The sequence below is a fragment of the Mustela nivalis genome (genome assembly GCF_964662115.1).
Source record: "Mustela nivalis genome assembly, chromosome: 1".
NCBI lineage: Eukaryota > Metazoa > Chordata > Mammalia > Carnivora > Mustelidae > Mustela > Mustela nivalis.
In genome coordinates, this window is record NC_139020.1 from 27,690,311 (window position 1) to 27,834,489 (window position 144,179).

At 38.0% G+C, this 144,179-nt stretch overlaps 1 protein-coding gene across 4 annotated transcripts; it reads left to right on the top strand.

Annotated features, from left to right (window-relative positions):
• Positions 1-2,934: 2,934 nt before the first annotated feature.
• On the top strand, positions 2,935-101,738 carry NRIP1 (nuclear receptor interacting protein 1). Of its 4 annotated transcripts, none has more exons than XM_082689194.1 (3): positions 2,935-3,408; positions 23,136-23,217; positions 97,407-101,738. In XM_082689194.1, exon 3 carries the CDS (start codon positions 97,759-97,761, stop codon positions 101,227-101,229), a length of 3,471 nt encoding a protein of 1,156 aa, XP_082545320.1. In that variant the 5' UTR covers positions 2,935-3,408; positions 23,136-23,217; positions 97,407-97,758; the 3' UTR covers positions 101,230-101,738. The 4 variants fall into 4 exon arrangements, with proteins under 4 accessions (XP_082545320.1, XP_082545321.1, XP_082545319.1 ...); XM_082689193.1 differs by lacking the exon at positions 2,935-3,408 and adding an exon at positions 4,407-4,438; XM_082689195.1 differs by lacking the exons at positions 2,935-3,408; positions 23,136-23,217 and adding an exon at positions 4,354-4,438.
• Positions 101,739-144,179: the final 42,441 nt, after the last annotated feature.

Here is a 144,179-nt window from a genome sequence, read left to right on the forward strand (position 1 = left end):
CTTAATCTTCTGAGCCACTTAGGCGCCCCTAAGAGATTTCTTTTAATTGTATTGTTAAATATTTCTTGTGTCCTCTAGAGCTGTTCTGTCCAGTGCAGCAGGCATTAGTTGTACATGACTTTTAAACACTTGAATATGACTTATTCAAATTGAGATGTCCATTGGATTTTTGAAAATGTAGTGTGAATAATGAAAAATATCTAAGAAATAATGTTTATGTTGTACATACATTAAAATAATATTTTAAGTCTACTTGTGATTTCTCTGTCAAATAAATAAATAAAATCTTTAAAAAAATAATATTTTAATATATTGGGTTAAAATTAATTCCACCTATTTCTTTGTATTTTTTTGAATGTGGCTACTAAAAAACTTAAAAGTCTATATGAAGCTCACATTTGTGTCTCAATTTATATTTTTATTGGGCCGTGCTTTCTCTGGAGGCTAAGGAAAGCATAACAGTGTAGCTACACTGCAGTCCCATCACTAAACATTTTTGTCGGTTGTCATAGTTCGTTAGTCACTAATTCATAGTGTATAATGTAGATTCAATACCCCTCAATGTATATTTTTGTTTTCTTTATACCTCTCTCGTGTCCAACAGTCTTTTCTCATTTCCTGAGAATCCGTTTCTTACTTAGCCTATGTGGCAAATTTTACCTTTTAATAGTTTGAGGAAGCATTATCTTCTCTGTAAAAATGTTCCCTCAACTCCCTCCTCCCACATCTGTACCCCAGGTGGAGCTAAACACTGTCCACTGGGCCAGAACAGAATCTTGTCCAGTGTCTACTGAATTCTGCTTGTTGGGCACAGGGATAGATGGTGGAGAGATACCAGTGTGAACCAGAGGGATATGGACCCTGACTGCCAGGAGTGCTTGCATTTAGAATGGGGTACAGTCACAAGATGGTGTGAAAAGATGCTAATGATAGCGGAGATTAGGGAGCACCTCATAAATATACCCTTCCCAGACTATTTCTCCGTGAGGGATAATCATACTAAGCCTGAACTATGAACGTCTGAGGCCATAGGAACCCTGGGTTTATAAAAATACTTTTGTGTTTAAGTATATAAACTGAAGGGCATCTTTTTCAAATCACAATTGGTTAAAATGAGTGTTGTCTTCAAAATACAAATTACTGAATAGGCATTCTGATATATATATGCCCCGTATCACTGCAATGTCTCTCTTAGCCAGGAAACTTAGGTATTGATTTTTCAAAAACAAAGAACAACAAAGGAGCCTCATCACAATTAGCATGATTAAGTAAAAATGAATTCCACAAAAGGTGCTCAATTTACTTTCACTAAGGCACTATCAAAAAAGAGTTCAGGATTTCAGTGATTGGATTTTTGGGGGGTATAGAAGATGGATTAATAAGAGTTGAGCACCTTTGTTAAGTCATCTGACAAATGGTTGTAGACTTTAACACTAGCGTTGGAGGGCAGGACAGATACTCTGCTGGTTGGGTCAACTGTGTAACCTCACTTATTATTAGAAGGCTGTTTGTCTACAGGTCTCAGTGATCCAAAACCCAGTTAAGGAGCAAAAACAATGCTTTTCAAAGCAACATTTGAGTGGTCTGAATAGCTGTCCCAGAGTCTAGGCATTGAGGTTGATGTGTTTTACTCCTTGGTGAGCACATCAGCTTCTTACATAAGATCTATTTAGTTTTCCTGTACAGAATTGTGGGAAGTAAAGTTATCTAGATTCCCAGTCTGCACCAGACTAGAAGCTGCTGGTCAGAAGAGGAGGAAAATACCAGAGGCAGGCATGCTGTGGCAATAGAGAATAAGGCCAACAGATCCTCAGTGAGTGAAGGGGAAGAGAGAAACTACAAAAGGCAGAACAAATCATGAAGTCATAGCATTATAGAGTCCTTTAGCGCAGCCATTGATAGCTTATGCACCTCCTGGGAGCATCTCTTAACACGTGGGAAGAAGCCTGATAACAGAAGAGAAACTTGATGTATTTGTAGAATCCACTACAACCTACCACAATAAACACTTTTAATATAATTAACCCTGACTTTTTAAAGAACAAGCCAAATAAAAGAAAGAAAGAAAGAAATCCAATAAACTGCTTAAGGAAAAAAATATATATAACCCATTTTAGAAAATCTTTGTATAATACTTAACAGTTTTTTTTTTTAAAGAAGTTTGACTTTTAAAGGGCCAGATTCCAATTCTGCTGATCATCACTTAATTGGAACAGTTTGTTTTGCATCAATCCTGGATAAATGATATACTATGGAACAGAAGGTTTTACTAAGTTGCCTTGAACAGATTTCACACTGGTATATACACACAATAAGCCATCATATGAAGTTTAAACAATATAAGATGGCAACAGATTGCACAGTTGAGTCACTAAGGTAATGTAAAATAATTGTTCTAAAATGCACTATCACCATTAAGCAAACTATTTCTACAATGGGCCCAGCACGGTGCTAGGTGGTGGATTTATTAAGCATATTAACCATTGCTTTCATTATTAAGACTTGAAGGTATTACAGAACTTTCATTCATATTTTTAAAGGTTAAATGAGATTTTAAATGTACAATATAGTCATTACATAACAGGCACAGAATACTGTTTCATGACTAGGATAGTGAGTTTTGGGGTTTTTTTTTGGGGGGGGGGGTGTTTAAGTGCACCAGCAACTCTATTTTCAAATGTTATAGAATTCTTAAGGATATGGACACCTCCATGTAAGAATGGAGTGCCTCACCCACTCATTTGTTTGTGTAATAAGTGTTTTAACACGGGCATGCCATTTCTGAGTTAAGGGTGAGGCTAAGCCATACTTCAGCGTTTTTGTATCAAGCAAAAACAATTTCAGCAACAGCACTCATTTCCCCTGGTAATTTTTTTTCATGGCGAGTTACTAAATGCTAGATGCTAGAGTCAAAAAGAAACCTGACATCTGGGGAGGTGTTGAAGGGGTGTTAATAGTTCTAGTTAGATGTTTGGGGGAGCATTGAGGATAGGATTTTTAAAACAGCAAATGCAAGGTCGGGGGGTCGCGGGGGGGAGGTGGTGGATTATGGTTTCGTAGGACTCTCTCCCCTCTCCACTTTCTCTCGCCACCAATCCATATGCCCCCCAGTTTAGAGGCGGGTGCAGCGAGATTAAGCTGCAGGAAACCGAGAGGCTCCACAGCGCTGCCGCCCCGGCCTCGTGATGTAATTGTTATTTCTTATTCGGAGACAGAACCGAGGAGAGCTGCCGAAGAAGTGGCAGCCCTGCTCTTTTTTGCCTCGCCTGGTAGGGTCAAATTCTTCCCGGCCTGATGTCGATTCGCCGACTGACTCCGCCGGAGACTTCGCAGTGACAAAGCAGCTGAAGACAAACCCTGCTTCTGGGTCCTACGTCCGTCCAAGGAGCTGAACGGGGCACTCCTCAGGTCTCCTCCCCAGTGTTCCTCTCCGAGTCACTCCACATTTATTCCCGGGCGCCTGCTACGCGCTAAGGCGTGGGGTCAAAGTGACCTGGAGTTAATGCCCGTGCCCCCCAAGATCAAAGCAGGACACATACATTGCAAGGTGGTGGAAGCTGGGGGTGGGTGACAAGGAGCCGAGAGAACGCGCGTCTTGGGGGCGGGGGGGATGGGAGGGGGACGCCGAGGCGCCAGCACCCCGGCGGGACCTGGGCGTCCCGGCCCCCAGGCTGTGTCCCAAACGCGAGCCCTCGGCCTGGGCGACGAGAACGAGCCCCCGGGGCCCGGGAGGAGCTGTCCAGGCGCCTCCGGCGGTCAGGGGCGGCTGGACAGAGCCGCGAGCCGAGGGGGCCGGCTCGGGCGCGTGGAGCACCCACCTCTCCCGGCCGCCGCGGTCCTCCCGCCGCCTCGGGGGCTCTGCAGCCCCCGCCCGGCCATCCGGAGGGCGGGCAAGGAGGAAAACAGCAAAACCGGGGTGTGTGTGTGGGGGGGAGGCTCCTCAGCGCCCGGGAGCCGCGGGGACCCGAGCGGCTTCCTCCAGCCCCGGTGACAATGGGAGGGAGGGGGAAAAAAGGGTTAAGAAACTTGGCTGAAGAGCTGAATGGCGTGGAGCGGCGAGGGGAGGGACTGGGCCGCGGCGGACTCGGCGGCGGAGGGAGGAGCGCGGCTGCGGGCGGGCGGCGAGCGAGGCGCTCAAAGTCAGCCTCGCAGACATTGCAGCAGAGCCCCGAACTCGGGAGGCGGCGGCGGCGGCGGTGGAGGAGGAGGAGGAGGAGGAGGAGGAGGCGGCGGCGGCCGAGGCGGAGGGACGACCCGGCCCCGAGCCCTCCCGCCCGCCCGCGCACGCCCGCCGGTGGCCCCGCGGCCGCCCCTGCGCTTGGCAGCGCCGCCGACCTGAGGGAAGAGCTCGCCGGGGCGCCGGGGAGGACGGGGCGGCGGGGCGCCTTCGCGGAGGGAGCCTGACGGAGCCCGAGGCTCGGAGCCGCGGCGGCCTCGGGTGAGTGGCGGCCGCGGCCGGGGGCTCCGGGAGCGGCCGCGGGCGCCGCCGGAAACGGCCCGGGAGCGCGGCCCGCGGCGGCGGCGGCGGCGGCGGGCAGGGCCGCGGGGGCGTCGGGGCCGCGGGGATGGCGCGGCCGCCGGCAGGAGCGAACGCGGACGGCGGGGTGGGCACGGCGGCGGGCAGGAAGCGTTTCCGGGGACGTTGCGCCCCTCCTGCCGGGTCCGCACCTTCCCGGGCACTCGGGGGGCCCGGGCAGCCGGGCGGGCAAGTTGTGGAGTTGGCCCCGGGCTCACCGGCCGGTCTGTGGCAGTCCTGGGCCGAGGGGCCGCCGCCGCGTGTCCCCTGAGGCGGCCGGGGCACGGCTGGCCCGGCCCGGGTCGCGCCCCCGCTCGGCTGCCCCCTCGGCCCGGAGTCCGGGCGCTTCTGGCCGCGCAGCTCTCGGTCCTGCTGCCCGGGGCGACCTGGGCGGCGCCGGGCGCTGCTACCCGCCTCTCGCCCGGTGCCTCCCGGCTCCGCGCTCGCCGGATTCCGGGTCGAGAAAAGTGAACAGAACTGGGGACAGCTCTCCGGGCCCCCCCACCCGACCCCCAAGCCTGGCCGATCGGTCCTTGTCCTCCCCCCGCACTCCCCCACCTTCCCCGAGGGCGAGGCTCTTTGGACCCGAGGCCTCAACCATCACTTTCAACCCCCGAGCGCGGAGCGGGGCTCCCGTTTGGGATGAGCCCCGTGGAGGTCCTGGGAGGCTTCTTTCCCCTCCTCTTACATCTCTGCCCTCCTTACTACTAGTGAATATTGTTTTATGAACGGTTTCCCTGGAAGTAGTCTACAAACCCTCCCATCCTTTCCAAAGTAGTTTCCAAATTTTAACCAAGAGTTGGTGTTCCGTCTGGAGGAACAAAGGAATCAACTGTGTCTCCGAGGCGAGCAAGCCCGGACTCTGACACATGTTGATCTCTGAAGCATTGCAGGCGGTTCTTACCATCTATCTCATGAGTGATTGCATGGGTTTCTGAAGATAGTCAAAGAACAGAATGATAAGTACTTTTGCGGTCAGTTTCTTAATAGGACATCTTATTTTAGACAAAAATTAAGACGTTCCTACCTGCAAGGACTTCTCTCTCAGTCGGTGGAACGAAGTTGGAGTTTGTCTCCGGTCATGTAAATGATTAAATTGTGAGATGGTCCGGGGCTGAAAAACTGTCTTCAGAGGGAGAAAGACTGTGTATAGGTGTCCAAAGTGAAAATAGGTGTTGGGTTCTATACCATGAATGCTCTTTACATTTGGGGGAGGGGAGTGGGATTTGTGAAGCAGAGGGCTTTGGTAACTCATTCTTTAAAGCTGTGAATCTCATTGAACCTACTTGTTAGTGAATCATAGGTTTAGCAAGTGGGTGCATCTTCCCGATGGATTATTCAGTGTTTAATCACCGGTTTGCCACCTTCGTGGAAGAGGCCTTGCAATGAGTGGACTTTTTAAACACATCTAGTGCTTCCATTGCCTGGCACCTAACTAGGCTGCTGCCTGGAGTATGTTGAAATGTTTTTCAACTTAGAAATAAGTTGCTTTGGTTTTGCTTGGGGGTTCATTGATGTTGAGTGGGTTTAGCTGGTTCTGATCATAAGGCTTCATCACCAGTAGCAACTTTTCTCTGTCTGGAATTAGTTCCTAGAGACAAAGAACAGTCAGTCAATGAAACAGCTGTGGGATTGTTTCTCTGGTCCACTTCATTCACTCTGGTGGGGAAACACCTCCTTCCACACCTACCCCTGAAAGTGCCCTATGAGTAAATACGTATTTGGGGGGAAAAAAAAAAAAAAAAAAACAACAAAAAAAAAAACTCTGCTCATTGTTAGTTTTACTCAAGTGAAATCTCTGCAGTGCTTTTGAAGCAATTGAAAACCTTGTTTAATATCTGCGGGAAAACTTGACTTAGATCCATATATTGCATTTGTCTCCAAAACTCTGTAGAACTTGGGAGTTTACTAATTGAAACATCCTAAAAGATTGTAGGTCTGTAAGAAAGAAGTGTCTGTAGAAGAGGCTAAAGGCTCCTCTGACTCTTGCAGTTTTAAGAGCAAAACATCATGATAAAAAATAACCTATACCACCACCTAGAGTCTGTTTGTTAGTTTATTGCTCCTGAAGTTTGCTTAAATTGACATGTCTCTTGTGGTTCCAGTAGGGCCAAAAAATGATGAAGAAGTGCTAGCTTTCAAAAGGCCATCCGAGAGAACAATTATTTGTGTAATAAATAACAAGTGCCAATTTAAATTATCCATGGTGCCTTTAGAAATGAAAATCATGACATATCCAGTTGAGTGGCTATTCTCCAAAAGGTACTAATTCAAAAGAATTTAAAACAGGGAATTTTCAGTTTGTGCTCCAAGTTTGCTCTCTCTGATGGCTTCACGACTTTAATGCATTATTAACCAGAAATTCAAGAAATGTTACAGATTAAATGTCATTAAGACTTTCTGAGGTCTGTTTCAAATAGAAGCAATGATAAAAGTATAAAGGAATGTTAAAACGCCAGAAATTCTGGAGATTCACAAGGTACGAGAGAGTGTAGGCAAAGTAGACTGAGGCTTCAGAGATGTTAAAAGTAAATCAGTGTGAAGTAAAGTGGTAATCTGTCTTGCTGGTAGTTTATGCTTGGTAAAGCAATCTGTTAAATGGGAGACCTGGGGATGGCAGCTTTAGTGCCATGTGGCTTATCACATTGTCTGGAGGAAGTAACGTTCCTTCTTTAAATGGTGTAACCTGAGAGAAAGATGGCCTCCAAGATCTTTAATTAAGTACCCGTTGAACAGAGAGAACTAGAGCACTGTATTAATTCTGTCAAACATCACTATTTTAGAACATTGAGGACAACTAAAAATGAATTAACTCATATCTGAAAGCAGAGTTTTATGGAAGGTGACAGATGAGGCAAAATATGTCAATCTAATGGAACAAGTAGGGAGATAAGAAGATATGTCATCCTTGGCTCTCTAGAAAGATGAGAGGGAAGAAGGTTATTATTAATTGTACAGATTTCATTGCAAACCAATAATAGGCGGCAATGATACAGAAGGTGATGTTAAATCAAAGTGGCTTAGGATATGTGATGGTAAAGGGATGAGACTTTAATTTTAAGACTTGCAGAATGTAAGACATTTGAAAGCTCCTATTTTAAGTGTTATTTTGGAAAAGTAGTTTTATGTATCAGGTTAAAAGATAATTCTGCCAAAATAAGTTCAAAACATCCAATTTTCATCAAGAAAGTGTTGTTCAGCTTAAACTGTGATAGGATCAGTTTTGTTTTTCAGACTTTAGATTGCCAGATACCGTTAGTTTTTAGCATGTAGGTTAATAAAGAAGAATTCTTGTTTATCTGTCAGTGCTACACCTCTCTCTCTATTGCTCTCTCCTCTCCTGCCCCCTTTTCTAAAGTAAACAGCTTCTACAATTTGGGCTGTGTTCTTTCATGAAAATGCCTTCATTTGTAGCTTCCCTTCTCAGCTATGGTGAGGGGCAGTTTCTTTACTCGGGTGCTTTTTCCATATGCCCCTTCAGGAGGCTAATACACCATCCGGGTGCATTTCGTTTTGTTTTAATACTGATTTACTGTTCTGTGGGTGAAGACAAGGGAAAGAAGCATTTGCTCTTTTAACAAAGCCCCTGTACCCACATCTTCCAACTGAGGAAATAGTTTTATGAAAAGTGTATTGATCACCAAAAAGCACATTGATTACTATTGAAAAGTCAAACATTCTCAACAGAATAGGGCAGGGGGAGGGACCTCAGGATAATACACTTGAATCCCTGAACTGAATTGTTTAAGATTCATTTCCTTAAGTTGCTGTCTGGAGGGTAATGAACAAACTCCTTCTGTAGGATTTAGACACCAGAACAATCACCGAAATGTAACAGGATGGTCACTAAGACTTGAAAAGCTAGAAATCAGGAGTGTCAGATGATGGAGCAGACCAGTGGAATGGGACTGAGGGTTATGTCCAGAGGTTGGAATGAACAAAAAGTAAATGGAGGAGAGAGATCTTGTTTCCGTATCCTGTTTGCATCTGATGCTGAAGCAGGGACATGAATTGCTGATGGTAATGGATTCCCTTTTATGAGGGCAGCAATATTATATAAATAGTGGTTGTTTGGAGGGGGGAAATGACAAATGCCCCATCTGTGCCTGTGCACACTTTGCTTTTGAGTGTCTCTTAAATCTACCTAAGTTGGAAGATGAAAACTGGGTACCAGGATAGAACCAGGACTTACAGTTTGTTTGGAAGAAAATGAATTCATATTAGATCACCTTCTCTTTATTCTTTTAAGAACTTGTGTTTTAAGAACTTGTGTCTTCTAAGGGTCTTCCTGAACATGGAAGAGAGTGCTGCATTTGGGTAGTGAACTAGGGACTTCCTTTATAGGATTGCTGAAGAAGATAACTCGATGTCAATTACTACAGAAAGAATGTTTCCTTTAGGCACATTATCAGGGGCAGGGGAAAACTGCAAATAAGAGACATCTGAAGTCTTATCAGGGTTTCTTCACACATTATGTTATAAATGCCCATCTGTTGTTTTTTTGTTCCTTGAAATTTAACATTCAATTTGATGGATACTTAATATTTAGGATTCTAAAAATTAGAGGTCATTTAGAACAGACCTTTCCTTTTACTTTACTACAGTCATCAAGGGCAGTTTTAATTTTTCATAATAAATACAGCTACTGAGATAACATTATACTAACTGTTGCCATTATAATAGTACATTCTCTGCACCGAGAACCTTGAAATTCAAAAGGATTCCTGCACTATATTGCAAATATTACAGATAAAGCATTACAGACCTTGTGGTATTTTAGGGTGTCAATACATCCGAAACAACGTAATTTTTTTTTTTTAAGTTCATAGAACATTGAGAAGATCAGAAAAGAGGGAAATGTGATACATTTTACCACCGTATTTGCATTTTGTTAAAATTAATACCTTAGACCATGCTAGGGATAACATTTCGCCTAGAACTCTAGGAGCAATAGAATGAGAGAGAGATTTAAAGAATTCATTAGGAGATTGGCAACTCAAAAATGTAGTTCTGAAAAAAAAGGACCACTATACTCTATTTACTAAGTAGTAGTAAGATTTTTTTCTTATTGTCTTTACCAGATTTTAAGATAGATTGTTCCTGAAGATAATGTTATGGATAACTACCTGATTTGGATAAATCATCTGTTTTGTTTTTTTTTGGTTGAAATAAATTCAAGGATAATTCCAGAATATGTTGAACTTCGGCAATATGTTGAAACTAAAGTTTCGAATATGTTGAAATTTTAGGAGGATGCTTGTGACATCCGCCCGTCCGTCCGTCCATCCTTCCGTCCTTCTCTCTCTCTCTCTCTTCCCCTCCCCAACTTTCTCCATCCACCTGTCCTCTTACCCACCCTTCCTTCTGTCTTACCTTCCTCTTTTAATAAATGAGGAGGGGGGAGCATTTTGTTAAGAAATTTGGAAATAGAATTTCTTCTCTGACAGGGTTAATAGTTGTGTTTGAAATTCAAAGCTAGCATGTTACACTCTCCCCAGGAAATTTTTTGGCTTGGTGTACCTCAGGGAATAAAAACTCTAAATTAAAACCGATCTAACCATAAGTGACTCAATCTCACAAAACAAACTGAGGGTTGCTGGGGGGAGGGGGGTTGGGAGAAGGGGGTGGGATTATGGACATTAGGGAGGGTATGTGCTTTGGTGAGTGCTGTGAAGTGTGTAAACCTGGTGATTCACAGACCTGTACCCCTGGGGATAAAAACATGTTTATAAAAAATGTCTTTAAGGATGAAAGGAAGAGACCCCGATTTGCCTTAAATTCCAGGTCACTCTGTGACTAAGCCTAGTGCTTCAAGAAATATTAAACTAGAAGTCTGCTGGGAACTTGAGTCATCAGCTTAAGATACCAGTAGGACCAGGACCACTCTTACTGACCTGATGCTGGTGTTTATTCAGAGCTTTGGTGGAACGGACGGAGTCTCTTGCCCTTGGACTTCTAATTAAGAGAGTCTTTTTTCAGTCACGGGTTAAGTGACAGGGTTTATTTTCAAATCTGTAATTTGGTGATGAATTGAGGGCAGATCAGGAACTAAGGAATTAGGAGTGTCTCTTGTTATTGGGATGCTTTATTTTACCTGTACCAGCAATGTGAGGTTACTGGGTGAAAAGTCAGGGGATTAGTTTTAGATAGATAAGAGGAAAGCTTAAGTCACATAGTGGTTACACTAGCTTCTCTTTGTAGTTGTGGGCTTTTAATTGTTGAATTTGCCCATACTGTGTATAACATGTGAACATCTTAAATATGTTACCGTATTTTAAAAAGTCGGTTGATAATTTAGCATTGCAGTAGTTAGGAAATCATGTTTATATGCAGTCTTAAAGTGAAAATAGTATTATAATTGTGTTGATTTAATAACATAATGTAGATAAGAGTACTTGCATGTGACAGAACATAATCAAAATTTGAGAATTAGAAGTTCGAGATAAAAAAATTTCTTGGGGGCCTGGGTGGCTCAGTGGGTTAAGCCTCTCCTTCAGCTCAGGTCATGATCTCAGGGTCCTGGGATAGAGCCCTACATCGGGCTCTCTGCTCAGCGGGGAGCCTGCATCCCCCCCCCCCCCGCCCCCGCCAACCCCCACCCCGCCTGCTTCTGCCTACTTGTGCTCTCTGTCTGTCAAATCAATAAATAAAATCTTTTTTAAAAAAAGGGTTTTATCTTTTAAGGCGTCTCTTCAGAATTTGAGAGACAGGAAGTCTTTAAGGGATTGTAACTGGTTTTTGAAAAGCATACTTTCTTAGATATTTTTTTTGATTCTTGAATTTATGAATTTATAGTAATCTACAACAGAGTGGTGGATGTATACACTAGGAAAAAAAAAAAAAACAGATTAAGGGAAGGAGGGGAGATAGAAGAAGGGGACGAACACCAAGAAAAAGTACTAGAAAACCTGTGAAACCCTCCCAGGTAGGATATAATAAGAAACATCCTCAAAGGAATTAATCACAGTTTCACTTTTTTTCCTGTAAAAGGAGTATTTACACAATGGATCATGTAGGCTCAAGTTTGATTTTTGGAAAATTAATTTTTAAGTATTTGTTATGTTTTCCCAAATATACTTTTTCAAGCTTAGGATCTGCTACTAATACAATGTATGATACAGATAATGGGAAAGTCCTTTTGTTTCTCTGGGTAACATCATTAGATTATAGAGCAAGGGAGATTCGTTTGACTTCTAAGTTCTGGAATTCTGGTTCTATATATCGATGTATGCTGTTGTCAGTAAACAGTAAAGATTTCAAGCCTATGGTTTTAACAGGAGTAGACAAGGGGAAAAACTTGAAATAGAGAAAAGCTACCTTTTTTTGCATTGTCCTTTTTTATTAAGAGAAAGATCAGGAAAAGGAAGAGGATTGGGTGGCACCTGCTTTGGCCAGGCATTGAGCTGGCCCCTTTACAGTTCCATGTAGTATAATGCTATCATTTTCTCTACTTATAGAGATAAACCTAATCTGAAAAATTCTCGAGGTTACACACCTAATTTCATTGATAATGATTTGCTTTATCATGGGAATATGCCATCTTTATAAGAGAAAACCAGTCTCTATTTGATTTCTAGAATGCCATCAACGATCCTGCTCCCAAACTTGATAGCCGGAGAACTCAAGGAGCACATCCAGTCCACCCAGCCTGGATTTTCAAAAACCAGTCCTAGGAGGAAGGCACTCTTATTTCCGGTTGATAATTCTGCAGGAGTTATTGTTAATTCTCTGGAGAACTAATGCCCCATTCCCTGTGCTTACCTGAAAACTATAAGCACCAAGGGCAACCGTGCAAGCTCTTTTCCCTCCTCAAATGCTAACCCTTGGAAAGTGTACCACAGAGTTACTATAATGTTCTTTGAAGCAGAGAAAGCAGCTATGTTTCTCGATATAATTCATTAGAACACCTTGTCATGGTCTTAATCCAGATATTCCCAAGGCTAATTATGTTTGTCTACTTCAAGGAGCAGTTGCCACAAATTCAGACCTGGTACTCTTCCTGGTTGAAAAGTTAAAATTCTTGACTATAACAGTTCTTGACATGAATTTTGTTTCATTGCCCTATCTTCATCCACAATAATTTATTTTAAAGACTAAATTATGCTAATAAACTAGGCTGTTTGATACAAAGAGGAAATTAATAATATGTTTGTGAATTTACCAGAAGGAAGCAGATAGAAAGATGAGTATTTGGCTTCATTTGGGAGTAGACTATTGTCAGGTAAGAGATTTTTGATTTTAGGGAGGTTTGTGGCATATGGTGTATTTTTAAGTGTACATTAGACATGCTCTTTTATTGTTGAGGTCATGAGAAATGTAGTCCTAAACCTCTTTACCTCTTTTTACTTACCTCATTTAAAATTTATGGAATTTTGAACCCAAAAGAGTCAAGCCGAGGGTTGCCTGGGTGGCTCAGTCGGTTAAAACCTCTGCCTTCGGCTCAGGTCATGATCCCAGGGTCCTGGGATGAAGCCCCACATCAGCCTCTCTTCTTGGCAGGGAGCCTGCTTCCCTTCCTCTCTCTCTCTGTCTGCTTCTCTGCCTACTTTTGATCTCTGTCTGTCAAATGAATAAATAAAATCTTAAAAAAAAAAAAGCCCGACTTGTTCCCTCTACATTAAAAGTTACAGTCAAATTCAAACAACACTGGAGACACAAGGATGAGTAATAACGCTCATATACATAATATTTTCTAGTGTGCTTTAGATTTTGGATTGCCAAGTAAATGTTGGATAAACAAAAGGGTTTCTATAAAACCTGCGAAAGAATGTTTTATTAAGAGGATGTATGGTATTTGGCCAGGTAAGAAAGAAACTACATAAGCGAACTATTGGAGGGGGGCAAACTTTCTAGGGTTCAGATACATATTTTCATATTTCCCTAACCCATCCATGCCTTTAAAAAATATTTAATTGAAATAGACTGAATCTCCATGAGGCCAGGGATTGAAGATAGAAATTTTGTATTCACCATCTGGTTCTTTCCCAATATCCAGATGTTTGGTGGTGTTGACGCAAAACTCAAAGAATTGCATTGTTTACTTTGTTAATAAAACATTGCTTTTACCTATCCTAGTAATTATTGACTGACCTGAATCAACGTCATATTTTCCTCTTCCTGTTTTGTTTTGTTTGGTTTTCAGCTTTTACGAGTTGAAGTAATTTCATAGAATCCTTAGATTTTCAGATTGGAAGGGAATTTGATAAAACCTAAGGATGCTCCAGGTTTAAGTATATTTGTCCTAGAGGTATTTTGTCCTCCCCATTTTCAAACAAGTTGGTTTTATAGAGGCATCATAATGGAAAAGCACATAGGATAGGTGGTTGGTATAAACTATAAATCAAACAGTAGTAAATGCTACTGTTTAGCCCTTACACACCTTTTTCTTTTGATCTTCCTTTCTCTCTCTCTCTCTTTTTGTTTCCTCTTTTTCCTGTTTTCCCTTTTGTTTTCTCAATTTCTAACTTGTCCTTGTTTTTCTTTTTTTCTTTTTTCTTTATTGCCAGGGTATACCTGTGATGCAATGGGGTAAAATTACTTGCTTATCTTCCAACATTGTTGTTAATGCTATGATGTATGGAAATGTGGAATCACTATATTGTACACCTGAAACTAATATTACACTGTATGTTGACTAGCTGGAATTTAAATAAAAACTGGAAAAAAATAAAATAAAATATCCAAAACAGTTGCTTGCATTTTACAGAGGAGGAAATTGAACCCCTGAGAATTTTAGTAAATTTTAAAATTCATCCAGACAGCAGGGGCGCCTGGCCTTTGCCTTCAGCTCAGGTCATGATCTCTGGGTCCTGGGATCGAGCCCCGCATCGGGCTCTCTGCTCAGCAGTGAGCCTGCTTCCCCACCCTCTCTCTTTCTACCTGCCTCTCTGCCTACTTGTAATCTCTCTCTGTCAAATAAATAAATGAAAACCTAAAAAATAAATAAATAAATAAAATAAGGAATCCTGAGCTCCTTTAAAAAACAAAACAAAACTCATATGGATAGCAGTTGAGTAAACCCAGGATAAGAAATCAAGCCTTAATTTATTTCACACTTTGTTTTATTAAGGCAGTCTCAGCAAGAGGGTATGTACCAGGTGTTAAGAAGTAGTTATTAATCTTTGGTGATGGATCTAGCAGTAAAGTCCAAGCTGACCTCATGATAATCAGAAAGACGGTCTTGAGAAGCACAGCGAGGCAGAGCCAGCTACCCTCCCCCCCCAACGTCTTTGTAGCCTATTTTCTTCTCCTGGGACTGAAATATGGTCTTCAGAACAGTCTTACGATTCATGTATTCTAGTAGTTGGAATGTTACTTTCTAGGCTGAGAATTTAAAACAAGTTTTACAGTGGAGCTATGCATCTATTCATGCGGCAGCTTTGTTCCTACATGTTATATACATTTTTGAGTTCTACTTAAAAAGCAGTAGGGAAACTTCTCTTTGTAGGTTAACAGAGCCAGGTGCCTTTAGTTGGCTAGTGGGATCAAAATACTCACAGGTCAGCTCTGGTTATTACTGAAGAGTCATGTTCTAAAATCATCAGTGCAGATAGTTGGGTGTCTCAGTTCAATTGGGAATATAAGGTAAGGTTATGGCCCCTGTTTCAGTGCTCTCCTATGAAAAGGTAACAAGATGAGAGGGCACTGTGTGGACGAAGATGGTGATGCCCTGAGCCAAGTGTGTCTAGATCCACCCTTCTAGAATGAGAGCAAGAGAAGAAACCTAAGGGTAGGTTTCTGACTGACCACATTTTAACCCTGGTGAAGCAGATTGAGAAGGAATATTCTCACTCCTGGGACAGTGGGCAAGAGTGTGTAGATGCTCACTACAGTCCCCAGGCCTCCAGTAAGATCAGATTTGTCTCTCACAGTTCTCTGTACTCCTTCCTGATTGTAATAGTCCCACTTGTTTAGTGATTGTGTTTCTCAGTAGACCCTAAGCTCTGTGAATAGGGGCTTTTCATCAGTGTACTTTTGGTACCATAGGTGCCTGGCACAGAGAAGGCTCTTATAAACATTTGTTGAAATGGTCCGTACCAATCCCAGTTACTGGTAAAATCTGGTTTTGTGGGGGGGGGAGGTCAGGAATGGAGTCTTTATGTATTTATATATAATGGCAGCTAATTATTATCTGTAACTAATTCGTAGTAGCTACTGTTCTACAGGGTTTTTTTTTTCTTTAGACTATTTAAATTAGGACTTCTAAAAGGGATAATATTTCTTAAAATTTATCATCATCTTTCTAGGCATATTAATTATGAAGAAAAATGTGAAACTATTGGTGACATTATAATTACTTGGCACTTAAAATTGTTTTATAATGCTAGGTTTCTTCAAAAATACACAAATGACAATATATTAGAAAACACATTTAGCGAAACCTTTGGGGGAACATTTAATTATTTTTTAAGGAAACAAATTTTTGTATAGAGTCTTATAGTCTCTTTAGGTTATGGTAATGTAAAATCCACCAGCTTGACACATTTAATCGCATTGGATTTGACTGGTTGGGAAGAGGGAGGCATTTTGAAATCTCATGTCTAGAATTAATTTTGGTGTTAATTAATCTAAAAGTTAGAGGCCATCAAGAATGATTTGATGATTCAAAACTACTAAGTTGGAGGACTTACGTAGTATATGAAGCCCCTTTGCTGTTGTTTTAACTAGTAACTGCTCTTCTCTGGAGGTGAATCTTCTGTTAGAATACTGTTATAGTCAACTAGATTAATAATGCTAAGGTAGAGAAGAAATTTATTTTAAAATGGAGCTCAGAAATTTCTAAACTAGCCATTTTCAAATGCAAAAGGAAATGTGTATATTATCAGGGATTTATATATTTACAACACTGAGATTTCACAAATGCTCTTAAAATAACTTTAATCCAGTTTCTTGCTTTGTGAAGACAAAAGTGTTTTTACTAAACTTCAAGCATGCTTGGAAGGAATGTCTTCTCTCATGGCTCGTATATATTTTTTTTATGTCACATGCTTATAAATCATAGTAAAAAAGATACGCAGGCCACTGGACGATTGTCCAAAGTAAGAGGGTAGAAAAATTAGCACATTTACTAATTATGTGATATATTCTACTTTGTGCTTTCAACCTTGTTTTATCCTGATTAACTGAATTGTCTTTGCCTTTCATTGTTCCTTAATGTCAATCAATATGTTAAGAGAATGCATGAATTCTATACATTGGTATAAATCTTCCAAAGTAGGATTCCTCAACAAAGACCCAAACTTAATCTCTATGTTCATAAACTGACTCTTGTAACTAAGACATGATCGTTTGAATTAACAGCATTTTCCTTTGCAGTAAAAAGGATGAATAAGATTCTGAATCATTATTTCGCTGGTAATTTTCTCTGCTACCAGTGTTTGTTTTAGTTCTGACTACTCATCCATCCATGTATTTTATATTTTATACATCCTCCTATGCCTTCTGATAATGCCAAGTGACACTTTCCTTTGAAGGTGTCATTCTAATAGCATGACCACATTTACTTTGAGTTTTAAACTCTGATGCCGTGTTTTCTTACACCTTAACACATAATAAATTCTGTCATTGGATTTAGTCATCATTTTAGTACAACACTGATCTTTCTGTGAAAAATTATGGTATGTTCCAATTAAAGGCATATTACCTTCACCTGTAAGGTTCTGGTGGAATGACAGCATTGATTAATACTGGAAATAGGTAAAGTGGGCTTTGGACAGTCAACAATAAGGACAAAATTAAAATCTGATGACTCATCTTCTGAAAATTGAAAATTAATATGCATTTTTTCACAAGAATCCCAGATGAAATCCAAAATTTGTTATCTGTTACTGATCTTTACATTGTTTCCATGTGTTACAGTGAGAGTAGTAAGAACGTTTTCTAGCGGTATGAAGAGAATGGAAGAGGAATAATAATGCACATTACTATATGTTACAAGTACCCCAGTGATGACAGCATGTTAGTTTGGACTATATCTGATTTGATTTTACACTGAATTTCTTTTTCACTGTAAACAAAAAACAAGGTTTTTTTGTCTATATATTTTGAAATTCTGATATATGGGAACAGAAATCCATATACATATGGGTGTAAAAAAGAGGTATTTTCAAAAGATATCCAGCTATGAATTCGTCTGCTGGGGAGAAGTTGTGAGTTGTAATTGCTTAGTGTGGCTTAAGTCATTTTCTCTGTTGAATACTTAAATGAAGCATCAGGAAAGAAAGAAAAAATTGTATTCATACATATTGCCTTATATTCGAGTGTTGCAGAAGCTAGCCGTTCTTGATGACCATTGTTAGCCTTTAAAAAGAAGAAAAGAAATAGGGCGGGGATAGAAAGTCCTGTGTGCGTGGGGAAATTATTTCTGAGGTCCGTTCACGTGCCCACATATTTTCCTTTAGGCCAGTTTGTGCAGTGCGACATGTGTAGTGCATTCTAGAGGATGGGGAGCGATCCACATTTGTGGTGAAAATATTAGTATCCTTAACATGCTATCAGTTGGTTTAACTATTAATCAGAGATACAGTGGAGAATAAAGGATTAGAGCCAGAGACAGGTTTCAGTATGGCTCAGCTGAAACTATGAAAGGGTCAAGTCATTTAATGTTCTTCTGGACTCAGTTGGTAAAATAAGGGGGTTGGGCTAGAATCATAATTTGGTTCTTCTCAACTCCGTGAGAGTCAGTATCACTTCAAAAACGAGGTTTTACTGTTGCATGCGTGGAGTAACAGGGTGCATAGAACTAAGGGCTGGGAGGGTGTCCCTTATGATTTTTTGAGCTTGGCATTTAATATTTTACAGCAAAGTTTTTAGCTTAACATAATTGAACTTGTACTAGATAGGGTTAATAGGCTAGAACAAAAGGTCAAAGCATAAGGCATTAGGCTTAATTAAGGGAGAGCAGGAGTGGCAGGAGTATGTGACAGTTAAATGGGTTTCCCACAGACTAATGTCGGTTACAGTGCAACCATGCCTCAACTTAAGTGGGTTATTTTGTGCAAAGGGCAGCAGTGATTAGCAGTTTGACATGCCAGACACTTCTGGCCAATCCCATCTGTTTTAGAGGTTAAAAAAGCACACCTTTATGAGCTGATGGATTGATTTGTGTGCCCGTCTGGTAAAGATTAGAAGTCCAAGGCCAATGCAGTAAATGTCAGTTATGGAATATTGTACTTTCTCCGTTGGCTCATTGTTTTAACCGTCAACTGTTTTATAATGGTGGATTACTGCTGTTTATGGAGGTGGGTGCAGGCTGGGCGGGGGAACAGGTGAGAGAGGAAGAAAAATATTTCCTAGACAGAATTGTGAATGCACATATTCTTAGCAGGTGTTTCGAATGGAGATACGGCGTATTCTAGGCAGACTTGATTTTTATGGAGTGTTTTTGGCCTGTTCCTTACAGTTTAAGTCACGTTGTGCTTTTCTGAGTGTTATCTGAACAACCCTGTCAGTCCAGGATTTAATTTTACATACACAATTGTTAAGTTTCTTTATTTAGGTAACTCTTTTTCTGACACATGGGTAGTTTATCTCTGGATCATTATATATACTTAAAAGTATAATATTTTGTTCATTAACCTTCTGGGGAAGAAGAAAGAAAAAAGTAAAGAGAAAATGGAAAGAGGCACACACACACTTGAACACGCGTGCACACTTGCTTTGTGGGTAGGATTTACTAGGCTCACCTGAGATTGATGCTGTTAAAATAAGTGTATCTAAACCTGGAGTCGGACTTAACTTCTTTCTTCGAGAGCTGGAGGAGTGATGCGGTTAATACAGTTCGTTTTCAGTTCAAGGTTGTAGCCCATTTAAAGATACACAAGGGCTAGTTTGTGGCTACAAAAATTGGTTTTAACGTGTTCTGATATCCAAGGAGAGGAAAATCCTAAATTTGTGTGGATGGAATAGAACTTCAGATGTTGTGATTGTAATCAGTGAGCTGCGGGAACATAAGGCATTCGTTCAGTCACTTGGGTGGACAGAGGGAAGTGTTTCAGAAATAACAAAAAGTTGTCATGTCAACAGGAAATTAATATTGTCAACCTGAGATTTGAGTTTAAGTAAAAATGTGACCAAGAAAAAAAAAATGTGACCAGGAACACTGGAAAAAATATTGGAAGATTCTGATCTGCCTCCATGTTTTTATCCTCGTCAAAGGATATGAACCATGAATTGCCTGTTACATAGTTATACAAATTATGTATATTATGTTAGACCCTGAGTTGCTTCTTACAGAAGGAAATTTATCTAAAGAAGAAATGGCCACTGAAAGTTACATGTGGATCATAATAGTAACTAGTACCTTTAGAAATACCTGTATGCATTAATTTTATTAGTAAGCTATTCCAAAGTGAATTGGCTTAACTTATAGAGAAAAAAATGAGATATTTTATTTCTCATTTAAAAAGAATAAAATGACATTATGGTATTGGAGTTTATTTAGGAATATAGTACTTAAATAAATATGTATTTATCCTGTGTTCTTTGTGGAGTAGCATCGGTTGAAACTATTTGGATCTAACAGATTTACATGAAAAAAGTCTTGCCCTTCTGTGAAGGTAGAGAAGAAGGTGAAGATTTTATAATAAGGTTGTTTCTCTTTCACTAACTCAGTTTTAATTACAAAACATTGGCTTAGGGAGTATAAAAGTACGTGGTTAGTTAGTTAATGAAATGTGGGAGGCTTATCTAATTTAATGGACAGAAACTTTTTTTTTTTTAAAGTGAGAGAAAGAGAGAGATAGAGAGAGGGGGTGGGGAGGGGCAGAGGGAGAGAGAGAATCCCAAGCAGGCTCCTAGTCCAGTGCAGAGTGCAACATGGGGCTCCATCTTAACAACCCCAAGCCCATGACCTGAGCCCAAACCACGAGCTGAACACTTAACTGACTGAGCCACCCAGGCAACCCTGGATAGGAATTTCTTAAATGAGTATTCCAGTGATGTTATGTTAAACATAAAACAAATATCTGATACTCTACATTTGTTCTAGTAAACATTTTTAAGGTACCCCCGAGATCCTATCTTCGTCTCCTTCTCTTTTCTCCAGTAAATTCAAGTGCCAATATTATCTAGTTTGTATTAGAATTTTACAAAACTAAAGGGAAATATTTTTTTGGTTACCTTGTTTTTGTGTGGTTTGGTATATTCTGAAGTTTTCAAAGATACGCCTTGGCTTATAATCTGTGGTAATCAATTTCTGTCTGTTGTATTTCCCTCCTTTTACTAATACTGCACTACTGACTTTGAGACATTTAAAATCTGCTTCTCTAAGCCAAATAATTGAATGTATGTTTGCTAAGGTTATAAAAAGAGAAAGCAGAAACTCTTAATATACTTAAGATTCTGTGTTTGCAGTTCTTGTCCTAAAAATTGTTATAACTTTGTAACCTGAATTTTAGTTGTTAGAAATTTTGTGAGAGAATGGAAAAAATAATAGCTCTGTTTCATCTTTTGGTTGTAAATGCTGGTGAATTGTGCTTTACCTCCACTCAGGCAGATTGATTTTAACAAGCAAGCCATAATATATGATGAACTTATTCTAATATATATTCTTAGTATATCTATGTATTTATAGTTATAAAATCAGTGTGCATATGTGTGATATGTTTCAAAAAGAGAACTCTGCACCTGTTGATTGCATTAAGCATTTGGTATCTTTTAATGAGGAGGGAGAAGGTGCTGTCACTCTAAGCGGATCATTCCTCCTCAGTAAATTGTATACATTTTACTTTTTTGTATTCTGTGACCTTGCAGTCAGTGACTTCAGCCCAGAATAGTTTCAAAGTCATGTAAATGAATGCAATTAAGGTATTGCTTATCATCTTACATAGTTCAGATGGAACCTTATTGGATAGAGAGATTGTTTGCTTTATGAGGAAGGTCAAAATAAGGTTAAATTTTATTACATAAAATGATTTGGTAATGTTTTTATTTAGCTGCTGAAAAAGTAATGTCCTAATAGGAAATGATAATGCTCTTTTTTCTTTTTTCTTTAAACCCCTGGGAGGTCTTTTCAGGGTTTTTGTTTGTTTGTTTGTTATCTGTCTCTAATAGTTATAATTCTATTTAAAGATGATACCGTCTGTCTACTTCTAAAATTTTGGGAACATTCTGCCCTTAGTTATGATTCTGAGTATCTTTGACTCATACATGTAGGTGACATTTCCTGCTGCTGATGGAGGGTTGCTTAGGAGCCGCTGATGTATGTGTGTAGAGAATTTGTGTTCATGTGCAATTACCAGGCCAGTTGGTGCAGGACCTCGGACAGCAGGATTGGAGTCCTGCGCCACCCTACCAGGCTGATTGTCTATGAGGGATGGGAGAGCATTAATATAGATACTAGAAGAGTTTTGCTGATGAAGGAGTGTGTGTGTGTGTGTGTGTGAGTAAAGTAATTAAAAGGCAAGTATTCCTCATTGTAGTTGGCCCATATAATTACCCTCTTTCTTTCACAGTATTATTTTTACTTCAGCATGGTATATTATTGAGGAAGTCTGGAAGATCCACTGATTGGTGGAGCCGGTCAGCTCTGGGCCTCACACCGTGTTAGGTGTCGGAGGACTCAAAGATGAATGAGGGGTTCACAGTCACAGTGAGAGTAAGAAGAAGCATGATGCCCAGAAAGTGATCTGGAAGCATAATGGTCAAAGAGCCTGCTTGGGTAGGGTGTTGAGAAAGTATTACTCAAAGAAATCTGGGGCACCTGGGTGGCTCAGTGGGTTAAGCCGCTGCCTTCGGCTCAGGTCATGATCTCAGGGTCCTGGGATCGAGTCCCGCATCGGGCTCTCTGCTCAGCAGGGAGCCTGCTTCCTCCTCTCTCTCTCTGCCTGCCTCTCTGCCTACTCTCTCTGTCAAATAAATAAATAAATAAATAAATCTTAAAAAAAAAAAAAGAAATCTGATACCTCTATGTGGTTTTAGGGTAACTACAGACACTGGTAAAATAAAGTAATGATGGAAAGTAGCTACTGTATTTTCGGAAGTTGAAGTTGCCGTAGTGGGGTCAGGGTGTCTGCATCACACCTTCCTTAGGACTAACTAACTTCACTGTCCATTAGCCTTTTGATCAATATAAAGTCCCCTCAGCTACCGCAGTATTGAAGTACAGCCTGTGTCTCTTGATGGTCAGAAAGTCTTCACCCGCTCCTCTATTCCTGAGGGTATACACTTGCCCACACGTTGATGTCATTCTGTATCTAGAAGGCTTCTAAATTTCAGCTCAGCGTTTTTTTGTTCCTAGTGGTCTAGAGAGAAAGAGAGAGGAAGAAAAGAGGTGTTCAACTCAGTATTGACTACAGAATACTCCTAGTAGCTTTTCTCTCAGAATTCCTCTTCATCATCATTAACTTCTCACCTTGAGAATAGGTAATGCTGTTTATGTAGTATAAGGACAGTGTATTTTGGTAAATAATTTTGTAAGCAGATTGTTCATCAGATACAGTCAACAGCTATGCAGAGGAAAGCATGTATAATAAAGAATATTTTTTATCTTCTATCGTTTTTGCTATTTTTTGAGATAATTTATTTTAGTCAATGATTAAGATTCCATTGTAAAACATACCATTGAAATTCTTTGAGATAAGAGGCGCTTGAAGTAATATTTATTTTTCTTAATTTTCAGGGAGTTTCTGGACTGTGAACTATTTCAGACCTCTGTTCTCAGGACCCATTATTTTAACAGTCAGGAGACACACATCCGGAAGGTATTGTATTTTGTCTGTTGCTCCATTTTTTAAAAAAAGTAGAGTTAAGCCTTTCCAATTATAGAAAGAATATTATGTTGCATTTTGTTCTTTGTTTTTCTTTAAGTTTCAGATATTGATTAACTAGTTGTTTGATGTTTGTAACAGAGGAGAGGGATATATTTCAGTGTTGGTAATTCTGAATTTTGTGTAAGTCAGTAAAAAAAAGCTGCTTTGGGGGGCTGGCTGGTTAGCACAGTTCATTAAGCATCCCGCTCTTGATTTCCACTGAGGTCGTGATCTCAGGGCCATGAGATCAAGCCCCTTGTGGGGCTCCTCACTCAGCAGGGAATCTGCTTGAGATTCTCTCCCTCTACCCACCCCCCACTCTCTCTTTTTCTCTCTCTAAAATAAATAAATCAATCTTGTTTAAAAATCTGGCTTAGTGGGATGCCTGGATGGCTCAGTCGGTTACATCTGCCTTCAGCTCAGGTCATGATACTAGGGTCCTGGGACTCAGCCCCACGTCAGGCTCCCTGCTCAGTGGGGAGCCTCCTTCTCCCTCTGCCTGCTATTCCCCCTGCTTGCTCTCGCTCTCTTTCTTTCTCTCTCTGACAAATAAATAAATAAAATCTTCCAAAAAAAAAAAAAAGAAATTTTTGGCTTAGATAGAAACAGCGTTGCCTATTTTAAGCACCTGAAGTATTTACATTTTACCTTTTTTCATACAGGACTATTTTAAAGAATGTTTTTATTTGAAAATGAGATATTGAAGGCACTTATTTATCTAAGACAGTATGGAATAGACATTAAATTAATCAGGCAGGGCTAAAGTCCTTCCTGCCTTTGACAACTCCACCTTGTAGTATAGGGATCAGCTGCTGTCTACATTTCTGCCAGTCTTTCATCAGGATCCCTCGACACCTGACTCTGCCTCTGTCCATCTGCTAAGTTCCCTATCTGCGTTATCACGTGGTTAGATCAGTGTTGCATAATAATTCATCTGCTTGCAAAGCCTGAGTCTCAGACATGTAATGTATTACTAGGAAGGAAGGAACTTACCCGTTTTATATTTTTGTCTTTTGTGACCCCAAGACCCCATGTGATTGCACCAAAATAGACTAAAAGTCAGTGGTGAAGACAGTTCCCTTCAGCCTTATCCAAAGTTTCCTTCTTAATATCCACCTTTAAACCTCCCCTAAGTTTTGTGTTTTCCTAAACTTGCCTGCTTTCTTGCTTGGAATAGAAATATTTAGTAAAATAATGCATTTCTTGAAGTTGTAGTGAATAAGCCTACTTCTTTGAATACATATTTTCTTTATTAATTGGATATTTATTATTTATATTCACATGAGATGACACAGAAATCAGTGTCCTAGAGTTTCTTAATCATTTGCCAAACCACATGAATTCCTAGGATTGATTACATTTACAGTATTTTATGTTTCCTAGTACAATATATTGAACTTTTAAAAGTAGTAACGTTATGTGTTTAAAATTCTTCACCATTGGCAAAGTGGCATTTTCTCCTTCCTCTTGTCAGTTATGAGAGGGAGAGTAAAAGTGAGTAAGAAATTTAAATAAGCACATTAGGACTATAAAAGAAATTGTAAGTGAACCCCAAATGTTAACTTTAATTTTGACTATCACCAGTGAAAGAAATGATATGATCAGAAACTCTGGATTTTGTGACATCTAGTTACCTTTTTATTTTGGGGGAGGGGTTACTAGTATTTATTATTTTTAAATTTAATTTTATTCTAGTTCTGGTATAATTAGCACACAGTGTTATAGTAATTTCACATATACAATGCAGTGATTCAACAATTCCATACATCACCCCATGTTTAACACGAGTGCACTCCCTAATCCCCATCACTTACTTCGCCCATCCCCCCACCCAGCTCTCCTCTGGTAACCATCAGTTTATTTTCTACAGTTAAGAGTCTGTTTTTTAGCTTGTCCCTCTCCCTCTTTTTCTCTCTCTCTTTTTTCCTTACTTTTTTGTTTTGTTCTTAAATTGCACATATGAGTGAAATCATACGGTATTTGTCTTTCTCTGACTGAGTTATTTCTGTTAACATTATACTCTCTAGCTCATCCATGCCATTGCAAATAGCAAGATTTCATTCTTTTTTATAGCTGAATAATATTCCAGTATATATTATTTTATATATATATATGTACAGACATATGTTCCTATGTATATATATGGCAGTTCTATTTTCAACTTTGTGAGGAACCACCACACTGCTTTCCACAGTGGCCGTACCATTGGCATTCATTGAATTCCATTTGCACTCACCAACAGTGAAAGAGAGTTCCTTTTTCTCTATATCCTCCCCAACACTGAGAGTTTCTTGTGTTTTGTTTTCGGCCATTCTGACAGGTGTGAGGTGATACCTCTTTGCAGCTTGGATTTTGCGTTTCCTGATGATGACTGATGTTGAACATCTTTTCGTGTGTGTTGGCTATCAGGATGTCTTCTTTAGGGAAATGTCTTACAAATGCCCATTTTTAATCAGATTATTTGTTTTTTGGTTGTTGTATACGTCTTTATATGTTTTGGATGCTAACCCTGTATTGGATATGTCTTTGCAAGTATCTTCTCCCATTCACTAGGTTGCCTTTTAGGTTTTTTTTTGTTGATTGTTTCCTTCACTGTTGCAGAAGCTTTTCATTTTGATGTCCCAATAGTTTATTTTGCTTCTGTTTCTCTTGCCTCAGGAGACCTATCTAGAAAAATATTGCTATGGCTGATGTCACAGATCTTATTGCCTTTGCTGTCTTCTAGGACTTTTATGGTTTCAGGTCTCACATTTAGGTCTTTAATCCATTTTGAGTCTATTTTTGTGTGTGGTGTAAGAAAGTGGTCCAGTATCATTGTTTTGCATGTAGCTGTCCAGTTTTCCCAAGCACCATTTGTTGAAGAGACTTTTTCCCATTACATATTCTTGCCTCCTTTGTCAAGGAATTGACCATATGATTGTGGGTTTATATCTGGGCTCTCTATTTTCTGCCATTGATCTGTGTTTCTGTTTTTGTGTTAATACCAGACTGTTTTGATGACTACACCTTTGTACTGTAACTTGAAGTGTGCGTTTATAATACCTCCAGCTGTACTTTTCTTTTGCAAAATTGTTTTGGCTGTTCGGGGTCTTTTGTACAAATTTTAGGATTTTGGGGGGGTACCAGGTGGCTCAGTTGGTTAAGTAACAGCTTTTGGCTCAGGTTATGATCTTAGGGTTCTGGGATCGAGCCCCACATTGGACTCCCGGCTTAGCGGGGAGCCTGCTTCCCCACTGCCAATCCCTAGGCTTCTGCTCTATCTCTCTATCTAAAATAAATAAATAAAATCTTTTTTAAAAATTTAGGATTGTTTTTTTCAAGTTCTATGAAAAACACTGTTGTTATTTTGATAGGGATTGCATTAATGGTATAGATTGCTTGGGGGTAATTTAAACCTTTTAACAATATTTGTTCTTCTCATTCATGGAAAGTTATCTTTTTAAATTGAAGATAAGAATGAACTATTATAATTAAATTTTTGAAACAGACATTCAAATAGTTCATTAGTTATACAGAGGCTTGTTACACTTTTCAAGTCATGAATTATCCATTTATGAAAGTTTATCATGTAATCTCAAAATTCAGAGGATGTTTGAATAAAGTTGAACTCTTTACGATATTTTATTAAAAATGCAAATAAATTCAGTTTAGTTGTAGGATTAAGTAAATTCAGAATAAGAATGTAAATTCAAAATAGGAATTGGTTTTAAGTAATTCTTTTGAAACTAATGATACTTAAGACCCCTTAAAAAAAAAGTTACTTTTAAAAAAACAAAACAAAACAACTTTTTACCAAGGTATAACTTCATGTAGTCAAATAGACACTCTTACTTGGTAGTTCAGTGATTTTTTTTTTCTTGTTACACATAAGCATACCCTGCATAACTAACACCCTACTTCAGAAGGTTGTCTTTCCTAGTCAGTACTACCTCTACTCAACAGAAACAAATCTATGACATTTTTGCCACGTGTTCGTTTTGCCTGTTTTTGACCTTCTTATGGCTGGAATCACGTAATGTGAACTCTTGTGTCGGAGCTTTTCATCAGCATCTTGTCTCTGAGCGTCATCATGTGTGTGTCCTGTGTTCCCTCAGTTGTCTGTATTCCGTTGTGTGATCACACCACTGTTTCTCCTTTCCATTCACTTTAGATGGACATTGAATAGCTTTCCAGTTTGGGGCTATAAATAAGGCTGCCATGAATTTTTTTTTAGATCATTTGGTAGGAATAAGCGTTCCTTTCTGATGAGTGTATGCACAGGAGCCGAACTGCTAAATTGTGGAGCATGTGTTTGTCTGACTTTAGTAGAATGCATACTTGGAGTGCTCTTTGGGATATTTTGGGATATTTGGGAAATGTCAATCAGTGTATCTTTTTGTAATGACAGATTATACTGTGATACAGATTTATTTTTCTCCAATTTTGTGCAAACTTCAAAGTTGTTTTTTTTTTTTTTTAGGAGGAATGAAATTTTTCCATCTATTAAAAATAAGTTGCCTGTTTTCTGATGCCATTATGGCATGTATTTGATCTATGAAACTTAGATCTCTCCTAACCCTACTGAAGGAAAATAGGACGTAAAACCCTCCCATATATATTTACTACTGTGGAAATACTGAAATTTTAAATGAAATCAGACATTTTATACCTGAAGCTTTTATCTTATTCTTGAATTTTGGGATACCTCTTGAATATCTAAAATAATACACTCTAGCGTCACAAAAAACTTACCTTAGCATTTGTGATGAATATTTCTTTCTACTTTTATCTGTGTTGTGTTCATCTTTTTGGTGATCTAAAGTGAAATTATTCATTCTAGAACATCAGTACTTGAGAAATTTTTTGTCAGGTCTTTTTCTCAGTCTTGAGAGCAGTGATATTCATTCAAAAAAAGTATAATGTCCATCGTTTTTTTGGTTTCTATTTCATTGATTTCTGCTCTGATCTTTATGATTTCTCTTCTCCTGCTGGGCTTAGGGTTTCTTTCTTGTTCTTTCTCCAGCTCCTTTAGGTGTAGGGTTAGGTTGTGTACCTGAGACCTTTCTTGTTTCTTGAGAAAGGCTTGTACCGCATTGGGGAGGGTATGTGCTTTGGTGAGTGCTGTGAAGTGTGTAAACCTGGTGATTCACAGACCTGTACCCCTGGGGATAAAAATATATGTTTATAAAAAATAAAAAATTAATAAAAAAAATAAAATATTATATAGAAGGATAACATAAAAAAAAAGAATAAAAGAAAAAACAGCAACAACAACAACAAAAAAAAGTATAATGTAAGCTGCACATGTGATTTTAAATTGCCCAGCAGGCACATTAAAAAAGGAAAAAGAAACTGAACATTTAATAAAATATTTTATTTAACCCAGTATCAGCAAAATATATTTCATTGCATAATTAATATAAAATTATGAGATATCTTACATTTATTTTCTTATAGTAGGCTTTTGAAATTCAGTGTATATTTTCGCTTATGTCACTTCTCAGTTAAAACTAGTCATCTTTCCTCTACATTGTTAGATCTTGGAGTTGAGTTACCTTGCAAGTGTGGGTAGTACTACATGAGGAGGGGCAAGTCTTTTGCTCACAAGGGGCTCTGTTTGGCCCAGTCAATGAGTGTTATAGTAATTCTTGCTGCAAGTGTGTGTGCGTGTAAATATATATAAAAGTAAAATTGAAAATTAAAATTGAAAAGATTTTGAAAAGGCAAACTAGTCCCTTTTCAAGTGCTTCATAGCCACATGTATCTATCTAGTGGCTATCATATTGGACAGCACAGCTATAGAATTACATCTTGGGTTTTTAAAAGACAAGGCTTTAGTCAAATTCATATCTAGTTATCCCTTAGGGGCGCTAGGTGGCACAGTCACTTTAGCGGCCCACTCTGGGTTTGGGCTCAGGTCGAGATTTCAGGCTCCTGAGATCGAACCCCCCCCGTTGGGCTCCACAGCCAGCGAGTAGACTGCTTCAGATTCTCTCTCTTTCTGACCTTCCTGCTCGTGCTATCAGAAGCTAATATACCATCATTGAGTGGGTCTCAAACTGCCAGTTTTTCCTTCACTGTTGAAATAATTAACATTTTCTTTGGTTGAACATCAGATAAAGCAATTCACCATGTTTAGGGAACATGTATGAAAAATACATATCTCTAAACCGCAGAATCGAAATCTGTAACAGCAGATGAGTCATAGCTTCCATCTTACTCTAGGTTATATGATGGATAGAATTTTAATCTTATTGTATGTTTCTTTTTTCCTTTTTTTTTTATTTTTTTAAAAGCATGGCTGGTTCAATTTGAATGTGATAAAACTGAGCAATGTAATTCCACTATCTCCCGCATAAAATAGGGCAGTTAAAAAAAGGTTATATGTATACATATTGGTGTACCTGTGACTTTCATCAGTGAGGATATTTAAAGGTTACCTACATTATGAGGGTTAATTAATGTTTCTTCATGCATATATTTGCCAAGTAGGATAAATCAAGACATATGCTACCTCATATGAACTTAGGTCGAATTTTACTACCAAATGCCTTGCTTTAAGCTTTTTTAGTGTTCAGAATGTGGATAAGGTTCTTTTGACCTTTGAATATGGTCACATGTGGAGTTGTTGTGAGGGATAGGGCTCCTTGAGCAATACTGGCTGTAATTGTATATGTTACCTGTTATTTTGGATTCTAGATCTGAGGTAGCCGGTTTACAGTTCTACTCACTAACTTTTTTTTTTTTTTTTAAGAGTACTTAACCTCTTCCTTTATAAAAGAAATCAGTTGACATCCAGTTCTAACAGTACATGGTATTGGCTGCTTTTTAAAGATGAAAATCATCCTTCTGTTGAAAACCCCTCACTTTGGTTGTAGTAAAATTTAGAGTCCTGTCTTTGCTGACCAGGCCATCACATCTTCTTAATTAGGCCTTAACCTGGCGACCACTCCACCCTGAGTGGAGGCCTTCCCTCTTTACTTTCTCCACTTTTCTTTTTCCGCAGCACTTACTACCTTTAAAATTACTAACATAAAATTTTTTAAAGTTATTGTTTATTGATTATTTTCCTCTTCTAAAGCGAAAGCTCCCCAAGGGCAGGAATCTTTTTATGTTGTGTTCATCACTAATATATATGAAAGAAGCAAGAATAATGCCGGGTTTCGATTGGTACAGCTACTATAGAGCAGTGTGGAGCTTACTCAAAAAATAAAGAACTACTGTCTGATCCAGAGTCCTACTCCTGGGTATATAGCCAAAGAAATTGAAATCAGGAGATTGAAGAGCTGTCTGCACTCCTGTGTACATTGCAGAAGTATTCACAGTAACCGAAACATGAAAGCGACCCGGAGGTCCATCGGCATGTGAATGCATCAAAGAAAATGTAGTATTTCCATTCCTTAAAAAAGAAGGAAATCCTGTCATTTGTGACAACATGGATGAACCTAAAGGACATTACCTTAAGTAAAATAAGCTAACCAGAAGCACAAATACTACACGATCTCGCTTCGGTGAGGACTCCAAAAAGTCAGACTCACAGAAGCAGAGAATAGAATGGGGGTTACCAGGAATTGGGAGGAAGAGGAAACTGAAGTTTTGGTCAAAAGGTGTAAACCTTAAATTACGCAAGAGGAATAAATCCTAGTGATCTGCTGTATAGCACAGCACCTGTAGTTAGCAATCCTGTATTTTATACATAAAAATTTGCTGAGAGGTAGGTCTTATGTTAAGTGTTCTAATCATATAAAAAATAAAGAGGGTGGGAAGAAACTTCTGAAGGTGTTGGATATATTTATGGCATTGCCTGTGGCGGTGATTTTGTGAGTGTGTGATTACTTCCAAATTCATCAAGTTGTATAGCATTTTGTATATCAGTTATACTTTTAAAAATTGTTGTTGCTTGATGACAGGGATTTATAAGGAGCTCATAAATATTTATTGACTAAGTATTTCTTGAATTTGTGGACAAACTACACTTTTTTTCCACTCCTGGAAATTTGCCTTTAGGAATTTTCTGGGGGCAGGGAATATTTAAAGCAAGAAAAAAACAAAGATCTTCAGTTGTATATATAATAATACATTTTGATAATTTGAATTCATCAAAAATAGTTTATTTATCCAGTTGATACATGTATTATACCACTGAAAGGTAACATGTAAATTATTATGGCCAAGTAATTTATCTTTTGGGTATTTATATGTGTATTTTTTATTTGGGTCATAAAAATAATGTTGGTAATCAGAGAAATATATTTATAAGATACTTCTTCTTGTGAAATATAGAGACACACGTATTTTGGCATCTTAAAATTAGTATGAATCAAACAGACCTTGATAGTTTTTAAGAAATAATTTATATGTAGCAGAGTATAGATTACTTTTCAACTTATTAGATGTTTTCTTTTTTCTATTATTTTAGTAGACGTTTTCTAATTGTAGTTTTTAAAGTTTTATATTTAGGTCACCTACAATAAATATCTTTAAAATAGTACAAAAATGTAATCAAAGACTTAAATTAACAAATGGTGTATCCTACCTTAGAATACATTGAAAGGAGTTGTTATAAGTGGTTTTTCCAGAATGGTGAATGGTATGGTATGTGATTATATCTCAATAAGGCTGTAAAAGATGTAAAAAATATTTTAAAAATTTTAAAATTAAAAGAAGTTTTTGGGCGCCTGGGTGGCTCAGTGGGTTAAGCCACTGCCTTCGGCTCAGGTCATGATCTCAGGGTCCTGGGATCGAGTCCCGCATCGGGCTCTCTGCTCGGCAGGGAGCCTGCTTCCCCCTCTCTCTCTCTCTGCCTGCCTCTCCATCTACTTGTGATTTCTCTCTGTCAAATAAATAGATAAAATCTTTAAAAAAAAAAAAAAAGAAGTTTTTATTTTTTTTTCCAAAGTAGAATAGGTAACTTTATGTGGTAATTTAAGCAGTTTTTCTTGCAAGTCTGTTTACAAGTGTTTGGTTTTATTTTATGCCTTTATTTATCAACCCATGATATATCTGACCATTTCAATAGTCATTTTTATGAGAACAGGAAGAATTATAAGTTTTGGTTTGTTTCTTTCTTTTTCCACTGCTGTTCTCCAAATTCAAGCATCCGTGCTTCCTGCTTGCGAGACAGTTACTGCTATCGCTTTCTAACTGGTCTTTTTGCCTTTTCCTTTTTATTATTCAACCCATTCTCCATACTGTAGGACAGTAAACCTCTCAGAAGAAAGTATTAATAACTCTGAACAAAGGCCTTTGCCTAACAAGATAAAGGCCAAGTTCTATTTTGATCTGGCTCCTACTTCTTATCCCAACATTGTATTCCATTTGCCTGGGCCTCAGAGACGTTAACGCACATTTCTTCTGCGTTGTCTTGTGATCTCTGCTCATTTTCTTTTACCAAAAAACGCTACCTGTCCTGTGATTTGAATCATCACCCTGAAGTGCCCTCTTCTGTTCTCCCTTAGTAGTTGATGAGTACCTTTCACACTGCATTTATTTTATTCATCTCTTCTGCAAGATTGTAAACTTCTGAGGGAAAGGGACCATATGTTTTATAAATCTGCGATTCATAAAGCACCCAGCTTCAAGCCCTGTGTGTATGGGATGATAAAACGTTGATGAGACAGCAGCTCCAGGGTATATCCTGGAGCTTTAGATACAATTAAGAAAAGGATACAAATTCATCATGTACGGTGCTTAAGGTGCAACAATTTTTACATGTGGCTCCTGTGAAGATTTTACATGTGGTTAGAAATTTGTAGGTTCCAAAGTATGATCTAAGCATTTGTGATAGTTCTCAAACTGTGTTTTGTGGACTTTAAGTTTCTTTGTATTCATGTAAAATACATAGAATGTTGTTTTAATGTTCCTTACCTGACTAATGACAAGATTGATTTGGTATGTTAGCTTGAATGTTTACTGTAATAAGTCTCTTTACCATTCATCTGAAACAAGAAAGAAAATAGAGATGCCTTTGGGAAAGTAATAAATTACCTGCGTGGTGAATGCAACAATTTGAGAGATGAATGAATTTGAAAGTTTTGTTAACAACTTCCCAGAATTGATCTTTAAGTCATCATATTGAATTACATGGAGTAAAAAAAAATTTTGAAGGGCATCATCTCACAGATTTCCTTAAGTTTCTCAAAGGTGACCCCATCCCTGTCAATTCTATTTCCTAGGAGTATTTAAAATTAAATAGCTTACTAGACTAGTAGACGTTCTAAATGGGACTGAAATCAGAATGATGAATTTTTTTTTTTTTAATGGGGATATAGTTCAGAACAGCATCTAGAAATGGAGTAAGGTTCTGATTTTTCAGGGATTTCTTCCCCCCCCCCCAAATCTGGATATCATGTATATCTGGGTTATAGCTGTGGAATTAATTCAAAGGAAGAGGTAGGTTGAGGTTCCAGGGAGGAAACAGTTTTATAGAACCAGCATCTTGAACCATGAATATAGTCACCACCGTAGACCCTGAAAATAGGGGCCCGTATGGTCTTGTGTTTATGGGATTATGGTTTCTAAATCCTCCTTACTTGTGGTAAAATGTGATGTGCAATTTGGATACTATTCTTTTGGCAACTGAATAGGTTTGAGAAGTTAACCTTACAGGCCATCCAGGTATATTTTAGGTGGTTAGTATACAAAGCCTTTACTTATTATCTAGGTCATAATAGGAAATAACCTTTTATTTTTTAATGGTGGCTAAATATTTGATCCTTCAGTCTTTTTTTTGTTTGTTTGTTTGTTTTGTTTTGTTTTTGTTTTTTATATTGCAGACAAAGATTTTGAAGGAAAGTCCAAGTGTTTACCCTAATAGAAATGGATAAAGCCTGACAGTGAATGGCTGTGAATTCTGGACAGTGAATGTTAAATGTTACTTTGACAAGTGTATTAAAATTATGTGCACGGGGTTTATATTAATACTGAGTCCATGCTAATTTGCTATTTTCACAATAATTTCAGTAAATAAGAAATAGATAAATAACACTTTCATTTTATTTAAGTACTAACATGGGTTTCTATTAAGGGTGAATAGTATTTGTTGGAAAGTTGCATATAATTTAAACCTAGTCCGGTGACTACAGAATGCTATTTTCTTAGTTTTTAAGTCTTAGTTTTTTGCCTTGAGAGAAGGCAAAAGTAGCTGTTTCTTTGTCATATATATATATATAGGTATATATATATATATATATATATATATATATATATACCAAAGGATAGACAGTTGACCTTTGAACATGGAGGTTAAGGGTACCAGTCCCTGCAGAATCGAAAATCTGTGTGTAATTTTGAGTCCCCAAAACTTAACTGCTAATAGCCTACTGTTTACTGGAAGCCTTCCTGATAACCGTGAACAGCTATGTGTGTTACATACTTTAGTCTTATTCTTAATTTTCTCGTATTTCTAGGCTACATGGTTCTTCCGTTTTTTCAAATTGTTGCAGATCTCCAAAAAATTTTCCAATATATTTACTGAAAGATAGTTCAAACTTGTTCAAGGGCCAGTGGCATTCCTTTTACTCCTTGTGCAGATCCCAAGAGTAGTCCTGTCATGGCCACCGTTTAATACAGTGACATGAAAAATGCTGGTCTTAGAGTCGCAAGTTTGACGTTTGAGCTGTAGCTCACCAAAGAGACTGTTTAACTTGAGCCTCGAGTTTCCCTATCTGTAAAATAAGGACATAACCTACATCAGAGGAATATTATGCAAAAAGTAAAGGAGAAAGTAAGTTTGTTGACACCCAGTGAAATGTTCTAGAAAGATAATGTTTTATTGACAATACTGTTAATTCTGTATATTCCAAAAGAATTAAAATAGGTTTTTGGATGACTACTGTTTTACTCAATAGCACATTCTTCTAAATTAGGACCTCTCTTCCACACATTATGCATTCTTCTTTTTTTGCTTCTCTTCCACTTGAGGAGTTTTCACAAACCCTGCTCCACGCTTTTGAACTCCTTTCAAGTTTGAACCCGTTACCATCTGCCACCTACTGACCCACTTCTCTCTGCTTCCTTCAACTGTGCTCTCCCCATACACACTTGCTTATTTTTGTTGGGTGATTAAATTGGCCGTCATTTGATTTTTCCAAGATCTAGATTAATACAGGGTTATAAACAGCAGCTCCCGAATGTGTGTGAACTATAAAGCAAGGTAGAGAGGGGCCCGTAAGTAATAATACTCTTTTCTCCCCCTCAGGAAGACAGTTGTCAGAGAAAACAATGGATAAAACCCAAATGGACTTGCTTTTCCTTTCGTTGTGTAGTATTTAGAAGTTTGTAAAGTGATTTCTGATTACATATCCAGGTTAAAAAAGTTTTCAGTACAAAGTATTAGTTTGTAAAGTGACTCACCACGTATGAAAGCACTTCAAAATGCATGCCCTTAACTACTATTTGAATTTTTATAGGTTTGTAGTTTTGCTGACTGCAAGAAAATAAAAGGCCTAGTGCCAGTTTTTACTGGGTCAAGATTTATTTTAATGTATCAACATTTCCTCAACGTTTTGATACTTTAAAAAGTCCTAGAGATTTTCCTGCAAAAAGGCTTCACAGACTTTATTCCAACAAGGAAAATTCAGGGTACTTATGCCATGGGAGTAACAAAAGCAGTATATTTGGTAAATTTGTTTACAGAAATTGCCAGACTATCCTAGAGATGTATTTTTGTTTAAAGAGGAAGGGACTAGTAATTATATTTGTACAGCTCCAGGCAGAGGAAATTTGACCTGTGATTTAAAAACATACTGTTAGTCTTTCATGAAATGATCAGCAGATGGGTTGACCAAGGCAATTGGTCTGACACTGTGGAGGCTTCCTTCAGTCATGGTTTGTTCAATGTGTTATAGGAGCACACTGACTGAATTTGAATCCCAGGTCCACCCCATAACTGTTTATGACTTTGGGCAAGTCACTCCATGGCTCTGAAGCCTTAGTTTCTTCATCTGTAAAGTTGAATAGTATCTGTTTTATAGATAATGATTAAGTGAGATAATGTATGACTTAGTATGATTGTTAAAAAACAAAAATAAAAACTGGCATCTGCTTGCCATCTAATTAATAAAAGTTCATTATAATGTCTGGGATTTAACCCTCCAAATAGTAGTTTTAAAAACTTGCATTTCTGGGGCACCTGAGTGGCTCAGTTGGTTAAGCCACTGCCTTCGGCTCAGGTCATGATCCCGGAGTCTCAGGATTGAGTCCCACATCGGACTCCCAGCTCCACGGGGAATCTACTTCTCCTTCTGACCTTCTCCCCTCTCATGCTCTCTCTCACTCTCTCTATCAAATAAATAAAATCTTAAAAAAACAAAAACAAAAACAAAAACTTGCCTCTCTAACGAGTACACTTTCTGTTCACCCATGTGGCTCAGTCAGTTAAGTATCTGATTCTTGATTTTGGCTCAGGTCATGATCTCAGAGTCGTGAGATCAAGCCCTTCGTGGGGCTCCGGCTTAGTGTGGAATCTCTGACTGAGATCCTCTGCCTCTCCCTCTGCCCTTCCCCCATCCGCTGTCTCAAATAAATAAATAAAATCTTAAAAAAAAAAAAAAGTACATGTACCATGGTGAGCACGTAGTGATGTATAGAATTGTTGAATGACTATGTTGTACACCTGAAACTAATATAACACTATGTTAACTATATTGGAATTTAAAAACTTGCTTAAAAAAACTTGCATTGCATGTTGAGAGTCATTAAAGTATGGAAATATATTTAAGATTTCTTTAAAATCTTTAGGAAGCCATGTTAGAGTCAAAACAGTGTTTATGGGGTGCCTGGGTGGCTCAGTGGGTTAAGCCTCTGCCTTCAGCTCAGGTCATGATCTCAGGGTCCTGGGATCGAGCCCTGCATCGAACTCTCTGCTGAGTGGGGAGTCTGCTTCCTCTGCCCTCTCTCTCTGCCTGCCTCTCTGCCTACTTGTGATCTCTCTCTCTGTCCAGTGAATAATAAAATCTTAAAAAAAAAAATCAGTGTTTATAACTAATAGACTGAATTTGAGAAGGATTGAGACACTGGTGGTGTGTTTTGGACAAGTCTGAATCCTGACTCTTGACACCTGCTTTGTTGACTTTGGACTAACCATCTTACCTCCTAAGGCTCAGTTTTCTCATCTGTAAAATGGGGATAACTTAGTAGGGTTGGTTTTGAGAATTGAAAGACTAAAATCATGGAAAGTACTTAATGTTGTTCTTGGCACAGTAAGTTTTAGTTATTGTTAGTCCGTAGATACCTTTTAAACATGGCCTTTAGTACTTGTGAGAAGTATAGGCTAAATTTTTTTGGTGTAATAGTTAATGTTGGAATTTTGGAATTGATACTTTTTTTTTTCCCATTTGTATAATGCTTATCTAGTTGACTTAAGATAAAATACTAAAATATTTTGAATCTCCTATTGTCCAGATAGCACTTAATTTATATTTGGAAAAACACATTTTTAGATATTATCTACTGTGGTCGGAATGTTTATTTTCCCCTCTAAAATTCATATGTTGAAATTCTAACCCCCCAAAAAGATGGCATTAGGAGGTAGAACATGGTGCTTAGATCATGAAGGTGGAACCCTCACAGTGGGGTGAGTTTCCATATAAAAAAGGCCTGAGAGAGATCCCTTTCTCTTTCTGCCATCTTTGGTATAGTGAAAAGATGGCCATCTCTGCACCAGAAGGTAGGTTCTCCCTGGATACCGTATCTGCATGTACCAGGATCCTAGACTTACTAGCCACCACTGTGAGAAATCAGTTTTTGTTGTTGTTATAATAACAGCCTGAATGGACTAAGACAGTATCCATTTTTTGGAACAATTTTATGGCTCTGTACTTTTAATCCAGTCTTTAATCATGTTTCTGCTTTCCTTCCTGCATCATTGCCTGAGAGTGACCCAAAGGAGAAGCAGGGAAAGCAGGAGGAGGCAACGTCAGTAGATGGTCAGCCTTACCTTGATCAGACGTACTCGCAGGACTAAAGCCCTCGGCTAAATTGATTCATGTATACTTTTTGAAGTATTACCAATAGAATAATTTTTATTGCCTTTTTACTATTGTGGAATATGTGGAGAAGATTTTAAAGGAAATCTCTACTTTTCCCACCATCCTTCAGTGATTTTTTTTCAGAGCCATGATTCATCCAGTAATTTTTCCAAGTGGCAGCTAATAAAAGATTGGCAATTAAATAGTTACCATAGGGGCCCCTGGGTGGCTCAGTGGGTTAAAGCCTCTGCCTTCAGCTGAGGTCATGATCCCAGGGTCCTGGGATCAAGCCCTGAATCGAGCTGTCTGTTCTGCGGGAAGCCTGCTTCCCCCTTTCTTTCTGCCTGCCTCTCTGCCTACTTGTGTCTCTGTCAAATCTCTGTCAAATAAGTAAATAAAATCTTGAAAAAAATAAATACTTAGCATATATTGTAGGCATTATATTCAGTATAGAGTTAAGTTTATCCTATATAAAGTTAATTTTTTTTTTTTAATCTTCTGTTTGGTGCCCTTTTTGTTTAAAGAAAGTTGTTTAATGGCATAGGGATTTTACATTTGTAGGAATTTTCTAAGTTTATAAGACCTTAATGAGCAAACACTGTAGTTTGGTAGGTTCTTAGAGTGAGAACTTGAGAGTTTTGGATAGATAAAACTTTGGCTTTGTTACCAACCATTTGTCTTTGAGTTAAAAACCAAAACCTGATGACTATTAGCCCTGTACTCAAACCATTACTGAATCACCAGATCCGCCTTCCCTGTAAATCTACAATTACTTCACGGATAAAAGGGTCCCCCAGCTGCCGTCCAGTGTGTGTACACACACAAAGGAAGTGTAATTATTTATGTTTAATTCATCATGTCCTGATTTTGTGTGGCCTTGAGACCTCCAGCACCCCTCCTTACCATGTAACTTCCTCTCTTTCTCCTTCCCTTTCTTCCTTCCTTTGGATGAGTACTGATAGTGCTGCAGAACCTGGTTAGGCAGATAGTGGTTTAGAGCACAATTCCCTATTTAAATTATTTCAAAGTTCTATATTTAGATTGCCTTTGCTTTGGTCATATGTTTCTTTTCAACTCTTAATTAAGAACACACTGTTTATAAATTAAATTCCTGCGAGAAAATATGACTCATATTGAGAGATCTTGTTTTATTATCATATGACATGTTCTGTAGGCATGCAGCATAAAAAAGGCGAAAAACACCTGACATCTATCTTCATTTTATTTGATTAACACATTGCAGGAAACTGTGACTATTTAAAAACTCTTTTTTTCTGTGTTAATTAAAATAAAAGTAATTAAAGACCTAACTAAAATAACTTAAATAATGAGGGATAAATATCATACCAAACATGAAGTTTAAAATACAGGTAGCTAATTAATTGTCATAATAGTGTGATCAGGAACGCACATGCTATTTTCCATTTTTCTACTCTGTTGTCTTGAATGTTCTGGCAATCTTTGGTTACGAGGGAGACATTTTTCCATACTACTTTTTTTTTTTTTTTTTAAGTGAGAAAAACATTTTCTAGTAAACCCCATTGGCCATAATTGCCTCATATACCTATGCCTAAATTCCTGACTGGCAGAGTAAACATTACTTGTCATGGTGGCTTGACCTAATCAGGATTCAGTTCCTAAGAGGAAGAGAGTGAGTGTTCTGCCAGCAAGTGAGAAGGGGAAGGTGTGTCTTTGAGAGGGCTATCAGGGTGGATGACACAGCTAGGGAAGTTCAGAGTTCTGTTAATTTCTACAGGCTTCCTTATGGGATCACAAAATATAGACAGGTATGCCTTGATTCATTCAATGTATGTTTATTGAGTATCTACTGTATTCTAGTTATTCTCTGTCCTAAGAATAGAGCAGTGACCAAAAAGGGGAAAAATCCCTGTCCCTTTGAAGCTCACATTTTACTGATGAAACAGACAAAGAGTATACAACCATTCAACTTCCTATGAACTGTGCTGAGAAAAAGCTGAACCAGAGAAGGGAACTTGGAAGGTTTGGGGCAGGGATGTATGAAATTTTAGATTATGTCCAGGGAACCTTTCACTCAGAAGAAGATTTAAGTAAAGGCTTAGTTGAAGTGGTACATACAGCTCTCTGAGGAGAAGAGTATTCTAGTCAAAGCCCCTGTGGGTGAATGAGAGAGAGTCACAGGAAGTGAGGTCAGAGTGAGGTGCACTAGATGGTTTTGAGCCAAGAGGTGAACACATTTTATGTGTTCACCGAATCACTTTGGCGGTTGTGTTAAGGAGAGCAAAGGGCATTAGAAACAGAAGTGGGGAAAAACCAATCAGGAAGCTGTTGTAATAATCCAGAAGAGATGATGGTGACTTGAAAGGGGCAGTGAGAAATAGTTGGATTTTAGATATTTCCAAGGCAAAGCCTACAGAATTTGCTGACAAATTGGATGTGGCCTGTGAGGAGAGGACAGGCATCTAGGATGCCAGCCAGGTTTTTAGAATGGAGTTAATATTATCTGAGATTAGAAGGAACAGGCACTTGGTCATTGACATGTTAAATCTGAGATGTCAGATAAACAATTTATAGATGTCAGATGGAGATGTCAAATAAACAGTTGGATATGTACATATTTTTAAAAGATGGTTCAATATATATTTTTAATAGGGTAACATTGGTCATTAATATAAATAGGGAATGTCTTTTAAAAGAATATAAATTTAAAAACAAAAACCATACGAGAGTAAGGGAACAGAGAAGTAAAGTGTATATGGGGAGGGATATTTTATGTTCTGTTGACCAAATACAGGGAGATATTGGAAGGAATCTTAGGATAGACCAATGGGGGGAAAAAAAAAATTATGCACTGAGCATTTATTTAGTGCCCAATATATTCTAGTTTCAGAAATTGCACAAGAAATATACTTATTCTTTCAATCAGTACCTCATTCCTGAAACCCCAACCTTTGTCAAAAGTACACATGAAAAGTAAAATGCACCACAAGGACCAGTGGTGTGCATGGATTTAGTTTTTGCTTGTTCCCTTTATAACATGATGCAACATTTCCTCTAAAGGACGTCTGTTAACCAAGAAGCTATCGCTCCCAGCCCAATTTCCTCAGTATTGTACTATAACTATATAACTATAGGTAAGACTCAGGCATAATATTCAGTAGTGATCCAAGCCAGGAAAAATAATTGCTATTATGTACACAGACACACACACACACACACACACACACACTATATATATAATGTATCAGGATGAGTGGTTTTTCTTTTGAAGAGGAATTAGTCCAAGATGCCCTTTAACCAGATTTTCAGTCTGTGTGTATCACATAAAGTGCTGAGAAGCACCTTATAAAATACCTTTTATATTATAGATAATAAATATTTAGATAGAAAATTTGATTTAGAGCATCATTAACATTTCTAACTTATTTTTAAACTTTTAAAAACCCTATGCTGCATGAAGTAAGTATTGCTTGATAATACGTGCTTTACCTCTAATGCAAGGTTGTTGAGAAAATTGAATTATCATGGGTTTTGTCAGATCAAAGTATTGTATAATGAGTATAAGGAATTGTTTATTGGGCAAACAAATTTTGCTTTAAGGTGGGTTAGGCTTTTCTCATCAAACTTTTGGCCAATCAGAATGAGTATATAACCATTAGACCAATGAGGGGAAATGCTTAGGATTAGAGGGGAAATACTGTCTAGTCAGAACCTGAAGTATATTGAATTACTTCAGTTTGCCTGTTTCTCATGTTAAGTAATTTTTGCAACATGACCATCTCCCATGAAAGAGTTCTGCAGATTTGCAGTAATTAAGCAAGCATTTATGCTAGTTTTGAGACCAAATTGACAGTAGATATGAATTAGCCTCATTCTTTGGTTGACCGAGCTCTAAGTTTTTATCTACAAATCTACCTTCCATTTCCGTGGAGTGTATCTCTTTATGTGCTCCTTTGCTTTTGTTTTTGAAGAGGAGATTTAGGAAAATCTGTTCCCCAGCAGTTTAGCATTTGTTCATGTGTGCAAGTTAAGATGCTTACCTAAACAATATTCTTATCAAAGTAAAACTCTGTTTTGCTACAGCGTGGCAGCTTATTTTTTATTATGCAATCAGGAATATATTTATATTTTAAAGCATAATACTGAAATGATCTACCAAGAATCCACCAGCTGACATGGAACCAGAACTTGACTAATAAAGTCTACATCTACCAGAATACGCCTCTTCTTCCCTGTGGTGCTGCCCTTACTGCCCTCCCTGACCCCCCGACCCCCCAATCATTCTTCAAGTTCGTGTTTATCATTTACTCTTTAATAATACTGCTGTTATCACATGGGTCTTTAAGTAATATGCTATTTAATTTTACTTTTTTTTTTAAAGCTTTATAAAAATGGTAGCATTCTGCATTAGCATTCTGCATCTTCTGAGACTTTTGTTCTTTGTGTTTTTTTTTGAAATTTATTATCATATGTAGTTTGTAGTTTATATATTTCACAGCTGAGTAATACTTTATTGTATGAATGTATTTATTTTCTTGTTGGTAGATATCTGGATTATTGTTGCTGTTGGGTATTTTTGTTTGCCTGTTTCTGGGCAACTATATTGAGTTTGATGTATATCTGTACGTTGATACAGATATGTTTTTGCTATTAAAAGCATTGCTAATGTCTGCGTTCTTTTATATGTGTTCTGGAGCACACGTGTAAGACTCTAGAATACATACCTGGGAGTAGAGGTGTAGAGAATTATGAGCATTATATGAATATATTAACCAATTATACAAATTAATGCCAGTTGTTTAACATATCATTGGGCCAGTTTAAATACCACCAATAACAACCAGAAGCTCCCAGTGAACCAAATCATTGCCAAAACTTGGAAATCTCAGGCTGCTTAACTTTTCTGAATATAGTAGCTACAAAATGACATCTTACTATTTTGCTTTTCTGTGATTGCCAGTGAGATTGAACATCTTTTTATGTGATTACTCAACATTGGTATTTTTCTTTCATGAATTTCTCATTTATGTGTTTTATCCATTACATACTCAAAACTATGCATTAAATATACTTATTTTTAAAATTTTAAAAATTAAAAAAAATAAAATAAAATTTTAAAAATTTTTAAATAACACAATGAGGAGGAAAAATTTCCCCCAACCAATTTTTCCCCAACCAATCACCCATTCAGGAGTGATGCTTAATCACCCCTGAATAAATGAGTGTATATTTCCTACAAACAAGGACATCATCCTATAAGCCACAATAAAGCCATCAAAATCAGGAAATTAACATTGATGCATTACTACCATCTAATCCTCAGATCTCATTCAATTTTCACAAGTAGTCCCAATAATGTCCTTTATAGCAAAAGGATCTAGTTCAGAAGCACAGCTTGCATTTTACTTGTCACATCTTTTCAGTCTCCTTCAATCTGAAACAGTTCTTCAGTCTTTGTTTGACTTTCAAGACCTTGGCACTTTTCAAGACTCTGCTGTATAAGCCACCTATTTTGTAGAATGTCTCTACCTTTAGGTTCAGCTGCTGTTTCTTAATGATTACGTGCAAGTTAATGTATATTTGCAGGAATATCACGGATGTTATGCTGTGTCTTCTCTTTGTATCTTGTCAGGTGACACATGATTTTCATTGTGACCCATTACTGTGTATGTTTACTTGATTACTTGATTAAGATGGTGTCTGCCATGTTTCTCTACTGTGAAATAACTCATTTTTTCTCTGTGTTTAATAATTGTTTTGTGCAGAGGTACTTTAAAACTAAGTGACTGTCTCCTTCCCCATCAAGCTTTCATTTAATTAATTAATTTGTATTAGTATGAGTTCATGATTCTGTCTTTTATTCAGTGAGCTCTGATCAGTAACTGTTGTTCCTTATTTTGATGCTCACCTTGCCCCGATTTAGCCAGAGGGATTCCTTTAAAGTTGGCTTCTGTGTTCTTTTGACATGTCATTCATCAATCATGCTGCTACTTCCAATTTCATTCCTTCATGAAAGTTTAGTCCCATTTTTCCCCTTTCTTTTTTTATATCCCCTTCTCTAACATTAAGAAACTTGCCTATAATTAGCCTAAATGTGTTTACTTAATTTGACCAGTTCCACTGGGTGTCCTCAGTCTGCCATATCTATCACACCCTCCTGCCCAAATTCTCTTTAAGCTTAGAAGACCCTTCATGTGGAGGCCCCCTTCACCCTGTTTGGATTCCTGCATTCCTACATGCACCGCACAGTGCATCATTTTATGGGCACCCTCCTGCCCCTGATCAGTCACTCACATCTGCTGTTAGATCGCTGGTGGGCAGGTCCTGCTCCAACCCACACCGCTCTGCCAAAGCTTGGACTCTGACTCCCACACCTCACTTTTCCCTCCATTCCAGCATGGTACCAGCCTCATCCTGCTCAGACTCTCACACCCCTAATCAGGGATACGTTTTTGTATTTTGCCTATTTTTATTTTTATTTTAAAGATTTTATTTATTTATTTAAATGAGAGGGAGGCACTGCACCTGAGCATGAGCCGAGGGAGAAGCATCAGGAGAGGGAGAGAATCTCAAGCAAACGCCCAGCTGAGCCAGAAGCCCTACACAGGGCTTTCTCTCGTAACCCTGAGATCATGACCTGAGCTATAGTCAAGAGTCGGAAGGCTTAACCAACAGAGCTGCCCAGGCGCCCTTACATTTTGCCTAATATTTTATTTTTATTTTTATTTTTTAAAGTTTTTTTTTTTTTGAAGATTTTATTTATTTATTTGACAGAGAGATCTCAAGTAGGCAGAGAGGCAGGCAGAGAGAGAGGGAAACAGATTTCCAGCTGAGCAGAGAGCCCGATGCGGGGCTTGATCCCAAGACCCTGAGATCATGGCCTGAGCCGATGGCAGAGACTTTTGCCTCTTTTTAAATAAAATGTTATAGGATACACATATGTGTGCACACACACATATTCCAGGCACCGTAATTATTTTTTTTTTTAGGCAATGTGCTTTGTGGTATTGTAGTTAATCTTTTTTTAATTTTTCCTTGTTGTGTCTGTTGATGAATGAAAGTTTTTAATTATAATGTACTTGAATTTATTATCATATGCTTTATAGTTAGCCCTATTCTGTGTCTTAAGTTTTAAATCATCCGTACTCTGAATTCATAAAGATAGTCTCTTATGTTTTTTTCAAATATTAAGAACTTGTATTCTCAACTTAAAATTTTAATCCCTCTTGAATTTATTTTTTACATGTTGTGTAGGAGGGATTCAATTTCTTTTTATCCCTCAAATGAATAACCAATTCTTTCAGCACTGTTGAATGATTCCTTCTTCCTTCAGTGATCTGCAGTGTTGTGACTTTTGTCAAATATCAACTCATAAAACCTTTTGAATTTCAATCGGCATTGCATTAAAATCAGTTGAATTTGGGGGAAAATTTTCATTTTATGATACTGAGTCTTTCTTTGATGAATATGGTATGTCCTGTTTATTAGGTCATATTTAATGTCTTCAGATAAATTTTCAAGTTAACTTTTATTCTTTAGGTACATTTTATTGTTGGATATTTTTTAAATGTGATTTTCTATTTGTTACTGGTGAGTAAAAGTGCAGTTGATTTTTTTTTTTTAAGTGTGATTTTGTTTGTTTTTGTTTGCAAGATTTTATTTGTTTATTTGACAGAGAGAGAGAATGAGCACAAGCAGGGGGAGGGACAGGAGAGGCAGAAGCAGGCTCCCCACTGAACAAGGAGCCCGATGTGGGACTAGATCCTAGGACCCTGGGATCATGACCTGAGCCAAAGGCACTTAACGAACTGAGCCACCCGGGTGCCTGCAGCTGATTTTTTAAAAATGATTTCTATTTAGCCACAATGAACTGAACACTAACATACCTGTTTAGATAAATGTTAGACATGCTCAAAAGAAAGTAAGATTAGAAGCCCAGATTTTTACTCTGAAATTACTTTTGCTATTTTAATAAATCGTACATTAACAGTCATCGTTTTTTTAAATATGGAACGCTTCACGAATTTGCGTGTCATCCTTGTGCAGTGACCATGCTGTTCTTCTTCGTATTGTTCCACTTTTAGCATATATGCTGTCTAAGTGAGCACAGTAATCATCTTTTTGAATAGATTTTATTGAGATACAGTTCACATACAATAAAATTCACCCATTTAAAAGTGTTCTTTATTTATTTATTTTTTTTTTATAAAAGTGTTCTTTATAGTCACACGTGTACGCAGCATCACTACCGTCTAATTTTTGAATATTTTCATGATCCTAAAAAGAAACCCTATACCCATGGTCAGTCACTCCCCATTCTTATCCTTCCCCACTCCCAGCTCTGAGGCAGCTACGAATCTATTTTCTGTTTCTGAATTTGCCTGTTCTGGACATTTTTACATAAATGGAATCATACGGTACATGTTTTTTTTGTGACTGGCTTTTTTCACTCAGCGTAATAATTTCCAAGGTTCATCTGTGTTGTAGCTTGTATCAGTACTTCATCCTTTTTGTGGTTGGATAATACTTTCTTGCTGAATGTATCACATTTTGCTTACCCATTCATCTGTTGAGAGACACTAGACTGTTTCCAGTTTTTGGCTGTCATGAATAATGCAATTATGAGCCTGCATATACAGATTTTTATATGGACATAAGCTTTCATTTCTCTTCTATTTATACTTAGGGGTTAGACTTTCTGGGTCATATGGTAATTCTGTATTTAACTTTTAAGGAACTGCCAAACTGGTTCTCCTTAGCAGTTATACCATTTTACCCTTCCACCAGCAATAGATGAGAGAGGTGAATAGTCGCCTTAAAACTACTTTTGCATTCTCTAAAGAGTAGTTGCTATACATTAGGCTTATCTTTAATTGTGATTATTATTTTAAATAATGGGAGCAATAGCAATTTATTTTAACATCGGATTCATTTTAAGTGAATTTAAGTGAATTAAAATTCATTTTAAATGAATTGAGAAACACTCATTTATGATTCTATTTAGAATATATCCTTTTAATTTTTTATAGCCTTATTGAGGTGTCATTTACATACTATACAGTTTACCCTTCCTTAGCATTCAGCATGATGATGTGCAGCCATCACCACAGTCCAGTTGTAGAACATTTCCCTCACTCCAAAGGGGTCCTTTATGCTTGTTGCAGTCAATTTCTGTTCCCTTCTCCTGTCCCAGGATATGATCTACTTTCTCCTTAATTAATTTTGGCTTTTCTAGACATTTTACATATACATGGAATCATATAAATATGTCTTTATATCTAGCTTCCTTCACTAAGCATTATGTTTCTTCCATTAAGTTTTATCCTTGTTGCATGAATTATTAATTTCTTTCTGGGGTATTGTTTGTTTGTTTGTTTGTTTGTTACTACTTTTTGCTTATCCCTTTACCAGTTGATGGATATTTGGGCTGTTTACAGTTTTTGGCTGTTATGATTGATACTGCTATGACCATTTACATACAGTGACATATGTTATCATTTCTCTTGGTTAGATACTCAGGAGTGAAATTACTGGGTCATATGGTTAAGTATATGAGTAGGCTGTTGAGAAACGGCCAAACTGTTTTCCAAAGTGGCCGTGCCATTTTATATTCTCATCAGCAATGTATGAGGGTTGCAATTTCTTCCTATCCTCCCAAACTTTGAATTTTTCAATTTTATAAAGATAATTATGGCTATTCTAGTGAGTTGTGTAGTGGAATATCATTGTGGTTTTATTTGTATTTCTCTATTAGGTAATGATGATGAGCACCTTTTTATATGTTTACTTAAATATTAATGCATCTTTGGTGAAATAGCTTCATAACTTTAGCCCATTTTAAAAAATTGTTTTATTATTCTTCAGGTCTGAGGGTTTTAATATGTTAGATACCATTTCTTTATCATTTGTATGATTTGCACATATTTTCTCTTATTTTAGGGCTTGTCTTTTACCTAAATTATGACTTTTGAAGAATTTGATGAAGTCTAATTTTTCCATTTTTCTTGTTCATTTTTTAATAGATTGCATCTTTGTTGTCATGTTTAGAACTCTTTCCCTAATTTAAGCTTACAAGCTTTTTTCTATGCCTCCTAGAATTTTTGAAGTTTTAGTTCTATAATTCCTGCGGTGGTCCATTTTAAGTTATTTTTTTGTATATTGTGAAAGATTGACACTTATCTACTTTTGCATGTGATTCTTGACCTGTCCCAGCATCATTTGTTGAAATGACTATGAATGTGAGAGTTTATTCTGGGCTCTATCCAATTTCATTATCTGTATGTCTGTCTTTATGCCAATATCACACTGTGTTGGTTTTTATAGCTTTATAAAGGTTTGAAGTTAAGTAATGTAAGTCCTAAAGCTTTAATCTTCTTTTTCAGAATTGTTTTGGATATTCTAAATCCTTATTTAGATTTTATATATGTCTATATATGATATATAAGATATTTTATATATATGTGTGTATGCATGTATATAAATATATCTTTCATATATATCTTAGAGTCAATTTCATGTGTATCTTAGAATCAGTTTCTACCAAAAAAAAAGCTATGGTGGTATTTTGATGATGATCAGTATGGGGAGACTTGCCATCTTTTTTTTTTTTTCTTTTTGCTAAGAATGTTTTAATTTTTTAAATTTTAATTCTGGAATAGTTAACATACATGTTATATTAGTTTCAAGTGAACAATGTAGTGATTCAACAATTCCATACATCAGCCCATGCTCATCACGACAAACACACTTCTTAATCCCCATCCCCACCCCCTGCTCTGGCAACCATCAATTTGTTCTCTGTAGTTAAGAGTCTTTTCTTGGCTTGTTCAACTCTCTCTTCTTTTTTTTTTTTCTTACTTGTTTGTTTTGTTTCTTAAATTCCACATAGGAGTGAAATTGTATGGTATCTGTCTTTCTCTGACTTATTTCACTTAATATTATACTCTGTAGCTCATCCATATCTTTTCAAACGGCAAGATTTTATTCCTTTTTATGACTGAATAATATTCCATTATATGGAATTTCATTATATTTTATATGTAGATATATAGATTTATATATTGCAGCCTCTCTAAACTTTCTTAGTAGCTTTTTGGTAGACTTTCTAGAATTATCTCATAGAAGATAACGTTGCCTGCAAAGAGTTTTAACCTTCCCCCCCCCCCCCCCAATTTATGTGTCTTTCTCTTCCTGGTCTTACAGCAGTGAGTAAACTTTCTGGTTCAATGGTGAATAGGGTTGTCTAGAGCAGGCCTCTTGCCTTTTTACCAGAATTATAGGGCAGTAGGACAGAGCATTCAGTCTCTCACCATGAAGTATGGTATTAGTTGTAGATGTTTGTCTCAGAAAGGAAGGGTTGTTTTCACTTGGAAGCAATCAATTACGTAATATATCTTATTAATAGAATAAAAGGACAAGAGCCTTTTATGTACCTCAGTAGATGCAGATAAAAGAAAATCAGGGAAATATAAAACAAAATAAAAAGTTTAAACAAAAGAAGAGGTAGAGGAGAAGCTACTTTATGTAAAGTGATGTGGACAAACTTCTCTGAGGAAATGACATTGAAATTGATTATCTAGACAACCTGAAGGTCCTAATCAGGCAAAGAGAATATACATGAAGGGTAGTTCAGCATCTGGCATTGTTCTGGTCTTATTCACTTTATAATTCCGACACCAAGCACAGTGCCTAGCCCCTTACAATTTGTTCAGCTTAACAGGTAGTTGAGTGTCTTGCTTTCTTAGCATCACATTCATTTTGCTGTATCTGTCATTAAATATTATTTGAAATTATGTATTTTGATGATCACATAATATTCTACGGAAATACTATATTTCTATAATTATAACAGTTACTTAAATGCTTTCTTATTCATAGAAATGCTTCCTATCTTCATGATCCCAAACTTCTGGGAAATATAGTTCCACTGACTTGTATTTAAGACTGATTTACTCATTTATTAATATAAAACAGTCTTAAGATATTAATCTATGAGAGTAGTTTCTTTAATATTACCTTTTGCCAACTTTTATTTAAGTATTCTTTTAATTTATCTTTCATGTGATCGTGTTGGCTCAAAAAGGTTAAATAGTGCTTTAATAGAAACTAGCCATTAAACTGTTGTAGAATGTGGCAAAATATCAGACACCAATTTTGGGCTCTGGGTATTTTTCTCTTTACATAGAAAGTATAGACTCGTGAACTTCATATACCATTGCCAAGTGTTTTGTACTGCCTGAACTGAGACCACTGTAGGTGGGTTACGCTAGAGAAAAGTCAGATGTCTCTTCCAGAGAACTGCCAAGGCCCCATTTTTGTTGTAAGTAAAATATACCAGAGTTTGAATTCCACTTTAAGCTTTTACTGGTATTTTGATTTGGGGCCAGGTTCCTCATTTATAAAGTGGGATTGATGATAGTCACCTCATTAGGTCGTTTTAAAGATCATGTATATAACCTGATACACATGACACACTAGCGTGTCTGATACACACTAAGCACCCAGAAAACAAGGCTACCATTAATTACCTTTTAAGTCTCTGGTAGTCGTGGGCGTGTTGGTAGGAATGCTAGCTATAAGTGTTCCTAATGCTTCAAGGCCTCATTAGCAGATGCTAACCAGCTTGTTAATGTTGTGCCTCTGAAGATGGTTACTGATATTTTTGTGAGGAATTGATCATTTTCTTCACTGAGTATACTTGGAGTCATCTGGAGACTGTTTCTTGACTGCACGTGTCCCCAAAAAGATTTGGCCCCAAAGGTGGTATTTTAAAATACCATTAAGTTAGATCTTTTGACCTCTTGTAAGTCAATGTTTGTAGCATTCATAAATTTATGTATATAGTTATGGTTACTTTCTTTTACCCTCTTTAAAATAAAAGGTAATACATTTTCTTTATTTTTCAAGAAGGAAAGAATTGCAACTGAAAAATAAACGATTAAATTCTACTTGAATTTCAGAGCTTTAGTAAATAATGTTGACAAGGGGCAAGGTGGGGTTGCCAGGGTCTAGCGTCTGAAGTTGGGCCCTGGGGATTTAGGAAATCCCTAAGGCCCCCAGCAGATGCTAATAGGAACACTAATATGATTGCAAATATGGTTATTTTAAAATTCACATATAAATCACTGCCTTCTAGTTATAAATAATCAGAAGTGATTATTCCCTGTTTCTCTTAGAATTCCTATCAGAATTTATAGTCAAGGCTCGGTTTAAATCCAAGATTTGGGGATACCTGGCTGGCTCAGTTGGTTAAGCAGCTGCCTTCAGCTCGGGTCATGATCCCAGCGTCCTGGGATCGAGTCCCACATCGGGCTCCTTGCTTGGCAGGGAGCCTGCTTCTCCTCTGCCTCTGCCTGTCACTCTGTCTGCCTGTGTTCGCTCTCTCTCCCTCTCTCTCTGACAAATAAATAATAAAATCTTTAATAAATAAATAAATAAATAAATCCAAGATTTGCAATTTGGGGACACGACACTTGATTGGCCTTGCTCAGTTGTCTGTTTCCCCTCGGTAAAATGGGATCATGCCTTCTCTGCTCGTTTCACTGAGTTACGAAGATCAAATGAGGTCATGCCCATGAAAGCGCTTTGTAAAGCACGTAGCTTACTAATTATTACTCCAGTTTATCCTGTCAGACCTGCCCTTTTCTCACGACTGTTTGGTAGGTCACTGGTGGAGGTGACATGATAGCTCAGAGCTCTGTAATGGGCACAGCTCTGAGGAGTCTTTTACTCGTATAGGGAGTGGACAGTTGTAGGCTGTTGGTATTTTTATCCTTTAATTCATTTTATTTTACCAAAGTAATGTGTGTTTATTATAAAGAAAAAAGAAACTAGGGACTATAAATCAGCAAAAAGGAAAAATAAAAATTACCTCTAAATACAGAAATAATTGCTACATTTATTTTCATATATGTTGGAAACAAATTCAGCTATACTGAACTTAGTGCTCTGTTTCCTATTTTTATCACTCAGTGCATGTTTTATGGAATGATAGCCTATATTTTTTTATATAATATATTAGTGGCTACATAGTATCCTACCATGTAATATGCCAGAATTTATTAAACCTGTCCCAAATTTGTTATTTTACATTTAATGGCTGTTTTCTATTTTTTTTTTTTTTAACGATTAGAAATAATGTATATTGTCACATCCTTATGGCTGAATACTTGTATATGTCCTCATTTTTTTTTCTCATTATGATAAATCCTAGACTTGGCATTGCTACACAAAGGGGCATACAACATTTGAGGAAATGTAATATTTTGTAGCTTTATTAAGTCGTAATTGACATCTAATAAACTGCACATGTTTAAAGTTTAAAGCTTGATCAATTTTGAATGTGTATACACCCATGTCCCACACAGTTAAGGTCACGTCCTTTTGTAATCCTTCCTTCCTGCACCATCCCACCGCTGGATCCCCAGATAACCACCGAAACATTTTCTTTCCCTGTGGATTACTTTGCATTTTCTACAGTTTTATGCAAATGGAATTACAAACTGTGTATTCCTTTTTGTCTGGCTTCTTGCACTCAGCATAATTATTTTGAAACTCATCCGTGCTGTTGTTTATATCAATCGTGCATCCTTTTTTGTTGCTGAGTAGTAAATATCCCATTGTATGAGTTTACCATAATTCATTTACCTACTGAAAGGCATTTGAGTTTTTCCCAGTTTTTGACTTTTTAAAATAAAGCTGTTTTGGAGATTGGTGTGCAAGTCTGTCTCTGGACATAAGGCATTTGATATTTATTACAAATTTTGTGCTAGAAGGTTACATACAGAGTATTTTGTAACAGAAAAAGCTTAATATGAACATCTATGTTTCCTTTTTCCTTTTTAGTTTTCTTTTTTCTTTCTTTCCTTTTTTTTTTTTTTTTTATGAAATATACCTTTGGGAGGATTTAGAATTTTTAGATGTAACTTAATTGGAATAATTTGACAGAAATTTGAAATTAACAGAGGTTAACAAGCACAAGCTAGCAACTGTAAACCTTACTCACACTTGCCTTGAAACATCTACTTCGATCCAATGTATTGTCTAGAAAGCAAAAGTTACGTAGTTTCCCTTAATGAATGATCCCTATTTCATAAACTATATTCCTCTGTTAAATGACTACTTCTACATTGAACTTGAACAGAAAATATACTGGGAAAAGTTTACAGAACTCCACAAAAAATATTCCAGAATCTGGTTTTCCTTTTCCTCAGGTGCACACTAGACCAGAGGAGAAACGGGGAATTTTAAGTTTCCAGATGACACCAGAGCTCCTTTTCAACAGCCTTCTCCATTTCCTTTCTCAGAAAGTAGAGACAGATGGTGAGAATATTCTTCCTGACTTCTTAAGGCTTAATCATGGTGATTTTAATATATTTTGGAGAATCCTTTCTTAGTGATAAATTAGCTTGTAATCACCAGATTTATGTTTTGTGTTTTATCTGTGCAAATTATTTCATTAGGCACAATGTGGTTTAAAACAAACCAACAAAAAAGTCGATACTGAATAAGATACAATCCTAAGGAACTTACTGAGAAAGGATAAGTAGAGATAAATTTAATCAAGTAGTAGAAAGAGCTTAAACGCCATAAGAAAGACAAAAAAAATATTCTATAGAATTCAAAGGACTAGATTACTTGTGGAGTGGGGGATTGGGAAGCTTGAAATTAAAAATAGTGTTTGTGTTGATGATAATGTGTTTTTACCAAAAAACAGAGAAAATGAACAGTTAATATAAAACTCGAAATAGCAATCTGATTTCAGATAAAAAGTTAATTATTGTTTTGAGGAAAAATAGAAGCATGCTTGGTTATTGTGGGATTATTATAGTCTAAGTCAATGATTACTTTTTGAATTAGGTAAAATGGTTACCTCTTATAAGGCAAATAGTATATTAGCATTTCTGAGAAGCGATAAAATGATCTGATTAAATTAACACTAGTAAGTGGACAGCACAACAGAAAGAGATGGGTGAGTGGCTAATTCTATGTGGATTAACACTCCTGTTATCTAGTTGAGCTAGAACCTAAATGAATTTGTCATATCTTAAGCTCTTGGACTTTGTGCCTGCTTACGCCTGGGCAGAGAAGCGCTCCAAATAAACTGGGAAAGGACACAGTGATTAATTATTGTGCTCATCATTAGTTGTGAAGAGTTCACTTTCAATTAGCTAGCTGAAAACTCCTGTTAGAAGAAAGCAGATAGGATATCCTGAACTTCATGGTGTTTTAATGGACCCTGATGTTTCTAAAGGAGAATGGCAACTTTGAATCAAATTTGTTCCTTATCTAAGGTGTCATATGGTTGGCTCAGTGATAATACAAATTCCTTTTTCTCTACTCTTCTGATTATATTCAGAAAACCTAGTAATTAAGTTATTTAAGCATTCTACTTCTTACTTATTTTAATTCTGTTTATTCTTGTAGTTTAAGCAAGAAAATCTTTAAAACATTTACTTAATAAAAATTAGTTACTCATAATTATTTGGTTGCTCGTCATTCGTCACATACTCACATACTGTTTTTTTTCCCCTAAATCAAGATTTTAAATCAGCCAGACTTTTATTTGTTCAATGCTGAGTTCTTTCATTCAGGTATAATTATGTGTTAATGACTGATAGTCTGAAATCTATTTTTATATTTGATGAGCTAAGTTGCTACTGCACCCCAATTCCCAACTTTTAATTTCACTAAAATGAAAATTATAATCATGCATATTCTTGTGACCTGCAAGATACAATTAGTTTGTTGTTCTTTGTCAACGCCTTTGTTGTTCCAAGTACCGACCACCACTTTGCCAGTTGGATAAATAAATCATACATAGCCAGCTGAGAAATTTACTTAGCCAATAAGTTGTCCTTGAAAAATGGTCAGATTTGGATCTTTCTCCCACATAGAAAAGACAGATTCTTTAGAATGTACAATGAATAGTTTGGAAAGCATATACAAATGAGCTATTTGTGATCATTTTTTATGTATATTTAAATTTTTTTCAAGATTTGAAAGGGAATATGTTAAGTATACGTTTTCCAAATTGTGTTTTGTATATGTGCTGCCGAAGCGAGCACTCCAAATTGTGTTTTGAATGAGACTCCATGGTCAAATAAATTTAGGAGAAGTTGTCATTATATAAAATATCTTTTCAGTAGGCATTCTATGAGCCAGCCTTTGACTTCTCAGTTTCCAAAAGGAGGGCCTTATTTAGACTAGTATTTGATAGAAAAGCATTTGAAGACTCTGAATTAATATATTCCATGAGGTTTTACTATGGTTTGTCTGTCATACAGCTACACTCCAAGAACGGGTATGGTCACTTTTTTTTTTTTTTTAATGGAAGAGAGAGAAGGGAGAGGGAGAGAGAGAGAATCTCAAGCGACCCCACACCGAGCTCGGGAGCTTTATACGGGGCTCAGTCTCACGACCCTGAGATCATGACCTGAGCCGAGATCATGACCTGAGCCAAAATCAAGAGTTGGATGCTTAACCTGCTGAGCCACCCAGGCGCCCCAGTACATCATGTTTTTTAAGTAGAGTAATGTCCTGAATGAGAGGCCAAGGAGGGTGATTAGGAAAAAAGGAGAAGAATTGGATTAAATGAATATTGCAAACCATATAAAGCATGAAGTGTTTCTAAAGCTTCTCAGGGCCTGAAGCGAGATCTCCTTTGCTCCCTTGTCAGCTCCTTCTTTTGAACAAAAAAAGTAATCATCCCACATAACTAATAAAATAAAATCACCTTTTTCTTTGGTTTTTAGAACTCCATTTTCTTTCTGTCTTCTGTTTATTTCAGAGTGCAGCATTTGTTAGCTGATTTTGGCAAATACTGATAATATTAAAAACAGTGACTGTCTCAGGTAGAATTAGATAATTGGCCATAAATCAATTTACCTTAAGTACTTGAATATACTCATTTTCTCACTAAGTGGAGTTTTTATTACTATATCTCATGAGTTCTCACTGGGAAGAGTTCTTTAATGTATGTTTTTTTTTTTTTTTTTAAAGATTTTATTTATTTATTTGTCAGAGAGAGAGAGAGCGAGAGCGAGCACAGGCAGACAGAGTGGAAGGCAGAGTCAGAGGGAGAAGCAGGCTCCCCGCGGAGCAAGGAGCCCGATGTGGGACTCGATCCCAGGACGCTAGGATCATGACCTGAGCCGAAGGCAGCTGCTTAACCAACTGAGCCACCCAGGCGTCCCTAATGTATGTTTTTTTTTTCCTAGTTTGATTATATTGGTGATAGCTATTTCAATGCACATTAACTATTTCAAAACAGTTTTAAGTGCTAGAACTTTTCGATCAGTTATAGAAGTATCTGTATGAAAAGACAATGGCCATTACTCAGTTGGTTCTAACAGAATAGGTCACCAGTAAAGTGACCTATTTTAGTAGGTGGTAAAGTGAGTCTAATCATCTCCATGAAATGCTTTCCCCAAACTTTATAAAACATTTCTTAAAGTCATGTTTTTAATTTAAGAAATAATACTTTGAGAGGCACCTGGGTGGCTCAGTCAATTAAGCATCTGGCTCTTGATCTTAGCTCAGTTCTTGATCTCAGGGTCATGAGTTCAAGCCCCACCTCCACACCCAGCATGGAGCCTACTTGAGAAAACAAAAAAAAGGGGCGCCTGGATGGCTCAATGGGTTGAAGCCTCTGCCTTCCGCTAGCTTGGGTCGTGATCCCAGGATCTTGGGATGGAGCCCCACATTGGGCTCTCTGCTCAGCAGGGAGCCTGCTTCCTCCTCTCTCTCTGCTTACTTGTGATCTCTTCTGTCACATAAATAATAAAACCTTTAAGAAAAAAAAAAGAAAGAAAGAAAGAAGGAAATAACACTTTGAAAAAGTGTTTATGCAAGGTAATCAGTGAAGACTGTGGTACTGGTGAAACCAAGATCAATCCAGAATCTAGGTGAGTTATTTTAGTTGGAATTAATTCCCATAAACTAAGTTGTCTTTCTCAGCTGATGTTTCCCTGGCTTTGTGGACAACCTGGGCAAGAAAATTTGGGTGATGGGCTCAAATGAAGTATTGATTTCCAGCATTGCTTCTACCTACTCTTTAATTTCCTTTCCCACAGCCAGCATCTTGTCTCCGAGTGCATACCTCATCTGGAATGCTTGTGCTGGAAGCCTGCTTACTTAGGCCTTGTCTCCACAACTACCACATTTTCCTAAAACTTTCAATTTGCTTGTTACTTCTCTGATAAAATAATTCAGTGATCCCAATAATATAATGACCATAGGAAAGTGACAGGCCTTCCTTAATCCTAATTCACTGTTACAATGGGAACTGTTAATATAATTAATATTTTGCTGAAATTGATGTCATTAAAGAATTGGCTTTTTTAAAGTCTTTTACTTAGTACCTTAGTTGATACAACCAGCATCATTTTGAGAGGGAAATTCCCCACTACACCAAGCCTTCATGTCAACTCAGGTTTTTTTCTCTCCCATGAAAATTTTCAAATGAAATAAATAAAATAATTTTAAAATGTCTTGGTAAGAGTGTCCATTCACTTTCTCTTCTTATTCACACTCTGGTTTTTCTCACTTAAAATAATTGTAGTGAACCTGATACTCTCCTTGATTCTCTGCGATGTTTGCCCTCCAACCACACGGCCTGAGGTTTGCACTTTGAAGTTAGTGTGATGCTAACAGTACAGCTTATGCATGTTATTTAGATAACCAGAATTATCTCATTCTAGATCAGAGATATACTACATATACTAGAGTAATTTTCAAACCCTATTTATTTATTTAGTTAGTTAGTTATTTGCAGTTACTTATAGAAAGATTATTAATAGGGCACCTGTGTGGTTCAGCCGATTGAGTGTCTGACTCTTCTTGATTTCAGCTCAGGTCATGATCTCAGGGTTGTGAGATCGAGCCCCAGGACAGGCTCCCGCACTGGGCATGGAGCTTTGACCAATGTTCTCTCCCACCTTCTCCCTCTCCCTGCCCTCTTCCTGCCCTGCCCTATATGAGCATGTCCTCTCTTTTTCTAAGCAAAATAGATGATGAAATTTTTATCTCCAGTTGTCCTGCCTCCATCCCACCATCCTGCAGCTTGTTCTCTAAGGTTCTCAAAATACCTATGGCAAAGGACCAGTGTTTGTTTACACTCCATTTTTTTTTTTTAACAAATTACTGTTATTGTATTTTTTTAAAAAGCCACTATCTAGGACAGATTGGAAATGAAGAAAAAGGCCTACAAATTTACAAGTCCAAATTTTTCATCATTGACTTCAACTGATATATCACATTACATTATCGAATTCTAGAAAGTGTCATTACTCATAATTTCTGTGCCTTGAACAGAGGTCCGTTATCTGTTACTAGAAACTTAGTTAAACAAGTCTCTAAAACATCTGTGTGCTGTTCCTCTTCCCGCTGGGACCGACGCACCTCCCCCTGCTTGAAGAGTGCTCCTTAACTTCTGTTCCATTTGGCAAAGCCTGATTTTTGCTAGTCAGTTCATGCCACCTCCGTGGCAGAGTGCCTTCACTAACAAACGTGTTCCTTGCCTGTCTTCCTCCCAAGAATTTGCCCTTCCATGCTCTTTTGGCTTTGCGCAGGCCTTTTCTTACACTAGTATCTCACTGGGTTGTGGATTACGTTTTTCCTGACAGGGTGAGCCTACCAACGGCTCGTTTGTTACTTAGTTATCCTCCCGTCCCGTCTTCAGCTCTCGGCACACACCAGCTTATTTATAAATATTTGTGGATTTGTTACTTCTGGCGTGGTGAACTCAGAAGAGTAGTAACTGTGCGTCTCTAGCTTACTAATTTTCTTTTTTAAAGGTCATTTTTTTCTCCCCCCTACTCAGCTCTCCGAGACGTTTCTGCATAGAGAACAGTACTTATCTGGCATAGTTATAGCATAAATTCTTGAAAATTAGAAAGTAGAGATTTTGTTTGAACATTAAAACCAAGACGGAAGTTCTTAACTTTATTAGAGTAGACTAGCAGCAGCTCTCAAACTTTTCCCTCTCAGCACCCCTTCAATCTCTTAAATTATTGAGGACCCAAGAGAGCTTTTCTTTATGGGAGTCCTATCAACCAATATTTTACCATACTAGAAATTAAAACTGAGAAAATTTGTAAAGCACAAGAATATACAAGGCTACACTCCATTAGCCATGACACATCTCATGGCCCCTGGACAACACTGTTGCACACTCATGAGAGAGACAAAATGGATATCAGATTAGGTTTTGACCTCATGCACCTCCTAAATGGATCGTGGAGACTGGGGATCCCTGGACCACGGTTTAAGAACTGCTTTATAGGAATTTACTGTCTAATTGCCTACAGAATATTCTGTATTTTTACTTCAATAATGTATCATAGCTTTTGCATTTGTAGGTTAATAAGTTGTGTGGGTTTTTTTTTTTTGTTTTTTGGTTTGTTTTCTGTTAATATCTACAAGTCTTAACATAGTACCCACCCCCATATTAATAACTAGACATCCAGTGTGCTGGAAACTTATTACTGCTAGGGTGGAGATGCTCAGTCAAGAAGTCATTTTGTTTGGGGCGCCTGGATGGCTCAGTGGGTTAAGCCGCTGCCTTCGGCTCAGGTCATGATCTCAGGATCCTGGGATCGAGTCCCGCATCAGGCTCTCTGCTCAGGGGGAGCCTGCTTCCCTCTCTCTCTCTCTGCCTGCCTCTCCGTCTGCTTGTGATTTCTCTCTGTCAAATAAATAAATAAAATCTTTAAAAAAAAAAAAAAAAAAAAGAAGTCATTTTGTTTGTAGATACTTGGGAAGGTCATTTCTAGTTGTGCCCTCTCACTATACTGGCTTTCAATTGCTAGACCTTTTTATGACTTGTGAATCCAAATATATCTCCTGTGATGATGATTCTTCCTCCGGAGGGTTTGGAGACTTCATCATTTCTTAAGGAGTTCACAGAGTAAAGTTTGCTTCTTCTTCAGGGAAGTGAGAAGTACTCCCTTCAGAATCTTTCTTCTCTCCTTTGTTTGACCTTCCCCTCCACTTGCCTCAACCTGATCCCTGATGCTGGCTTTCCTTTTCTGAGAGTACAGTCTGCTCTCTGGCAGATAGGTTCTTGGCCCTGGTGACTCCTGTTCTTTTTTACTCCCTACCCTCTTACTTTGGCTGATACTCTGTTAAATTCTTTCTGAGGTCTTAGCAGGACAGTCAGTCTCCAGAGAATTTGACGACTCTCTTCAAATTGCATGGGTACTGGGTCTTCCCAGAGAGTTCTGGGATTTCTCTGTATACCTTGTCAGCTGCCTGGGAATACCAAGATGGCTGCTAGTTGAGAACTGATTCCCTGAAAACTCAATATTCTTTTTACTAATAGGCTTTTTATTGTGTAATGGTGTGATGGTGTGAACTATAATTTAGGGACTTATCATTGTAAGTGACACACTAGAAGCACAAAGCTGATAGAATGTTGGGGACTTTTTATTTTTTAATTCTGAGTTCTAAACATAGTACATACTCAATAAATGTTTGCAGAGTTAATTTTGTGCTCATTAGTGTTGATGAAATGCTTCATAATATGGTAGCCTCATCAACCACGTTATGATTTAAGCCAGACATCTCTGTCTTATACCCAAGGGAGATATGCCTTCACACTATTATGAAAAGGTACATATTGCTGCCTTCATAAACAACAATCCCTACCTGATACTTAATGAAGATTATGGTTTGAAATGTACACAATTCAAATCTCAATGAATTCTGATTCTGACTGTTCCCTAAATTCCTCTAAAGGAGTTCTTAGTTATCATGAAACTTTGTACAAATCATGTCAACAAGATGATTTACAAATGTGGGCTTCAGATATAATAATTATTTTCATTATTTTTTGACTTAATGAATTTGCTATTAAAAATACCCTTTTTTGGGGCGCCTGGGTGGCTCAGTGGGTTAAGCTGCTGCCTTCGGCTCAGGTCATGATCTCAGGGTCCTGGGATCGAGTCCCGCATCGGGCTCTCTGCTCAGCAGGGAGCCTGCTTCCCTCTCTCTGCTGCCTCTCTGCCTACTTGTGATCTCTCTCTGTCAAATAAATACATAAAAAATCTTTAAAAAACAAAAAAAAACAAAAAAAACCCTTTTTTACAACACTATTTATGTTCTATAAATTGCTTTCTAAATATTCAAACCAGCCTTTATTTATTTTTCAGTTAATTTTTTTCTTCAACATTCCTGCCCCTGTCATATTTTGACCATATTTTCTTCTCTGCACGAATTCATCCCAATTTCTCCCCTCCAAGCCATCAATGACTCTACAACTTCTGTTTTTGTTTTTGGCATGCATTTAATCATACCATTGCCTGTAAACCTTCCACTGCCCACCAGATAAAGGCTAGCTCCTTGGCATGGCCTTGATTCAAAGTCCTTGGTCCCAATTGCATTTTCAGCCTAATCTCTAGTCACACTGGACCACCCCCTTCCTGTATCACACTCAGCTCTTCCCTGCCTATTTATGTAACCCAGAGTGGCGCCTTTCTCTTCTCCCTGGCCAGACCTTCCTTGTTTTTTAATGATCACGGACCATCACCTAGGGCACACGTATCTGTGAACGGAAAACCTAGTTACTGCTCACTCTGCATCCTTAGAGTTCTTTTATTTATTTTTTTTTTTTAAACACCAGTTTTCTAGCTGAAGCATTTAGCACAGTATATATACTCTTTTCTCCTTTTGCACAGGTACTAAAGAAATTCACATGTATGGTTCACTTTCATGCGTTATCTACTTACCTAGGTACTGCTTTGCCCTTTTCCTGTCCCATTCAGGAAAGCCTATCAGAATTAAAGTTAGTGGGAGTGCCTGGGTGGCTCAGTAGGTTAAAGCCTCTGCCTTCAGCTCAGGTCCCGATCCTAGGGTCCTGGGATAGAGCCCCGCATCAGGTTCTCTGCTCAGCAGGGAGCCTGTTTCCCCCTCTCTCTGCCTGCCTCTTTGCCTACTTGTGATCTCTCTCTCTCTGTCAAATAAATAAATAAAATCTTAAAAAAAAAAAAAAGAATTCAAGTTAGTGAAAGTGTCCTTGTTACTCAGCATAATCTTCAGTTTACTTAGACTTTTTTTTTTTTTTTTTGGAAGGGCATGATTTGAAACCTATTGAACATTAACAAATTCTGTACCTTTTACTAAATGCTCTTTACAACGAATTATGATATACCTTATATCTGATGATGACAAACAGACATGTTACAGGTACAGAGATACTTAAAATGCAGTATCTTAAAATCAGTGTTACAGTGTTTGTTCCCTTAGACTATTGGGAGCATAGCTACTAAATTAAACTTTGAGAGCATTGCCAGGGAAGACTCACACCCTGTGCTGGCATTGATACTGATTTTTTGTAACAAGCCTGACATTGCTTTGTTTAAAGTATGTTCATTTTCACTATTCTGATTTCTTCCTTTTAGCAGTGTATCCATCATGTTAGATATAAGAAATTTGTAAATGTATGATGTAATTTTCTTTACCTGTTGTAATTGTGGTGAGCTATATGTAATACGTATGAAGCAACTTAGCCAGCTAGAAGCTTATTCTTAAAAAAAAAGAGAAAGAAAGAAAATTCTAGAGATTAACGTTGATGGAAATACTTCCTTACTCTTAACCTATGACTGTTCTGCAGATCTAAGAGCAAACAAACAGAGCTTTAAGTTTTACATTCACTACACTAAAATGCAGGCAAGAAGAAAATTGACCCAAATTCTTAAATAAGTGCAGTGGGGAGGTTTAGTTTTGAGGGCTAATAGCTGCCCCATCCTTTGTGATTGCTTGCTTACATAATTTGTTATGAAAGAATGCTTCTAGGTAAACCATATCTCCAGAAAGCTTGTGATTTGTTCTGTTCTGCTCGGGAAGGGTTAAGAGGAGACAACATCCTGTCAAAGACCTTGTTTTTAATTTTGCCTCTCACACTGGCACAGATCCTGCTAAGAGCAGCCCAGATTAGTTCGGAAAACCTTTGAAGAGATTTAAGATGTCCTTCAGCCAGTTTGAAGGTTTTTGTCTTGCAAATCCAGTACAAGGGCGCCTGCAGGCATCTCGACCCTTGCTGTGCCGCTGATGCAGCTCAAGGTCACACTAACCCGCCCTGTGACATTCAACAACAAAAAAAAATTATGCGGTGAAACTGCTTCAGCGTTTAGCCAACCAACAACTTCCTTTAGTGAGGAACTGAGGAAGAAGTCTTTTTTTTCCCCCCTCTTTTTCTTTTTTTGGGGACTCTGTGAATTTTTTGCTGTAGGAAATAATCCCGGATTTATGGTGTGTGTGATGACAAGGTCATTTCTTAATTAGAACACATGTAAAGAACAAAGCTAAATGGCTTCAAAACAGCTTTGTAGTTGATGGAGAGGATTTAAATTATTTAAAGAGATAGTCACCCATGTATGATGGAAGCTGAATTCTAAAGGCATTAACTCCTTCATTCCAGTCTACTTGCCATTTCTTTCTTTGAATTCTTACCTTTGACTTGAGAAGGTTGCCTTCTGCACTAAAGCAAATGTGTAAATGCCCACTTTTTAACAAGGTGAAACGTAATTTACGAATCAAATTCTTGGGTAAACTTTTAATGGAGAAGGTTTTTTTCCCTCCTGGAAATTTTATCCAATGACTTGATTTAGGAGCCAGGAATTATGAACTTTTCCCTCTGGCAACCGTGATTTATTTATAATGTGTTGGAGGGGATGAGCGAAGGGCTTTTTATTGCCTCACCTTGTCTCCTTCACTTTTGCCCATTTGTGATTTAGAATTCTAGTTGAGCAATTGGTCCCTGCTTCTTTAGAAATCGTAGCACAGATTCATTCAGGTTTCTCAACTCTCAAAGAATCAGTATGGGAAGTTACATGCTTTTTCCTAAGGGAAAGAAAAAAAAATAGTGTCAGTTTAAAGTGGACTTTCAGAAAGTTGTTTCTAACCATACAGAACTTTTTTGAGGCACAACGAAACCATGTCCATGAACACTGAGCCATACTGGATTCCCTCTCCTTTGTGGGGCTTGTTTGCCCATTTTGTTCCTCCTTTGTTGCCTTGCAGTGTGAAGTAGCAAAGACATTCCTTGGAGAGATCCAAGTGAATTAGCTTCCTATGCTTGGGACTTAATGCATATCACACCTAATGCAGAATAAGCCGAGTAATTTATAGTTGGTTTTTTAGCTACATATCCTACACAGAAGCACACCCTGCAGTTACTTCTCTGTACACAGAATCACACCCTGTACAGAAATTTAACATTGGCGTAATGATAGCCACATCACAGTTTTCTCAGAATTCATACCCGGTTACTCTCTTGGAGACATTTCCCTGTGAGTGTGATTAAAGTAGAATCAGGGCAAGCACTAGGTGAAGAGGGATGATGTTTTGAGGGTGATTATTTGAACTGATATTTTAGATTTTGTGGGCCACACTTAAATTGAAGTTTGAGGCAATAGCGTGACAGATTGTTTAAGAACAACTTAGAGTTAACTAGACTTACTGTTCTGAAGGATTTTCTTCTAGTCAAGAAACAGTTTCTTTGGGTCTTCCCTGAAAAGTAAGAAGGTATGTGTTCTTTGAGGTTCTGGGTATTTTAAAGGATTTTAGGTTTACAGAAAGAAAAAGCTAGAGGGAAAATCTATATGCAAGAAGATGGTCCGTGTGATTCTTCCCGACCCTGCCCTTGCCCGGAGTCTGCTGTGCCCTTATGTCATGTATGACCCAGGCTCACCTGCTAGTAATTTCTAATTCACTGTCCTAATTCATCGATTTGTTATCACTAATTGTTCTTCATTTACTTCTGTGTAGTTTCCAGTACCTAAAGGGTTGAAAGGTTGCTGTAATTGGCACCCGCAGCTGCTCTTTCTTTTGACAGGGGATAATTTTGCAGCCTATGCTTTGTGTGACAGCTGCCTAATTGGGCATTCTCCCCTTGTAGCAAGCCTGCCTCCTCCAGCCTCCCTGCTGACAAATGGTGGTGGATTATAGATGAGGACACGCTGACCCATTCGACCTTGCTGAGACAGCGGGGAGGGGCCTCCTGCTACTTGAGGGAAGCTTTAGGTCATTTAGAGGACAAGGTCATGAGCCAGGTGGGGAAATGACATGATATCACATGACAGTAGCCTGATGACATGGTCAGTGTGTCAAGGACAAATGCATCAGTATTGATTAAACATTATTGCAAACATTATTGCAATACTTCATTGAAGGCCCTAGTATTTCTTAATTGTTCCTGCTGCCTTTTTTTTTTTTTTTTAAAGAAAAGTGTGCAGAATAGGACATGTTTTCTAGCAGTGTTAAAGCATTTGTGTACATGAAAATAGATCTGGTTTAGGAAGCCTCCTGTTAAGTTTCTTTGATGATCTAGAGTGTTTTGTCCCTAATTATTGCTTCGTTTGCAAGTCCTCGACTTTTGAGACAGGCAAATTAAAACGGTAATATGTGTTGTTAAAAAAATATTTATCAACTACTGTCATCACCCTACTCAGTGATTGGCTTACCTTTTCACATTTTGGATAAAAGAAGAATAAGCCAAGTAAAAATGCCCCATAGAAAGGAACCTCAGTGTTTTGAATTTAGGAGCTCAAAATTACCACTATGCTACTACCATAATTATAAAGTTTTGTTAAAAATGTTTTCTAAATAATTTTGAGACCTGAAAAAAATTTTTTTAAATAGCTTGTGTTTATACTTCGTATGAAAACTTTAAGATAAATGAAAATCTTTTGAACATCTCTTCACTGTTGGTAATGCACATACTTTTCTTGAAGGAGTGGATGTGAGCTATTACTTTTTGGTGCAAAATTCTAAGAATCTTTGCTGAGTCCGTTAACCCTGTGTTAATACTTGAAAGTATAAGTCCATGTAAACTGTACTAAATAGTCCAATTTAGAAAAATGCCATGTTTAAAAAAACTGAACAGTATAATGCAGAGAATACTGATCATGATTCTCGTTTCTGGAAAAACATAATTATTGTTGGGTACTGTTGGATCTAAGCCCCCAGTCCAACAGGAGGTAATTTTATGCTCCTGAAATTAAAAAAAAAGAAAAGAAAAGAAACTATCAGTGGTAAAGTGTGATGAATTAGTTCACTGAAGTAGACACATCTGTATTTTCATGGCATGTGCATGGGTGGGTGTGTGTGGGTGGGTGTGCGTGTGTGTGTGTGTGTGTGTTTCATTTTGACTGTGCTGTGCATGTGTTAGCTGCTCTCAAACCCTGACTCAAGCTTGGTGGAGGTTTAATCCTGTGCCCTTGTACACGTAGACTTGATTAGTAGTTGTGGTTATCTCAGCAGAAGACATACCGCCCTCCTCCTAGTATTGGTCGGGACCCGGGCACTGGGGAGTCAAGGCAAAGGAGAAAGAAAAGAGATTTTACATTAGTATTCTATGAAAGCCTTACTGTCTGCAGAACAAATTGATTGCTCCGGTGTACCTGTGCTTGGCACCACTGCTGTGAAGGAAAGGTAGGGTTGTAATCTGTTTTATTGTATTACATATTGTGACACTCCAGGAATATTTAACATGCGCTCTTTCTGTGGCACGTGCTTTAAGTGTAAGTAAAGAAAAAGGAAATAAATGAATGGAAAGTATGCAAGAACAGTGGGCTACAGCTTTGTTTACTTCCATCCATGAGAGTTCATTCGAGTAAGATAATTTCGCTGAAAGCGTCACGAGGAACAAACCCTGATTGATAACGAAACCCTGTAAAGTGTTCTGAGGCACTAATCTGCTTCACTGCTTGAAACGTGTCAGGCAGAGATGAAATTCAAGCTAATATTGTAAGATTTTAACCACAAAATGAATGGGAGAAGTCATGGAGAACCTAGTTGGTTTAGGAAATGATTTTTAATTATTTTCAGTATATTACCTTGTTAAAGGTACTACATAACGTGGTGCAGAGAATAAGAAAAGAGATTTTCATTTTAAAAAAAAGAGGTAATCACGGTACAGCCTTAACTATATTAAGTAAACTAAGAAATGTTTTATTTACTTTATTCTTTTACTGATTTCATTCATTTATATGAACATTGGACTGATTCTGTTGTAGGAAATTGAAACATTTTTTCAGGGTTTTTTAAATTATGTGACTGTCAGATAATTATAGTGTAAAATTTAGGGTTGTTTGGTATGAATTCAATAAATGTTTTAATATTTCACAAAATGGTTGAAATATCTTTGATTGGAATTTGACCCCTTGCCATTTTCAGGCATTCTTGAAATGTTGTGGCTGTACTTTTGAGGTTACGTATAAATCTGTACTGTGAAGGGGAGAGGAGAAATTCCTCTTGTCTGAGCCTCTTGCCACATGTGAACTGCAAGTGCCCTTTGCCGCCTCTGTCCCCATCCTGATCCTTCGATTAGAATCAGAACCTTGATTTCGGTCAGAGAGGAAGCAGAATAGCTCAGAGATGAAAGGAAAGTTGTTTTCCATTGTTTACTACAACATTCCTGAAATTAGTATATAGCTTTACAGTTTTTAGGTTGCATTTCACTTCCACTTAAATGTGTAATTGTTCTGCATATCTAATTTTAGTTTTGTATCACAAAAACATCCTGATACAGAAGATCAGAGGTCTGGGACATTGGTCTAGACTTGCTCTCAGAGACTTTTATAGATAATGGGTGAATGGAGAAATATTTTTAAGCATTTGTTAAATAACAAATACAAATATACCAAATCCTGATGTGATTAAAATGTAAGGCTTTATTACCCATGAAGGGCAGGGCTGTTTTCAAAGAACTTTTAAACTTGATGGCAAATTTAAGACGACTAGAGATGTTTTCAGAGGAATATAAGCCATCCAAATGATTACTGCTGTACTCTTAACGTACTTAGTTCTGTAGTTGTTTTCCTATTGAAAAAATGTAAATTGAGATAACGTTGAGGAAAAATAAACCATGGCACTAAGAACCAGAATATTTTCCAGAATAAAACATCTTTTAAACTTTCTCTAGTTCTAATTTTAGTTTTTAGTTTTTAGTTTTGTAATTACTTCACAAACTTTAAAAATTTCGGAATCTTTCACCTTCTCAAAAGAAATTCATGGCATGTGTATATATAATGTTCAGCCAGCTCAGAATGAGAAGACAGAGAAGGGGATACCCAATAAAAGAAATTGGTCTTTACGTTTTCTTTTCTTTTTGTAGCTGTTGTTCTTCCCCTCTTTTGGTGGAGTGGGAGGTTGGTTCTTTTGTTTACCAAAGTACCCGAAATTCTTACTGTATCTGGCACATAATAACTGCTCAGTAAATATTTCTTGGTCAAATGAAAAAAGAATGCTTAACCAATCCATCCCCCGCCCCAGCACACACACTTTAGTTTTTCCTCTCTTGTCTATTTACGGTTCCGTTTTTACAGTGCGGACTAGAATGAGTACTTAGCGTCAGCTTCTCTTCTTCTTCTTCTTCTTTTTTTTTTTTTTTTAAGATTTATTTATTTATTTATTTGAGAGAGAGACAGTGAGAGAGAGCATGAGCAAGGAGAAGGTCAGAGGGAGAAGCAGACTCCCCACGGAGCTGGGAGCCCGATGCGGGACTCGATCCCGGGACTCCAGGATCATGACCTGAGCCGAAGGCAGTCGTCCAACCAACTGAGCCACCCAGGCGCCCCTCAGCTTCTCTTCTGAAAGTACTCTGTGTTGAAGGAATAGGGACTCATTGTTCTAGAACCAACCTAGGGATTGTGTTTATAGAATTATCTGACGGTCAGAGTAATTCAAATGACTGCTTTATCTTGTTCTTCCTCTGAACACAGGACAAGGAAGTACGAAAATCAGAACTGATCCGTGATGTTGAGTTTTTTAAAACTATGAAATCTGTTTCTTATTTAGATTCATTTTGTGAATCTAGGTACATTATGCTTATTAATCAATATCAACAAATTACACTGAACATCCAAGGAAACTGCATGTTAACTTGGGTCAGAGATTTCTAGGTACATGAAACATATGGAGAAGACAAGCATTTGGCATGTTATCATGACTATTAATTTAAGCCATAAAATAAAAGTCATTCATGAGGACAACTTTGAATATGTGGGTGACAATTCTCTAAGCTCAGTTAATGAGTTAATGTTTTCATTAGTTGGTGTCCATTAGCTCAGCTTAGACCAGAGTTTTTGAGTTCTAAGAACCTTAGAAATCAGTTAATATAAAGCATACATTTAACAAATGAGAAATCTTATAGCCACAACAAAATTGAATTCATTTCCAAATAGGATGTAAATTAAAGCAAACTGTTATATCAGTTTATACACACATATTTGTGGATTGCTCCCAATGAATGTGGACCCTCTATATTTTTATACCAGAAAGAGTGAGAAAATATTGATATTACTAAAAAAGACATTAAAAACTAGGGAGAAAACCTTTATATAAAATTATAGTGTCTATAGTAGAATAAATCTGTGAAAGGTACAGTCTCAAACATGTAATATCTGTTGTTATATAATAATTTATGGCAGTGTTTTCCTTAATAGTGTAATAATGGCTGAGCAGAGAAAGAGAACAGCTAACAGAGACTCTTGTTGGGTAATAGGAACCTCCAAGATGGAGATCCCAGCCTCGCATGGCCTCCTTGAAGCATAATTAAATGCTGAATTGACAAGTTTGCGAAATATTCTGATTGTTCTTGGAAATATCGGACTTGTGGGGATGGAGTTAGGGTGTGCAGATTGGTCCCAGCAGTGCATGTCAGATGAGTATCCAAGTCATAGAATGAGAAAGTCTGTCCAAAATGTGTGCCTGATAAGAGTAGACTCGCCTTCATCTACCTGTGCTGAGATTTATAACCTCATTTTATTTTTAGCAGAGAAATAAGTGAGGAACTAGAGAACTGATGGGAAACCAAACTGGCCAAACATGGAAGTAGTGGAAAACTAGTAGGCATTGGAGGTGTGGTTTGAGGACTTGGCTGTCTCATGCTTAAAATTCAAGTTTATATAAAGCTGACAAGTCAGAGGAATTGCAATAAACTGTTCCTAAGCCTTTCTCTCCTGTAAGTGGGGGTGGCGGGGGGTGGGGTGGGGAATCTCCATTCTTAGCTCTTTGATTCAACAGTTGGACAGAGCAAAGTTTACCAGCAAACTGTTTCACATCTCTAAACCTCAGTTTGCCCATCTTCAAAATGGGCATTATTAAATATCTACCTTTTGAGGTTATTATAGTGAAATGAAAGGACTCGTGAATAGTGCTTGGACCATTATAAAATTATCTGATCATTTTTTGTGTATAGGGGCTTGTGTGTCTCAACATAAGACAACCTTGCCCTGTGAAGATGTATTCTTTATGCTACTATTGATAACAGAGGCCCTGACAAGATAACCATAATACAATGTGATAGAACTTTTGGCTATTTTAAAATAAATGATACAGTGTTTTATATGCAGTATAGTGAAGCTGTATAAATATTCTTATTCCCATTTTTTTTTAACCTGTCCACTTAGTCTCAGATTTCAACATTAAAAAAAAAAAAAAGGTCTGTAATTTTATATTATTCCCTCTCAAAAATACATACTGGTTAGTTATGTGGTATTTATTTGCATTGGCTGTATTAAAATATGTATTAAAAACTGTGCATAATTTTCAATGACCACCTTCCAATGTAACAGTGTAAAATGCTGAAGTAAATCATGGATCTCAGTTTAGAATTACAGCAAATAATTTAGAAAATGAGAAGCTAGAGGAGATAAAGTTTAATTTGGTTCAATCTTAGCTAAAAAGTTTAGTGTTCTTCCAGCGACACTTGTAGTTTCCACGCTTTTCTTTTCTCCCTTTAGTTGTAGGATCTACCTAGCAATTTTAAGGCTTTTGTAGATCTTTAGGGGATCTAAGTGTACCAACATGAATGCTAAATAAATTGCATTTAACACGATACTTTCTCTGGAAGGCACAGAAAAGAGAAATATTAGAAATCCTTCATGATCGATCTGAGTTTAAAATTTAACTTTTTCATTAGGTAGTACTTATAATTTTAAACAAAGTGATTATTTCTTTTGATCTTTATAAAATCATAAAAATCAAAGAATTTCTTAGTGATACTTTTTAAAACGTCTTTACTTGTCTTACATGATAAATTATTTAAGTGATTGTATATATTTTTTTTTGTATATGTATTTCTTATGCTGCAATTTGTTATTCAGTATGAGAGTTGTGTGGTCAGAGAGAAACTAAGAATATGTATAGATCCCCACTTACTCAGCAAAAATTCAGTGTCTCCGACATGCCTGTGGCAAACAGAATAAATCCTTGTCCTCCTGGAACAATAATTACAGCATAGTGGTCAAAGACAGGCGTTAAACAAATATTTAAAAAGCAAGGAAAAGCAAGCAAGAAAAAAAATTACAGAATGAGAGAAATCTTAAAACAACTGTGTTTTCTGGGTACTTTGCTAGGGCGTGAAGCCGTTGGAAAGAGAGGGGACACACAGACTGAGTTGGGGAAGGCGGCAAAGGAGCTGTCAAAGGAAGAGCCTTCTTAGGAGAAGGAAATCTCATGAAGGGGGGGCGGGGAGAACTGCCTGTTCTGGCAGCAAGGGAAGTCCATGTAGCTCAAGTGATGCTGTCCTGTATGGTAGCTGCGAGCCACTCAGGCTTTGTCGAAATGGAGATGCGCTCCAAGTGTAAAATATATGTTAATTTAGAAGACTTGGTGTGATGAAAAGTATATAAAATAGCTTAAGAATTTTCTATTGGTATCAAAATATTTGGGGTATATTGGGTTAATAAAATTTATTCAGGTTGGCTCTACCTTTTTTAACTTTTTAAAAGGTATGGCTACTAAAAAAATTTAAATTACATTTTTGGTTCTCATTATATTTCTGTTGGACAGCGGCTTAGTAGGGTGTAATGAACAAGGAGCTAAATGGCTTGAGGTAAAATTGGTTCGATTCACCAGAGCCAGGTTATACGGGGCCTTGCGGACCACAGAGAGGAATTCAGACTTGATTTGAAGTGAAATAGGAAACCATTATGGGTTTTTAGCCAAGGGGATTTACCTTTCACAAAGAGCATTGGCTCCAACGTGGAGACTGTATTGGAGGGGAGCCAATTAGGAAGCTCCTACAGTAGGACACACACACACAGCTAACGCAGTTATCACAACAGCTGTCAGATAATGTTATATAAGAAGTCGTGTCTGTAATCGTAAGTGAGTTCCTCAGTCCTTCTGATGGAATTTAGAAAGCTGTAGATGTTACACATGGGTGTAGGTTTATATGTGTAAGAGTTTTCTTTTCTCCGTGTTCATGGAATATTAAAATTCTTACACAATTAAATCTCTACCAGCTTCCCAGAGCACTGTAATTCATGGAAACGGTAATACCTCAAATCACGTATAGCTCTAAAGATTTTTAAGAGTTTTGACAAGCCTGAAACATTTCTTAGTACTTTGTGGTTCAAGGAATTACTTGCTGATATGGTGGAAGCTGCTGACATCGTGGATGGGGCAGGTCTGTCTGTGCAGCCTCGATCTCAGGCTTAAGAAGCTTCATCAGACTGGACGGCCTTTAATCCTCCGGACCATTCTCCTGGTAGAGTTTGTTCTCCCTCTTGTGCAAAAAGACGCCGGAGACTTAGAGTAATTAAGCAAGCAGTAAGTAAGTTTCTGGCCTGAACCTCCGATCATTCAGATAGGGGTTGTGATTTCCTCTTATCTGATTGCTCCTTTTCTGTAGTGTGTGTGTGTGTGTGTGTGTGTATGTGTGTGTGTGTATGTGAGTTCGATTCATCATTCGTTTTTTTTTGGCTCAGAAGCTGCGTTTGTAAGGACCACTGTTCAACTTACATAATAACATGGGAATGATTCATAACTTTGGCTTTTTACTGTTATTCTGTGATGGCACAGGTTTTAGATTATTTTTCATAGTTTTGAAAAAATGTAAGACCTGTCAATATAGTTCGGGGTTTTAGTCATTGTTTGTTTTTTGGGTTTGGTGGGGTTTTTTTGTTTGTTTTTGTGTTTTTGTTTGTTTGGTTTTTTTTTTTTTTTTTTTTTTTTGCCTAATTTTGGGGAAAGAATACAGTTTATTTACCATAGAATCTACTTCCGCTTATGAGTACTTACAGGATACCAGCCACAATACTATGTACTTTGCTTGTTTTATGTCATTAAATCCTTTTTACAGCCTTATTTAATAGGTAACATTATTGCCAGAATCCCAGAAAAGTGGCTATCTGAACTAAGATTCAAAGCCCAAATTCTTAGCTTCGGTATGTTACCCATTTTTTAGGTATATTTGAAACAGTTATCTTCTCAGTATCCCTGTTATGAAGCATTTACACTGTCAACAGTATTTTTCACTGTAAAAAGCAAAGGTCAATTAAACTTAAGTTTGTAAAAATCACAGTTCTTGGGGCACCTGGGTGGCTCAGTCAGTTAAGCGTCTGCCCTCATTCAGGTCACAGTCCTGGAGTCCTGGAGTCGGTCTCCCCATCAAGCTCGATGTGCTTCTCCCTCTGCTGCTCCCTCTGCTTGTGGTTTGTCTCTCTCTCTCTCAAATAAATAAAATATTTTTTTAATCTCATTTTTTTAGAAAATTGAAGTTGATGCAGGTGTTATCACTGAAAAGGCTGATACTTTTCAGTAAACTAAAGGTTTTATTTCCTTTAATTAACTGAAAATGGGGGGGAACAGTTAAGGCAGCACTTATGTTCTCCCTGTACAGCATAAAAATCTAGAAGTTTGCTTTTAATGGATGATCTTACAGAGAATAGGATAGTGGAGTCAGTAGGACCAATACGTGATTAAGTGATTTCCTATCACTTAACATACCAAGTCACAATAAATACATGTTATGTGGTTCTACTTTAGATTTCAGAATCTGTTCGATAGCTATGTCTTATTTTATAAAAGGTTGTTGAAAATACTTGAGTATCCAAAACATTTACAGTATAGTACTAACTTACTTTAGTTTCCACTATATTGATTGGTTTTGGAAAGGACAGGTTTTGCCTAACTAATATAAAATTATGTTAAAACAATTACATAAATTATCAGCAGTATCTACTAGAGAGATAAGTAGCACAAAGAAGGAAACTACATTAACATTTCTTCAGGACTCGCTGTGTTGGATGTTATATATACATTACTCAGTCTTCACAACTGTCCCTTTCGATGGGTTGATACCCTACATATTAAACTGAGGTGCAGACAGATTTACCCACAGTTGCAGAGCTAGTGGATGAGCCCCAGTGCCCCTGTGTTTGAAGCTCGCAGTATGTTTTATAAATGAAAACTGGAAGGAATTTTTGATGATACGAATTGTTTGAAGATGTAAAACAAGCTCTTTCCAAAGTGAACTGCGGAGAATCTGACTCTTAAATTTTCTTCATTTTAAAGGATTGGCATTGAAAGCTTTTGCGATTAAAGTGGTATCTAGTCCTGTGAGTAGCCAAGGCAGTGTAACAGTTCATGGAGTTTAGTTTCTCAGTCCTAATTTTTTGTTGTTACTGGTCTCCATTTTTTTTTTTAAAGATCTTATTTATTTACTTGACAGAGATCACAAGTAGGCAGAGAGGCAGGCAGAGAGAGAGGAGGAAGCAGGCTCCCCGCTGAGCAGAGAGCCTGATGCGGGGGCTCCATCCCAGGACTTTGAGATCACGACCCGAGCCGAAGGCAGCGGCTTAACCCACTGAGCCACCCAGGCGCCCCCTGGTCTCCATTTTTGTTGGTTCCATCCAACCATCTTTTGTCCCCAGGCCCATCACAGATAACGCAAAAGTATAAAGACTTCATAATGCAAAACACAGAGGTGATCTTCTGCCATTGTAGAAGTGTTTTTTCTGTTGGCATTTCTTTTAGCAACTAAAAACTGGTATTGAACAGATTTGAAGGAGGTTTAATCATTTTTTTCCCTTTTCAGTCATAATTGTGTACTAAGAAGATTTGACTAGTAGCAACTATCTGATGACCGTTTTTCTTGACTGTGTAGTTAAAAGTAGAAATTCAGGGCACATTCTTACTCAGTTTTGTGCCAGTATGCAGGTTTTAATATATAATTTTATTCTTCGATTTTGCTGGTTATACACAAGTGCATTTAGTCCCTTTATTCTGACATGTGTTCCAACCAGTTTTACTTCATAATGTTTATACTCTTGAATAATCCAGTTAGAACCAAAATATGGTTCAATTTGGGGACTTGTTTTTAATACATCGTAGATATTTTTAGTATATTGAAGGGTCCCCTCCCCTTCCCTTTCCTGCTTTGTGTCATTCTTCTAGAATTCTGGAAGGAATACTCTAAGTATTCCTATAGTGCATACCTCTTGAAAGGGTGAAGGGGACACTGTACTTAGGAAGACAACTTTGGTAACTATTTTACAGCAAACCTGTGTTTGCAGTTAGACTTTTTTTTTTTTTTTTTTTTTGAAACACTGAGTCTTTTCTTTTAAAAGTTTGAATGGTATTCTCTTATGTAAATGGGTACAGAAACTTATCAGCCATTTCTGTGAGTGGATTTTAAACCACTGTCCTCACTCAAGCTGAATTTTTAAGTTAAATTGTTTAAGTGTTAACCTTGCCTCTGGAATTTATTTCCAAAATAGACTGAGTGTCTTTAGGTACAGTAGTGCATTCAGACTAGAGGAGAAAACATTCGTCAGAGAAACAGGGGAAAGCAAGGGAGAGGAGGAAAAATTCTTAAAGGAAAAGAATCCTGGATGCGGTTTCTTACCGTCTCAGATGTTAATGGACAATATTTATAGTTTCTCCCACTTTAATACTGGAAATATTTTTGGCAAATCTTTCTCACATGCCTGGGTTCTAGAGTGTGTTGTGGGGAGAGTGAAAGGAGTAATGCATACCATGTTTACTCTGATTATGATATACATAGGAGAGTACATTACCTTTTTATTCTAGTCACTTTTTGAAAATTTGGTATCCTTTTTGCAAGTATTTGTATTTCCTTTTGAAATCCAGAGTAATTATCTCTAAAGCTCAACTGCAAAACAATTGGAGTGACACTTACAAAAGTCTCCCTTTTGTGAGTAAGAAGGAAGATGAAAGAAGATATTTGATGCCATCTAGAGTAGGAACACATATATACTTACCCCCTGAAAGGAGCATCAGTCCTAAAAGATGGAGAAGAGAAAGAAAGGCAGAATGATTGGGCTTAGCTGTACTAAGAACATTCTCAAGGAGGGCTTTAAAATAAGAAGCTAAAATAGCTAGAGCCGAGGGAGATGAGATAGAATCTTAAACCCGATCTTGTTGAGCCTTCTCCTTTTAAATGAGTAGAGTGAGGCACAAAGAGATAAAAACATGAGGTCACTTTTTACCCCCCTTCAGTATCCATTGTAGCTCCAGGGTTCCAGGAATTGGTCCCGATGGCCAAATTCAGTATCTTCTGCAGCTGATCGTGCCCTGGTCCTGTTAACAGGAAGAGGCATTCTACGTGATGTGCAGGAAGGAATCGAGGGAGAAGTAGTCGGAGAACGGTCACAGAAGAGGAACCTTCTGCCTCTTTTCTCATTTATCCCACCATGGAGTAATCGTTCTTTCTGACTCTTCCTTTGGACAGTTAGTGTCAAAACATTTTGGCCGAGGCAGTAATCTAGGATCAGAAGCCACCAACGTTTATTTAAGAATTGGAGGCAGGTGGATATCCGTTAGTTGACAGCAGCAGATGAAACAAGAGCAGCATCTGCAGCCCTTAGGTGCAGCCTGGGCTTGCCTGAGCCAGGGTAACCCAGCTTCCCAGCCAGTCTTCACTAGCGAAGCTTGACTGCAGGCACTACCCAGTGTGAGGCTGCCCACTGTTAGATGCTGTACCCATACCCTATTAGAAATAGGGGCGTATGTTTTTAGAGATGGTAGAGGTTAGCTGAATCGAGATCCCTCATCTAATATTTTGCTATCGAGCCCTCTGAGCAAGAACCATCTGGTCTTTATTTGCTTGCCAACTTCAAAATAACCCATCTACCCACCCTTCGTGCTTGGTTCTACTTTAGGAATTCATTTTCCATATCCACTCACACATACAGCTTGAATACAAGTGTCTTCCTTAAGATTTTATCACCTTTGTCTGATTCCTACTGTAATTCCCTGGCACAGACCCTTACCTTTCAATTAAGAGAAAATACCCAGATTGTATATTGGGTTAAAGATATTCCCTCTAAGCTTGCATTCCGCCCCCCCCCCCCAAACATTCGTTTTCAATGCCTTAAAAGGTTCAGGGGCCATCATCTAGGGCTTGGACAACCCTAGTCTTAATCATAGTTAGGCATTAATATCTGCAGTGTTAACTACGAATAACCCACCCTGTCCCACTCCCACATCCAGTTCCCAGCATAGAGAATGGGACTTTCCCGTGAACCCCAGGAACTGTTGTCGCTGTGAATACCTGCAACATTGATGAGTGAAACAAGTAAAATTAATTTAAGACTTGAGAATTAAGCCTTAGGCTAGTGGTGCTAGAACCAGGATTTGAACGGACTTGATGGATGTGAATCTGACCTTGAGGTCTTAGGATCTGCTCTTGAGGTTAATAGTCCAGATTTGTTGTCATCTTCGCAAAATTACAAAGTAGAAGAAGTCGGGATCGTGGAGAAGGAAATGGGCTACGTGTGTTCTTTCATGGTTCCCTTTTTTCTTGATTGAGAGGAAGACCAATATTCTGTTGCCTGTGAAAAGAACATTAAGTCTTTATTTCCTTTCCAGTGGCCATGTTTTAGATGAATTGCTTTCATTTCGAATATGAGAAGTCAATTTAAATGTCAGAAAATATCAGTCCCCTTTGCCCACGCACATGTATGCACACACACAATATGTAAGTTCATGTAGATTCAGTAACTTCAGAGTCAGTTAAGCTGCTTGGCGGATATGAAAATATTTATCTACTTTCAAATTTAATAGAGTGGAGGGAAAATGATAAAACAAATTAAACTGTAAAGTTCCTCAACATCAGTAAGTTTCACACAGCTGCAGGGATAACTTGACGAAAGGACATGTTCAGCCAGATGGCCTGCGCTGGCCTCCTTCCCATTCCTGCAAAAGATATGTTATTCACTCCCAGGGTAACTCAGGGAAAGAGCTGATTATGGAATTAAAACAACCAATGTCCAATTAACCCCTGTTTTGGTCAATGTTTCCTACACAGTTTGGATAATTGGCATACTTTAGTTCCATCAAGGGAGGCAGCTGGTTTATGGGTGAGTTCAAGCTCCTGGGAATAAGGAATTTGAAATTCTGTTATCAGCTCTGCCCCTACAAACCAAGTATGACCTTGGACAACTTACTTACCTCTTCGTGTCATCACATTTCCCCATTTGAAAATTGGAAATACATGTTGCTCTCAGACCATCCAGAGGGGAAGGCACTAGGAAAAGTAAAGGAGAGTGTTGGTATATTGCAGATAAGACTGTCAATAAAATGGTACAGTAGTAGGGGTGCCTGGGTGGCTCAGTGGGTTAAAGCCTCTGCCTTCGGCTCAGGTCATGATCTCAGGGTCCTGGGATCGAGCTCCGCATCAGGCTCTCTGCTCAGCAGGGCTCCTGCTTCCCTTCCTCTCTCTCTCTGCCTACTTGTGATCTCTGTCTGTCAAATAAATAAATAAAATCTTTAAAAAAAAAAAAAGATACAGTAGTATTATGTAGTATAATTATGTAGTATTATTATAATATTATGAGGATGCTGTGGTTGCACAGGACAGAGGCCCACTCAACACATGTACGGAGGCTTCACTAGAGACATGCAGTCAGTTCAGGAACCCAGTGACAAGAGTGCGTTGCACCTCCTTGAAACTGGAAAGCCATTCAACAACTCCGGACTGTCTCTTCTTTCTTCCTTTTGCTTTCCTCGTCGTTGCTTCTCTGTATCGCCTCCTTCATTCCTCTTTTCAGCATACTGATGCCTCGGTATTGTCATCTGTGTGTTGTGGCCTCATTAAAGCAACCCAAAATGAAGGTTTTCCATCTCACTGAATTTCCCATCCCAAGAGAAGAAATGAATCAATCTAGTTTAGGCAGGTTCCGAACGTCCCCACATTTCCCTGTGCCCTGGGGACTGGGAACAGATACTTGACGAAAAAGGTCTAGGGCAGAAAGAAATGAGCGCTATCTTTTGTACCTAAACTAACTCTTTGGTTTATGGAAACATGTCTTATAAAATATTAGAAAATTAAGGAATAAATTAGCTAGGTTATTCAATTATTTTATAGATACACAGCATTTATTTATTTATTTAGTTAGTTAGTTTTCCAGGATATTTAGAGAGTATGTTAAAGCATTCAACAGATAATTTTGAATGTCTCTAATCTATTAGGCACAGGATACAAGCACAAAAGACAATCTCAGTTCTCAAGAAACTTTATGCGATGACGGGCAAATAAAGAAATTTTTCTTCTTTTTGCAAAGTTCTGGTGCTACGGCCATGATGAAAAGAATAGTTAACATTAAAAAATACCCGATGTTGGGACGCCCGGGTGGCTCAGTGGGTTAAGCCTCTGCCTTTGGCTCAGGTCATGGTCTCAGGGTCCTGGGATTGAGGAGCCTGCTTCCCCATCTCTCTCTCTCTCTTTCTCTGCCTGCCTCTCTGCCTGCTTGTGGTTCCTCTCTGTCAAATAAATGAATAAAATCTTAAAAAAAAAAACATGTTATACTAAAGTGTTTTACATGCGTATTTCATTTAAGACAACAGCTTCATGAACGTTGGGAACCTCACACCAGCTTTATGGGGTACATACTGTGATTCCTGTTTTCCAGCTAAAGAATCTGAGCCCCAGGATGGATAGGTGACCGACCAGAGTCACCTGCTGATGAATGACAGAGTCAGGGAACCACTGTGCTTTATGGCCCTTATAATAAAAACCAAGAGACCAGGACAATAGAGACAAGATTTGGGAGTAGAAAAAGTAATCCAAAGTTTTCAGAGTGCTGTAAATGTATTTGCCTTACCAAAATGTTTCCAAATTCACTTACGCTCTACTGGGTGGCAGTTTTACATGCTAATAAGAAAGGCTAGAACCAACTTAGGTTTGGATGAGCTACTTAATGGCCTGTTTAACCACTCACTCAATTGCTCTTAGCTTTACTACCTTTGTTCGTTAAAATGTGAATGAGGATAATATACTATTAACCAACCCCGTAAGAAGAAATGAAGGAAATATATCTTGGTATTTCATTGGAGGAGGAGATGTGGCTTAAAGCACTTGGGGAAAATCAGGGCCTTTTTAATTTACAGTAAACAGCAAAGGAGTCCACAGTTTGTAGCAGAAAGCCCCCAGGAGCTTTTTAGACACTGCTTTGGCCAGCCGGAATATGTAAAGAATTGTATCTTTGGGGCACCTGGGTAGTTCGTTCAGTTAAGCTTCTGCTCAGGTCATGGTGTCCAGGTCCTGGGATTGAGGCCTACATTGGGCTCCGTGCCCAGCAGGAAGCCTGCTTTTCTCTCTCCCACTCCCCTGCTTGTGTTCCCTCTCTCGCTGTGTCTCTCTCTGTCAAATAAATAAAATATTAAAAAAAAAAAAAAGACTTGAATCTTTATAGCACCCACCACAGACTGGAGCCTGAGAACTTTTGTCTTCTTTTGTTTGTCTTTTTTGTTAGACTCCTGTCAACAATGAAGTTTTAACTCTCTTACCTAGAACTTAACGAAGTGCTAGACTTAGTGGAATATGGCAGTTCTTTTCTCCGGACTGAAGGATAATTGCAGGCTTAGCCGAGTTTTCTGAGGCCTCTACAGGACCAGCCGTCAGGCTAAAAGGAGACAAGAGGATAGCCCAGTGTAGGGAAGAATTTTTATACTGTTGCACTTGTGCAAATGTGAAACAAATTCTCTACATAATAGGTAACCTTTACTGAGTGCCTGCTCTGTGCCCAGGCACTGCGCTGTGCACTCCGTGAACACTGGAACATTTAGCCCTCACAGAGGCTCGACTAGGTTTTTGCACATTTGTAAATAAAACTTTCAAGAGTAGTTAACTTGCTTAAAGTCAGACAGTTTACTAACGAATTGATAAGAATAGTTTGGTAGGTGGAAGAGCTAGAAATTGAACCCAGAGCTGTCTGGTTCCAAAATATAGCACCTTGGAAGACAGTCCATGGTCACCGAAGGTTTTGGGGAAAAAAACTAGACAATCAGAGTTAGTAAATGGGTTATAAAGGGGCTTAAGCATTCTGTGGAATGATTGGTTAGGCAGACCTTTCACTTCTCTTTCAACCATTAAATTCTCATCCTGTAGTGTATGTAGAATCAATTTGCAAGACGTACTGTTAGGGAAATGATAGCCAGAGGTAGAGTCATTACAAGAAAATAGGTTTCTCTTTAGAAAAATTAGCTCTTCTACCAATTTTATACAAATTCTATAAATTTGTTTTCCCGATATTATGCAGACTATGATGTTGGTCAGTTTAGCTTTAAAAAGAAGTCATGAGTCCAAGTGAAGAAAGTGCCAGGAAAAGAAAAAAAAATTATAATGAATTGACGAGAATTTGATTAGAAAGCTCTGTATCTTTAAAGCCAATGACTAAATAGCTTTTGGAATACATTAAGGTATGTTTTGTTTTTAACATATATTTAGGAGTGGTTTACTGTACATTTTAGAAACCTTGAGTTTTCAAAATCTTATCCGTCTACATCAAAGTTAATATTTTGGACCCATGTGACTCCCTCGCCTCCTCAGACCTGAGACACATTATTTAGGCTTTAACACTTTTCCAGGAAGCAGGAAGAGACCTGAAGTTTACCCCTTCAGCGTGGGTCAGAAGAGTCAATGTCCTGATTTTATATCACTACCAACAGCACCATGCAGATAGGGCGAAAAGTAGAAAAGGCACAGCAGTGACAGCTTGATCTCCTGCATCAGTATTCAAGACCTGCTTGGATAATATTTGTTTTTATTGAATTGGTTATTAGTTCTTTAGTTTTTAAGTCTTAAAAAAATAATTCAATTACTTTTATGTCCTCTAATTGAATCACTTTGGTAGGATATTGTTTTTATTTAGCCAGACATAGTAAAATCTCACACTTAGAGCTCTAAAGGTTCAAATGAAAAAGATTATCCTAAGAATAGCTTTGACAATTTGATTTCATCTTTATCACATCATTTAAAGGGTTCAAGTTCTTTATGATGATTATCTATTTCAGTGATTGATCTTCAAAATGGGCATAGAGAAACAGTTTCTCAATTGTGGTTGATACAGCTGTGAATTAAGGTTAATTCATAAAACCTTTCTTTTCCCCAGTTTGTCATAACTGTTTTTTAGGATTTGGTATGTCTGGCTTTGGGAAATAAATCTTTCAATGTATTAACTTCATTTCTTCACATATCTCCGTCATATGAAAATTTAACAAAATAATATTATAATGTTAAATAGGTTTTAATCAATTTTCTGTCAAGTATAGAGTACAGTTTGAAGGGGGAAATATGATAAAAAGCTTTATGATACCAGTATTCTGAAACATTTTCCCATTCTAGATATAGTCTGTGGGCATATTAGATCTTATAACCCTTGACTGGGAAGACACTAATTAAAGGAAATTCAATGAGTATGATCAGTTTTTATATATACATATGTATAAACATGTTGAAAAAGATGTTCCTGTGAAAACTAAAATCTTCTAAATAGATATATATTTCTAAAATGTTTAAAAGTTGTTTTTTTCTAACAGAATACTAGTCACACTGTCTTCCAAACATAGAACTTTCTGCGTAGGACAAAATACTTTATCACTCTGTAATTTTGTGATTTATTTTTTTATAACTTTATATCCAGAATGAAGGGGAAAAGGATATCTTGAATTCAGAAGCAAACATTATAAATAGCATTATCATACCATCTTAAAAACATTTTTTTTAAAGATTTTATTTATTTATTTGTCAGAGAGAGAGAGAGTATGAACATCAGCTTGGGGGGCGGGGGCAGCAGGCAGAGGGAGAAGCAGGCTCCCCACTGAGCACAGAGTTCAATGCAGGACTGGATTCCAGGACCCAATGATCATGCCCTGAGTCAAAGGCAGACGCTTAACCAACTGAGCAAACTAGACCTCCCATATCATCTTAAATCTTAAAGTACTTTAGAGTTATGACAGTGGGCCCCTCATTTTACAGACTCAGATTCCAAGAGGCTGACTTGTTGCATGTTCTACTAGGAACACTGCCTCTGCCGGGTGCTGGGACACAAGGATGACAAAGATGCAATGCTTGTCTCTAAGTTGCTTGCCCTCTAGTTGAGGACCAGGCATACACAAATAAAATACAATTTTGCAATGAGATGATTGAACGATCTACTGAGTGCTGTGGAGTCCCAGAAATGGAAAACTATCCTCAGCCTCCAGAGTTCGGGGAAGGCTGTCCAAGGAAGGGGTACGTCCTCAGCTGAGGCTTACAGAATAAAAGAGGTGTCTTATTCCTTTAGCTTGAGAGTAGGCAAATGGGGCTTATTTTATGATTCAAAAATGTATTACCTGATGCGTTTTAATGTCTGATACATTTCATGAGACGAGGATGATTGATTGTAGGGACTGTGTGGGTGAATGGGGGAGGGGCACTGAGTAGAAGGTTCTTGACTCTCTATCCATTATTCTCCCATTATTATGTCTTATTCATGTGTAATGACAGGAATTTAAATATGAAACAAATAATTTATTTTATAAATGCTATAATTGAAAATACAATAAGGACCAAACAACCAAGCAAAATATAAATAGTAGAAAGTATTGATGTAAGGATTTCAATCGTTGATGTTAGAGTTGAACAAACTACTAAGCATAGAAGTGATCGAAATAGTGTATATGTGCCATTCCACATATCATCATTCTGTCAAAAAAAGAAAAATGATATACATCATACCCTGAGAATCTCATAAAGCTAGAGTGTGTGATTTTTTGATGTAAAAATGTTTTAATTTCATTAAGTAATGCTAATGGTAGATAGTAGTGGTGGTTTTTTAGGATCTTAATTGCTGAAGTCAGAGTTGTTCTGAAATGTCTTTGGTCTAATGAGCGAAGTCAGAAAAGCCCTGACTTCTATTGCTGCTGTCCTTCTCACTTCTTCTCCAGCTCGAGAGGAGCCTCTTCCAAAGCCTCCTTACTACCCTGCGCCCAACCTGGGTCTGTATTTGTGGCTGAGTGTCAGGTGCCCCGGCAAAGGCCACAAGTAGACTGTCCCTGAACGGACTGAACAGACCCGAGACCTGGATAGCAGCACAGCTGGAGCTCACACTGGTAGTGACCGCCTATAGTCACTGAGATGACTGCTGCAAACATTTGCTTATGTGCCCAGTGAGCACAAGACAGGTTGGAGGAAAGTATGGGTGGCAATTTCTTCAATAAAAATGAAACCATTTAAATAAATAGCCTGTTAACGGTTGGTATGCCAGTAGCTCCATCTTCCTAGTTGAAGAACATATTTTAATGTTACCCTTTAATATTTAAAGACAGAAATTCTCCAGGTACATTGTGCATACTCTCGTTTTTTGTTTATTAATCCCCTGGGGTGGGACCCTGTTGGCTATGGACATCTTTTCCTTACAGATACCGTCATTATATCTGTCTGCCCAGGGATTGTGTCTGTAGTGATGTTTCTCTGCCTCAGGCTGACTAAAACCTTCAATTAGGAAAGCTCTGTATTCTGGGCCAACACAGGCAAGAATGATATTGTGATGTTTACCATTTCTGGAAAATCAAGTCAGAGTTCATGGACCTTTCATAGCAAAGCAGCACTTTCATCCAGGCAGCATGTAAAGAAGGATGTTAATTGGTGAACTGATTAATTGATAGGTGATTCCTCTAAATAGACATTACTAGTGTATTTTATAAGTAACTTTATTTAAAAGAAAATGTCAGTAGATTTCTGTGATCAAATTTTGATATACTAATTAGTATCCATTACTAGTCATTTTACTACACCCACATTCTTTTTCTGCCTGGTAAAGGAAGTTCCACTTTTTGTGGTATTTCATTGGATACATATATTTTTTATCTTTCTACTTTGTAACTGAGAAACCCAGTCTTCCTACCATAGTACAATTCTGGTATTTTCATTTAAACCTATTTAATTATCAAAAATAATTTTGCAAAATGAAAATCTGATCATTGAGAACGTCTACATGTACATACATTATAATTTACAAATTATATAAAACTATAGCAGGTGATACTGGATTTAAGAAGGAAAGCTTTTATAGTATGAATCTACCCCCACTGTATGCCCTTAAAAATGATCTTTTTTTTTAAATAAGTTTTCTTTTTTTTTAAGATTTTATTTGTTTGACAGAAACCACAAGTAGGCAGAGAGAGAGAGGGAGGCAGACTTCCTGCCGAGCAGAGAGCCCGATGTGGGGCTTGATCCCAGGACCCTGGGATCATGACCTGAGCTGAAGGCAGAGGCTTTAACCCACTGAGTCACCCAGGCACCCCAAAAATGATGATTTCTTGATCAGAACAGGAACATTCATCACATAACTCTTGGTTCATAAATGTAATTTAATATAAATTCAATACGTTGTTTGAAAAGCTAAAACAAAAGGCATGGTTTTGTTAGATAATATATTCCACTAAGAATCACTTTTATTGCTGTTGTCAGTAACAAAATTTTCTTCTTATAATTTGGAAGTTATCATGGAAGACTTTGGAGTTGTTAGCAGTTAAATCTGTGTATTTGGGAAGAAGTGGCCCAATATTGAGAACTATATGATTAATTTCCATTTCAGCTAGTACAAAGGCATGAAGGGTCGGGGACCAGGGAATGATTCAGGGACCTGCAAGTTAAATTAATTTCAAATTGTCACATGGCAAAGATTGGTAATAACAAATTAATATGCAAGCATACACATGCACATACATATATACAAGTTTCTTCTCATGTTCTGTGGTGAGTACAACATTTTAGGCAGAATATGCTTTATAACAAAAAGTGCACAAAGATCTTGTCTTCATAGATGGGGAACATTTTTAAAACAGAGTGTACCCTGTGAGTAAATGCAGAGTATCTGGTAAGTGTACTTAAAACCTCAGGAGCTTTGATCAAATGCCAGCTGTTACATCAGTTCTGTTGGTAATCTTTCTTACTGATCTGTGACCTTGACCTTGTGCTTGTATCTGTATGTCAAATCTATTTTGGGGATGGGAAGACCATAGTTGAATTTAATAGGATTTATGCTACAATCTCAAAGGATGTCCTGGGGTGTGTGTGTGTGTGTGTGTGTATACATACTACATACACATGTACACACACACACACACACACACACACACAGTGTAAACACTTAATTCTAGGAGAAGAAAGCACCATTTATCATTATACTTTATATTTTGGTAGGGATTGGAAAATATACTTTTGAAAATGAATAGAAAGAAAGCACCAGTTACTTTGAAGAGGTCTTTAAAAAGGTTAATAGAACCTATACCTTCTATTTATTTTATATTTAAGCACTTTTTTCCCACATTGATGTGCTACCAAAATAATGTGTCAGTGCGTGTTTTGTGTTTCTTCAGAGAAACTGTTGTTTCCTCAAGAACAGTAGGAGGCAGTGAACAGACATTAATATTAATGCTAAATAAACATCGTATGTATTCTTTATCATATAATGATTCTCTTCTAGGTTTTTAAAAGTTGTAGTTAGAATTCATTTTAGCTAAAAGTATTCTAGTTTTCTAGCTAATGCAGCCCAGCATCCAGGAAAGCATTACATTTTTGGCAGAGAAACTGTTGGGCGACCGAGCTCTTTCTCTAGCTCCTTTCATTCTGTGAGCCTTTTTTGACTTAAAAACCTCCAGCTTTTTCATCTTAATTTCTATTTAAAATGAATTTTTTAATAAACTGTAGAGGCAGAGTAAAAGGGATAGTGGATTTTATTGAATCTGATCGTATACATAAGCCTTCAGAACAAAGAAGCTCTTTATTTTGCTGTATCAGTTATAGGGGATATCTGTTTCTGTCATCTGGACAAATAATTGTCCTCTCTCTCATATGCTTTTATCTACGTTATCAAGGATCCTAAATCTTTAGTATTGCATTTTATGTAGTATGTAGTCACTGTGAGATAAGCCAAAGCTCCAGTTTGAACATTAGCTCATATTTGGCTTTTAAATAAATATCTGTTTGAAATTCTGTGCCCCCCCCCAAAGACAAAAGCGAAGATAAATAATTTGGGGGGTATTGGATGTGCCAGGTGTATGGCTCTTTGAAAATCATTTCCTTCCCTCAGAATTCACTAAAAAGACTATAACACATCTTAGTCAGGACTATTTCCACAACTTTATGATAAGATTATCATCTTTCTGATTAAAATGCTGTCACGTTCATCAACTACAATTTGATAAATTACTTGGAATCAGAGAAATAAAATTTTAGAGTTGAAGAGGTCCTCAGATACATGTCCTTCTATTAAACACTTGAGTAAGTCAAGCACTAGTGTGTCCTGGGGAGTCTCTTTGAACAGGGAGTGTGAGTGACACTATTTTACTCTTATGGAAGCAGCTGACAGCAAGTTAAAGCTGATGGACCTGGAAGTTAGGAGCAAATTTGGCCTTGGGCAAAAATATGTAAGTCCCTCAGGTTGCGGTGCAGAGCAATCTGGACACCTGCTTTCCTCACTACAGTGTCAGTGACTTCTGTTAGCAATCTCTGAAGACTATTTACATTTAAAATGAGAACGCCTGGGAGAGGGCAAGAAGCTCTTATGTTCTAATTTAATGTTGAGGCCCCCAGTAGCGCAGAGTGTTATTAAATAAGCTTATTTTCCTAGTACCCATCAAATTGTACAACCACACATTCGTCTTTTGATAAGTGAAATTTCAGGCTTCCTCTTTGACCATACCCTTTTATTCCCCCTTGAAATGGCAGCAATTGAATGTTTCTTTTACTTTTTGTTCCTTAATTTTTTTTTTAAACTGACTTTTGCCCATTTCTGCCACTAATTTATTATGCTTCTCTTATAGCGGGGGTCAGTCTTTTATATTTAGTTTTAATAAAATGGTAGTTATAATAATTAAAAGAATAACAAATGATATTTACAGTTTTTTAGATGAAATAACTCAGAGTTTTTCAAATGTTTACAAATACTTAGAATTCCTTAGTTTTTCCAGTTTGAAATAATTGACATACATTACTATAAGTTTAAGGTGTACAGCATACTGGCTTGATTTACGTATATTGTAAAATGATTGCCACAATAGATTTAGCTAACTTCCATCTTCTCATATCAATACAATTAAAAAAAAAGAGAGAAAAGGAAAAAGATTTCTTCTCATGATGAAAACTCTTAGGATTTACTCTCTTAACGACTTTCCTAGATAGCAAACAGCAGTGTTGTTTTATTTTTGTATATTTCTTTAGATTCTGCATATAAGTGAGATCATATCATATTTGCCTTTTTCTGTCTGACTTACTATTTCACTTAGCATAATGCTTTAGAGGCCGTCCCTGTGTCACAAAATGGTAGGATTTCCTCTTTTTGTGGCTGAATAATATTCGTGTGTGTGTGTGTGTGTGTACACAGCTTCTTTTTCCATTCACCCATCAGTCCGTAGACACTTAAGTTATTTCTCTATCTTGTCTCTTGTTAATCATGCTGCTCTAAACAGGGATGCAGATCTGTTTTCAAGTTAGTATCTTTGTTTGCTTTGGATATAGTCTCCGGAGTAGAATTGCCAGATCATATGGTAGGTCTGTTTGTCATTTTTTGAGGATCCTCCATACTGTTTTCCATAGTGGCTGTACCAATTTACAAACACACCAAGAGCATACAAGGGACTTTTCTCTCTACACCCACATTGGCATTTGCTCTCTCATTCTAACAGGCATGAGGTGATGTCTCAATTGTGGTTTTAATTTTCATTTCCCTAATGACTAGTGATGGTAAGCATATTTTTTCCTGCATCTTCTTTGGAGAAATATGAGGACTACTCAAGTCTTTTGCCCTTTTTTAAAATAGGTTATTTGGGTTTTTTCTATTAAGTTTTATGAGTTCTTTAAATTTTTTGGATATTACCCTTTATCAGACATATGGCTTCCAAATATCTTTTCCCATTCCATAACTTATCTTTCCACTTTGTTGATTATTTCTTTTGCTGTGTGGAAGCCTTTTACTTTGATATAGTCTAATTTTTTTTTTAATTGCTTGTGCTTTGCTTTATTGCTGGGTGTCATATTCCAAAAATCATTAACAAGACCCGTGTCAAGGAGCTTTATTCTTATGTTTTCTTCCAGGAATTTCATGATTTCAGGTCATACTTTAGTCTTTAATCCATTTTTGTGAATGGTATAAGACATGGGTCCAGTTTTATTCTTTTACATGTGACTATCCAGTCATGCCAACACCAGTAACTGAAAAGGCTATCTTTTCTCCATTTAGTATTCTTGACTCTTTTGGCAAATATTAGTTTATTTCTGGGCTCCAGATTTTGTTCCATTGGTCTGTTTGTTTTTATACTAATACTATTTTGGTAATTATAACTTTATAGTATAGCTTGAAATCAGAAAGTGTGATGCCTCCTGCTTTATTCTTCTTTCTAGCTGCCCTCCCCCGCCCCACTGCTATTTGGTGTCTTTTGTGGGTCCATATAAATTTTAAGAGTGTTATTTTATACTTCTGTAAAAAAAAAAAAAAAGCCATTGGACTCTCGATAGGAATTGCATTGACTCTATAGGTGGCTTTTCGTAAAAGTGACATTCTAACAGTATTAATTGTTCCAGTCCATGAATACAGGATACCTTTTCACTCATTTGTCTTTTTCCTTTGCTGTCATCATTGTAGTTTTCAGAGTAGAGATTATTCACTTAGTTAAATTTATTTCTAAGTATTTTATTTTTGATTCTAGTGTAAATAGAATCAATTTCTTTTTTAGAAAATTTGTTGCTAGTATACAGAAATACTACTGATTTTTGTATGTTAATTTTGTATCTTGCAGCCTTACTGAATTTATTGATTGCATCTAACAGACTTTTGATTGGTTGAGTCTTTAGGATTTTTTTTTTAAGATTTTATTTATTTATTTGACAGATGGAGATTACAAGTAGGCAGAGAGGCAAGCAGAGGGGGGTGAAGCAGACTCCCCGCTGAGCAAAGAGCCTGATGCGGGGCTTGATCCCAGGACCTTAAGATCATGACCTGAGCCGAAGGCAGAGGCTTAACCCACTGAGCCCCTAGGATTTTCTATATATAAAATCATTTCATCTGCAAATAGAGACAATTTTTGCTTCTTCCTTTCTAATTCTGATACCTTTCATTTCTTTTTCTTGCCTGATTGCTCTACCTAGGACTTCTAATACCATATTTAATAGTAGTGGCAAGACTGGACACCATTGTCTTGTTCCTGATCTAAGACCAAAAACTTTCAACTTTTCACCATTGAATGTGTTGTGAGCTGGGGGCTTGTCACATATGGCTTTTATTATGTTGAGATATTTCTTCTATGCCAAATTTGTTAAGAGTTTTTGTCACAAATAGATGTTGAATTTTGTCAAATGCTTTTCTGCATCTAGTAAGATGATCATCATTTTTTTCTTTCATTCCATTAATATGATGTGTCACATTAATTGATTTGCTGGTCTTAAATCATCTGTACATCTCAGGAATTAGTCCCATTTGATCATGGTAAATGTTTCTTTTAATATGCTGCTAAATTTGGTTTGCTAATATTTTATTGAGAATTTTTTTTATCTGTATTCATCAAGGATATTGACCTGTAGTTTTTTAGGTTTGGTTTCATTTTGTTTTGTTTTCTAGTAGTGTCCTTTTTTCTGGTTTTGTATCCAGATGATGCTGGCCTCAAAAAGTGAGTTTGTGAGTGTTACCTCCTCTTTCATTTTTTGTAAGGGTATGACAAAAATTGGTGTTAATTCTTCTTCAGAGTTCAGTGAAACTCACCAGTGAAGCCATCTGGTCCTGGGCTTTTCTTCATTGGGAGATTTTTTAGTACTAATTCAATCTCCTTACTAGTAATGTCTCTTCAGATTTTCTATTTTTTTTCCTGATTCAGTCTTGGTAAGTTGTATGTTTCTAGAAGTTTTTCCATTTCTTATAGGTTGCCTAGTTTGTTGGAGTATAGTTGTTGATAATAACTTCTTATGATCCCTTTCATTTCTGTGGTATCAGTAATGGCAATATTTCCCTTTTTATTTGTAGTTTTTGTTGACTTGGGTAAAAACTAATTTTTTATTTATATATAAAGACTGTAGTCTTTACTTCTTAAGGAAGTCCCAGGACCCTCAATCTGAAATGTTATTTTTTTCTTTCTTGTTCTGTGAAATTTAGTGTTGAGTTTCATGTATTATAACTTCTCATTGGCCCTTGGTTTAGAAAGCTTAATCTCATACATTTGGAAAATGTTTGGTGTTATGTCCTTTTGATAAATTCTAATAAATAGAAATCTTGGATTTTTGTTCCCTTTTCAACTTTTAAAACTTTCTTTCAAAGTCTCACCTTAGAGAACACCAAGAGTTTTCTTAATTATTTAGCTCGATTTGTATTGATTTAATGGAAGTTTCAATAATAACGACTTTGGAATCTTCCTAGTACTCAGATATTTTTCTTTAAATGCTTAGTGAAACATCTTAATAGTTTTCTTAGCCTGTTGGGTGAAAAGCATTCCTAAAATAATCTACAGTGGAAATTAGGTAATATTGTCCAATAGGAGTTACTCTTGAATGTCACTTTTCAGTAGACTTTCAGTTACTTTTGCATTTTGAGGAACCAGAGCCAAAATTTAAAATGCTCATAAGAATGATATTGGAGAAGTACCTTTAAATTCAGTACTCAAGCAGGTATTACTTGATAATGGAGAAGAGAGTGGAAGAGATTTCATGGAAACAATTGGAAGTCATGAGGTATTCACTAGACATAATTTTAAAACCATAAAAAGTGAATTCATAGGTGTTTAGTCATTGAAATGTGTTTCTAGTGGAGAATTTGATGCAAGTAAGATACTGAATCCTTTACAGCTGGAGGAAGACCTTTCTCATAATTTATTTATTGTCAATTAAAAGTAGTCACACATGCAAGAATTCTATTAGATTCATCTTTCATTTATCCAAATAAAAATCTGTTTTGCCATTTTAAAAAGTGCTTAAAAATTCAGTAGATTTTCCCTTTCCTTAATAAGCCATTACCAAATAGGGAATACAAAATGCATTGCAATGAAAATAGTTTAACTACTTCAAAGAATCAATATAACACTCATTTGGGAACTCTTAACGTGCAAATTATTTACAACCATCTTATTGATTAAAGTTCTAAAAAAAAAAAAACCTTAGACTTCAACATAATTTCATATTTTTCAGGTACTTAAAGAAAATGTAGCTTTAAAAAACTACACTCTGAATTCACACATTTTACTAGATAGACATTTAACTAAACTAACCTATGTGTTGAAACTTGAATCTTTCCCCAGTTTTGTGCATATGGTCAAGATTCCATGGACTTCTTTAATAGTTTTTTTTTTAATCTAACAATAATTTTTTTAACCATATGCTAGCTAGAGCAGTAAAATGTCAACTTTATAAAATTTAAAAGATTTGCATGCTTCTAAATAATTTTCAGTTAATAAAATGAAGATTCAGTTTATAATTTTAATGTTATAAAGTAGTTTTACATGAATTTTATTAAATTATCAGGAACTGCATTAATCCTTGATATACTGTCAAGCAGGGTTCTTTGGATCTGGTGTTAGTTTTTGAAACTTTTTTTTTTTTAATATTTCTATCTAGTAGGAAGGATTATATTGCATGTCTTTAACTCTTCTTTTAACATTTTAATCAATGTGTTTTTAATAGGAAAAGAACAGTTATCTTGCTGTTACTATATGTGCCAAATCAAAGATATGTTACAGAACCTTAGTGACCTTAATTTTCCCATACCATTAAGTATTTTGCCATTTTCTGGTCTTGAGAATTAATTCATTATTTATTTCCAACTGTGCCAAATAAAGACTAAAAAGAATAAGCCAAGAGAAAATAATGGAAGTGCCTAGAATGATGATGCAGTAGTGAAATAAGCCATCATTATATCATCTTCAGTTTCCTTATTGCATAGTCCATTAATTCTGTATCATTTTTCATGAATGTTTAAAAAGTCTGGAGACACTGTCTTTGTAGTCTTCCTGTTCTAAGCCTTTAGTAAACACAACGGAAAATTCAGCATTTTCCATTTTCCATCTATAATGTCAAAGAAAAGAAAGTTGACCTGGGAAGATGTTCCAATTAGATGAATCAGGGGATGACTGCAAAGAGAATGATTAGTAGTACTCCACACATGAATGACGATGGTGACATTGACCGTATAAGCAACAGCTCTCACGTGGTCTTCAGATGACAACATCCTCAATGAATTTTTTCACACTCAGGAATCAGTGAGTGAACAATATAGTCCAACGTTATAGTTCTTTTATATTTTTCCAGGTTTATTGAGGTATAATTAACATGTAACATTGTGAAGGTTTAAGGTCTACAGTGTGGTGAATTGATATGCACATTTTTGCAAAATGATTACCATAATAAAGTTAGTTAATATACCCATCACCTCACATTGTTCCCACAACACTATAGTTCTAAAAACAAAAAGGAAATACAGTATTTCATCTGGTCAGTTGACTTCAATAAGAAGGGCTTCATCACTCACTATTTTGTGACAAGAACCTCAACTGTTCTGTTTCGCTCAAAGGAAGTATGACAGTATTCTTCTTTTATGATGTTGGTACATCCAAATTTATTTGAAATGATCGTTAAGTAGACAAATATTGAAGGCTGGTTTGTAATAAAAGAGATCAGAAGAAAAGAGATGACATGGATATGAAATAATTCATTAGGTTGGTCATTATAATTGGTGTTAGTAAGTCTAAAAATAAAAAATATGTATTTTGCAATTATGAAACAAGGAAGATTTCTGTCCTCTTGGTCAGCATCATTATGAGCTTTCAGAGTTCTCTAAAGTAACACATTTTGAATTATACAAGTACAAAAAGAAGACTCGGAGGTGATGATAAAGTTTACCCCTTAGACATGTACCAATCTGGAATTGGTACTTAAAGGATGTTTCCCAGTTCTTGCAGGACAGTTGATGAGCTGTCAGTTACCATTATCTTTCAAAACCAGGAAGATACGGAATTAAGAATGTGTAAATTTTTACTTAAAATTCTGATTTTTTAAATATTATCCCTTCATTCTTACTCTATTAACTATTCATAAATGGACTTAAATATTAGTAAAATGTTTGTTGCACTTAGATGGTAATGGTGATGCCTATTTTTCTTGGTACACTGAGGGTTAAACAAATCCATTAAAATTACAAAGAGCTGATTTTGATTTAGAATGATAAATCTAAAATGAAGATTAAGTCACCTCTTGATATATTATAAAAGATTACAGAGAGCTTTTTTAAAATCAGTTTTTCTAAAAGTTCTGTGGTACCGCCTTATAAAAATGACAACTAAGTTTCAATTCAATCAACTTTTACTCTATCACTGGGTAAGTTTAATTTTTTTCTCCTTCATACATGGCAACATTTAGGGTTCATTAAGTCTTTCTTGGCTTTGCCTGTCATATCTACCAACCTAATGTTTAAAGATAGTATACTAATATAACATGTTTTAGTTTCTAAACTAAAATTCTTTACAGAATCTCATGAGAGTTACAAAACTTGTGAGGCCTGCATTTGTTCATTTGTTACTTTTTTCTACCTTTTTTTTTCCCTGCCCCCTCCTTACTTTTACAAAGCTCTTGGTTTTCTTTTACCACCCATAATCCAAATGTTGTGGAAAATTCTGTTCCCTTTGCAAAACCACTTAGCAAGTGTATGCCATATAAGTAAAGTCTCTTCTTTATTGTGTTTGTGAAAAGACCGTTGAGTATCTTTAAGTAGACACAGGCTCTAATAAATCATTGTCAAAATTATGGACGTGCAAGTAGATCCACTGGTAGGCCATTGAATCACAGTATTTTGTAAAATATTCCAGTTTTAAAATATATTGCTTACCAATCTCTCAAGAAGCCTAATTCTTTTTTTTTTTTTTTTAAAGATTTTATGTATTTATTTGAGGGAGAATGAGTGAGAGAGAGCATGAGAGAGGAGAAGGTCAGAGGGAGAAGTAGACTCCCCAAGGAGCTGGGAGCCCGATGCTGGACTTGATCCTGGAAGTCCGGGATCATGACCTGAGCCGAAGGCAGTTGCTCAACCAACTGAGCCACCCAGGCACCCATCAAGAAGCCTAATTCTTAATAGTGTGTTGACATTTAGTTATTTTTAACCGAATATATGTGTTAAGCATCTGGCAGTGTTTTTAAGTAACCTGTATATAAAATAAAAAAGCAAACAAACTCTATGTCAAAGATTCAAAAATAATGTGATGGGGCACCTGGGTGGCTCAGTTGGTTAAGTGTCTGCGTTTGGTTCAGGTTATGATCTCAGGGTCCTGGGATCGACTCCTGCATGAGGCTTCTTGCTTAGCAGGAGGTCTGCTTCTCCCTCTTCCTCTGCTTCTCCCCCTGCTTGTGCTCTCTCTCTATCTCAAATAAATTTTAAAAATCTTTAAAAAATGTGGTTGTCTTTTTGCTAAAAGAAAATGAGTCGGGATATTATACTAACTACATGATTTTAACTTTAAGAAGTTTATTTATTAGGCGTGGTAATCCTTTACATTATACCCTAATATCTGTAGTTTGGGAGATGTACCCTATTCAGTCACCTTGCCTCCTCTTGTTTCTTTTCTAAATTTGTCAATTAAATTGTATTCTTTATAATGGAAATATGAAAAGGCAAGATTTGGGAAGGCTAGGAAGGGTTGTTAATGATTTCTCCTGCTTCATTTATTTAAAGGAAAGAAAAGGAAGTTATCAGAAAGTATTTGGCTCACTCAATTCCCTGAAGAGTTTTTAATAGTAGGATCTGAGTGAATTCAAGCCTTAAGTAGTCTCAGAATTCCTCCTTTCTTCGGCATTTCATTTTTGCTAGCACGATGGTAGCTATTGCCACTGAGCGCCTCTTGAAGCAGCATCTCAGGAAATGCAGCCTTTGATTTACAGATTCATCATATTAAAAAACAGGTTTCCTATTAAAAAAAGGTCTTTCCTCCCTGTTTCATAATGGTGCTGTTTATATGTTTTCTTTCCCAAAAAAATTAATGAAAAATAACCACATTGACTTCGAATTTTCTGGAAGCAATTATTCATCTTCCCTTCAAGCCTATTCTAAATTTGTTTCCTACCCACTTTCTACAGGGCGCTGTGATTGCCTCTTGTATACACATGGTAATGTTTACACGTATTATGGTAACCACATTTTCTCAACTAAAAATTGGTACAAGTGCCTTGACACATTTTTCTAGATTAATGATTTTTATTTTAAAAAATCTTATAAATTTTTTTTCAAATCACGTATAATAGTTTATTTATACTTTATTTATACTGATAATGAAGTCACACAAAAAGAAATAGCATTGGTAGGGCAAAGAGTATTTTCTATGAGGAACATTCTAGAAATTTAGAATTACAAGTTCATCCATAACCTGTCTTCTTCATCTGCTAGGAATGGACCTCACATTAAAATTTTTACCTAGAGCAATGAGTGAAGATTTTGGATACATTAAACCTCTAATAGACTTGATGAGCATGTAGAGAATCACTCTCTTCTGGTTTTAATAGGTCATGGTAAAAACGAAGCTTTGATTATGCTTCAGTGTTTATGAATATGACTAAGACTGTCACACTTTGCATAGGCCTGTAAGATACTTACACTTGTCAGTCTTCCATTTCTTTGAAAACGGAAATCCTACAGATTACTTAACGGAATTTGCAATGTTTCAAGGATGCTATCAGAAGTAGTACTCAACCCTACACCCAGCTCATCAGATGAGTCCATGTCACATGATCTCTTTTCTTTTCTGCACCTCTGCTTCTGTTCCCTCATAAGCTCCCAGTAAAATAAGAAGGCTAATTCTAGCTCCCTTATAGAGCTACATCACTATAAAAGAGACTTAGCATTCATATTACTCTGTGCAAAGTGCTCATGAAAATTCAGAAACTTGGTGTGCTTTGGAAGACAGTTACATAATGCCAAAGTATTTTCTCTAATTGATTTGCAATGTGGATCGATTCATGGGATTTCCAGTGGCAAGTTGCAGTTTAATAGGAATGGCAAAATATGTACCAAAGAACTGTCTACAATGCATAGATGTGTATGTACATTATGTTTTACGTATGTAAGTATGTTTTACACACACATGTAGAATCTTACAAATACTAGATTCTTTTGCTTATCGGTAGCATAACACGAGTTCTGCCCCTTCTTAACTTTTTTATTTATTTTTTTCTTTTTCTAGAACATTGCTATTTGCATTTAATTGGACACAAAAGATGAAGAAGGAAAAGCAGTATATTCGCTGAGGATTCTATGTGCTTGCTGCTGCAGACCTGTGTATTGAGGAATTCTTCTGCTCCTTCTTGCTTAGGAGTTGATCAGCCCTGTGGTCAGGCTCCTTTGGAATTTGCCTATCTTTCACCTTGTCGTTGCCAGAGGAAATCCTGGTTGGAATGTCACAGGGCATCTCTGCCTGATTACTATGGAAGGTGATAAACTGGCAGTCACTTATTAAAGTCACATCTCACTCACCCCCAGAAAACCATTCTTTAACGTGAATAGAAACCAAGCTCTTGTGAACACTTCTATTGAACATGACTCATGGAGAAGAGCTTGGCTCTGATGTGCACCAGGATTCTATTGTTTTAACTTACCTAGAAGGATTACTAATGCATCAGGCAGCAGAGGGATCAGGTACTGCCGTTGACAAAAAGTCTGCTGGGCATAATGAAGAGGATCAGAACTTTAACATTTCTGGCAATGCATTTCCCACCTGTCAAAGTAATGGTCCAGTTCTCAATGCACAGTCCTATCAGGGATCTGGCATGCTGCATCTCAAAAAAGCCAGACTCTTACAGTCTTCGGAGGACTGGAATGCCGCGAAGCGGAAGAGGCTGTCTGATTCCATCGTAAATTTAAACGTGAAGAAGGAAGCTTTGCTAGCTGGCATGGTTGACAATGTGCCTAAAGGCAAACAAGATAGCACATTACTGGCCTCTTTGCTTCAGTCATTCAGCTCTAGGCTGCAGACCGTTGCTCTGTCGCAACAGATTAGGCAGAGCCTCAAGGAGCAAGGATACGCACTGGGTCATGATTCTTTAAAAGTGGAGAAAGATTTAAGGTGCTACGGTGTTGCATCAAGTCACTTAAAAACTTTGTTGAAGAAAAGTAAAGCTAAAGATCAAAAGCCTGATACCAATCTTCCCGATGTAACTAAAAACCTCATCAGAGACAGGTTTGTGGAGTCGCCACATCATGTTGGACAAAGCGGGACAAAGGTCATGAGTGAACCCTTGTCGTGTGCTGCCCGATTACAGGCTGTCGCAAGCATGGTGGAGAAAAGGGCTAGTCCGGCCACTTCACCCAAACCTAGTGTTGCTTGTAGCCAGTTAGCGTTACTCCTCTCAAGTGAAGCCCATTTGCAGCAGTATTCTCGGGAACATGCTTTAAAAACACAAAATGCAAATCAAGCGGCAAGTGAAAGACTTGCTGCCATGGCCAGATTACAAGAAAACGGCCAGAAGGATGTTGGCAGTTTCCACCTCTCGAAAGGAATGTCGAGCCATCTCAATGGTCAGGCAAGAACATCGTCGAGCAAACTAATGGCGAGCAAAAACACGGCCTTCCAAAATCCAATGGGTGTCGTTCCTTCTTCCCCCAAAAATGCAGGCTATAAGAACTCACTGGAAAGAAACAATATCAAACAAGCTGCTAGTAACAGTTTGCTACTACATCTTCTTAAAAGCCAGACCATACCAAAGCCAATGAACGGACATCACCATAGTGAGAGAGGAAGCATTTTCGAGGATAGTAGTACGCCCACAACTATTGATGAGTACTCTGATAACAACCCTAGTTTTACAGATGACAGCAGTGGCGACGAAAGCTCTTATTCCAACTGTGTGCCCATAGACTTGTCGTGCAAACATCGAATTGAGAAACCGGAACCTGACCAGCCTGTTTCTCTCGATAATTTAACTCAGTCCTTGCTAAATACCTGGGATCCCAAAGTCCCCGCCACCGTAGATATCAAAGAAGATCAAGATACCTCAAGGAATTCTAAGCTAAATTCACACCAGAAAGTAACACTTCTTCAGTTGCTCCTTGGCCATAAGAATGAAGAAAACGTAGAAAGAAACAGCAGTCCTCAGGAAGTACCCAGCGATGTGCCCAAGTTCAGTACTCAGAATTACACGAGGACTTCGGTCATCGAAAGCCCCAGTGCCAACAGGACTACCCCCGTGAGCACTCCTCCGTTACTCGGCTCCACGAAACCAGAGTCTCCTATCAATCTCTCCCAACACTCTCTGGTCATCAAATGGAATTCCCCCCCATACGCCTGCGGCTCTCAGTCTGAAAAGCCCACCAACACCGCATCCAGCCACTTGATGGACCTGACGAAGAGCAAAGAGTTGCACGGAGAGAAGCCCGTCCAGAATGAAGGCGCGCAAAACTCCGCAACTTTCAGTGCCAGTAAACTGTTACAGAACTTAGCTCAGTGCGGAATGCAGTCCACCTCAGGAGACGAGCAGAGACCCAGCAGGCAGCTGCTAAGTGTAAACACAGATAGACCCGTGGGCATGGTTGACAGATTAAACAGTCCTCTGCTGGCAAATAAAACAAACACGGTGGAGGAAAACAAGGCGTTGAGCAGCCAAGCAACAGGTCCCGAATCAGGACTTTCTGGTTCTGAAATAGAAAATCTGCTTGAAAGGCGCACTGTCCTCCAGCTGCTCCTGGGAAACCCCAACAAAGGGAAGAGCGAAAAGAAAGAGAAGATTTCTGTGAGAGACGAAAGTACTCAGGAACACGCGGATAGAGCTTTAAGTGAACAAATACTGATGGTCAAAATCAAATCTGAGCCTTGCGATGACTTACATACTCACAACTCAAATGTGCACTTGACCCACGACGCCAAGGGGGCCCCATTCTTGGGTGTGGCGCCCCCCGTGCAGAGAAGCGCAGCTGCCTTACCCGTGTCCGAGGACTTTAAATCGGAGCCCGTTTCACCTCAGGATTTTTCTTTCTCAAAGAACGGTCTGTTGAGTCGACTGCTAAGACAAAATCAAGAGAGTTACCTGGCGGAAGAGCTGGACAACAGTCACAGACACAGTGAACTGACAATTCTAGAATCAAAGAACCTTTGCATGGTCCCTAAGAAAAGGAAGCTCTATACTGAGCCTTTGGAGAACCCATTTAAGAAGATGAAAAATAACATCGTGGACGCGGCAAACAGTCACAGTGCTGCGGAAGGACTGTATGGGTCCTTGCTTAACCAGCAAGAGCTGAAACTGAGCAAAAATGATCTTGAACTTAAGTACCCTGCCAGTCATGGTGCGGCGCCCGAAAGTGAACATAGGAGTTGGGCCAGGGAGAGCAAAAGCTTCAATGTCCTGAAGCAGCTGCTTCTCTCAGAAAACTGTGTAAGAGATTTGTCCCAGCACAGGAGTAACTCTGTCGTCGAGAGTAAAAAGAAAGGACACAAAAATAACGTGACCAATAGCAAACCTGAATTCAGCATTTCTTCTCTGAACGGACTGATGTACGGTTCCCCTCAGCCCGGCGGCTGCATGGATAGCAGGACATTTCCGTACCCAGGAGTAGTGAAATCTCCCATGAGTCCCCCTTTCCCCGAGCACTTGGGCTGTGCAGGGTCTAGACCGGAATCTGGGCTTTTGAACGGGTGTTCCGTGACCGGTGAGAAGGGACCCATTAAGTGGGTTATCACAGATGCGGATAAGAATGAGTATGAGAAGGACTGTCCCAGGCTGACCAAAACTAACCCGATACTGTATTACATGCTTCAGAAGGGAGGCAGTGCTGTTACCAGTCGAGAAACGCAGGACAAGGACATTTGGAGGGAGCCTGCACCTGCCGAAAGCATCTCACAGGTTACAGTCAAAGAAGAGTTACTTCCCGCCACAGAAACTAAAGCTTCTTTCTTTAATCTAAGAAGCCCATATAATAGCCATATGGGGAGTAACGCCTCTCGTCCACACAGCGCCAATGGAGAAGTTTACGGACTATTGGGAAACGTGCTAACAATAAAAAAAGAATCAGAATAAAACGTACCTGCCATCCAGCTTCGGATCTTTTTAAAACTGCTTAGTATGAACTTGCGATCTGTATAAATAAGAGCATGATTTGAGAAAAGCATGGTATAATTGAAACTTTTTTCATTTTGAAAAGTATTGGTTACTGGTGATGTTTAAATATGCATACTGCTTTTTGCTTTACGTTAGATGTCATGAGGAAACTACTGAACTAGCAATTGGTTGTTTACCACTCTGTATGCATCGGACAACAACTGTGAGTAGCCTATGAATGAAATTCTTTTATATTCAGATAACAGGCATAAATGAAAATGTAAATCTCCATCCATAGCGGATTAACGCATTTTGCTGCCTTTATTAGGGTACTTTATTTTGCTTTTCAGAAGTCAGCCTGCATAACACATTTGTTTTTAAATCCAAATTGTTAAATAACTCTTGAAATGTTAATTATTGAGTTTAAAAAAAAAAAAAACCTAATTCACTTCTCATTATCTGACTCAGAACCAAATTAGAAAAGAAAATGCTTACATTTTTCACTTTTGCTAAAACAACATATTTATTTTTAACTCTTGGAAGGGGTTTTGTGGTTCCCAATGTGTCTGCCCTACCCCAGTCCTTTTCAATATCTATTTCTTTAAACCTTGTACTACTTAATAAAAATTGGTTACAATTGATGGGAGTTTGATAGATCCTTCAAAAAAGGCAGATTTCCATTTTTGTATTTTAGCTACTTTACTAAATTAATAGTTCTCCTTTTACAGAATTAGGAAAGTTAACAATTTACCTTCAGGTGGTTTCCTGAACAGGTGAATATTTAAGAAGTTGTTTTTAACAGAAGCAAAATGGTTTTTCTTTGGACAGTTTTCACCATCTCTTGTAAAAGTTACTTCTCACCATTTCTGTGGTACCTGTGAGTCTTACGACCAGGGTTTCTTAAAAGCTGGACTCAGACCACCTGCATTAGAATCATCTGGAGCCCTTGTTTTAAAATGCAGATTCCCAGGCAGCATCTCAGATCTACAGATCAAGAAGCTCTGCTCAGTGGACCGGGGAATCTCCCACCTGCATCTTAACACACTCCCTAGATGTTTCTTCTGCATGCTGAAGTTTGAGAACCATTGCTTATGACTTTTCTCAGAACACAGGATTGTAAAAAAAAAAAAAGAAAAAAAAAAACCAACTATTTGATGCCTATATTTTCCCCAGTACAGTTAGTTATACATCAACTCAAAATTTGCAATATTGTAGTTCATATATAACCGTTCTGTCTTTGGAAAATCGGGTTCGAAATACTTTTTATGACAAAAAAAAAAAAAATTGGGTGGAGGGGACAACTTTCATATCTGGCTCAGCATCTCAGGAAAATCTATGATTATTTATGTGTTCTAATGAGTAACATCTACTTAATTAGCCTTAGGGATGGTATAACAGGGCCACTTACCAAACTCAGGTGATTCCAGGATGGTTTGGAAACTTCTGAAACATCCTTAGTTTCTATTGAAATCATTGTCCTAAGATCACTGCTGACAAAGATGAAAACATTTCAAACCCAAGGAAGGCACTAAACTCAGCTTGACTAAACAGAGAAGTTCAAAGGGCACATAGACATGACAGAGTTGTACACGATCACTCCATTGGACCTATTATTTTAAAATTGCAATTAGAAGTAAACATTAATATTATCTTGGAAGAACTTATTATTGAGCCACATGGGGTTTTGATCTCGCAACAAGTCCATAAGTTTAAGTTCAGCTTTCATTGTCCACAATTGTTAAAAGTGAACCAGGTTTGCAACTGACCTATCAACAAATTGTTATATAATCAACTATTAATTAGAAGGAAATCTATTTGAAGTTGTTCTACTTGAAGTTGTTTCTAAGATTTTTATATTAAAAATGGGCGTTATTTCCTAATATGAATTAAAACCCTAAATGATTATTTTTTCTCAAAATGATTTGTAAATAGTTACTGGATTATATTATAAAACAATAGTCAGGAGTGAGTATTATGCTACATCATGGAGAGATGAAGGCATACACTTATTCTGAAGTGAAAATCCCCCTGGCCAGTGAATATATTCTACTCCATCCCATATTGACTTTGTGACAATCTTATTGTCTACATCCTATAAATAAGCTTTTAAGCAAGTCATTTTTCTCCCTGCTACATTATGAAAGGTCTGGAGCCTTAGAGATATGCTAGAAAAATTGTTGGTATTCCCCTTTGGTCGGGGGAAAATGGGCTTTCACAAGGGAGGGAAATTGAGGTCAGGGGAATGAACATCAGGGGCCAGCATTGCTGTATTTTTGTTTGTTCCTTTGGTTGGTTGGTTGGTTTTGTTGTTGTCGTCGTTCACAGTTAAAGGAATGAGGATATATAATACGTAGCTAAACATGACCAGAAAAACGATGTTCTGATTTACTAGAGAATGTCCCCAATTTGAATTTAGGGTGATCTTAAAGAAGAACACTAAGAAAGGGCACACATCCATAAATTCACTTTGTTTATGCATATGTAGATACAAGGATGCACATATACACATTTTCAAGGACTATTTTAGATACTAGATAATTTCTTCCCAATGAAGTCATTTGTGAAAGGGTACTACAGCTCTCATTGACAACAGTAAGGTAGCATTGCCTGTTTATTCTCTGGTACATGTTACAGAAGAGTAAACTGGTGAGAGTATATATTTTATATATATATATATATATATAATATGTATATATATATATATTGACTTGTTACACGAAGATGTTAAAATCAGTTTTTAAAGTTGATGTAAATAGTGATTTCCTTAATGAAAAATACATATTTTGTATTGTTCTAATGCAACAGAAAAGCCTTTTAATCTCTTTGGTTTCTGTATATTCCATGTATAAGTGTAAATATAATCAGACAGGTTTAAAAATTGTGCATGTATGTATACAGTTGCAAGTCTGGACAAATGTATAGAATAAACCTTTTATTTAAGTTGTGATTACCTGCTGCATGAAAAATGCATGGGGGACCCTGTGCATCTGTGCATTTGGCAAAACGTCTTAACAAGTCAGATCAGATGTTCATCCCAACATGACAGTATTCCATTTTTGGATATGACTTCTGTGGTTTAAGCTTTGTGGAAGAATGTGCTTTGAATCCAAGGGTCTTAAAACTTTTTAAAATCAAGTCAACCACTTTTCAACATGACAAGTTCACACAACTACTTTCATGAATTTTTTAATCCCATTGGAAATGTACTGTTCTACCAGGAGTATCCCAGTATGCTGGAATACAGGCACATTACCACTCATGAGATGAATTCTGGCGTTTACACAACCAATTTTGATGCGATCTGCTTCGTAATATAATTTGTCATTTTTATTAGAAATTTAATTTCTTCATGTGATGTCATGGAACTGTACATACTGCAGTGTGAATTTTTTTGTTTTGTTTTTTAATCTTTTAGTGTTTACTTCCTGCAGTGAATTTGAATAAATGAGAAAAAAAATGCATTGTCTTTGGTTTCAAATGACTGTTATTTTGTGGGCTTTCTCTGGTTTTTAGGTTTTCCATAAATATAAAACTCCCTGGTCACGAAAGTAGCAAGTCTTCAAGGATACTTTACCCTTCTCCGAAAGAAAATGAAGAAGGCCGAGGCCAGTGAGTTAATGTATCTAGAGGCAGGGCAATTGAAGTGTAGCTCAAAGAGGCAGGCAGCCTACCTTGCCTCGATTCCATTGTTTGGTGTGTAACTCAATGATGACTGTAGATTTTCAAAGTGTGGAAGAATTTGTAAAGTGTTCAGAAATAAAGATTTGATAAACATTTGTTTTAAAATAAGATTTTATTGGGTTTTATCCAATTTTCAATGAGTGTTATGTTCATTTTAAATTTAAAAAAAAAAAAAAAGGTCAGGGCGCCTGGGTGGCTCAGCCTGTTAAGTGTCCGACTCTTGATTTCAGCTCAGGTCATGATCCTCAGAGTCATGGGATCGAGTCCCCTGTGGGTCTCTCTGCTTAGCCGGGACTCTGCTCCAGATTCTATCTTTCAACCTATGCCCCTCCCCCTGCCTGCTTGGTGTCTCTCTCTCCATCTTTCTTTCTCTCAAACCACATAAATATTTAAATAAATAAATAAATAAATGTCTTCAGTCATCTTCCAAAACAATGTATATACACGTGTGCCCAGGCATCCATATGTAAATATATACCATATGTATATAGGTAATGACTAGTTGACAATGATAAGCAAAATATGTAATAAGTAAGGTAGACAAATTTATTTAGGAAAAAAACAATTCCTGTGAACCGATGGCCTGGGAACTTTTATTTTTGCATAAGGATTATTAATGATAATTTAGGAGGAAGACATTTTCCCAAAATGAATGTCTATTTTCTGGCACTAAAATAAGTCTGTTACAACAGCAAAAATGTTGCAGCTACTCTCCTAACAGGTCTATAAACCTTTTCTGAAAAACCACCAAGTAGCAGAAATACATTCAGCTATTCTACATCATCCAAGCACTGAAGTTATACTTTGCTATAATGTATAGCTGTATAGATATAGATGTATAGATATAGATACAGATATATAGATACCATCATTAGAAGCATAGCCCTGTTTATTGATTTATATTCTGAAAATGCATAATAAGTGTACTGAGTAATTAATTGCCCAGTAAGGGATTTGTTTGTTTGTTTGTTTGTTTGTTTAATCTCTACACCAAGCATGGGGCTTGAACTCAACAGCCCCGAGATCAAGAGTCTGCATGCTCTTCCAACTGGGCCAGCCAGGCACCCCAAAGGGATTTTTAATAAGAGAACTAATTACTAATTCTTGACTACAAGATAGAGCCCATGACTTAAATATGAAGTCTTTAATTATCAGAATTTTTTCCCACCACTGATATCACTAAACTGTGTCCTATTTGGTTTTAGATATAGATATAGATATCATCTATAGATAATTTTTATCTATATCCATCTATCTATATATACTACTAAAGTATACTACTTTATATATACTACTAAAGTAAACTACTTTAGTTTCAAATGTTTGTTATTAAGCATGTCACTTTGTGTTTATTCCATGAAGCTAAGAGAGGTATCAAATATGCACCTCATAAGGTCTGGTGGTGGGAGCTATTGGTATCATTTAGCATGAACTACGTTTCTCTCAATGGTTGGTAAAGTAATATTTACAACATTTTTAAGGTGCATCTTCCTCAGTAAGTTAAAGACTCCTCTGAAAAACCAGAATTAATGTATTCTTTAGTTTTAGCAGAATATTGGAAATAAAATCTGAATGTTATAAACTTATAAGTAAACAAGTAAATAAATAAATGAAAACTTAATAAATCAGTCCTGAGGAAGTGCTGCTGCACTCAAGAGCTCCCCTGAGTGTCTGACAATAACTATATAAACCCAGGTTTTATTTAATTTTCTTTTTCTTCTTAAAACAAACAAACAAACCTGGTTTTTTCTGCAGTCAGAGCAAGAGGATTTTTGAGTCATTCCAAGCAGTCTTACAGCCTTTTCAGTGACTCATATACCTAGACAAATTCTGTTTTCCAGTCTTTGCTTTTACCAAGTTTCATTGGGAGGTGCTCTGAACTTTGAGAGAAGTTTATGACCATTCTGGACTGTGTGCTGTAGTCCTATCTGCTGACCCAGCATCCCCCTGTGAAATCACTTCTGGAAAAGGATGTGGCCTCTCCCGGGTGGATGCCCCTAGCCTCTATTTTTCTAAAACCACCAGCTGGACCACAGAGGAGAGCCGAAGTGCGAATACACGGAGATTTTATTTTCTCTTAGCTAATTAACATGAAATAATTTAAGGACAAAATAGATGGTTTTCTTAGAAAACCGCAGGTTTCTCTGAAGACTGAAAGCGTTGCCTGTGGCAGCCATTATAGCTAATCTTACAATCGAACCGAGAATCCTTTTAAGACTGTCAGCACCCCACTGGGTGTGCCACCCAGCCCTGTTCCATCTGGTAGCATGCCTTCTGACTTCTGGCCCTGCCTGCGTTTTCCTATTTAGCTCCTGCTCCCACCAGCTAATACCTTTCTGCCCATCATCACAGAACATTCCGATATTCATACCTTCCCAAGAAGAATTCACTGTTCAGGGAACACATCTGCCTTCTTGGCATCAGTGCCTTTCAATCGTATAACATTGCCTAAAACACCTCCCTCTGCCCTTTCGTCCCCACCCCGGGCTTTATAAACTTGTACTTGTCTTTACAACTTAAGAAATATCACCTCCTCAAAGAAGCCCTTCGTCTGCGGCTCCTCTAGGGCAGAGCCCCTTCAGGCCTCTGTAATCCCATAATGCTTTGTGTGGGCCTCCTTTGTTGCAATCCTTAGAGTACTTGCCAGCATGCCTTGTATTCTTCCAAAGGCGAGAAATGTGTCTTCTAAGTCTGACCTTCGGTAGCAAGTCCAAATCCTGATACAAAGCAGCTAATTCAATAAAGGTGTACCTCGTCAGAAAACGAATGAAATACACAAATACATTTTTTTGCCATACACACACACACAAAATGAAAGGCTGCCCCCCGACCCCCACGCACCAGTCTGAGACATGAACAAAGTTATTTATGTAGGAACGGGTCCATTTCCCTGAAACAATGTCCAGCCTCTTCAGCCACCTTTAGCCCCAGAGCTCGTGATCTCTGTGGTCCAGCCCGTGTATTCTTCCTTCTGCCTTCTCTAATCCACAGAAATGTGACCTGCTAAGAAATTCCTGATAAAGAAACTGGTTCTTGAAAGCAGAATGGAAATTGGGGGTTTGACCAGTAAAAATCTAATAACCTGTTGTACTGTACCTCCCTCCAAAGAGTAGGGCGCATCTTAGAAGTTGTGCCTTGTAGCCAAGAAGCTCTCAACCCTTCCAAGCACCACTCTGCTGAGATAGGCCTGAGGCAAGAATTCATGGCTTCTCCTGCCAGTCATGAATGTGTTTATGTTCCAGAGGGCTGCATTTGTCGGAACTCTCGAACTCTACAAAATCAAAGCCAGGCAGAACATGTTGTCTTGGGGAGTGTGGTACAACTAACTCCTTGATGCTGAAACCCTCATCAGGGAAGGAGCTGGAATTAGCATTAAGCTATTTCCGGTTCTCAAGGCAGTCTGGGTCCCTATGGCGTGGAAATGCAAGAAACCAGGGCAATATATGAACTAGTCCATCCAAATTAATATTCAAACATCAGAGTGCTTTGATGGTGTCAACTTAGGTATAAGACCAAATCACCATGTTTTAAGAGTATTGTAAAGTAATACATACATTCAGTGATTTGTTAGGTGCTGAATAAAAAATTGTGTTATATTGATGTGAAAGCAGAAGTTCATTTTTCATGTGTGGAACTGAGCAGATGCATGTAATTTCCTTTTATTCAGATATAAAATTAACATAATAAACATTTTGATTTTAAGTTATTGCATTTTATTCAGAAAAACTACCTTGCCTGCTCCCAGCCCCAAGAGAAGAAATAAGGTCTCAGTTTAAATCATGCTTGTTGTATGTCCAAATGGCCTTAAGGATTAGCAGAAGAGTATTCAACACGAAGCGATCACACTATATACTCCAGGATTTTCTTTTCCTCAAAATTGTGACTGATAGTCATCTGAGGAAGGTTCCAAGAAGCCAGGGTCTTGCAATAGTCAAAGCATAACTTCCTAAAATAATGATGACATTGATGCCAGTAGGTGAATGGGATCATAGAGAACTTAGAGCTCCTTGTGATCAGCAAGTGAACTCACTCAAGCAGGGATATAGGCCAGAGCATCCTATTCGTATATTTATCAGATTGCTTTCTCAATCTCTCTCCCTCTCTCTTTCTAAAATATAATAGATACATACTGTACAATCACATACTGTGTAATAGACCAACCTGAAGTATATAATTCAACAAATTTTAGTATATGTATAGTCACTATAATCTCTAGACACATTTTCCTCACCCCCCCCAAAAGAAACTCCGTTTCTTCCCATTGTGTTAGATTAACTGCTAAATCTAGTTTCTGTCTCTGTGGATTTTTATATATCCTAGACATTTCATATAAATGGAACCATATATGATCTTTTGTGAATGGCTTCCTTCACTTAACTTAATGTTTTCAAGATTTATCCGTGTTGTTGCATATATCAGTACAGCATTATTATTTTTTTTTTTTTGCTGAATAATTTCCCATTTTATACATGCCACATTTTATCTATTTATCAGTCACTGGACATTTGGGTTGTTTTCCTTTTTAGCTATTATGAATAATTGTGCTACAATAGTTGCTGCTGTAGTCACTCTTTCAAAAAGAAAATGGACAACTAACTAAAATTTGGCTTGGACATAGCCACATATGCACATCGTTACAGTATAAAGTTAATTGACCATAACTGTGAGGATTAATTTCTAGACTCTCAATTCTATTCCATTGATTTATATGATTATCCTATGCAGTAACACACCATCTTGATTACTGTAGCTTTGTGGTCATTTGTGAAACAAGTATGAGTTCTCCAAATTTGTTCTTCTTTTTCAACATTGTTTTGGCTATCGTTGGTTTTGTAAATTTACATACCCGAATTTTAGAGTAAGACTGTCCATTTCTGCAACAGTGATTGGTGGAATTTAGATGGCATTCAATTTGTAGATTAGCTTTGGGAGAATATTATCCTAGCAAGATTAATCCCTCCCATCCATGAACATGGGGTGTGTTTTCATATATTGCAGGCTTTAATTTCTTTCAGCACCAGCATCCTAGAATGTTTGCTTGAGCAGGACTCTCTTGGACTGTCTCTTTCCCTGATCTGTTAAACTGTCTGCTTCTTCTGGTGTCACACCCAGCTGTTAGGCTCCACTAATTGCTTGATCCTTGCTCTATTGTTTTTGACAATGCCCTGGGGCATAAATAGCTCCATTGTCTGATCTAATTAAATTTGGGTCCTTTTGCAAGAGTAATTTTTGAAGCCAGTCTTTGAGATTTGTTCTGTTCCATGTGAGGGCTCTTCCTAGCAGTCTCGTACCCTCATTCTCTCTGGTAAATAGCTGGTTTATGGCTTAGCTTCTTGTTCTCATGGAGCTACCAGCCTCTGATGGGTTGCTCACCATCAAGATCCTCATTGTTTTCAAGAACTCATGATGCTTGAACTTCTTTAACTCTGTTCTAAATGAAGGAAGACTTTCAGAACTCTCTGCCCTTATGGCTTGCCTCTTCCCCTGGGCAAAATTTCTGAGCCATTATTGTTGCATTGCTGGGGCAGAGATAGTGGCCTGCTTCTCTCAGTTAACAGTCTTGCTTTAAAAGCAGGGTTCTGGGTAGAAATGATAGTCTTTAGGGCTCTCTGGTCACCATTTCTGGTGGGAAACATCTACCCCCTGAGTGAGCAGTGGTTAGTTAGGTCAGCCAATGCCCACCATTCCTGGCCCGCCACACCAAGGGTAGACTTTCTTCCCTTAGAGTGGAAGCCATGTAGAGGAAGGACTGTGTAGAGTCAAGGACTGTTCCTTGATATTTGGCACTTGCCTGAAATTATGCTTCTGTAACACAGAGCATTGTGGAGATGAGAAATGCTGGTGACCTGGCCCTTCCAAGGAGAGACACTTTTATTATTTTTTTTAAAGATTTTTATTTATTTATTTGACAGACAGAGATCACAAGTAGAGAGGCAGGCAGAGACAGAGAGAGGGGGAAACAGGCTCCCTGCTGAGCAGAGAGCCCGACACGGGGCTCGATCCCAGGACACTGGGATCATGACCTGAGCTGAAGGCAGAGGCTTTAAACTACTGAGCCACCCAGGCAGCCCAGAGATACATTTTCAAAGAGGAATTGGGGAGGGGATCCTCGTCCTCTCAGCCATACCCAACTTGAGGGTACTTTCCATCCCACTAAACCATGGCTGAGGAAAAGGTGCCGATCTTGGTTCAATGCCGTAGACTCTCACTGTTCTTACCAAGATTTAACAGAGATTTTTCTTATACAAATGTCTTCTTCATTTGCTCACTGCCCTTAGGAAAATTTTCAGAGTACTTAAAAAAAAAAGTCATCAGTTTATATTGTTTTGCTTGGGAGTGTGGGTCCGTAGGGTGCCTTATGCTCCCACTTTCAAAGTGGGTCCTTACCACTGACCTTATTTCTAATCACCAAATTCTTCAAAGCCACATTCTTCAGAGTCACCTGCTTAAGCAATGTTGAGCTAAAGCTTTATTTCTGTCCATAAGATGGCACATTTTTGGCACATACTGTTTTGAAAGACTCTTTTCCTCATTCTCATTGTCCATAATTTACCTAAATCTATTCTCTTTTCTCCAAGAATTTCATTTCTTTCTTTTTTTATTTTTTCATATCCTGCCAGGACAATATTCCTGGCCCATCAAATGTTCCACAGTTGAATCTACCAGACCAACCTCAACACAACAACCTGCCAACACTTTCATATTCAACTTGTAATAATTTAAATGGCTCTTTGGAATTTAGTTCAATAAAATTATTCTTAATTTTCTTTTTTGTTTTCCCCTCGCTGAATCTTTTGAGCAGTTTCAGGTTTACAGAATAGATCAGAAAGTATGAGCATTCCCCCATATCAACATACCACACTCCCTCACTCAGTTTCTCTTATTATTAATACCTTGCATTAATACAGTGCATTTTTGCAACTGATGAACTAATATTGATAAAGTCTTAATTGTCATTCATAGTCTCCGTTGGGGTTCACTCTTTCTATTATACCTTCTATGGGTTTTGACAAAAATATAATGACATGAACCCACTGTAATAGCAATATACAGAACAATTTTACTATCTTAAACATTCCCTATGCCCCACCTATTCTCCCCCTCATCCACCTTTGCTTCCATCCCCCATTTTCCCCTGCAACTGATAGGCAACCAATGATCACTTTACTGTCTCCATGGTTTTGTCTTTTCCAGAATGTTGTAAAATGGGAATCACACAGTATATAGCCTCTGTGGATTGGCTTCTTTCACTTAGCAATATGCATTGAAGTTTCCTTTTATGTCTTTTTTGCAGCTTGACAGCTCATTTCTTTTTATCATTGAATAATATTCTGTTGTATGTATGTATCACCATTTGCTTATCCAGTTACCTACTGAAGGGCATCGTGGGAACTTCCAAAGATTTAACAGTTATGCATAAAGCTGCTATAAACATCAATACACAAGTGTTTGTGTGCACTTTCTTTTGTTTTTTGGTATGTGTTTTCAGAGACAGAGCTTATCTTCCGGTGATTTAAATTTCCCACCGTTCCTGTGCACCAACAGGGCTTAACAGTCAATTCCAAGCCCATCGATTTCATTGGATGTATCAATTGCCTCGGCTGAATGATACTACAGTATCACACAACCCAAGCTCTCAGTGCCTGATAACCACAGTTTATTTCATATTCTTGCTATGTGTCTGACTTGAGTTGGAACAGGGCTTTGTTTGTGGTGATGCTTGCTTTGGGACCTGGGGTGGTGGAGCCGTCACTGTCCCGAAAGGTCAGTGGTTACCATGGCAGAGCTAAAGAGCATGGTGAGCTGAGCACCAGCTTTGAAACGACCTAACACTTCATACTACGTGAAACAAAGCTTCCGCCAGCTTAACTTCAGGGGTGTAGGAAATATAGTTGCATCCTGTAGCTAGAAGAAGAACCAGAAATATTGATGAGCTTTCAGCAATATCAACTTTTATTTTACAATTTGTGTGAACATAGAACAATAATCTTTTTTTAGAACAATAATCTTTTGATTACTGAATTTAATTTGATTATATTTTAAAGTTCACCTTCCCTCTCCAGACTCTAGGCGATAGGCCAGAAGATAAAATTAATTAAACCTAAGGGTTCAAACAATATTTACTAATCCAAACAAAAGTGTTCTGGTTGTAACACAGACTTCTATAGGCTCACTGTAAGGAAGACATCACAGGACTCAGCACAAATGAGGATGAGTTCTTTTCACCAAGGCTCAGCGGAACAACAGAGAGATATTCACTTGTGGTATCATGTAACTGTCTATTCATATACATTGACTGATATTATTTCAGGTTGTATGATTTTTAATGTTTTATGTATTTACTTTTTTTTTTTTTTTAAGTAGGATCCATGTCCAATGCAGGGCTTGAACTTACAATCCTGAGGTCCAGACCTGAGCTGAGATCAAGGGTCCGATATGCAATGGATGGCGCCAACCATGCAGGTGCTCCTTTTAAAAAAATTTTTTAACTTTGTATTTGATTTTTCAGTTTGTATGATTAAATCTTCTCTTCTCTTTCCAAAATGGGATGTTTCATTTGAACCTAAACATACCTTGAAGCAAATTTCAACTCAAAAGAGTTTTGGTTGAGGTCATTGTAAATTTATGTAATTGCTCTTGAATTCTTTAGTAGATACCTACTTTGTTTGGTTGTTTTCAGGATTTACTTACAATTTCTGATTTACCAGCACCCACCTTATAAAAATGCTTTGTTGACGAACAGCTCCTGGTCCTGGGCACTCCTTTACCAGTCCATCCCCAGAAACTTCTCTTCCTTCCCAAAACACCTTGTGATTAAGCTTAGGATTTGGAAATGAGAAGATTATCACAGATTATCCAGATGGGTGTGAAATATAATCACAAGAGTTCTTAGAGAAATATAATCACAGAGAGGACATTTGACACAGGCAGAAGAAGAGAAGGCAATGAGATCACGGAGTCAGAAACTGGATTGCTGGAGCCACTAACCAAGGCATGCCAGTAACCACCAGGAGCTAGAGGAAACAAGGAACAGATTCTTCCCTAGAGCCTCCGAAGGGATGGCAGCCCCGCTAACACCTTAATTTTGGCCCAGTGAAACTGATTTCGAACATCCGGTCTCCAGAACATTAAGAGAATAAGTTACTGTTTTTGAAGTCACCAAGTTTGCAGTCATCTGTCCCAGAAGCCCTAAGAAATTTAGAAATCCTGTCCTGCTGCCTAGAAAAATTAATGAAAGACAAAGGAATCCACTTTAATGTTCTGCAAATACCTTTCCAGGGCAGGTGCAAACTCCTGTAAACATGCACAAACTACATGAGAGATCTGTGTCTTGTTTATGTGTGTGTGAAAATTTAAGAATCAAGTATTTACTGGCCTGAGGGGAGTAATAAAGCAAAGGTAAATTTCTCAAGCCTGAGGTATATATATTCTAAGTAGAACAACACACACACACACACACACACACACACACACACACACACACTTTTAGCAGAGTACAGAGCCCTGTGTTTTCTCAAAGTCCACCTTGAGGTACACACTTTGAAATATGTTAGAATTCAGAACACATAAACATGAAAGTGTAGTTTGAATCCTCCCCCTTTGGAGATATAATTGCAGTCATGGAAAGGAAAATAACAAGGAGTCGCAGATAATAGGGCCCCAAAGATCTCAAAGAAATAGGTTAATCTCACTGTGGATCCTAGCATGTCATAAAACATCAATGTGCACTAGCTTCTCTTTCCCTTCCTTGGTTAAAAATGTCCCTTTATCGTCAAGGTCTAAAAAAAGGCAAGACATAACAAATGAATCCGCAGTGATGTTTGAAAAATACGCCCTGACACATTTGGAACATACCCACTGTTCAAAATCTGCCGGCTAAGAGAAGCTGATTAGAACCCCTGATGGCCCGTGGGAAGCCCCGTCCAGGTGCCTGTTACCTGCTGCTGCCAGCTCTGCCTTGGGCCAGCGTGGAGCCAGAGTAAGTTGCCTCTCATCTTTATGTAAACACCAGACCAGGAGGCAGCCACTGCTGTGGATACAAACATGAGGGGAAGGTTGTGCTGACTAGCGAAGAGGACGAGGCCCCTCTCTTCCTCTTCCCTGGCATTCGACTTCAGTTGGGTCTCTGTAGTGATGACAGCTCATCTTTTTCTTTATGAGATGCCTTGACTTTGGTAGTTTTTGTGTATCTCTTCATTTGAAATCAGAAAAGATGCTCTCTACACAGTCTCCCTTGAAGCTCCCAACCAAGAGAGACTTAAAATGATCATCTCTGTTGGTATGTGGATTTAAAATCGAAAGGACAATTCTGAAGTTGGCCAGAAGCCTTGAATTCCAGCCCCACATGGTGGATTTTCAGTGTATTTATCATCCACATTTCCTTTCCTTCCTGAGGGTGGAAAAAAAAAAAAAAAACCCACCCTGCCAGAATTCATTTAGCATGTATCATTTTTTATACTACTATATATTCTGAAATAAATCATTAATGTGATTATAAATAATAAAGCATGGGAAAAGTTTTCTAGGAATGAAATAAGTCAAAATGGAACTACTGGTGCCATAAGCCATAGACAAAGCAGCCATGATCCACAGTATAAAGAAAGTCTCATTAGGGGAAAAATGGTTCATACATATATTTATTCATTTAACAAAACATTTATTAGTGCCCGCTCTATAATATCATTGTGTAAGCTCCTAGAAACACAATGAGGAATAAGACTGATCGTGTGTCTGCTCTTAAGGAATTTAAAATCCAATTATTTTCAAAACTAACAGGAGAAACAAATGGCAATCACCACTTGGTTCCCTGATAGGGAGCAGAGGAAAGCATCTAACTTCAGACTTGATAGGTCATAAGCCTTTGCTGAGGAAATAATATTCTCCTTGGAACTTCGAGGATGGAAACAACTTGAGCAGCGACTTGAAGGTAGGAGATAATTTGAAGGATATTAAAATACGTAAGTAGGATCACAGTGGCTGGGAGATGAACTCTGAAGCTACAATCCCTCAAAGGGATCTTGTAAATAAAGATGGTGGAGGTTATTAAAGGACATTAAGCAGGTTAGTGATGTGATCCAATTTACCCTTAAGAAAAGCTCTGTATCTACAGTATACAAGATGGCTGCCAGAGTCATTTCGGGGAGAGGCGATGGCAGCCTAGGCAGTGGTAGCAATAGTGAGGAAGCAGATGTAGGTGGATGATCCAAGAGATACTTAGGAGAGATAAATTTGTCAACCTTGGTGATTGAGTAGGCAGGAGGTGAAACAGGAGAAGGCTAAATCAAGGACAACTCCTAGCTTCCCAGACTTCACCAAGCGGCAGGTAAAGTTAATGGGCTCAGTTTCAGACAAATGCATCGGAGATGTCTAAGTTATGTTCAAGGAAAGATGTTCAGCAGAGAGTTGGATAAACGAGTTATTTCAGGAGAGAGATTTAGGCCAAAGGTATGATTTAAGAGCTGTCAGCAAGCGGTGGATTATTGAAGCTATGGGAGCCACAGAGGATACTTAGAGAACCTTCTAGGTTTAGAAGAGTTGAACACCTGGGACAGAACCTGAGAAATATGACGTCTTATGGGATGAGAGGAAGAGAATCTGGCAGAAGAAACTACAACATAGGAGAAAAACTGGGGGAGTATATATCATGGAAGCCAAAAAGGAGTTTTTGAAGAAGGATGCCATGGTCCCAAATGCTGACTGTTGCCTTGATCAGTATCCCATGTATTTAATATTGGGGCAAGAGTCCCTGTTTCCTCTTTTTTTTTTTTTTTAAAGATTTTATTTATTTATTTGACAGAGAGAGATCACAGTAGGAGAGAGGAAGGGAAGAGATCACAGAGAGAGGAAGGGAAGCAGGCCCCCTGCTGAGCAGAGAGCCCGATGTGGGACTCGATCCCAGGACCCTGAGATCATGACCTGAGCCGAAGGCAGCGGCTTAACCCACTGAGCCACCCAGGCGCCCCCAGAGTCTCTGTTTCCTATGATGAAATTATTTGTAGTCATCATCAGGTGAGATCGTAATCATCTTTATTTTCTTGATTTGTTAAGGTTAAAATGGGCACAATTTTCAAAGAATAAACTTTAACTTTGAAGGTACTATTCAAACTCAGAAATAAAAACAAAGTTAAAATTAAAAATGAAAAATAAATAAAATTTTAAAGAATTTAAAAAAACCCTCAGTAAATTATTTCTTCTACAGATTAAAATTTATACTTACAAAGCAAGTAACACCTCAAAGTTCGCACAGTTTTGCTGTTTCCAATTTTATTTATATATTTATTTATTTGAAAATTTTATTATTATTTCTTAAGTAATCTTTACACCCAGTGTGGGTCTGGAACTTACAACCCTGAGATCCAGAGTGAGCCAGTCAAGTGCTCCCCAATTTCAAATACAAATAAAAACTCCTAACATGTGGTAACACAAAATGACAGAATTAAAATAACTCAATTTCTGTTTCTTTGTCTTTACAATCCCCGTGTTGTCATGGCTTATTTTGAAGCTACTGATTAAACATGGGAATATGTATACCGTATGGCTGGAGACAAAAACCATGCCCAAAGCAAGCCCGAATGATTCCGAATCATTATGGATTTCCTCTTGAAATAAATATATGTAGCTGAGCCCATATGTGTCTGAGGTGAGCCGCAGACTCCTGAATATGTTATTTGCTAAAGGATAACTAATAAAAGCACGCTTATTTTAATTTTACACACATGCACATTTATATATACAATATACCATATTATAATATACATGGATAGTAATAATATATATTATTGAAATGAAGCAGAAAGTAGCAATTGCATGGAACTTAGATCAACAAAAGAATCTTGGGAAGGAGGATTTTATACTTACATTGCTTGGTATTGCTGGTGCATTGCGATGATAGTAAGACTTTCATAAGAAAGTCATCGGTGACCTTGGCAGACATAGTTTCAGAGGAGTGGTCGGGCGCGGGGGGCGGGGGGTGAAGCCATTTTACACTGGGCTGAGAAATCACTAGGTAGAGAAGCAGTTTAGACAGTGACCTATCTTACTGGTCCTCCAACTTCCAAATTCCTGGTTACTTTTTATCTCTTCCCTTTCAGTCTTGCCTATGCCTTCTACTTCCCAGGCACATTCAAATTTTCCGCTCTTTCTTGAGCATAGCAAGACCTGTGCTAATCTTCCTTTGCACTTACCATTCTGCTTGCTCAGAATGCCTTTTCCTCCTGATCAATTCCTTTCTTTCTTGCCACCCCTTCTCAATGTCAGTGATCCAAGCAGCATCTTTTCAACTCTCCCAGGCAAAATTTCAGTGTGCCCCACTGTCTCTGTACTACCCGGTTGGGTAGAATATGTTTTCTTTCACATCTCCAACAGTTACCATCAAACCTGCCTGTTTTACTCATAAAGGTTCATTGGGTGGAAAAATGGGGGAAGGAAGAGGGAGTAAGAATTTAAATGAACGAACAGGTGAATGCATCAAGTCAAGTCAAGAAAATCTGAGCCCTTTAATTCTACATGTGTAACCACATGAAAGCTAAGCGGCCTGATGGCAGTGTGGTGATGGCCACAGTTACAGGTGAAGTTGGTCCCTGGCAGATGAGTTCAATCTGAAAATGATCATCAGACTTAAATCAGACCAGTCGGTATGTGGTCCTATCTCTGGCTTTGAAGCTCCGGGTTCTTCCCATCTACTAGGATTCCCCTGACCCTTCTGCTGTGGTTCTCTGGCACCGTAACCAAGAGGGACATTTCAGTTCTCTAGGTGCAGGAAGCAAGGGAGGTTTCTGCAAAAGCAGTATTTTTTTTTTTTAAGATTTTATTTATTTTTTGACAGACAGAGATAATAAGTAGGCAGAGAGGCAAGCAGAGAGAGGGGGCAGCAGGCTCTCTGCTTGGCAGGGAACCCGATGCGAGGCTCGATCCCAGGACCCCGGGATCATGACCTGAGCAAAAGGCAGAAGCTTTAACCCACTGAGCCACCCAGGAACCCCTGCAAAAGCAGTTTTGTCAGCTCAGTCTTAAAGCTCAGTTGAGCAAAGCAGGAGTTATTGTTGCCCTAATGTGTCCCACTCGTGCAGGAAAGGCTCCATTGGGTTTTCAGAATGAATGATTCAGATGCATCTAAATATTTACATTTGTTTGAGAAAGATGGAGATTTCAGAATGTAAATGGACATGAGCCTTTCCCCCCTTTCGTGAACCCTTCTGTTCCTGTGCTTTAAATGTTCAGCAGCATGAAACCAGGTAGTACTCTACTCGAAGTAACTTTCAGCAGGTCATTGTCAGCTCCAAAGTCAACCGTGTGCCTGAGGTCAGGAAGGAAAACTGGGTTGTTCCTAAGACCCCTCCCCTCCCCGCACCAGTTTATTAGTACTTTTTCTTGTAGTTGTTAAGTTTATAGTGGGCCTTTTCCACATCTTGAATTCATAAACCACGAACGAGGACTCAGACTTGTTGATAATGGAAACTTGAGGCTGGGGTTCGGGATGTAAAATTGGGCTCTTTACTCTGAATATTTGTTTTCAGACTGTGTCCGTGGAGCTCCTCAGCCTACTGGGGGCTGATACACTCTGTCTCTAACAAAAGCCATTTAAATATTTGCAGTAAGGTTCTCCTCTGTGAGTTCAATGGAATGAATAGTTGAATAAGTAACAAGAGGGTCAATTTCTGTGAAGGAACAGTAACATTCAAGAATATCTCTTTAAGTATGGTAACCTTTATGACTTTTACATATTAGAAAATCTTAACAATGTGTAGCTGGTGAGTGAATGCCCTTTTGATAATTGAATATTTTTCTGGGATACAAAGCTCTAGATTTAACAGATGTCCAGTCAACAGTGAAAGCTATACTCAGTTGTGTAAACACTGACCTTTTCTTATCCAATTTCCCCCCTGAGTTTATTGATACACATCTGAGCACTCTTCTTTACAATGGCCTATCCAAATCTTGAACAAATTTTCGTTATTTACATGCAACTCAGCTAGAACTAGACACAGTAAGGCCAGGATGAGAATAATAGGATCTTGTTATTTGTTGATAACAAATTGCTATTTGGTGATTTTTTTCAAGGGCAGATATTCATGCTAAAATTAAATTCAGGAAATGTAATGATGCAATAGAAAGATCCTGTTGTAGTCCTGTCTTGGCCATGAAAGCTACCATATGACCTTAGAGAAACCAATGAACATCTCTGGCCCTCATTTTCTTCATGATTGTAATGAAATCATTGGATTAGATCACTGGTGTTCAGCCTTATTCCTAAAAGCCCCAAAGCCTCTCAGGACATGTCAAGTGCCATATGGTTTGTTTTCTCTGTGGTTTTTCTTTTTGCCATGTTTCTGTAAAAACTGGCGCAAAATCTTGCCATAATTTTACATATATATATATATACTCATATATATATATATATATATATCTATCATATGTATCAGTTTGAATTTTGTCTCTGTTTATGATGGAGTTGATATTCTGACTTCCATGCCCGAGCCCCAATCCCGCTGTCAACGTCCTGTCTTTCTGAGGAGGCTTCTCCTTTCCAAGGATGAACTCCAAGAACTCCCTCCTTTACAATACCTTGATTGATTTACCAACTCATGTGAATTGTTTGATTTCCCTGAACTTCCATGAAGTAAACACTTTGTGTCTCCTTTTCTATAGTTTTATTCTCTCTGCGTTAACTCCAGACTCAGCAAGTAGAGTGCAGATTTCACGTGAGCACGACTGTGGCAACCTCTTAGTGGTCGCCCCCATCCCTTCCCTTTAGGCACAACTGAATGGATCCTCTGACTGTGTTCTTATCTAAAACTGGAGAGCCATGATTGGTCTAAATCAATTACAGAAACCCCATTCCCCTTTCTCAGGTTCTCTACTGCTGAACTTGAGCCTATGACCTAGTTCTGATCAGCGATATATAAACTAGTAGAAGTCCACTGAGGAGATTAAGGAAAAGAAAGCTTTTTTTCTCTTGAGGAGAACTATCCTTTTTTGCTTTCTCATCCTTCCTGCTTCAACCACAGATAACATGCCCTGAATAGCAACAACCATGTGGAAACTGTTGAGGCAACCAAGATTGAGGGAAAGACGAAGGAAATCTCAGAGACACAGGACCCTGATCTTGGTAAATGACAAAATCAATAACAAAAATGTACCTCTGGATTTTCACTTTTTGAAAAACTTTTATTTATTAATGGTTAGAATTTTAAATTCATTCATTCATTCAACAAGTATTTATGATGAATCTATCATATTCCAAACATAGTTCATAAAACACGTTAGTAAACTAATATAAAAAGTTCATACCCTCACAGAGTTTACGTTCTAGGAGGGGAGAAGAGACAAAAGATTAGCAATAGCAATAATAAATACCCCTCATGTCTTTCTGATTTGAATATAGCCTCACATTTTTCCATATATATAATTTGGAAAATGCTACATGTTATGGAGAAAAGAAAGGATATGTGTATTAGAAAGTCTACACTGGGTGGTGGGGGGTCAGCTCAGCCCCCAGTAGGTGGGAAGCTCCACAGGCACAAATAAGGTACTAGGAACTCGAGAAAGTGATATTTGAGCACAGACTTGAAGGTAGTGAGAGATTTAATCATAACGCTCTTGATAAAGGATAGTTGGAAGGCACATAGGAAGGGACAAACTGTCTACCCCTAAACCCTTAAAAGGATTTTACACCACCCTGGAGAAACCTTTTACCCTTACCCACGTGACAGAAGCCTGATTGGATGACAGGTGCATGGAGGGCTCATCAAATTGAGACAGCCCACCAACAAGCCCCTAAGAACCCCTAGATTTATACATTCCAGTGGCAACCCCTTCAGGTCCCCTCCCTCATTGGGACCCTTGTGCTATCACTTTGCTATTGCTCAATAAAGCTTGTTTTGCTGCCTACCCCTCTGTCTGGTCTACCTCTTCGTTCTTTGAAGTGGCGTGACAGAGAACCATGGGCACCGACGGAGAAAAAATCCTGCAGCAGTCTTGGGGGAAGAAAAGTTCAGACATGGAGTGTAATCAGTACAAAGATTGGAAAACTAGAGCAAGCTGAATCTGCCCAAAGAACCGCAAGGACACCAGTGTGGCTGGAGGGAAGTGAGCGAGGTAGACGGGGGCGTGTGTGTGTGTGTGTGTGTGTGTGTGTGTGTGTGTTGCATTTTACAGAATCATGTAGTTACTGTAAAGACTTTGTCTTTTCATGACATCTGTATCTTTGGGGTAAATACCCAGGAGTGCAATTGCAGGGTCATAGGGAAGTTCTATTTTTAATTTCTTGAGGAATCTCCACACTGTTCTCCAAAGAGGCTGCACCAACTTGCATTCCCACCAACAGTGTAAGAGGGTTCCCCTTTCTCCACATCCCCTCCAACACATGTTGTTTCCTGTCTTGTTAATTTTGGCCATTCTAACTGGTGTAAGGTGATATGTCAATGTGATTTTAGTTTGAATCTCCCTGATGGCTAGTGATGATGAACATTTTTTCATGTGTCTGATAGCCATTTGTATGTCTTCATTGGAGAAGTCTCTGTTACCCCAATGTTTATAGCAACAATGGCCACCATTGCCAAACTGTGGAAAGAACCAAGATGCCCTTCAACGGACAAATGGATAAGGAAGATGTCGTCCATATACACTATGGAGTATTATGCCTCCATCAGAAAGGATGAATACCCAACTTTTGTAGAACATGGACGGGACTAGAAGAGATTATGCTGAATGAAATAAGTCAAGCAGAGAGAGTCAATTATCATATGGCTTCACTTATTTGTGGAGCATAACAAATAGCATGGAGGACATGGGGAGTTAGAGAAGAGAAGGGAGTTGGGGGAAATTGGAAGGGGAGGTGAACCATGAGAGACTACGGACTCTGAAAAACAACCTGAGGGTTTTGAAGGGGCGGGGAGTGGGAGGTTGGGGGAACCAGGTGGTGGGTATTGGAGAGGGCACGTATTGTATGGAGCACTGGGTGTGGTGCAAAAATAATGTATACTGTTATGCCGAAAATAAATAAAAAATAAATTAAAAAAAAAAAAGACTTCGTCTTTTTTTCTGGGTGAAATGAGTAGTAACATGAAGGATTTGAACAGAAAGAAGTATAATATGGTCTGGCTTCCATTTCACAAGATGACCTGATCTACTCGGATGAAAATAAATACAGGAGACATCAAAGGTGGGAGCAGGGAGAAAGACTAAGAGATTATTACGGTAATTCAGAAGCCAAAGGATTCCTGCCTGGATTAGAAAAGTAGCAACAAAAGTGCAAGTGGAGGAAATTTTCTTCTTCTAAATATATTTTAAAGGCAGGAACACAATTTCCTAATGAATTTGAGTGAAAGTGATCAAGCCTTGTCAATTTAGGATAATAAATACATGTTAACTATAAAATAAACACTAAATATAAAGTTCTAGTTTTTAATCCAAGTCAACTGACCGGAACTTTGAAAATCAGTTACAGTAAAAGATTTTATCCAATAAGGAAATGTAACATAGCAGGCAATACCCTATAGACAATGCATGTTTATTGATTTTTAAGAAGTTATCCCATTCTTCTCTTTTAACCCTGCAAAAATTACTTCCTGAGTAATGAGAGGAACTTCACATACTTAAGATTCACTTATACAACTTAAATACAACAGTGTAAAATTAACTCCCACTCTCCATTTGCTATCATCTTAAAACTAATTTGACTGCACTTAAGTGAACTTGTAGTGGTAATAGCAATTTTTTTTTTTTTTTTTTAGAAAAGATGTGGAGGAACGTGGGAGAACTCAAATTCATAATTTCAGGGGCAAAATACTTGCCAAAAAGTAGGTGGTAGTTGTTCACATTTGACCTAGCAACTTTGCAGAACAATTTTGAACATTTCTTAGCATCCAATCATTGGTCATCTTTAATCTTCAAGGTAGTAATGGTGTGTGTATGTGTGTGTCCAAGTTTAATGTTGACAAATCAAACTGGGTGAGCTGTCTGCAAAGCGTAGGTGCTGGTGAGACATGGGTGCTCGTTGAAAAGAGTGCATGTGTCTAGACAGCATTCTAGTTGTCTGTTGTCTTGTGTGAACTCTGTCTAGAAGAGGAAGGACGTGATGTAATAGCACTTATCTTATGCGTGTGAGATATATTTATTGGCATCTCTCAAGCTATAATGAATTAAATAAAACTGCAGGAGAAGTGAAGGCATTTGAGAGCTTCATAGAGTCAAATCTCTGAGAAGAAGGACTCGTTATTCAATCTGTAAGGAAGAAAGAGTTTTCTCTCGACCCTCTCAGAGTCCCTGACAGGGCCTGGAAATTAAATTGACAGACACAAATTAATAAGATAAGTATACAAATTTATTAAATTTGCATATGTACATGGGAGCCTTCACAACAGAATGGAAAGCTAAAGATGTGACTATAGTGTCGGAGGCAGGCCCCTGGTCAGGGCGGCCTCCGCCATTAAAAGATGGCGCCTGGCTAGTTGCCAGGTTAGGATTGCCTCGTGAGACTAAGCGGAACGCCCACAGAGGAAGTAAACAGCATTGGTTGCTAGCGAAGTTGTTCGTTTAGGTGCACAGCCTGATTCGCTCCCTCCTGTACCCTGCTCGCTGGTTGGTCATGTAAGCGTATTACATTGATCATGTAAGCATATATAAGTGTGTAGACTTGCAGAAATAAGGAGAGAGAAGATGCATCCGAACCAGGGTTCTTGTCGTCTTTGCGGGGCGAGGGCGATACTATAGCAGAAAACTTTTATACATTTTAGACAAAGAAACACTAAATTTGCAAGCGACTGTTAAGATAGAGGGGGTTTGTGTTAGGAGTAGTAAATGGTGAAGAAGTAACTAGGAAAATCAGTGTTAGTTTAACAAGTTTGTTTGTATAGATTTCTTGGCCCCCAATTCCCTCTCTCTGGTGATAAGAATGTCTTTCTCCCTCCTGGTACAGGGCTACCTTTCACATGGGAGTTTAATGACCTGTTTCAGGCAAGAAGGATGTTGGGGCCGTGTCAGAGTGACCTTTCTGCCATTTTCTCAAACTCCTTCAGCTTAAGATATTCAATATATATCAAGGTGCCATATTTTGGGATAACATGTCCTGAACCCGACCAGATCTTTCTCAGAAAATGCCTGAAGTGTCAATTAAATACTTCTGGCTCTTCCCTAGTTAGTGTTCTCAGTACAAAGCTTCTTTCTGAAACCTTTGGTTTGTATTTTTGTTTCTGTTTACTACATGCATGAATATTTTCACATTGCCAAATATTCAACACATATTTAAAGAGTACCCGTGAGTGCCATTACCGCACGTGCAGGGATGACTAAGATGAACACGATCCTTCTTCTCAAGAAATTTTTATTCTATTCAAACGCTCATAGAATTTATGGAAACGTCCACACAGGATGTGGTGAGCTCGAATATCAGTGTTAGATGTGGAAGAAACTGTTATCACTTACAGAGGATGAAGCGGAGGCACAAAAAGAAGGACTCGGCCTCCAACATGTGGCAGCAGAGTCAGGGAGAAGACCCAGGTTTTTTTCTTCTGAGTCTAAGGTTTGGCTTTCCAGATACTAGTTATGTGAACTTGAATAAGTGTCTTAACCTCCATAAGCCTTAGTTTTTGTTTTGTTTTTGAAGATTTATTTATTTATTTTAGACTGAGAGAACCTCAAGCAGACTCCCCACTGAGCTCAGTGCTCTCCCTGGGACTCCATCTCATGATCCCCAAATCAGGACCTGAGCTGAAACCAAGAGTCAGATGCTTAACAGGCTGTGCCACCCAGGTGCCCCTGGGCCTTAGTTTTACTGCAAAAAAAAAAAATGGGGATCATAATACAACTTTCTGAAGACTGAGTTAATATGAGGAAATCACTTAGAACAGCATATGGCATCTAGGAAGATCTAAGTAGTTCTGTTTTCGGAATAACCACAAGCATTTGTGAAATATGGACTGTTCTCCTGATAGATACCAGTGAGGCAGCATCGAGCTGTGTGCGTGTCTGTGTTCGTGTACATGGCAGAGCCAGTGCCTGAGACAAAGCAAAACCCTCCAAAGAAAAGACCCCCAAAAGTAGTCATTGTTTTCCTCAATTTAAGATGGTCATTTTCCATCAAAGAACTGTTCAAAAGCATAGGTTGACTGTGTACGACTGGCTTACTTTCACAAGTTAGCAGCCCTTACATAATGCTCCTGCTGTATTCAAGAATCAAAACCAAAACCAAACCAACAACCGACCCCCCCCCCCCCCGCAAACAACAACAACAAAGTAGCAAGGTGTTTCAAGCATTGTATGTGGTGCTATTAAATCCAGAATTTATGGTTTTCTTCCCCGCACAGCAAGAGGTCTTACGATTCTGTCCCCTGTAAGATCACTTACATGGCTGGATCCCCCAGTCCCTGTGGTTGTCACATGGGAAGTGCTTACACAAGTGCCCGTGTCACCCCATTCAATCGGTCGTTACCACCTACCTCTGCGCTTTCGATCTCCAATGAAATTGTCTCCTGCTATAGTAGAGGAGTTTGGGCTCAGGAGTGGGACTTGGCTGCAGTTTCAGTCACTGGGTGTCTAGTCCTACCTCTTCTTTTCCAAGGACTGGATTCAATGTCTGAAGCATCTTCTATTGTAGAGGGTTTCTGGGTGCTGCTGGGCTAAACTGAGGACTTGCTCATTCTTGCAGACTCTGTATTGTCAGTTTTATTGAAGTAATTTCAAGCCCTCATAACAGCCAGAGTAAATGTTGGCTATGGTTCGTCCACACGTGTCTGAAGCCCATCACAATGGCTTCCTTAGATTTACTAGATTAAGTCCGCTGGGGAGCTTTTGTATTTTGCTCTACATGGATTTCATAAAAAACGATGCAAATTATAGAGAAATTGGAACATATCATTTTGCCATTCACAGTGTGCGCATGAATGGTATCCATGAATATTCAGCTAATGAACAGCTAAATTTACTAAAATATCAAATAATGGTCTGATGATAACTTCAAAAGCATACATCTGTGAAACAGAAAACCACCTCTCAAAACTTGGAGGGGTGCCTGGGTGGCTCCGTCGCTTGAACATATGACTCTTGAAGATTTCTCTCCCTCTCCCTCTCCCCCTCTCCCCACTCGCTATCATGAATGTGCACGTGTTCTCTCGCAAATAAATCTTAAAAAAAAAAAAAAAGCAAAATTTCTGACCTTGAAATGTGTCACTGTGTCAGGAAAGGCCCCAGGTATGATGCACTTAAATGAACAGTATCCGTATCCCTGGGTACCACTGTTTTTTTTTTTTTTTTTTCAAGTTCACTTTTGTCCCACCTTCGTCAGAACCCTTCGCTGGACAAGTAAGGAGAGACAAGATCCTTTTGTAAATCGCTGCATTTTATGATGTGAGGCGACTGAAACTGTCTGTGACTTCCCCTTCCTGAATTTCTTTTTCTTGTATCTAAATGGACATAAGGGAAGACTAATTTCTTTTTTAAAATATCTTATTTATTTATTTGAGAGAGAGGCCAAGTAAGCAGAGGGAGAGGGATCGGCAGATCCCACTGAGAGAGGAGCCTGATGCGGGGCTCGATCCCAGGACCCTAAACTGCAACCTGAGCCAGAGGCAGACGCTCAACCGAGTGAGCCACCCAGGGACCCCAAAGACTAGTTTCTACCTATCAGGATAGATGCTTCATCTATGAAAAGCATGAGCTACTTATCCAATTGCAGTTCGTTATGCTAGACTGTATGAACCGTACCTTTGCAAAATCAAGATGCTGAACTAGAGCCCCATACTCCACTGAGGGCTGGGCTAGCAGTTCTTCTAGACATTTCTCAAGTGCATCTAGTGGAGTCACCGATGACACTGAGTCAGTTCGAAGAAAGGCAAAGACACATGGCAGCCTGTCCAGGATGGATTTAATAATCCCCTTTAGTTTCAGAGAATTGTTAGTTGTCAGGGAATTCTTGGCATCATGACATGATGTAGCATATATTGTAAAATAATATACTAATAGACAAATAGCTAGAAAACATTTCAGCAAAGGTAGTGCATTCTTGGCAGAAGTGACTACATTTGGCATTAACCTCAGAGGTACAAGAGGAAGATTGAAAGCATGGTATTTTCAAATTCGTATTTTTTCTAAGATCCACTTATTTTTACACTATGAGTTAGAAGCTATAAATCCTATTTGTGTGTTGAACAATACACTCTACAATTTTAGGACACTTTTTAAAGGTTATTTTTTCTCTTTGATGTCTAGGATTAAAACTGTCTGTATCTGCACCCCCAAAAGGATGATAGTCTTACTTCATTTTCATTTTCTTCCTCACTAACTCCGGCACCTCCCATAGTCAATTTAACTGAAATTTTTGCTCCAAGTGTTTATTATGCTTTAGGTTTCTGCACTGTGCATCAACAATTATTCAGGTATTATGAGGAATGTGCTACTACTACTCTTTTGTATATTTAAGACTATATCATGCCCTTTTTTGTCATTCATTGCTTATTTGTGTTTCCTCAACTAAGTTTTTCAGAGATTGCTTAGCTTGGTAAACACTTAGAGGCTTCGACTTTCTGAATATTTATTTATATTATTTTTCACTTTAATGCCAGCTTGGCTGAGTATAGGATTATAGGTTTGAAAGAACTCTTCCCTTTAATTTGGAAGATCATAATCTCTGTTTTCTAGCATTGAATTATGCTCCTGAGAAGTTATGCTGATAGCAGGCTGATTTTTCAGATTTTTTTTTTTTTGGTTGCCTGTTTTTCTCTTTTTTTCTTTAAAAAGACTCGGGATTTTATTAATCCTTGCAATTCTGAAATTTCACAATGATGCCTGTGGCTTTGGCTCTTTTAAAGTCTGGCTAAGCACTTTCGATTTAAAGATCTATCTTTTCTTCAGACCAAGAATTTTTGGTTTGTATGGATTGGATCACATTTTCTCTTTTTTCTTATTCTATAATTTCTATAGTCTAGATTTTGGAATTTCTGGATCTACTCTTTCTGGATCTACTCTTCATATTACTGAACTCTACACTTACATTTTCTCTCTTTTTATCCATATGTCCTGTTCTGTATGAGAATGTCTCAGCTCAGGTTTTTCAGCCCAGTATTTCACAACACAATACGTATCATAGTTGCCTCTGTATTGGGATATTCATTTCTGTTTCTTTTTTATTCTCAGACCTCTAGGAAATACATTTCATAGATGCAATGTTCTTTCAAATTTTTCCAAGTATATTTATATTTACTCTAGTTCGTTCCATTAGCTTTATTAACTCTATCCGGGGGTGGGGGGTATTCTTTTTCTTATTGCCTAGCTGCCATATTATTGCTTTTCTTAAAATACCTAGTGCTTCTTGACTGCCTATAACTTTGAATTTGAGACTCAGCACTCGTGTGCCCTTTGTATTTCCATGATCTGTGTCAGTGTATGGAGAGGAAGCATTTGGAATGGAAGCTTGTCTTCCAGGTGTTAGTTTCCATCGTTTCTGGAAGTCAGTAACTGCTTGACCACCGCCAAGACTTCTCCAACCCCAATACCCCTCTGTAGCCAGTGGTGAAAGCCAATGCAACCCAGAAGAGGGAGAAAGGAAGGAAACTGACTAGCTTGCTGTTCCAAATGCAGCTCTCCAGTTAAGTCTCCTTTTAAATGCCCCGGTTTTCCCTTAATTCTTGGAATTGTTGACATTGGGCTTAGAGACCTTTCGACCTCTTACCTGCCCAGCAGGCTTCTCCTACATGTGTTGGAAACCTGTGGTTTCCTCCAGTTCTGTTTTGCTGAAGATCTGCTGGTATATGCCTTCTAAATCCCAGAAATTCTAAAAAATCTGTGGTTCATTGACTCTACTTTTAATACTTTCTAAATACTTTCTGTATTTTTACTTCTTCATTGTTGTTTTGTGTATCTGGGAGAGGGGAATAGAGGTATGCTAAGTCCATTTTGTCTAAGAAATCATTCTTACAAGAAGAGCTTACAAAAGTAAAATTATTTTCCTCAAGTTCAGAGGAACTACTTCAGTTCAAGAGTTTAATTTGCTCTTCAGTACAGGACTTTCCAAATAGGGGCATGATAAATTATATACCACAAGCAATCTTGGATCAAAAATATTTTCTTAGGTCTTTTTGTGAGACAATAAGGTGAAGACAAGGTCCTTTCAATTATTTTTTTGACCTTATACCCTGCTATTTGGGGATATTTTTTCCCTAGCAATGTTCTCATTACAATAAAGTTTCACCACAATAAATGTGAAATCTCCCTACAGTTTATTGTAATTGGTGGAGATATTAATTTTTAATGGAGTTCTCATGAGGACAAGGAGACATCCTTTGGGATCATGTGATGGTTTTATCCTTAGAGAAGATGAAGTCATTTTGAATATAGAGCATCCTTTAACTTGCTTAATGGGATCATTGACCAATAACTTTCTATCAGTGACCTGACTTGACTTCAGTGCTAAGTTGTCTAAAATATATGCAAGACTGTGACATTTAATTACAACACAGTTTTCGGAAATAGTATCATTACATGTTAGCCACTAGATCATGTACTTTTGGCAGTGGATATGGGCTAATTTCAACAATGCAAACTTCTTATTTTAAACTGCAGTTACAGATAGAGTGCAGAAACTCTCTGTGCTACTATATGTGACTATAATCCTAGAGCGATGAATGAGAAGGCATGGCAGATGGTTGATGAAATAATGCTGGATATGAACTTCAGAGTAATCTCCCTTCCTTCTCTTTTTATTTATTTCTTTCTCCCAGCAGAATGTTGTGTGTCTTTCAGCAGGTTTCTGCATTACCATATCACATTTAGTAAAGTTTGGGAGATTACTAGCAAATTACCAATAATAAGAGTGTTTCAGGAGTCCACTAGTCTTCAGTTTGATTAGGTGTTTCTGCCATCTTTTCTAGTAACTCAGACTGACTTAATGCTTTCTTATCTGTAAGAAGATGTGCCTGTAGTAGAAAAATGCACATACTTGCTGATTTAGTAATTGATTCAACACTATTGGACTCAAAATATGAGTGATAGAGATCAATCTAAAAAGAATATTTTTGTTTTTCTATAGCCAAGTTGACTTTGCCTTTGACATTCAGTTCAACCAGAACACATTGGCCTTTTTTATATGCATGTTAGCTCTTTAATGTTAAGTGACTCCTTAATATAACATGGGAATAATGATTCTTATTCTATTTTAGCAAAGAGATGAAGAAGTTCAGTAAGTTCACCCAAGTCATACAGTCCGTCTTTGGTAGGTCCAAGGTTAAACTTCAGGAATTCTGGCAGAAATGCAAAGAGAATTTTCCATTGACTCAAAAATCTAGTAACAAGGCTGTAAATCAAAAAAGAGATGGACCCTGGTTCAGAAACCCAGAGACTGCATGAATATTACAAATACTCTCCAGAGTATCATCGGCTCTGAGAGTCCCAAGCACAAATGAAGGAAATTCCTGATCCCCTTCTCAAATAATTTGAAGCCACTGGTACACTGAGCCTAACTAAACCTATAAGAATGTCCAAACACAACTAGATTGTCGTTTAGATGACAATCTAAACCACACTTACACTCTGATAGAGGAAAGGGTATGATTTTTCTGTGGAAAATGATGTTTTACTTTAGTCTTTACTGTTCTTTTACATACTATGTCCAGAATACAGAAAAAAAAAAAAAAAAAGCGATGAGGAGCATGGTGAAAGGAGACATAATCCATGTTAAAGAGAGGAAACAGTTAATAGAAGCAAATACTGAGATGTTTCAGGTGTTGGATTACCAGGCAGGGACTTTAGGGAAACTATAATCAATATGTGGAAAGGATGGATGATGTGGGGGAACAGAAGGGGATTTTATTAGAGATGTGAACATTTTTTTAAAAAGATTTTATTTATTTTATTTGACAGAGAGATCACAAGTAGGCAGAGAGGCCTGCTCTGCTCTGAGCAGACAGCCCGATGTGGGACTTGATCCCAGGACCCTGGGATCATGACCCTAGCTCAAGGCAGAGACTTTAACCCACTGAGCCACCCAGGCACCCGATGTGAACATTTTTTAAAAGGCAAATGGGAATGGTAGAAATGAAATATATAGAAAATTAAGAATTTATTTGGTGGATTTATTGACAAGAAAAGAACTGGTGAGGGGTGTCTGGGTGGCTCAGTCATTAGGCGTCTACACACCTTTGGCTGGGGTCATGACCCTCGGGTCCTGGGATCAAGCCCTGCATGGGGCTTCCTGCTCAGTGGGAAGCCTGCTTCTCCCTCTCCCTTTCCTCCTGCTTGTGTTCCCTCTCTTGCTGTCTCTCTCTCAATCTCTCCCTCTCTGTCAAATAAATAAATAAATAAAATATTTTTTTAAAAAAGAAAAGAACTGGGGAGCCTGGGTGGCTCAGTGGGTTAAAGCAGCTGCCTTCGGCTCGGGTCATGATCCTAGGGTCCTGGAATTGAGCCCCGCATCGGGCTCACTGCTCAGCAGGGAGCCTGCTTCCTCCTCTCTCTCTGCCTGCCTCTCTGCCTACTTGTGATGTCTGTCTGTCAAATAAATAAATAAAATCTAAAAAAAATAAAAAGAAAGAAAGAAAAGAACTGGTGAACTTAAAAATGGGTCAGTAGAAATTATCCAAAATGAAATAGAGAGAAAAGAAACCCAACAAGGAAAGTAATGAGGTAGAGTATGTGAGATCTGTAATTTAATGATTTAATACATGTGTAATTGCTATTCCAGGAGAGGAGAGAAAGAATGAGGCAGAAAAAATATTTGAGGATACAATGAGAGTTTTCCAAAGTTAGTGAAAGACATCAAAAAGTGCAAAAAATCCTAAGTGGAGAGTGTATGAAGAAACCTTCACCTAAGTCATATTTTTAAATATTTTTAAAATAGAAATATGGGGGGCCCTGGGTAGCTCAGTCATTAAGCATCTGCCTTTGGCTCAGGCCATGATCCCAGCGTTCGAAGGTGGAGCCCCGCATCCAGCTCTCTGCTCCGTGGGAAACCTGCTTCTTCCTCTCCCACTCACCCTACTTGTGTTCCCTCTCTCATCATCTCTTAATAAATAAATAAAATCTTTTAAAATAAATAAATAAATAAATATAATAGAAAAATAAAAGAGACGACAACAAACAGGGGAACCATGATAAGAATAATGGGTGCCTTCTTATCACAAAAAGTGAAGGCTCGAAGAGAAAATAATTACATTTAATTCTAAAATAAAATTCTAAAATAAAATTCTAAAATCACCTGAAATTCATATCCTGTAAAAGTAGCCTTCAAAAATGAAGATGAAATTAAGGCAGCTTCAGAAAGGAGAAAAGGTTGAATTCATCTGCAGCAGATCTGTACCATGGCACATATTTAAAGAAGTTTTTTGGAATGAAGAGAAATTATGCCATGTGAAAACTAGGATATGCAGGAAAGAGGTAAGAGCACCAGAGAGAGAAATTCATGGATAAATGTTGGAATGGCAGTCACTACTTGTATTCTGCATTGTACCAGAAGTCCTACTTACTATAACAAAGCCAGAAAAAGAGAGAGAGAGAGAGACATAATGATTACAAAGGAACAAGTGAAACTGTGTGTATAAAACTCCATGGAATCCATACATATATAATAATTACTACTGAAATTAGTAAGTGAATTTAGCAAAGTCTCAGACACAGTTTCAACATTCAAAAATGAATTGTGTTACTATTGTATTCTATCATTAAAGCTATAAAATGAAATTTTAAAATATCATTTGAATACCCTCAGAAAGCCTTAAATACCTAGCAATTTAACAAAAGATGAGCAAATTTAAAAACGTTATTGAAAGAAATTTTAATGAACTTAAATAATACCATATGCATTAATTGGAAAGCTCAATAGTGTTAAGATGTCCATCTTCCCTCAAATTATTCATAGATATGATACAATTTCCATAAAAATATCAGCAGGCCTTTTTGAAGAAATTACAAGTTAGTCTAAAAATGCAAAAGAACTGAAGTAGCCAAAACAATATTGATAAAGAACAAAGCAGATGCATTTACACTACTTCATTTCAGAGCTTAAGACAATGTCACAGTAATCAGGTCAGTATGGTATGGACATAACAATAGACAGATTGATGGAACAGAATTTAAAAATCCAAAAATAGGCACACACACAAATATATTATATGTACACATCATAGGGCACAAATACATGTATATGATATCTACGTCCACAGATATTTGGTATCTGACCAAAGTGGCAAATGAAATCGATGATGAGGAAGAGATAATTTTGTAAACATGATGTAGAAACAACTGGATGTCCCTTTGAAAAAATTTTGTTGGTCCGACCTCACTCAATACACAAAAATGTTATTTGGAAATGGATCACAAATGAAGATTAGCAGAATATGCCACCCCAAAATTTGCCTTGTTAGCATAAGGATTATTTTGAGTTCAAGATACTTGAAAAACAGCAGGTGCAAGAACACTGTGACCTTCCTTTTTCTTCCTAAAAGCAAGAGGTGAAATTTCCGAGTGAAAGATGCCCTTTTACACCAGGAGGAAAGAAATATTCTTATAACCAGAGACAAGGGCTTGAAGCCAATAGAAATCTGTACAAACAGACCTTGTTAAAATCACTCTTAACTTTCTTCATTTTCCTTATACATTTACTTTTCTACAGTTGTCTCTCTTTGTTCAACCTTGTATGTAAATACTTAGGCCTAACCAATTCTCTGGGTCTTCATTTCCCTATGGGGTTCCCCCATCTATGTAAAAATGTGTATGCTGCTTTTCTCCTGTTCATCTGTCTTATGTCAATTTAATTCTCAGAACAAGCCAGAGACCCTAAGAGGGTAGAAGTAAAGTTCTGCTTCTCCTACACAAATGTAAATATAAAAGCTATAACAAAAAAATCTTCTAGGAAGAAAACAAGTAAGAAGATCTTTGCCTTCCTGGAATATACAAAATTTATTAGACAGAATTTAAAAGATAACACTTATAAAAGGATATTTGAGTTTCATCAAAATTAAAAAGTTTCTGCTCATGAAAACAAAAGAAGTAGACAAATAACAGTCTGGGAAAAATATTCTTATCATTTCTATTTCATGAAGAATTAAGATCCAGGACATATAAAGAACTTTTACAAGTCAATAATAAAAAGTTAAACACCTAATAAAAATGTGAAGAGACTTGAACACAAACTTCATGAAAGAAATTGTAAGAATCCCACATAGGAATGAGGCCAATGACCACATGAAAAGGTATTCAGTATCAGAAGTCATCAGGAAGATGCAATTTAAATACAATTAAACAGCACTTCATACCCAGGAGGATGGCTAAAAGACGGACAACACCAAATACTAGCAAGAGTGTAGAGCAACTTAAATACACATTGTTGTCAGTAGCAGAAAACATTACTACTGTTTTGGAAAATCATTTGCCATTGGTTAAAAATTAAATATTTACATACTAGGAGTTCCATTCCTAGGTAATTATCCAAGTGATACAAAAATAGACATATACAAAAATGCTTATATAAGAATGATTGGAGGAAAAACTGGATGTTAAGTATCTACATTCAGGAAAATAGATGAGCAAATTATAGTATATTCATACAATGAAATATTACACAGCAGTGAAAAGGAATAATCTAGTACTATGTGTAACAGCACGAATGAATCAAAAACATAATAGTGAACAACAGAAGCCAGATACAAAACAATGCATGTGGTGTCTTACTTCAAGGAGAGGCAAAAATGACCTATGGCAATAGAAATCAGTCCAGTGGGATCTGCCTAGAGGGGCAAGAGGAATATTTCTGGAGTACCTGAAATGCTTTGTATCTTGTTTCTGAGTGGTATTACCTTGGTGTATATAGCAGTTATCAAAACTCACACAGTGAACAATTAAAATATGCTCATTAAAATTTTAAAATTCCATAATTTATAAAAGTGTAAAGGAGAAAAGGGGAAAAGCCATTTTAGGCATCATGAGCCCTATGAACTGTCATTTTTTTTAAACACTTGGTTTTCATCTAATCAATGTTTTGAAGCAAGACTAGGGGGACTAGTGCAGGATTTGCTGAGTATTTGCGAAGGTGGAAGGAAAAGGTTAGGTCGGCACCACCTGTTTCTGGCACTCGTCTGACTAGACAGCAGATTGCCTCCTGGCTTATTCCAGCTTTTGGGAACACAAGGAGAGTCACAATAATACCAGGGAGCCTTCTGCTTGCAAGATGGACACCATATGTTTTCACTATCCGTTCAGAGCTCTTCTCCTCTCTCTCCTTCTTCTGCCCTTTTACCACTGGGATCCGATGACCCCAAGAAATTTAATATGAGAAGACACCATGAATGAAATGTTAACATTTTTTTAATCAAACACAAAGGGAATGCTTATATATATTTATTCTCTTCAACTATCCAATAGCTGTTACTTATAAAATTACCACCCAAACTTTCAAACTGTGTCTTAAAATGAATATCCATGCTTTGTACAACTAATTGTGAACACCTATTAAGAAATCCTACACATATGACTTAAAGATACCACTTACCCAGGATAGGAATTCTAAATAAATTATAGTAAATGTCAGAGAAAAAGCAAAATGTGGCAGGATATTCAGAAAAAGTAATTAGTACTTGAAGACAGGTAAATGTATTAATTTTTTTTTTAAGATTTTATTTACTTATTTGTCAGATAGAGAGTATAAGCAGTGGGAGCAGCAGCAGAGGGAGAGGGAGAAGCTGGCTCCCTGCTGAGCAGGCAGTCCCAGGACTCTGAGATCAAGACCTGAGCTGAAGGCAGATGCTTAACCGACTGAGCAACCCAGGCACCCCAAGATAGTACATTTTTTTTTTTTAAAGATTTTATTTATTTATCAGAGAGAGAGAGGGGGGGAGAGAGCAAGCACAGGCAGACAGAATGGCAGGCAGAGGCAGAGGGAGAAGCAGGCTCCCCGCTGAGCAAGGAGCCCCATGTGGGACTCGATCCCAGGACGCTGGGATCATGACCTGAGCCGAAGGCAGCTGCTTAACCAACTGAGCCACCCAGGCGTGGGATTGTTATGAGGTGGGATTGTTATGAGGCATTGAGCTGGGTCTCTCTCTCTCTTTTTTTTTTTTTAAATGACCAGATTAGGATTTAAACACAAATTAATTTATGCATAACTGCAATTTGAGAGACTATAGCTGTTAAATATAAAGTATACATCTCTGCCTCTCTTTTGTTCCATTTGCTTGCGTGCGGAAATATTTATCCATTAAACTTTGTGCTTTGGGCCGCAGGTTTCCGTTTACAGTTCCTTGTCCTGGAGTTATCCGAGGTGCCCAGAGAAGGAGGGGGACAAAGATGTGTGTGAAGGATGATGTTAGTGAGAATGCACAGGAGTGCAAAATTTGCAGACTGGTTCTGCGAGCTTAGACCTGTTTTAGGATTTAGCTCTACCTGGAAGTCCAGAGAAATACAATCCTGTTGGCTGTAGTATGAGTCTAATTTCTCCAAACTGCCCCTTATTTGTGGAGCGAATTTCTACCCAGCCACTAAAAATAACTACTTGCCTCTTGAGACACATATAGTAGTAATAAAACAATGTAATTTACTTCCGAGGAAAAGAATTTGTATATAATTTTAATGTTACATTTAATGCCTACAGTTTCAGAATCTCTGGGAAGGAGTGAGGACTGTGGGTCCAGGTTTCTCAATCCACTCCCATCTTTGGTGCTGGAAATGGACCTCCCCCAAAGCCTTAGGAAGTAGCTTCTCTCTCCTATTCAATCCAGAGAAATTACCTCCTTTCTCGTTATTTTATCGCTTTATCTGATCTCTTCTAACTGCCTCTCTCCCTTTCTCTCCAACTCCTGCATGTTTTTCAGCTCATGCTTACTTCCCACGTTTTGATGTGTACGATTGATAGTGCTCAGCTTTGGATCAATCAGTTACAAAATATGCTGCAGCCAAAAATATTTAGTAGAAAAGCATATTGCTGCTGGAAAACGACGATTGTTTGGAGAAGCAGTATTGGGCCATTGAGAAAGGATTCCGGGTCTCAGTTGCAAGTAAAATGTGATGGTAATTCAGATGGAAGAGTAAACAGCTAAGGATGTGGTCATCCAAACAGCCCACGCTTTCCCTGCTTCTCCAGCTCGCTGTGTGACCTACGTCTCCCAGCTGGAATCTCAGAACAGCAGGGGTCACAAAGCTCGCGTCCACACGCACCGCGAGCCCGTATTTCTGACCCTTGGTAGAGCTGTCTTCTCAAGAGCTTGGAGGTTGTTAGGAGGATACAATGTAGATGACTCTGGTCTTCGGCCAGTTTCCCTGTCCCCGGGCCCTGCAAACTTTCACACAGTTCACGGTGGCCTTTATTATATGTGAGAAGTGCTACTTACTGAAACAGCAAGAGTAGAGTAACTGGTTTTGTGTTTGCAAAGCCAGAAGGAACGTGTCTGTGCTTTGTCGCTCTGTGGGATTACCGGCATCAGGATTCTGCAATGGGCGTGCATCAAGTGGGCATGCGTGGGCATTTTATTTATTGATTTGCTTTTATTTGCTTACTTGTATTATTCCATTTTATTAATAGTATGGCCTTGTACATTTCTATAGCTCCATGAGGACTTTGATCTCCATACTTTGGATTCATGAAAAAACTCTCTGAGTCGTCTTCAGTGTCTTCCATCAATGTTTTATGGTTTGCAGTCTCCAGGTCGTTTATCCCTTCTGTGACGTTTATCCCTTAGTATTTTATTCTTTAGTGCGATTGTAAATGGGGTTGTTTTCTTAATTTCTCTTTCTGCTGCTCTGTTGTTTGGGGTTTTTGTCCTGAACAGAGGTTGTACTTTGTCAAATGATTTTTCTGCATCTACTGAGATAGTCATATGGTTTGTTTGTTTGTTTTTAAGATTTTATTTATTCATTTGTCAGAGAGAGAGAGAGCATGCGCACAAGGAGGCAGAGGCAGAGAGAGAAGCAGGCTCCCCACTGAGCAAGGAGACTGATGCTGGACTCGATCCCACGACCCTGGGATCATGACCTGAGATGAAGGCACCGGCTTACCTGGCTGAGCCACTCAGGTATCCCAATAGTCGTATGGTTTTTATCCTTCTTTTGGTTACAGGGGGTGGGGGTTTTGTTCTTTTACATTTTTGTTTAAATTCCAGTTCATTTTTTGTTGTTGTTGTTTTGTTTTTTTTTAAGATTTTATTTATTCATTTGTCAGGGAGAGAGAGAGCACAAGTAGGGGGAGTGGCAGGCAGAGGGAGAAGCAGGCTCCCCGCTAAGCAAGCAGCCTGATGTGGGACCCATCATGACCTGAGCCGAAGACTAACTAGTGAGCTAACCAGCTGAGCCACCCAGGCGTCCCAAATTCCAGTTCGTCAACGTAAAGTGTAATATTAGTTTCAGGTGTAGTACGCATGCATTTTAAAACTCACTGATCCTTCCTGGTTGCCAAGGAAATTGGAAGGCCACTGTGGGCACCTTAATTCACTTGCTATCAGAGTTTGCACTTTGTTTAAGTGCTTACTTTGCTCCCGAGTTAGTTTTATGTTCCATAAAACCTGCTCCTTCTTGGACCGAAATTTGAAGTTTGTCTTTTTTTGTCGCTTGCCTACTAGACTCCTGGGGCTGAGCAAGAATAGACCCGAAGCTTCTGCGTAACATACAGAATCAGGCTTGTTCTCAGAGTATTTGAAGTCTTACCAGGCGCCCACTTGGTTAACTCAGACCTGTGTTTCTTGCAAATGCTATCTGACTGGGAATATTTTATCTGCCTCCAAGGGCTGTCTCTCAAATCTAATGAGCCTTGCTTGCTTGGGCCTGGCCTATAATAATCTAAAGGTATTTCGGGGACCACTTCACCAATGGTAATTCTGACCCACTTACTCTACAGCAACTTTTCTTGCCATGAAATGCTGCAGACATTTGAGAAACACTTTGCAAAGCTAGCATGTGCTATCTTTGGCCATATGAAATGTTTTCTTGTCTGTAAGCAGTGCGCTTTTCTTCTTACATGCGATCATTTGGGGCGACTGCAGGAAACGTACGTATAAACACAGGTTCACAGTTTAAAGAGAACTTAAGAACGTGGGGACATAGTTGATGGGAATTTACGTTACACGGATCAGGGCGTTTTTTCTTGACCCTAAGCTACATGTGGCGAAACACTAAACCAACACGAATAATAAACGGCATGATGTCAACCTTCCGTAACTTACTGTCAGAAACGTCTTCTAAATATCAAAACAGTTGCTCTGAGGCAGTGATTCTCAACTTAGGAGTGGTGAGGAAAGAAGATTCTGTCCCCCTTGGGGGGGGCACTTAGCTATGTCTGGAATCATTTTTCTGTCATTTTTGCGATATTAATGGCATCTAGCCGGCAAAGGCGAGGGATATAATGAAACATCTTAGAGTCCCCAGTACAGAATCCACTCCACCCTCAATAAAGAACTTTCTGGCCCAAAGTGCTGGTGATACTGAAGTACGGTGCCCATGCTCTAGAGGCAACATCTCAGAGAAATGATATCCTTTTATGTCTTTTGACAAAATCTCTAGATTAAATTTCATTCAATGATGAAAGAAAGAGAACTTAGTCTGTAAGTCTACCTATTTTCGGGCTAGCCTTTGACCCCTTTCTCCATTGCCTGTACTCACGTATTGCAATGGTGGTATTCCACCCACTTTTTTTTTTTTTTTAAGATTTTATTTATTTATTTGACACAGAGAGAGATCACAAGTAGGCAGGGGCAGGCAGAGAGAGAAGGGGGGAAGCAGGCTCCCCACTAAGCATAGAGCCCGATGCGGAACTCGATCCCAGGACCCTGAGACCATGACCCGAGCCGAAGGCAGAGGCTTAACCCACTGAGCCACCCAGGTGCCCCTTCCTCCCGCTTTTTTTACTTTCGTACAGTTTGACTTTTGAAACATATATTCTGTATTTGAGGAAGCAAGTTAAATAGGTAGGAAAGACATCAGATTCAAGCATGACCATGGTGAGGTTGAAAGAGAGTGGACTCTACCTCCTAGCGCCTCTCTAGGCTTCAGCGATTTGTGCCCCACATTCTATAACCTAATATCATATTGAATAATTATTTTAGAAGCTATAAAACACCCAGCTCAGCAGTATTTGCCAATGAGCACAGTGGTAGGGAGAAACATTTTGCATAAATAAGTTTCATTGAGTTGATATAATTTAAAGGCTGGTAAGAATGATTTTATATCGAATTCAAGTTCTAGAATTTATAGCAAAACATTATTTTACTGCATTTAGTATCAAGAATTTCCCATATCAGTCATAGGGGGAAAATGTACAACCATTAATAGTTCTAACTGAGGAGCATATGAGAGGTTATTAAAAAACATTTTCAAAAGGAGAAAAGTCTTTAATAAAATATGATACTATAAACCGTATTAAAATTCCTGTCAAAGCATCTTTGCTTTGCCAAGTAGACCTTTACATAGAAGATGGAAAGAATTTGCTAGAAGTAATCTCATCTTTTGATGTATCTTTTTATTTTTTAATTTTTATTACTTTTTCAGAAGATTTTATTTATTTATTTGAGAGAGAGGATGAGAGAGAGCATAAGCTGGGGGAAGGGCAGAGAGAGAGGGGGAGAGGAGCAGACTTCCCAGTGAGCAGGGAGCCCAAACAGGGACTCAATCCCAGGACCCCGGGATCACCACCTGAGCTGAAGGCAGATGCTTCACCAACTCAGCCACGTAGACACCCATTGATGTATCTTTTTAGAAGTGTGTGTTTGACTTAGTTGCAAGTGTTCTGCTTAGTTACCAATGGTGGATTTAAACTATATCTGGAGCAACATTTTTTTTCCCTTGCTAAATGTAAATGAATTCTGTAGATTCTTTGCTTTCACTGTGTGATGAAACAAACATACACACATGTAACCCATTTTCTTTGTCAGGAGCAGAATTTAGGATGTACTCATTACGAAAGCAAAAGCAACAAAATTATCTCCAAAAAGAAAGTGTGAGATGTAACAAAATAAGGTAAATACATCTACAAGCTTTTCCAAAGTTCAGCTTACCTCCTTATGATATTGCCCAATTTAATTATCTGTCATCTTAAGATTTGCTTCTGACTTACTTTTGGTTATTTATAAATCACATTTACACTCAAAAGATGAAGCTACATTATCATAAAGACATTCCAAAATTGTGGCACGGAGAATGAAGGCCATCTTCAAAAAGGAACTCCAAAACATGTTCAGAACCATCCCTCTATTAATTTAAGTATGCAGCCTTCTAAATGGATACTTCAAAAGCAACAGTACACACTTGGATGTGTGAATTCTGATTTTTTTTTTTTTTTTTAAGTCAGACTGGTTTGTGCCTGACAGTCTTGCTAGAGATACATTTCTTTCTTGGGAATGTTTATAGACCGAAGGCTGACTGTTACCTCACCAGCGAGCCTGCTTGCACGTACACACACACACACACACACACACACACACACACGCACAGAGTTTAGAAAGGACACTTTCTCCGTTGTAACTAGGCCAACATAATATTGTGATGCCTTGGAAACATCCTTAGGTATTCACTCCGAAAAGGGGATGGCACGGATTCAGACTCTGTGAAAGCAACAGAACTTGGTGATCTAGTTTGCTTAAGATCTCAGTCATTCTTCAGTCAGTTGAGCGGAACTTTGCATCTGGAAGTGAGTAGGTACGTCTCACAGCTCTGGAAGGATGAAAAACCAGAATGGACTCCATAAGATTTGGTCTTTAGAGTACAGATCTGTCTCTATTTTGGAAGCAATAATCTATTTACTAATTACCTACTTTTGAAACAACTTTCCTCTTGCCTCCCTGATTGAGGATTTCCAGAGCATCCTTTTGTCCTAAGTCAGCTTTGTCTTTCTGGCAAGCGAGCCCTTGTTTTTCAATACACAATCTTTTAGGCTCTTGTGACCTTTTCTCATTCAAGCTTCTCTCTTTCTTCCCTATTTTAGCTCCCACGTTGGCAGCCCCCTGTTGGGTCGCTGCTTCGCCTGGGTCACTGCTGGGTCAACTCAGGTTGTTGAGTCTGAGGTTGTTTTCCTGTCTTAGGATCCCGAGTGCTGTGTCTGAGTCAGTTCCGGCCCTTCCCATTGGAAGCTCATTTTTTTCTACCTCCGAGCTCCTTGTGCTGTATAAACCATGCATAACACCAGGTGACATAAAATTATCCTGGTAAAACGGATTCTATCTTGATGCCGTTACAAACCACTTCAGGCCCTCTCTTTCATGTCTAACACCTATTAATTCAGACAGCGGAGCTCCCAACTTGTGTTTACTCTACCGTTTTTCTCTCTTTCTCTCCATGCCTGTTCCATCTGTTTGTCATGATGGAAAATCTTTCCATTTGCCATTATTTCCTGTGAACAATAGCACATGCCACTTGACCTTGCCAGTTCCGAGTTTTGCTGCTACTTCAGCACATTTCCCCTCACATTTTTTGGCAAGCTAGGAAGAACCATGATGTCCGTCCTACTGCAAGTACAAAAGACGAAGGTATAAAGGTGACTCTGTATCTCATCTTTATTAACTATTGTAGTCTGGCGTCTGAAAGGAGCAAATGTAGATGTAGATCGAGGTCTTTTCTTAGCTGAAACTGAGAACAGCTTTTTGGATTCAGCAATTCTCCCAGGCATATATTTGTATGTCTGATTTGCATTTGGAGAAGGGAGGAGAGAGGGGAGGAGGAAGTCTTGTGTCTGAAGCCCCGAGAAGGATTTGGAAGCTGAGAACAAAGGAAATAAAGAGGATAACGGGGCATCTCATTCCTGGGCCAGGGTGGCAAGGAATGGTTTGAGCCCCGTGAATTCAGGGATTAGAAATCTTTGCCCCATTTCCAGGGAAAAGCAGGGTGGACTAAAGGGAAGCCTGGGCCCGGATGGCATCGCAGTGCTAGGCGGCACTGGGGACACCAGGAACCCTGTGGGGGAAGGTCATGGTCTCTGTAAGGATCTTAGGACAGGAAACACACTGCTGCCCCCCGGACCATGGCAAAAAGCCAGGAAAGTCTGAAACAGCACAGCCGCTTGGTTTTCAACCCTCAAAATGCCCAAGTGCCAGAATCTCTTAAGTGCTAGGAAAAACTCTTCGGAGCCCAAGATTCCTTCTAGGTAGGTATAGTAGGGAGAAGCCTGTAACTCAGTGGGCAGATCTATGCCTTCGTTTTGGTTGCAGACTGAGTCCTGAGCATGTTGAGTGTTTATAAATAAAGAAAGAGAAAGAGAATGTCAAATACTATTACATGGAGGGACAAAGAAGAACAATGTGGAAATCTGTCAATAAGCAAATATTTAAGATGAGGGAACATTTTTTTTAAATCTC

Bases quoted from the DNA above. Each gene is read 5' to 3' on its own strand.
- NRIP1 (XM_082689194.1), top strand. From the start codon at position 97,759: ATGACTCATGGAGAAGAGCTTGGCTCTGATGTGCACCAGGATTCTATT.